Source organism: Ranitomeya imitator, chromosome 2 (assembly GCF_032444005.1).
Source record: "Ranitomeya imitator isolate aRanImi1 chromosome 2, aRanImi1.pri, whole genome shotgun sequence".
NCBI lineage: Eukaryota > Metazoa > Chordata > Amphibia > Anura > Dendrobatidae > Ranitomeya > Ranitomeya imitator.
In genome coordinates, this window is record NC_091283.1 from 743364776 (window position 1) to 743508954 (window position 144179).

Sequence of the window (144179 nt, forward strand, 5' to 3'; positions counted from 1 at the left end):
TTGCCTCCAGCACTATCATCATCATCATTGCCTCCAGCACTATCATCATTGCCTCCAGCACCATCATCATCATCATCATCATTGCCTCCAGCACCATCATCATCATCATCATCATTGCCTCCAGCACCATCATCATCATCATTGCCTCCAGCACCATCATCATTGCCCCACCACCATCATCATTGCCCCCACCACCATCATCATTGCCCCCAGCACCATCATCATCATTGCCCCAGCACCATCATCATCATTGCCTCCAGCACCATCATCATCATTGCCTCCAGCACCATCATCATCATTGCCTCCAGCACCATCATCATCATTGCCTCCAGCACATCATCATAATTGCCTCCAGCACCATCATCATCTTCATTGCCTCCAGCACCATCATCATCATCTTCATTGCCTCCAGCACCATCATCATCATCATTTCTTCCAGCACCATCATCATTGCCCCCATCACCATCATCATTGCCCCCACCACCATCATCATTGCCTCCAGCACCATCATCATCATCATTGCCTCCAGCACCATCATCATCATCATTGCCTCCAGCACCATCATCATTGCCCCCACCACCATCATCATCGCCCCACCACCATCATCATTGCCTCCAACACCATCATCATTGCCTCCAGCACCATCATCATTGCCTCCAGCACCATCATCATCATCATTGCCTCCAGCACCATCATCATCATCATTTCTTCCAGCACCATCATCATTGCCCCCACCACCATCATCATCATTGCCCCACCACCATCATCATCATTGCCCCCACCACCGTCATCATCATTGCCCCCACCACCATCATTGCCTCCAGCACCATCATCATTGCCTCCCCCCTGGGGTCCAGTGAGGAGAGGGGCCCTGACTGGTGAGGAGAAGGGCCCTGACTAGTGAGGGGAAGGGCCCAGACCAGGGACGCACATTCAGTTACTGAGCGAATGGCTGAATCCTGACCCTGGGGTCCAGTGAGGAGAGGGGCCCTGACTGGTGAGGAGAAGGGCCATGACTAGTGAGGGGAAGGGCCCAGACCAAGGACGTACATTCCGTTACTGAGCGAAGGGCTGAATCCTGACCCTAGGGTCCAATGAGGAGAGGGGCCCTGACTGGTGAGGAGAGGGGCCCTGACTGGTGTGGGGAAGGGCCCAGACTGAGGATGCACATTCAGTTCAAATAGGCGGCACACAGAACCAGATCGGGGCACCGGCTGCAATTTGAACAATTGGTCCCCCCCAAACCGGACAAATCCCACCCCTGGATTTGTCCTTTTCTGACAGCTTATAAAATCATAGGCTGCAGCCAATAGAAAAGGGACACAAAATAATACATTGAATTTATCATGAATCACAAGCAGCACTGGCATGTGATGCCAATATACTGCAACCAGACAAGAGGGAGGACAGTGCAGGAAAAAAGGGGTAGTCAGAGAGGAGACAGCCAGTGTCTTATATTCAGCCCCCTCACCTGTCTCTCTTGTGTCCCATTCCTCTCTGTCTTCTGCCTTCATCTTTGCTGTCTCCTGCCTCTCTCTCTTTCTTGCCACATCGTCCATCTTTTCTAATATCCCCCGCTCTTTTCTTTCTTTCCTGCTGCCTTGTCTCCTTGGTTGTCTGTGGCTCCACCCCCTTTGTTTAGTCTCACCCCTCCATGTTATTCCACAGCCTGATAGCTGTGACGCTGCTGGAGGGGTGGGATTGGTCGCCCGGCTCCTGACTCTGCTGCTGACTGCAGGCTGGGGTGAGTGATTATCCCCTGTGTCAGGACTGCTCCTGCCCAGCCTGCACTGCAGTGCTGAGTGCTATATATCAGGGGGCGGCATAGTGCTGCTACTGTAGGAGGATTGTGCCACGCCCTGAGAGCGCAGATGCCGACATTAGGCACTTTTTCTTGTCAGCATGTCTCACCCAGTCCGGGCCCCCCTTCTTTTTCCTTCTGCTCCCGGGCCCCTTACACCAGTAAGGGCTGTAATGCCCAGATGGCAGCCATGTGTATAGAGGTAAAATTATGTTCTCCTCATGAGCATCTATGCCTCTTTTAATGCATCCCATTATTTTATTTGCCTTTGTAGCAGCTGCCTGACTCTGGCCACTGGCCACTAAATGTGAATTTGTCATCCACCCATACACCCAGGTCTTTTTCATTGACGGTTTTGCCCAGAGTTTTAGAATTAAGCACATAGTTATACATCTTATTACTTCTACCCAAGTGCATGACCTTACATTTATCCCCATTAAAGCTCATTTGCCATTTATCAGCCCAAGTTTCTAGTTTACATAAATCATCCTGAAATATAAAATTGTCCTCCTCTGTATTGATTACTCTGCAGAGTTTAGTGTCATCTGCAAATATTGAAATTCTGCTCTGTATGCCCTCTACAAGGTCATTAATAAATATGTTAAAAAGAAGAGGGCCCAATACTGACACCTGTGGTACCCCACTGCTAACCGCGACCCAGTCTGAGTGTGCTCCATTAATAACCACCTAATATGTCATGAGAAAACAATGTCAGAATTACTGGGATCGGTTGAAGCGTTCCAGAGTTATATAACCTCATAAAGGGACAGTGGTCAGAATTGTAAAAATTGGCCCGGTCATTAACGTGCAAACCACCCTTGGGGGTAAAAAGGTTAATACAATTCTTCAATACAAAAAGTGGAACTCATATATTGTATAGAGTCATTACAAACAGAGTGATCTATTTCAAGTATTTATTTCTGTTAATGTTCATGATTATGGCTGACAGAGAATGAAAACCCAAAAGTCATTATCTCAATAAATTAGAACAATTAGCAAAAAACATCTGCAAAGGCTTCCTAAGCATTTAAAAAGGTCCCTTATTCTGTTTCAGGAAGCTCCAAAGTAATGCAAAGACTGCTGACTTGACAGATATCCAGAAGGCAGTCATTGACACACTCCACAAGGAGGGTAAGCCACAAAAGGTCATTGTTAAAGAAGCTGGCTGTTCACATAGTGCTGTATCCAAGCATATTAATGGAAAGTTGAGTGGAACGAAAATGTATGGTAGAAAAAGGTGCAAAACACACAAGCAACTGGGATAACTGCAACCTTGAAAGGATTGTTAAGAAAATGCCATTCAAAAATTTGATAGAGATTCACAAGGAGTGGACTGCTGCTGGAGTCATTGCTCCAAGAGCCACCACACACAGACGTATCCAGGACATGGGCTACAAGTGTTGCATTCCTTATGCCAAGCCACTCATGACCAATAGACAACGCCAGAAGCGTCTTACCTGGGCCAAGGAGAAAAAGAACTGGACTGTTGCTCAGTGGTCCAAGGTGTTGTTTTCAGATGAATGTAAATTTTGCATTTCATTTGGAAATCAGGGTTCAGAGTGGAGGAAGAGTGGAGATGCACACAGACCAAGCTGCTTGAGGTCTAGTGTGAAGTTTCCATAATCCGTGATGGTTTAGGAAGCCATGTCATGTGCTGGTGTAGGTCCACTGTGTTTTATCAAGACCAAAGTCAGCGCAGCCGTCTACCAGGAAATTTTAGAGCACTTCATGCTTCCCTCTGCTGACAAGCTTTTGGAGATGGAAAATTAATTCTCTAGCAGGACTTGGCACATGTCTACTCTGCCAAAAGTACCAATACCTTGTTTAAAAACAACAGTATCAATGTGCTTGATTGGCCAGCAAACTCGCCTGACTTTAAACCCATAGAGAATCTATGGGGTATTGTCAAGAGGAAGATGAGAGACACCAAATCAATAAACAGTTTTTCCTGAACGTGAAAGCTTTAGCCTCTGGGGCAAGAGCAGCCCTTGCAAAGAAGTCTTCCACTGGGTGAAGGATCACCAGTGGTTTCTTCTCCAAGGCCTCCTCTGCTCCTGAATGCAGCTACTCAATTGGTGACTGATATTTACTAGTGATTACGAATGCTCTAGGAGAGTGGTGTTACCTTCTCGAAGGGGCAGTTCATTCAGTCGTCATATACACGGACAATAAGAACTTGGCTGACCAGCAGTCCGCACAAAGGCTAGGTGGTTGCTGTTCTTTGCCCACTTTGACTTCGTCTTGCATTTCTGGCCAGCTGACAAAAACATCAAGGTGTTACGGAACTGCAACACAGAACTAGGATAGAAGGGGGGAACTGACCCTGCACTGAGGCTAGGCTAATACCCTACGATGGAGTGGGCGACCCATTCCTTGCGAATAGACCCATCGATGATCCTAGGATAATCTCAGCAAAGACCTATAGATAGGGGGAAGGAGGTCCCTGAAAGATCTAAGGACTGGGTATAAAAACAGGTCACCTCCTAATAGGAAATACAGAGATGGCTGCAGAAACCAACTGAAAACAGAAACTAAAGATAGCAGAAACAGAGATCCCAGGACTGCACAATAACAAACACAGAAAGCTATTGTCACGCTCATGCCCTGACTGGTGGGCGTGAGCTCGGGGGGTTTGTGGCCCCACTGTGCCACAAACCAGACTACCCTGGAAGGGGTGTGACTATGACAGCTGCCTTGGCCTTCACTGGAGCCTCTGATGGTGAGGTCAGGGTTGTGCGGCAGGCAGCTGCCAGGTGCTACACTAGGGTGGCGTCTGGCTGTGGCTGCTGATCCCACTTGGAGAACAGGAACACTAGGACAGGTGTGGGCATCAGGCAGGACTGGCAGAAGAGCACGGCTGAAACTCAGATGAGTAGGCTGGCACAGCTGGGACATAGGGCTGGCAGAGACACAGGGCTGGCAGGTACAGCAGAGACAGGGATGGGAGTGGCTTTGGAGGGATACCAAAGCCACTTTGGAGCGGTCTTCCGAATACATGAAAAAGCATACCGACAAGAGATGTCTGGATCCACCGACCTTCCAGCATGGAGGTAAGGTGTGGCTATCGTCAAAATATATCCACCTGAAGATGCAGTTTTACAAGCTGGGTCACCACTCATAGGTCCATTTGACGTTTTAAAACACATCAACCCAGTATCTTACAAATTGAAGCTCCCAGCTTCATTACGCGTTCTCAACTCCTTCCATGTATCTCTCCGTAAGCCTGCCATTTTAAGATGCTACTTTGAGGATCTGGGTACAATTCATGCCCCAGTTAGTGATGAAGATTAGTCAGTCTGCAATGGTAGTTAGCTAGTGATCAGGTCCCTGTGCCAGTCTAGTTTAATCTGTACCAGTACCAGTTCTGTTTTTCCTGTTCCAGTCCTATCTGTGAGGTACCTGAACCTGATGCTTCTGCAGAGGTACATGAATCCAAAACTGCTCTTGCAGTATCTAGCCCTGAAACTGCTCCAGCGGTACCAGATCCTGAATTTCATGCTGTCAATACCAGTACCAGTATTCGTCCCATCTGAACGAGCAGATACATCTATATCCTCTGTATCTGGTCCTGCATTGGACTCCCAGTTCGTTATACTGTCTGTGTGGTCAGCCCAGGATCTGTCCTGGAGTATCACCTGGCATCCACATGTGCCCAAGTCTAACCCCACCATCACAGCCTCTAGTGAAAACTCCTTTGGGTGCTTAGTTTTGCCTCACCAGGCTCTGCCTGGTCCATGGTGCAGTGGATCCATAATCCACAAGTGTGAGACGTTGTTCTTGAGTAAGTATCGCAGGAAAGCGGGATGCAATGACGGACAGGAAGCAGAGCAAGGGTTAACAAGTTTATTAACAGGGGAATACTCCACGCAGGGAGATAAAGGGTTAAACAGTATAAAGGGAAAAGAATGTTGGGAGCTAAAGGGTTAAACAGGGGATTCAATTGTTTAGATGGCAAAGGATATTGTAAGTAGAAGAATGACGGTTCAGATAACGGCAGTTCTTGTGAAGCACTTGTGTCAGGAGTTCAGCCAACTGTAAGTCCTGAAGAGAACTCAATGGCGACGGCAATTGCTGGCGCAGTGTTTATTCCAGAAAAGTCCTGTGGGCATCACTGCCCTGTCTACTGGCGGCAGTGGTAGGTCTCCGGTACCTTCCACTGGGCCTAGTCCATATGCTGCAGTGGCTAACAAGAGTAGAAGCCACAATACTCTAGTAGAAGCCACAAGCCCAATGTGGCTCTGCAACTATATTCCGGGTGAAGTCAGGTCACAAGTGTCTGGGCAAATATTCGCTATCAAAGTCAGGGCACAAGTGGCAGTCTTGTATGCGGTTCCTCTTATGTGGCGTTTGAGCAGTACTCACGGACACTTAGCGTGCGGCGCCTTTCTCCTGATTAGCCACCAGGCACACACTACACGTCCCTCTCGCTCTCTGGTGCCCACTGCTGGTGGCAGGGCTACTGTATGGACCCAGGCCTGTGTAATGCTGATGCTCCCGGGACGGAGCACTTCTCTTCCTGGCTGCTGCTGCACACACCTGGCTCTGCACACTCTGCAGCATTCCCTATCTCTTGATTGCTGCTGGGCACACTGCTTTCCTCCACGCAGCAGTCCCTGTCCTTCTGGTCTGCTGCAGCACGGCCTGTCGCAGCGCCGGTACTCTGTGTTGGGACGGGGAGCTGAGTGCATCGCTCACCTGACTGCCCTCAGTTCGCACCAAATTGCTCTGTTGCTCTTGCTTCTTTTTCCTCTTTCTCTCTTTCTCCGCCCCCTCGGTCATCAGGAAGGTACCCCTCACTAGCGTTTCCCTCAGGCAGCAGGGGAAGGTCTGCCTTACTAATGCTTCCCCCCGAGAACAATGGATGCAGCCTCTCTAGTTCAGGACCCCGCACGTAGGTACTTGCTGTCTCGTCGTCCCCCTTTGGCCGGTTTCACATTAGCGTTGTGGACGGCTGCGGACTTCCTCTGTGAAGCCCCGCCCTCGGCCGCACCTCCGCCGCTAGCTCTGCCTACTTTTGCATGCGGCGTGCATGCGGCCTGCGTACCTGTCTTTAACATTAGGTACGCAGGTCGTGCGGCTGTATGCGGATGCTTTCGCATGCGTTGTTTTGACGATGCGGTGATGAGCGTAGAACGCAGCTTGTAGCAATTTTTTTTCTCCGCATCGTCAAAACGACGCATGCAGAAGCATCCGCATACAGCGGCATGACAGACGTACCTAATGTTAAAGATAGGTACGCAGGCCGCATGCACGCCACATGCAGAAGTAGGTGGAGCTAGCGGTGGAGGTGCGACTGAGGGCAGGGCTTCATGGAGGAAGTCCGCAGCTCCTCAAAACGCTAGTGTGAAACTAGCCTTACACTTGCCATCAGGAAAATGACTGCTGAAGGAGAGAGATGGGAGAGCAGCAAAGGCCAGACAAATGATGGTGGTAGAGGACTGTATAAATACGGAGAAAAACAGGGTCAACTGCCAGAAAAGCCATGAATGCCAAGCAGTGTGTTGCCTGCAGGTGCTTGGGTTTGGCATATTGTGGATCAGATAGACAGATTGCCGGGTGGTGTGGGGGAAAACCCAGCGGTCATGGTACACATTGGTACCAATGACAAATTTAGAGGGAGGTGGAAGGTCCTTAAAAATTATTACAAGGAACTAGGAGAGGCACTGAAGTCTAGAACATCCAATGTGGGGTTTTCAAATACTGCCTGAGCCATTAGCATCATTAGAAGGACAGCGGGAGCCTAGGAAGATAAATAAGTGGCTTAAAAATTGGTGCAGGAAGGAGGGGTTTAGGTTCATGGTGAACAGTGCCTACGTCTCTGTTGGCTACAGGCTCTACGGTAGGACCAGGCTGCACCTCAATGGGGAGAGTACAGCTGTGCTAGGGGAAAAAGGGTCAGACGGATGGAGGAGCCTTTAAACTAGGATCTGGAAAGAGAGATGGCAGTTGTGCAAATAAGGGGATAGAGTAGACAGAGAGAATGAGACTGTAGGGGTCAATGAGGATTTATGGGGTTCTGGGATTTGCATGGAAAGTAGGGAGGTGAGTTGTAGCAATACAGTGATGAGCAAATGGGTAATAATGTTTTGATGTTTGGCTTTCAGGTTCCATATCTCACCATCCAAATCTTTTTCTTCCTTGTGAGGCAGTGACCGGGATCATGTGGGAGGGTCGCTATGTGTCCTCCAGAATGTGCAAACAATCATATTGAGGCCATGGGAGTGCATTGCAGTAACAGGCATAGCTGTGACTGCAATGCAGAATTAAAGAGAGTGTTGGTTTTGAGCAAGCTTTGTCCAAGGAAGATTTAGAATAACATGCTGGGCTCTTATTTTTGAAACGGACTACAGGATGGTAGGGGGGCAGTCCATTTTTTACATGTGGCCTACGGCTACAGGTTATTGGAGCTGCCTTGCAGCAGAGAATTGGGTGTGTCAGTGTAGAGTTTGCAAGTTGCAAAAGCTCAGTCTGTGTGAGGGAACACAGAACCAAGCAGAGTGAGCTCCTGACACCCTGCAGCATAATCCGCTGGTGCAGTCACCCTCGGCAACCTGACGCCATTATGGGCGGTCTTGTTTCCCAGCTGAGATCCGGAGGATACCGTTTCTTTTGTTTGTAAGTTTTCGACATTAAACCTATGTTTGCTTTGAACTTTCCTGGGTCACTACCTCATCACTGCACAGTGTGGACACCGCTGCACTACATCCTGTATACAACAAAATACAACCTGTTCTCAGACTCCCTAATATCTCAATGTGTTATTAGGTTGATTTATTAGGTAGTGATTTCCTAAGAAAAGAGAAACGGCATCACGAAGCTCATCGATAGCTGTCTCTATGCCTAGAAAATTGAAAATTGCAACATATGAGTGCCATGACACTTGGAAGAACATGAAATGAAGTCCATCCATCCATTCAAAAGCCAAGAGGTGGATATGCAGTCAAAATATCTGAGTCAACAAGGCGGCCCGTCATAAGATCTATGAGTTCTGGCTCGACAAACACGGCAGTGGAGGTGATTCGTATGTTTCATAATAGTGAGATCACAGATGTCCATTCAAGCACTGTTTGACGTACATTACACAAGTATGGTATGGTGGCCCCAAAAAAAGGTAAGGAAACCTCGACTTTTATATTGTCATAAAAAGCTTTGTCTTGAGTTTGCAAAAGAGCATGAAAAGTGGACAGTAGAATATTGGAAACAGGTGATTTGTAGCAATGAGACAAAGTCAATAAACTAGACTCTGATGGGTGCAAATGGGTCTAGAAGAAATAAGGAAAAAAGGGACTAACAGATCGTGAAATTGAAGGATTGTCAAGTTTGGTTTAGGAAGCCTGATGATATGAGCTTGTTTCACAGCCAAAGGTGTTGGATACTTGACCAGGATCAATGGTGGTTTCAATGCTGAGGTATATGTGATATCCTGCAAGACGAGTTACTTCGTACCCTTGAATACTATGGGTATGAAAAGGAAGATATAGTGTTCCAACAGGACAATGATCCCCCAGCACATGTCAAGATTGACAAAGAAATGGTTCAATAACAATAAAGTAGAAGTGCTGGATTGGCCCCCACAGTCCCCAAACGAGTTGACCAGTATGCTCCAACTTTGGGAAGAGACCTGGGATCAGATTTCAGTCAAGACATGCTTGAATCTGATCAAGAGTATGCCTAGAAGGATTCAAGCAGCATTGAAAGCCAAAGGGGATATGCAAAATAATTACAAAATTATAAAAAAAAAAAATTTTTTAGGAACAAAACAGTAACAATACAGTGACATGACAAGAATATCCACCAATAATATGTTAAATTGTTGCAAGTCAAATTTATGTATGAGATAGCCTAGATAATTGTCTATAAAATGATGGTAGTCTCACATTAGAGGCAACAATGGATGATGAGACATGGAGCATGAAATACAAAAGTTCAAAACATTATTACCATTTTTCTCATCACTGTAAATGTGCTAATAATAGTATTAAATGTCTGCTGAAAAAAGAAGTCTTGCAAATAAAATGATTGAATTGGAGACTCATGTCAGCCCCAGATTACGATGTGGTGGGCATTACGGAAACCTGGCTGGACGAAAGCAATGACTGGATGACAAACGTAGAGGGTTACACTACACTCATAAAGGACAGTAAAAACAAAAAAGGATGAGGCATAAAAAAGATGAGTCTGCATGGGTAAGTGTACATGGGGATGGCAATAATGTAAAGCTGGTAATTGGAGTTTGCTATAAGCCTCCTAATATATCTTAACAGGTAAAGGATGAAATACTGGGAAAAATTAAAAAGGGAAGCAAATAATAATGGGGTTCTTATTATAGGGGATTTTACCCATTCAGACATTCACTGGGACATAGAATCTTCTGGTTGTGATAAAAGCTGCCAGTTCTTATCCACAGTTCAAGACAATTACCTCTATCAGTTAGTAGATGAACTGACCACGGGAGATAATCTGCTGGATCTGGTCCGTCCTGTCAAATAGACCAGATACAATTTGAGATCTATAGGTTCGGGAGCATTTGGGGTTCAGTGACCATAATATGTTAAGCTTCAATGTAATATTTAATATAACATTTCAATGAAATGAAATGCTACATTATATTAAAAGAAGAAGTAAGGGTACCGCAGGGATCTGTGCTAGGACCAAATCTTTTTAATCTCTTTATTAGTGACCTTTTGGATGTCAGTAAAATGTCAGTCTTTGCCCATGACACCAAACGATGAAGGATTTTAAAAACTGACCTTGACAGAACAATATTATAAAACAATCTGTATAAGATGTCTGAATGGGCAGACACTTGGCAAATGAGGTTTAATATTGATAAATGTAGAGTAATTCACATGCAGTAGGACAAAGTAATCCTATTGCTGCATATACATTAAATGGGAGTGTACTCAGGACTACAGAACAGGAGAAGGACTTGGGTATTCTGGTTACAAGCAAGCTGAGCAGCAGTACTCAATGTCAGGCAGCAGCAGGAAAAGCAAACAACATTTTAGGATGTATAAAAAGAGATATAAAATCCTGTGATCGCAATGTATTGTTACCCCTCTATAAATCGCTTGTAAGGGCACATCTAGAATATGGGATCCAGTTTTGGCTCTGCAGGATATCCAGAAGTTAGAATCAGTACAAAGGCAGGCAACTAGATTTTTACAATGGATGGAAGGCCTCTCATATGATAAGAACTTGGAAAAGTTGTGTTGTCAGTACAAAGGACTGGCACATGACTTATTCCTTCCAAAGACCATACTAAGGACCATGGGGCAGTCATTACGGGTGGCAGAAAGGCTATTCCAGCAGGTAAATAGGAAAGGATTCTTTAAAGTTAGAGCAGTCAGACTATGGAATGCCCGACCACAAGAGGTAGTAATGGCAGATGCTATGACAGCTTTTAAAAATGATTTCTGGATGATTTCTTTGATGCACATAACATTGTGGGTTATAGTTATTTTAGTGACAAAATATACAATTGGTGGAGAAAGGTTGAACTTGATGGACCTAGGGCTTTTTTCAACCTATGTAACTGTAAAACTCTAATGATTTTCTTTGACTTTTCTAAATTTTGTATTGTAAGTGTAAAACATTTATTACGGCAATTACAATAAGTAACTAGGGGACTGTAAGTAATGACGTTATCGTTTAACAATGTACGATAATAAAACTGCTTGAGAAACCCTATAATCATTTGTGTGTAGTGAACCTAATGTCACTGTGCTATACTTGTGACTGTCTAACTGCGGTTAACCCCTTCCCAACATCATATTCTGCTCTGTGGGAGCTGCGTTCCCAAAAACAGTAGTATATCTACGGCTGCATGATCGCGCGGCCTCACACTGAGCGCCGCGGCGATCGGGTGCCAGTTCTAGATGAGAGCTGACAACCTGCAGCAACACCCACGATCGGTGCTAAGCAATGATTGCTGGCATTTGCACCCAAACAGTTGTTTTCCTCCACATATTGGGTATCTGCACACTCAGGAGAAATTGCACAACAAATTGTATGGAGCAATTTCTCCTGTTACCCTTATGAAAATGCAGGGAGTTTCCACTGTTTAGGCACATCAGGGGCTCTCCAAACATGACATGGTGTCTGCTAATTATGCTAGCAAATTTTACAGTCAAAAAGTGAAATGGAGCTCCTTCCGAGCCCTGCCGTGTGCCCAAACAGTAGATTTCCCCCACATATGGGGTATCAGCATGCTCAGGAGAAAATGCACAACAAATTGTACAGTCCACCTTCTCCTGTTACCCCTGCAAAAGTAAAAAAACATAGGTCTAAATGAAAATTTTTGTGAAAGATGGGTTAATAAACTTGAATATTTTTTTGTGCACCTTGAGTGGTGCAGTTTTTAGAATGATGTCACTTCTGGGTATTGTGGAGACCAGACTCTCCAGACTGAACCAAAGGATCCATTTTGTCTCCCAGATGAAATCTGCTTCTGCACAGCAAACTTGACATTTCCTTTTATAGAAGTAATCACGCGCGCATTTCTCCTTGATATTGTAGCCTTTCACCCACATACCAGATATTGTAACTTTTCACTAGTATAGATTTGCTTTGTAAGTGATTATGAAATATGAGCGCTTGTGCGCATGTCTGTAAATGCCTAACTTCTTACTATATAAAGAAGGGGCAGCGCCCAGTGAGGCAGGCGTGCTCCGGGGCTACCCCTGTTTATGAACACACAACCTTTGTGCTGCGTGTCATTTACTTGGATTCCTCAATCCAGGAAGCCAGGGACGGAAGAGGACTCAACATTTCTTGGCGCCCGAAACAGGGACCCGAGGCGAGAGTATCTGCTCGAGATTCACCTGCGGATACGGACAACGGAGATCTGGGATAATGGACGGCAAATGAACTGAAAAACCTGGCCAGGTAAGAGACATTATTAGTTCTCTTTTATCTGCCCTGTATTATCCGAAAGATCTCTACGAGCCGTGTCACGCTGGGTTAGTCTAGTAGTGAGTAGATACCTATAAAACTCGGGTTACCATATTGTATAGATTTATGAGTCCTGTCCCTGGCAGTGTGTGAACAAGTGTGAAGGTTGTGGCATGTTATGAAAGAAGGATAAAAGTACGTAGAACAATAAGCCGAAATTGTTAGGACAAGTCTTATTAGTGAAGTCAGCCTAACTGGGTCATGTGGTTGCGTCCTTTCGGGGAGACCTCCGCCCATGCTTGACTCTCTTTGAGAAACTTGTTCCTTCATTTTTGGATAAGAGTTTGATAGAATGAGCCCAGGACACGAGTCCATGAGCCTGGGACAAGTATGATAACAGAGACGGAGAGTTTGGTGATCTGTTTGGTGTTGCTGATCCTGTTTGCGTGCATTGTAGGAATCAAGTTTATTCTGCACATTAGAAAGAACGGAGCAGATCAGCCCTTCAATATCTTAGCTCCCTAGGAGAGAAGGCAACGAGACATCACTCCAGAGAGGTGGTTGTCCAAACGTCACCTAGGGTAGATACAGCTATTATTGAAAAGAAAAATGGGAAATAAACAGACAAAATCCGTCTTAGGACAAGTAGAAGCAAAAGATATCATACAGGAAAGATGTGGAAAGACAGTCAGAAGGCAGATCAGAAGGGTAAGAGAAAAATTGGGAATTTCAGAAGCACTTATGTTTAGCACTGAATGGGAAAGACTGAGTAAAGAACGAGGTGGAATTATCAAAGACAATGGGTGGGAAGAAATCATACACTGTATGATAAAGGTCTCAAAAACAGCTAAAGAGGAGAATTGGAAGTATGATCCAGACACTTCCAAATGGAGTATGGGTACGGGAAAATGTTGTGCCACGACTCATTCAGTTCCTCCTCCTTACCTAGATCCGAATGTTCAACCATTTGTACCTTCTGAAGGAGGACAAACCAAACCAAATTTATATCCTGGGTTAAATGGGGTGGAAGGATGGGTGTGCAAAAATTGTGGCCAGCAGAATCCAGACTGGAGAACTGAATGTTCTGCCTGTGGGGCCCCCAGATGTCATCAATTGTTAGCTCCTGTTAGGATAGTACCGAAACCCTTCAGAGAAACTGGTGTAGATGGAGCAATGGCAACTAGATATCACCAAACCCGACAATACTTCCCTTGGTCCCCCGCTGAAGGAATGTCTCTTCTACATAATGCACCAGATCCTACCCAGTACCCAGTTAGATTCGCACAGTATATACAGCAAATTATGCAGACTCATGCAGGAGTCTGGGCAGATGGAGAGGAATTATGTAGAATGAAAATGACTCCTGGTCTCTTCCAGGAACTGCTAACACATCTACAGGGACACAGGCCACAGGTGGGACAGGAGCTACAAGAGGGACAAGCGGAACAAGGTGCCTTACAAATGATAGAATCAGGAACACAATTTGTAGACCATTTAATAGTTTTCATGAGGCAGAAACAGAGGCAGAGAGGAACAACGGGAGTGGTGGCTCAGAGACCTGGACAATCGGTAGATGAATATTATCTAGGGGTAGAGAATAATTTTAGAGATGAAGGAATAGATCTAACCGCTCCAGGAATGATGAGGTTAATTACAAAAACCTTTATAGATGGATTGTCTCCAAAAGTAAAGGAAAAACTTAAGGCTGCAACTCCTGATTGGAGAACCTTAAATTTAAGAGGGGACTGGATACCTTTCTGGAAAAGTATAATGTTACAGGGTATATATACTAGATTCCTTGATAGGGCATTGATCCAGGGAACTAGTCTGATTGCCGTATGTGGAGTCGGGAAGGAATTTTTTTCCCCAATGTGGAGCTTACTCTTTGCACATGGGGTTTTTTTGCCTTCCTCTGGATCAACATGTTAGGGCATGTTAGGTTAGGCTATGGGTTGAACTAGATGGACATATAGTCTTCCTTCAACCTTAATAACTATGTAACTATGTAACCTTGGAAGACCCACACTTGGCCAGGCAAAAAGCCGTAGGGATAGAGTTGGATTTAAGAGAAAATCATAAGCCTGTCAGAATAGCGCAAGCAAACACAACAGGTGGAAGGGCAAGACATAATTTTCCCTGTCATTACTGCAAGAAACCAGGACATTTCCAGAGAGAATGTAGAAAGAAGCAGGCAGACATAAAATCAGGAAAATTTGTACCAAAGAATAAGCCCTCAGACATCCAACAGACATCCATAGTGGATGGTCCCATACCAGACTCAGATTGACTCAATGTGTTACAAACTTCCCTACCAGCTAGAAGACCTATAATACAGGTGAATGTGGGGGGAAGAGAGATTCCATTTTTAATAGATACAGGTGCAACTTCCTCAATTTTGAATCAAGATTTTCTTCCAAACCCGGAAGATATTTCACAACAAACAACTTTTGCTGAGGGTTATGATGGGGTAATTCAAACACTACCATACACTGTGCCCCTAGAGGTCTCCTTAGGACCTAAATGTTTTGCATCCAGATTTTTGTATGCCAGAGGTGCCCCAACATGTTTGTTGGGAACTGATGTCTTGAAGAAATTAGAAGCTAACATCAATTTTAGGGAAGATGGCACAGTCATGCTGACTATCCCTGATGATGCAGAAACATTAGAACAATATGTCAGAATTCAGGCTTTTGAGGATTATACTGAAGAAAAAGAGTACACCACAGATCTAGACCTCTCAACGGTCCCAGAAACACTGTGGGCACAGGGTGACACTGATGTGGGATTATTGCATATCTCTCCTGTAAAACTATCTGTGCAACCAGGAACTGTTCTCCCACAGCTCAGACAATACCCTGTGAGTGCCCAGCAGGAACTAGCGATTACGAAACAGATAGAGGGATATAGAGAGAAAGGGGTTTTGGTAGAGATACAATCACCTGCTAACACTCCTCTGTATCCAGTCAAGAAGAGAACTCTTGATAAGGGTTCTATGCCCAAATATCGTATGGTACATGATCTAAGAGAAATAAACAAAGTTCTAGATCCAATCACCCCAGTTGTACCCAATCCTCATACGTTACTATCACAGATACCAGCCAGTTCTCAAGTGTTTACTGTAATAGATATTTCAAATGCATTTTTCTCGGTTCCTTTACACCAAGACAGTTGGCATTTGTTTGCATTTACATTTAAGGGCAAACAGTTGGCGTGGACACGCCTTCCACAGGGAATGATACACTCCCCTACTCTTTATTCAAATGCCCTACAAACAGTCCTTCAGAGGTTTGAACCCGAACCACAGGTAGTAATTTTGCAGTATGTGGATGACCTACTACTTTGCTGCCCAGATCTAGAAACTGCAGAAAGGTCCACTGTGAGTTTACTATGTTTTCTAGAAAAAGAAGGGTGTAAAGTGAATAGACAAAAGCTACAAGTTTGTCAGACCAAAGTGGTCTTTCTAGGTCATTGCATTTCTCAAGGTAAAAAGCATCTTACACCACAAAGAACTGAAGCAATAAGACAGATGAATGAGCCTAGAAATCATAAACAGCTACGAGCATTTTTAGGAATAGTGTCTCATTGTAGACAATGGATTATACATGCCAGTCAACTAATGCAACCACTGTATGACTGTGTAAAAAGTGAACCTTATTTGTTGACAAAAGAAGGTCAGATTTCGTTCCAACAATTAAAAGATGCCCTTGTTTCAGCTCCAGCGTTAGGGCTACCAGACTACACCAAACCATTTCAGCTTATGGCTGCAGAAGTTGATTCCCATGCTACAGGAGTTCTTACCCAGAAGCATGCAGGGAAACAAAGACCAATTGCATATCTTTCAGCAAGGTTAGATCCCGTAGCTAGAGCAGCGCCAACCTGTGTACGTGTAGTTGTTGCTGTCTCACTATTGTTGGACAAAGCATCAGAAATTGTCCTAGAGCATCCACTCACAGTTCAAACTACACATGATGTTTATGGGATATTAAACCAGGTCCAACCAAAACACATCTCCATGGCCAGACATTTGCGGCTTCAGTGTTCTTTGCTGCTACCCTCCACTATCACATTTGCAAGGCTTCAGACTCTCAATTTAGCTACACTGCTACCTCTCGAGTCTGAAGGGGGGAATAAGGACACTGATCCACACGCAAATTTTTTCCCTACAGATACACATGATTGTACAGAGCTCATTTTACAAGAAACGGTAGGCTTACCCAATGTATCCGAAACACCACTTCAAAATCCAGATTTAGAGCTGTTTATAGATGGTAGTAGGTTTGCAGATGACACAGGTAACTTCCATACAGGGTATGCAGTTGTGTCAGAATCTGAAACTCTCAAAGCAGAACCGCTTCCACCGAAACAATCTGCACAAGAAGCAGAACTAACAGCATTGATTGAAGCTCTAAAAATAGCTGAGAATCAGACAGCTAATATATACACTGATTCTAGGTATGCACATGGTATTGTGTTTGATTTTGGAGTAATCTGGAGAGCTAGAGGTTACATGACAGCGTCAGGACAACCTGTAAAACATGCTTCTCTGATCAAACAGATCTTAGAGGCTGCACAAGAAACAAAAGAAGTAGCAGTAATCAAGGTAGCTGCACATGTGAGACTCGACACTAGGGAATCTAGGGGAAATGATAGGGCTGATAAAGCAGCCAAAGCAGCAGCAGTCAAACCCTTACAACAGGTCCATACTGTAAACCTCACAGAAAATACTGAAGATAGACTGAGACAAGCACAGGAAGATGCAGGAGAAGAGGAGAGGGACAGGTGGAAAAAGGAAGGGGCAGAAGAACAAGAGGGAATTTGGAAGAAAAATGGACTAATATGTCTACCTAGAGCCTGGTACCCGATAGTAGTTGGTGGATTACATCACCCTACGCATGTGTCTGCAAATGCAATGACACTACTGGCAAAGCAAGTCTGGTTGGCTCCAGGTTTTGGCAACTACGCAAGAGACTATTGTGCTGCATGCGCTATATGCCTGACACATAATCCCGGACAGACAGCAAAGACCCCTATGAAGCACCACGTCCGACCTCTCTACCTGTTTCAACGGTTGCAGATAGACTTTATCCAGCTGCCAAAGAGTAATGGGTATGAGTATGTGTTGGTGTGTGTGGACATGTTCTCGGGGTGGCCAGAGGCCTATCCAGTTCGGAAGGCTTCAGCTAAAAACACTGCTGTAAAGCTAGTTACCGAACTGATACCCCGTTACGGTCTCCCTGAAGTGATTGAGTCAGATAGGGGTACTCATTTCACTGGAGAAATATTTCAAAATGTACTAAAAATGTTGGGTGTTGAAAGTCAGTTACACACTCCGTATCATCCTCAAAGTTCTGGTAAGGTAGAACGCATGAATGGAACTTTAAAATTAAAAATACAGAAAGCCATGGCTGAAACAGGAAAGCCTTGGACAGAATGCCTTTCACTGGCCCTTTACTCAATACGCAATACCCCAAGGGGTAAGACTAAACTGTCTCCATATGAAATTTTGTTTGGCAGGACTGCCAATTTAGGATGTTACTTTCCACAGCAACTTGTGTTAAATATTGAATCACTGACTTCCTATGTGCAAAATCTTCAGAAACAATTAACTAAGGTGCATGCACAAGTTTTTGCTTCCCTTCCAGATCCTGATAACACTGAAGGAAGTCACAAGTTGGAACCAGGTGATCAAGTCTATATAAAAAGACACACCAGAAAGGCTCTTGAACCAAGATTTGACGGACCCTTCCAAGTCCTGTTGACAACACCTACATCAGTCAAGCTTGAAGGAAAGGCATCATGGATACATGCAAGCCGTACCCAAGCACACACTATATAAAAGAGCTGCAGATAACTCACCACGTCCCTCAGGGAGGCCACATATAGTACAAATGGGAATTCCCAACAAAATTGCTAGTACCATTTTTATTTATCCTATGTTAACACAAATGTGGGATAAATTAGTTAGAGCCACGGATTATCTAGATGATCAGATCTGGGATATATTAGATATACTAAATACCAGTATAGCTGTACAGAATCAGCTTATAATAGTCGTCAACCAACATACCCTGGTATTGGATTACCTAACTGCCTCACAAGGGGGTATGTGTCAAATCATTGGACCCACCTGCTGTCATTATATAGACCCGAATAGTACTATGAGTATGACATTTAAATTAAAGGACGTACAACGACTCAGAGATCAGTATGACAAAGACAATGACCAGAATAAGGATAGCTGGTGGTCAGATACCTTTTCTTTTCTTAACCCAGCCAACTGGTTCAGAGGGATCGGTGGGTGGGTTGCCGGGATTATGCAGAGCATAATACATATAGTTATGATTATTGTAATCATATATGTGTTATTCAAGATTGTACTCAAGGGTATCTCAGTATGCACAAATAAATTTTGTGCAAGAATATAAAGTTTATTATTGCCGTACTAATTTTCTTTTATATTTTAGTATACTGCCGCATAAAGAAAAAAATGCACAAGCTTCATGCAAAAATTTATGACAAATTATAAAAGAATATGTCAAAGGGGGGAATTGTGGAGACCAGACTGAACCAAAGGATCCATTTTGTCTCCCAGATGAAATCTGCTTCTGCACAGCAAACTTGACATTTCCTTTTATAGAAGTAATCACGCGCGCATTTCTCCTTGATATTGTAGCCTTTCACCCACATACCAGATATTGTAACTTTTCACTAGTATAGATTTGCTTTGTAAGTGATTATGAAATATGAGCGCTTGTGCGCATGTCTGTAAATGCCTAACTTCTTACTATATAAAGAAGGGGCAGCGCCCAGTGAGGCAGGCGTGCTCCGGGGCTACCCCTGTTTATGAACACACAACCTTTGTGCTGCGTGTCATTTACTTGGATTCCTCAATCCAGGAAGCCAGGGACGGAAGAGGACTCAACAGTATTTTCTGTCATATAGACACCTCAAAGTCACTTCATATGTGAGGTGGTCATTACTAAATAATGGCTTTGCAAATTTTGTTGTAAAAATGAGAAATCGCTGGTCAATTTTTAACCCTTACAACTTGCTAACAAAAAAATTTTGTTGCAAACATTGTGCTGATGTAAAATAGACATGTGGGAAATGTTATTTATTAACTATTTTGTGCTATGTGACTCTCTGAATTAAGGGCATAAAAATTAAAAGTTTGAAAAAAATCTAAATTTTCAAAATTCTCCCCAAATTTCATTTTTTTCACAAATTAACGCAAGTCATTTCAATGAAATTTTACCACTAACATGAAGTACAAAATGTAATGAGAAAACAGTCTTATAATCAGTGGGATCCATTGAAGAGTTTTAGAGTTATTACCTCATAAAGTGATAGTGGTTAGAATTGTAAAAATTGGCCTGGTCAATAAGGTGAACACAGGCTTCAGGGTGAAGGGGTTAAAATACATATGTGCAGGGCTATGGGAGTGATTGATCTCAGGGTCCAGGCTTATCTGTGAATATGCTCTCTGTGTATAGCAACCATAGTAAGAAAGACATCACTGGTCTAAAGGTACTGTCACACTAGACAATATCGCTAGCGATCCGTGACGTTGCAGCGTCCTCGCTAGCGATATCGTCCAGTGTGACAGGCAGCAGCGATCAGGCCCCTGCTGGGAGATCGCTGGTCGGGGAAGAAAGTCCAGAACTTTATTTCGTCGCTGGACTCCCCGTAGACATCGCTGAATCGGCGTGTGTGACACCGATTCAGCGATGTCTTTGCTGGTAACCAGGGTAAACATCGGGTAACTAAGCGCAGGGCCGCGCTTAGTAACCCGATGTTTACCCTGGTTACCATCCTAAAAGTAAAAAAACAAACAGTACATACTTACCTACAGCCGTCTGTCCTCCAGCGCTGTGCTCTGCACTCCTCCTGCTCTGGCTGTGAGCGTCGGTCAGCTGGAAAGCAGAGCGGTGACGTCACCGCTCTGCTTTCTGGCTGCCCGGAGCTCACAGCCAGACCAGAGAAGCAGAGCGCCGAGGACAGACAGCGGTAGGTAAGTATGTAGCGTTTGTTTTTTTACTTTTTAGGATGGTAACCAGGGTAAACATCGGATTACTAAGCGCGGCCCTGCGCTTAGTTACCCGATGTTTACCCTGGTTACCGGGGACCTCGGGATCGTTGGTCGCTGGAGAGCTGTCTGTGTGACAGCTCTCCAGCGACCAAACAGCGACGCTGCAGCGATCCGGATCGTTGTCGGTATCGCTGCAGCGTCGCTATGTGTGACGGTACCTTAACAAATGTTGTAACTGGTTTCTGGTCACTATAGAGACATCATTGTAGTGATAGAAGCCTGTAGAGATAACAATCTTTGCACACTCTTTTGTTGGAATTAAAACTATTAGCATTTTGTGTCTAAAGCTCCAGAAAAACCTGTGTCTCTATAGTTACAGACTACAAAGTCTGGGAAGCCAGGTCCTACAGACAAACTCCTGTCCCCTTACTTCCATTGTAAGGCTAGGGTCACATTGCGTTAGGGCAGTCCGTTTAGCGCATAGCGCTACGGACTGCGCTAACGCAATGTCCCAAAAGGGATCGCGTTAGCCGATCCCGCTAGCACAGATCCCTGATCTGCGCTAGCGAGGAACGGACCGCGGACGCTGCAAGCAGCATTCGCGGTCCGTCACTCAAATGACGGCACATCGCTAGCACACGCCCAATGTGGGCGTGCGCTAGCAATGCGTTCGCCATTACAGGCTATGGCGGCGTTAACGGACTACGTTACACCGCGTTATGCCACGGTGTAACGTAGTCCGTTAAACGCGGTCACATAACGCAATGTGACCCTAGCCTAAGTGAAGGCCACATTGTAGATGTTAAAAGAGCATTAAGCCTCTAAAACCCCCATACACATTAGACTAACGTTGGCCGAACCTGCCAACATCAAAAGGTTCAGCCATCAGTCAATTGTTTATGGACTATGGATAATTTTTTTCTCCTTAAGAAAAGCCGCTGCCAGAGATGTCCGGCAGAGGCTCTCTCAAAGAAAACATGGAAGCTCTCAATTGAGCAAGGATTCCTGTATATGAAGCAGTTGGACAAAATAGCTGCCAGATGAATGATGGCTGGGCCAACATCTATCTAAAGAGTGTTTAGCTTTTTTCTCAATTTATTGCATATTTTCTCGGTTTGCTGTGCAGAGACAGACAAGTAACTACTAAATGTACCATACATGCTAGCCACCTTAGGGAGAGACCCAAGTTGGGCTAAATGTAGCGGGACGAAAGAGACCGAAAAGCCCTCTACTTAAAGGAAATACATAGTGGATGCTTTCCTGAAACGGAAAGTACTATATTAAAGTATTATGCTGCTTGCAAGTACTTTCCGTTTCAGGAAAGCATCCACTATGTATTACTAAATGTACCCACATTCTAAAGACTCAATATATTGACATATTTCTTATGATCATGGTTTTTGACAAGTGGAAGGGTTAAGATTAATAATTGAATGAGTAGAATGGTCAAGTGAGCCCTTGGCGTCTCTATGTCCAAGTTCACATGTCATAAATCACTGGCCATAAATCTGCAGACAGAAACCTCATGTGATATTTGTGGGTTTTGTTGCAGATTTGGCTGAAAACGTCACCCTACTCCATTACTAAGCATTAGGCCACGGTCACACTTGTGAGTGCAGCGCGAGTCTCTTGCATCAATACCCGACACTGCTGCCGGCACTCAGGATCGGCGCGTTCAGATACATAGAAATACATGCAGCTGCACACTCCTGTCCCGAGTGCCGGCGGCAGAGCCGGATATTGATGCTAGTTTCTCGCACTGCACTCGCAAGTGTGACCCCGGCCTTAGGATGAAATCGGCAATGAAAATCTGCACAAAAATGAGCGTACTGCAGATTTCAAATATATACCCATAGCTTTCATTTTCATGTGTATTTTTTCTACAAGGAGTACATAGGAGTTTCTTTTATTGTACTTTAAATTGATGCAGATTTGCAATGTGGAATCCGGATGGCAAATCAGGGACAAATCCTCCACATGTAAACTTGATCTCAGGGTGCACAAAGGATCCCTGATTAGCATATGTAATTAAATGAGGATTTCTAATATAAATTTATCCATCATTAGCATATGTAATTACTGTAAATGACGATTTTTAATATAAAATTAAAGAAGTGAAATCTATACTACAAGTATAACAAATATTGAGAGCGAGGCAGCACAGCCGGTGAAATAATATTTTAATAACCCTTGCGACGTTTCAGCCCCAGTGAGAACAGTTCACTAGAGTTGAAACGCTGCATGGGTTAATAAAATATTGACTTTTGCAGCTATATTGCATTGTAATAAAACATTGCTAGTCTGTATAGCAATGCTCAGGAGTCTGCAGGTTCCAAAACGGCATCTGGGCCCTTGGGGTCTAAAAGACATGTATGGCTACTTCGCTAAGAGCATTTTCTGGTGCATAATCTGTCATATTTTTTTCACATTATTCAATCATGTGTCATCAGTCTACTAACCAAGTGGGAGAAGAAAAAATGTACCATTCTAATATAGAAAAACGTATCTTTATGTTAGCTGCAGACTTTAGCAGATAGTGATATATCTAATCTTTCGACAGGAAGTTTTTACTTGAAGTCATCAGCTGTAAAGAAAAGATATAATTACTGGTCAATCGTAAAATATAAAGAATCATCTGTCCACGCTTTCATCTGTCTTTTATCCATTCAATAATTAGCTTTTGAAATATTCCAACAAATACAGGTGGATTTTGTTGAATGGAATATGGTTCATATGACATATTTGCCTCCTTTGGATGACTGTATTTTTCATTGTTAAGGCTATATTTCCACGGGGCGTAATCTCTGTGCTTTGGATGCAGTGGATACCCCACTCCACCCCCTGTTGTACACGTGTTGATTCCGGATGTGTTCATTGAAACATCATTGTAAAGCTACATGCTGGCTACCTGGACAGTTCAAATTCTTGAGTGGTCTGTAATCAATTAAAGAAACCCCCCCATCAAAATGTTTAGCCTTTTAATATATTGCAATCCTCATTATATAACACTGTGTACTTACAATTGCTCTTTTGCCTTTCTACCCAGCTAATCCTTCTCTTTTCCATTATGTCTATGACATCCATTATTAAAAACTGACTAGCTGAATCCTTCTGAGCTATATGTAGAAAAAGGAGGTCAATTTTCCCTGTATGAGTCATAAGTCACTGCAAAAGTTCCTGGCAGGGTGAGTAGGGAGAAGCTGGGTCAGGTGTTGAAGAGGGGGATGACAAATGCAAGGACAAGAGACTTACTGTTTCTACATAGCGCAGGGAAAACAAAAGAATTTACTTGGTAAAAAGGAAAAATGAGCAATTGTAAGTACACAGTGCTTTATAATATGATGTGTGCGATATATGATATAAACTTTGAGTGCTTCTTTAAAAGGATTTGATATTTTTATTTATTATTATTATAGCACCATTTATTTCATGGCGCTTTACATGGGAAAAGGGGTATACATAATAAAAATGACTACAGTAATCTTAAACAATAGAAGTCACCGACTGGTACAGGAGTAGATAGGCCCCTGCCAGCGAGGCTTCACAATCTACAAGGGATGGGTGAGGATACAATAGGTGAGGATAGAGTTGGTCGTGCAGCGGTTTGGTGGAATTAGGGTTATTGCAAGTTGTAGGCTTGTCGGAAGAGGTGGGTCTTCAGGTTCCTTTTGAAGGTTTCCAAAGTAGGCGAGTGTCTGATATATTGGGATAGACAGTTCCAGAGTAAGGGAGATGCACGGGAGAAATCTTGAATGTGGTTGTGGGAAGATAAGGAGATAAGATGGGAGTAGAGAAGGAGATCTTGTGAGGATCAGAGGTTGCATGGAAGTAAGTACTGGGAGACTTGGTCACAGATGTATGGAAGATAGAGGTTGTGGATGGCTTTGTATGCCATGGTTAGGGTTTTGAACTGGATAATGGGGAGCCAGTGAAGGGATTGACAGAGTGGAGATGCGAGGTAATAGCGGGGGGTCAGGTGGATTAGTCAGGCAACAGAGTTTAGGATGGATTGGAAGGGTGCGAGAGTGTTAGAAGGGAGGCCACAAACAGGAGGTTGCAGTAGTTGAGGTAGGAGATGATGTCTGCATGGACTAGGGTTTTTGCAGATTCTTGATTAAGCAATGTACAGATCCAGGAAATATTTTTGAGTTGGAGTCAGCAGGAAGTGGAAAGGGCTTGGACATTTGGTTTGAAAGACAGATCAGTGTCCAGAGTTATCCCAAGGCAGCAAGTTTGTGGGACTGGAGAAAGTGAGCAGCCATTTACTTTAATGTTTAAGGTCCGTTTGGGGAGCTGAGTGGGGGAAAGATGATGAATTCTGCTTTGTCCATCTCTAATGAAGAAATTCTTTTCTTCAATTGTAAAATGGATAAATGCTCTGCAGAATGGAAAGCCCAAATTAAAGACACACAGGCAAAAAAACTGACACGTGACTCAACTGATTTTCAACAAAATTGAGTATACAAATGGAGATCCTTGCCCAATACCATTCGGACTGAAAGGTTACCATCAATATCATTGGCTTCCTCATTGGGCAAACAGTCAGATTCCTCCAACTATTCTATAACCACAAGGTTCAGGAATTACCTGCGGAGAAGGTAGGAGCATAAGACCTCCAGTAACAACTAAAAGTGTAAACTCCATTTTGGAGCAAATCTGAATCCAACACTCAAGGTAATTAACCTTTCCTTCTCAGATTCAGAAGTAACACTTCTCTCTAAGGGCTTGTTTCCACTTGCGAGATATACGTCTGTGTCTCGCATGTGGAAACGAAGCTCTGGTGCCAGCACTCCGGAGCGGAGCGTGCGGCTGCATGTGTTTTATGCAGCCGCATGCTCCGCTCCGGAGTGCCGGCACCAGAGCTTCGTTTCCACATGCGAGACACGGACGTGTTTCTCGCAAATGGAAACAAGCCCTAAAGGTGTGGCATTTTCACCCATCCATGCCCTTTGATCCATTTTCATCCGTAAAAAGACTTGAATATCTTTGCAAGAACTTTAATTTTCAAAAGTGGTTCCATATTGATGAATTACATAGAATGATGATGAAGAACAAGCCGCATTACAAATATTGAAAGAATTGAATGCTTAGAATGACTTCTCTCCCTTGGGACCGAACTGACGAAACATTTGCAAACAGCTAGAACTAATAATTTAATCAACAAGGAAATTTTTGACATTTTAACCATCAAGGAACCATCTATACCGACACTGTACCTACTACTAAAGATCCATAAGAATGCCGTCACATCAACAGGGTCAACTTCCTTGATATTACAATTCAACGAGATACCCAGAGTATGTTGCAATCGGATATATACAGAAAAGACAGAGCAGTCAATGCCCTTCTCCACGCCTCCTCATCCCATTCACATCACGTAATCAAATCTGTTCCCATTGGCCAGTTTTTGCGACCACGCAGATTACGCTCTTCAGAAAATGAATTTGAAACTCGTGCTAATTAAATGCATGAAAGATCTTTGGACCGTAGTTATAGCTATCACAGCATCAAGAGAGCTTATGATCGAGCCAGAAATTATAAATGACATGATCTCATCTATTCCACAAAGACCAGAAAACCTAGCAACCAGGTGAGAATGACTACACAGTTTCATGAGCAGTGGCAATGCAAGCAGGCATCATGTCACAACATTGGCCTATTCTCATGACTGACTTCACATTGAGACAATATCTATCTGATCGAACATTCATTACAGCTCAACATTCTCGTAATCTAAGAGACCATTTGGTGTGATCTTACTATGTAACAGTCAACCAACTATATTCTCTACCATCTAACCTCATCAGAAATGGGGATATTCTCCCTGTGGAAAATGTGTGGCCTGCACCAACATTGATCATGCCACCCAATTTAAATCATCAGACAACAAACTATATACAATAACTTAGACCATCATATGTTCGGCCAAAGCTGTCATCTACCATGCCACTTGCCTGTGCTCAAAAATTTACTTAGCCCTTACCACTCGCCACTTTAAATTCGAGTATGGAAACATGTTCGAGATATCCTGGCTGCAGCCAATATTGATGGCATAGAATACCTAAAACCAATTCCCAAAAACCTCAAAATCCTTCACCTTTGTGATCCTTCTGTGTTACGAGTTATTGGCATTGATCGTGTCTACTCCGATCTTAGCGGTAGCAACATTAGTAGTAGACTTTTGGCTCCAAAGGAATCTACAGTAAATGGATCTGGACACTTGTATAATACAAACATTAGGCCTAAATGAAACCCTTAACTATGCTCCTTTTCTATGATCCCCGGATCCCTTATGCATGTCTTTTTGTCTTGTTTTTCTCCATATCTGTTCTACGTTTTTACTAATTTTATGTTCTTTTGTTACTTTCAAGATCTACTTCACCTTGATGTGCATTTTCACCCTAAGGGACTTGTGCTTTCTATAAGACTCTCCTCATGGCCTCTTTCCATATATTGGACTCTTTGTTAACTATGCATTAATCCATGTTTGTTTTTTCTATTTTGTACCAGGTCCCCCCTTTTTCTCCAATTTTTTATAGTTTTTCCTTTTTTTTGTCTCCACAATGTTTCATCATTAACAGCTGCACATTTTTAATTTTATGGATACATGCTTTACAGCACATTATTATTTCTTTACATTTACTCTCTTTTTTCTGCCATATATCATATTCCACATGCATTCACATATTTAACATCCACATTAATGTAGTCACCTTAATTATGCTTTTTATTACTTTCGTGTATTCATTATTATATGTGCTATATTTTTTTTTAATTATGCTCATAGCATGCTTCATGGTTGGATATTTGCACCATTTTTTATTATTCTATAATTAAAAATGGACATCTTCATTCATGTATTGTCACTTTAAGACATGTTTCCTTGCCCAACCATGCACTTTTAGCATATTTCTGTTTTTGGTTCATGATTACCACTTTTTCACTAACTATTGTGGTCTCCAAATGTTTTACCATATGAATGTACATGCAATTTCATATTCATGTTACCATGTATTCAATATTTGTACCATGCACTGTCACTTTAATTATGACAAACCATTGAGCTGCCATGTTTTCTTATTTCATTATTTTGTTTATGCCATGATCTGTTATTCCATAAATATTCCATGAATATGCAACTCGTATTGTTTTATAATATATGGATATTGGTTTTCATGCACAGCCACTTTATCATGTTTTGCACCTCATTGTCTTTATTGGGTGTAAGCCATAACCATCAACATTAACGGGAATAAACACCTGAAATAGATCACGCTATTTGTAATGAGGAGGTTCACTTTTAGTATTGAAGAACCGAAATAAATTAACTTTTTGATGATATTCTAATTTTGTAAAAGGAGCACCTGTATGTCCAAACAATGCACTTTTTGCACATGTATAAAATGTCACTTTTATATATTATGTTCATATCATTCCTGGTTCAACAGATTACCACTTTTCCACACCAACAATCATGGTTTCCATGCATCCCTTAAACCATTTCCGATGTAAACTGCTAGTTACTATGGTTACCTTCTCTCCTTTTTGGCTTTTCTAACCTGTTACAAACCAGTGGTGCGCATGAAGCACGGCTGTGTCATTGTCTCTTGGTCCAGTGTCCGCTCACAATGACTCAAGTTGGCAGGGCTCCTCTTCACATGATCGGAATGCCTCCGTGATGCGCTGTTGGATGGGAGCAACGGGCGGGCAGTGGGCATCCCCATGCGCCAATCCACACTGGCAGCATATATCCCTTTCATGAACCCTCCTGGTTCTTGGACTCTCATTCGCCACAGGCAAATATATAATGATGCTAGTCGCACATGTTAGACACTCCCCTGGATGAAGGCTTGTACGCCGAAATGTACATAGGGACTTCAAGCGCCACATTGTTTTTCTGGTAAATACTACAATCTACCTTTTTACTATGTCCACTTCTGTTCTGTGGCACTCTATATGGCTTATAATTAATGTTTACCTTACAATCATTATTTGTCACCTTACACTTTTTCCTGTCACATTTCATCAGTGGTCATCAGTTATGACCTATTTGCTGTGTGTGATTTTCTACTTTGCATGTAAATCACTGGTGGCACCATCTTATGGCTGATAATTTCACTGTTTTTAACTTATTATAAATAAAAGTTTGCCTTTTAACGCATCTTTTTGTGTATTTTAGTCATTCACACCTTTCCTCTATATGATCTTTGTTTAAGAAATCTAGCAGAGAAGAAGGAAGAAATACTGGGCAGACATTGTGGGATTCTGTTTAGTAGGGAGTTGATATTGTACCCAGAAAGATCTGTGTCATCAGCATAGAGATGATACCGAAAGCCGTGAGACTCTATGAGCTGACCCAGGCTGAAGGTGTAAATGAAGAGCAGGGGCCCTAGGATTGAACTTTGCGAGACACCGACAGATAGGGGGCAAGGTGAGGAGGTGGTGTGTGAGTGGGAGACACTGTATGTCCAGTCTGTTAGGTGTGACAAGATCCAAGATAGGGCCAAGTCTGTGAGGTCAAGTGATGAAAGAATGGTCCACTGTTTAGGGATGTGAGACAGGGAGGAAATGAGAGATAAGTAGGTTTGTTTAGCTGCAGTGAGTGTAGACTTGACAGTAGCAAGCGACTGTTTGAATGCCATGAAGTGCTCATTGGAGTGAGATCTTTTCAATCTCCTCTCAGCAACCCTGGAAGTCCACCTCAGTTCTTTGGTCAGGCTGGCATGCCGAGGTTGCCTGTGAATCTTGCAAGCTTTGGTATGTGTGAGAGGGGCGACAGATTTCAGAGCTGCAGCTATTGTGGTATTTTATACAGTGGACATTGTGTAAGGAACTTAGGTCTGTAAGAGGAAGAGATTCAGATAGTGTGTGGATCGAGGTGTTTAAGATTTCTGCGAGGGTGTACAATCTTGTGGAGTGGTGATTGTGCACCTAGAGAGGAAAGGGAAGAGAATGTAAGTAGGTTGTGGTCACAAAGAGGTAGAGGTGAGTTATAGAGGTTAGATAGGGAGCAGAAGCAGGTGTAGATGAGGTCCAGTGGCTGCAGAAGACCACTGAGTGAGGTCAATAGGAACTAAGAGATAGAAGCTTAGAGACAACTGAGAGGGAAGTGTCAATGGGGATGTTGAAGTCACTGATTATGATAATGGGGATGTCGGCGGAGAGGAAATGAAGTAGCCAGGTGGTGAAATGGTTGAAGAAGGTGGCAGATGGCCCTGAGGGGCGGTAAATGACAGCCAGTTGGAGGTTAGAGTGGGAGTAGATGCACACAGAGTGCACCTCAAAAGGGGGGAGGGCAACGGAGTGCTGCAGTAGAATTGGGGTAAAGGAGCAGTTGTCTGATAGGAGATAAACAACTCCTCTGCCATGCTTGCTGCTGGTGCGGGGTGTGTAAGAAAGATGGAATCTGCAATACAAAAATGTAGCCAGGAGAGGCTGTGCCAGAGGAGGTGAGTCAGGTTTCAGTGATGCCAAGGAACGTATTGATACTTTCATATTGAGGATAGGTCATCAATATCTAAATAGTGGTAACTACTTTAATTATAATTGTCATGTATATACAAAAAAGCTGTAAAATAGTTGTAATGTTGAACGTTCTGAACATACTTCCTCAATTTTTATGTGATGCAGTTTGTATGTGGCAATGTGGCTGTACAGTGTGGCCTGATAGTCACCTATCAGTAGTGACTGATAAGGATTAGTGCCATGGTTCAACCATAAAATTTGTAAACTGATTTTTTATTTAACCCAATGTTATTCTTTCAATTCATACTGTAATTGGATTTTTCCTGTTTATTACTGGGCTATTAGAAGAAAGAGTAGGATTATTACAGAACAAATTTCGTAAGCACTATGTTTTAGCTGGCATGTTACATTTTTTATATTGCCCATTACTAGATGTTAATGTTGGGCTATGTTCACATATGTGCTTCGGGGCTGCTATCAAGATTTCTAGTGTATGTAAAGGCTCATTCAGGTATTCGTTTTTCTCAAACGAGTTCTATCCATGTTTTTCACAGATATACCTTGTGCATTATAATTCAAAAGTCCATAATATTTTTGTGGACTAACTGGTCTGCACAAAACGATGGAGACATGTCTGTTTTTGATCGGAATCTCGAACAGAACTTGTCAATGCAAATCTAAGTGTCCATGAAAAAAAACGTACAGCGCTTGGATGCAATCTGTATGCTGTCCAATTTTCGCATGCTGTTGGATATAAAAAATTTGAGGAACTTCCTTATGTGGTTTTTTTTATCCAAGAAAAATTGATGAAACTCTGAACAAGCTCGGATTGTAAAAACCGACACTAACCTAAGATTAAAAAAAAACATTGATGAAACTTGGGCCAATTTTTGTGTATGAGAAAAATCACTAATATCTGCATGAGATTTAACTGCAAGACATAACCAGTCAACAAGGCTTATGTTTGGAAAATGTATCAGTGTAAACAGGTTTACTGGGTACATTATAGAAAAGTAACAGTCATACTAAATAGTTTAGTTCACATAGAAAAATTTGCACACAAAGGTCATAATGTAATCGAACCGTTTAGGCATAGAGCATGCTAGAACTACACAGAATATATTGTTACTTTTCTGTAGGTTTTGAGTTGAGATCATTTCTTCCCTTGATATCAGGGCCGGACTGGGACAAAAAGCAGCCCTGCCACACAAATCCCACCAGCCCACATCATGGGCGGACATACCACCGGTTCAACTGATGCGGCTGCATCGGGGCCGGGGGGCCCTGCAGGGCACGTAAAAATGAGGGCAATCTAGCCAGCTTATCTGGCCCCGGGGGGCTCTGGCCAGATTGCCCTCATGTGCGTCGGACAAGGAGCAATCCCTGCAGCTCCGCTGCCTGCAACAGAAAATGGCAGCGGAGCAGAGCTGCAGGGAATGGATCCTGCTTCCTGCCCGCATTTCCTGTCTCAAACCACGGTGGCTGAATGACATCATACGTGCCTGTATGATCTCCCTACAATGCTTGGGCAATGGGCATGCTCCTGATGAGGCGTCGAATGGTCTCCTGAGGGATCTCCTCCCAGACCTGGACTAAAGCATCCGCCAACTCCTGGAAAGTATGTGGTGCAATGTAGTTGGCGGATGGTGCAAAACATGATGTCCCTGATGTGTTCAAATCGGATTCAGGTCTGGGGGACGGGACGGCCAGTCCATAGCTTCAATGCCTTCATCTTGCAGGAACTGCTGACACACCAGCCACATGAGGTCTGGCATTGTCCTGCATTAGGAGGAACCCAGGGCCAAAAGCACCAGCATTTGGTCTCACAAGGGGTCTTTTGGAAAGTAGACCCCCTAAGGAACTTATCTAGATGTGTGGTGAGCACTGTGAACCCCCAAGTGCTTCACAGAAGTTTATAATGTAGAGCCGTGAAAATAATTTTTTCTTTCCACGGAAACGATTTTTTTAGCCCCCAGTTGTATTTTACCAAGGCTAAAAGGAGAAATTGGACCCCAAAAGTTGTTGTCCAATTTGTCCTGAGTACGCAGATACCCCATATGTGGGAGGAAACTACTGTTTGGGAGCATGCCAGAGCTCGGAAGGGAAGAAGTGGCGTTTTGGAATGCAGACTTTGATGGAATGGTCTCCGGGCGTCACATTGCGTTTGCAGAGCCCTTGATGTACCTAAACAGTGGAAATCCCCCACAAGTGACCCCATATTGGAAACTAGACCCCCCAAGGATCTTATCTAGATGTGTTTAAGAACTTTGAACCCCCAAGTGATCATCAGCAGCCACCCGGCCACGATCGTCCGCACTCCCCCAACGAGCATGGCTGATCGGTGATGACATACTATTGCGTCGGTGGTCAGAGGTACCCAGACCACCTCGACGGGATAGTACGTCTAATGTCAGAAAGGGGTTAAGGTAATGAATATGCACCCCATGCCTATGGGAGTGGGAGACATGCATATGCATCACCTTAAAAAGCGAGGCCAAGTGATCGCTCGGCACAGGAAGAGCTGCTTGTGCTAGAACAAAGGAGATGCAGTGCCAGCGAGGGCGTGTCGGTAGGCGAGTAGGATGTGTGCTGGAAGCCACCGGCTGGCACTGTGCGCTATTACAGCAGCGGCACGGCTTTAGCCACAGCCACCGGCTGCTGCCTCTGTGACCTGCTGCTCCGCCTCCCCTGACGACTCTCTGGGACAATTGCCTCGTGTATAAGGAGAGGGGGGCATTTTCAGCACAAAAACATGTGCTGAAAAACTTAGCTTATACACGAGTATATACGGTATTATGAAATATTTTTTTCCTGCTTTCTTTTAACTAAACCTGTGTGCGTCTTATCTGAAAAGTATGTTATGTTTTTCTCTGAGACATTGCAGCATTTTTGGGTCAAACACAGACACATGGAAGAAATAGTGCCTGGTGTCAGGTTCACTTTAAAAACCTTCGAGTAGATTCCCGACAAAGTACACATATGACAATCTTGCTCTTTGGTATTTTAAAGACATTCCATTCCATGCATTTATTTTTCCTTTTGAATCCAGCACAATTAAACTCATACCCATAGGTTTGAAACATAAGACAAGGCTTTATTCATTTTCCAATTCTACAAAATCAGAATACACTAAACAAATTAAATTATGACTGGGTAATCAGCTGTAATGACGAATTTAAAAAAAGCCTAATAATTGCAAATATATAAATATAGTAAGTATTCCCACGAATATCACCCTTATCGAGACCAGATTTTCTGCAATACATTTTACATTCCAAATTAAATTCCGCATTCTGGTAATCATCTTTGAGAAGACTACTTCCCTAAAAGTCCACTCTGAATGCAAATCTGGGTGGTTGCCTGAAAGACTTTTCACTGTATACAGAAAAATGTTTTAAACAAAGTCATATTCCCTGTCCCATAAAAAAATAAAATGTTGAACGGACGGAACACGAGTCCAGAAAGGGATTAAAGTATAATTTAATTTATGTCCATTGGAAATTAACTGAGTTTAGTTCATTCACTATCAAACTTAATAGAATTTACAGATGTGGAAATCGCGCCTCCACAGTAGCTGCCTCGCTTTTTCTTCGTCTTTTCATGTCGGAAAGATTTTCCCTTTGTGTATTTTAAAACATTATTGGCTTTCTGCCCCCAGTCGCCATCTGCTCCTCTCTATAAAAAAGGGGAAAAAATAAAATAAAAACAGTGTAAACGTAACAGATGATAAGAAAATGGTTTATATAAAGGTCTATTAACATATCACAGAAAGCTACAACTTCACAGAAAAAGTGACGAAACACTGGTCACCGAACCTTATTTTAGGCACTATTTCCTTGCGTATTTATAAAGCAAAACCACTAGCAGGACCACGAAAAACATTTGCAAATTTATGTAATTGTAGTTTCTCTATCGCTTCACTGGGGTACTCAGCAAATCATGAGTGTATGCTCCTGACACTAGGCAAGAGGGGGGGGGGGCCGGGAAAGAGGTTAACTCCTACCTAGCAGTGTACACCCACCAACAGGCAAAGAGCCAATCAGTTTTAGTATAGTGTCAATAGGAGGCAGAAGTTGGTCGACCAAGTCCCGTTTCTACCTTTGGTTTTGTTTATTAATAATGATTTCTTGTTTTTCCTTTCAGCTACGGCTTGTGAGGGCAATAGAGTAGAGCTGTGTCACCGATATCCCACTAAGAGACCGAGAGCAGTGTGGAGTTGTGTCACTACTGTATCCTTTCTGGTTGAGGAGGCAGGGACCACCGCTTTCAGCACCCGTCTACCAAAGGTTAGGTTAGCAGAGGAGGGCACAACTAGTCTGTAATGTTTAAAGAATGTAGAAGGTGAGAACCATGTTGCCACCTTACAAATCTGGTCAATGGATACCTCTGCCTTCCCTGCCGAGGAGGCCGCAAAGGCTCTGGTGGAATGAACTTTGATTCCCTCTAGAACCGCCACCTCACAAGCGGAGTAAGCCTCCCTGATCCATCTTGCTATGGTATTTTTTGATACCTTACACACCTGCTACCCTGAAAAGCTACAAATAAGGATAGGCTCTTTCTCCACTGACTGGTTAAGCATGTATTTCATTAAAGCTCTTCCGATATCAAGACTATGAAATTTTTCCTCTTCAGGGTTCCTAGGGTTATTACAAAAGGAAGGTAGGATGATTTCCTGACTTCGTTGGAACCTCATTCCTACATCGGTGAGATAGCCCGGATCAGGTCTTCCTCGTACATCCATGTATAATGAGGGTTTACTGATATGGCTTGAATAAATCACTAACCCTACGTTCCGTGGTCAATGCTATCAATATTATGGTCTTCAGAGTAAGGTATTTTACTGATGATTCTTGTAATGGTTCAAACAGATTTTTGGGTAACGCCTTCAGCACTAAGTTTAGGTCCCACGGGGACACATGATCACATGATTTTTATAAACCTCGATATCCACCTGTTACCTGCCAGATTGTAATCAATCGTATAGTACTGCCAGGGCTGAAATGTAAACCTTAAGGGTATAAGTAGCTAACCCAAGCTCTAAACTCCTTTGGAGAAATTCTAGAATGGCCTTAATTGGAACCTTCCCTCCTATTTTTTTGCCTGAAAATTCCAAAAACATTTTCCAAATTCTGCCATAAATTTTTGTTATCAGTTTCCTACTCTTCAATAAGGTGAAGGCGAGCAGAGAACCCGTTTTGACTCAATAGTGCCCTCTCAAGATCCATAATGTTAGATGTAAGCCTTAACCTGCAGATTACCGCACATCTGCAGGTTCACAGCGTTATTCTTGGTGACAGGTTCCATTTAATTAAAAATCCAGTGAAAGATCTCTTTAATTCTGGCAGGGAAGCCCACAATATTCCGCAGTACTTGGGCAGAGACTATTGTAGTGAGCCTCCGTCAGGACCTTACCACTTGCACAATTTGAATAGACAACAGATGCCATAAAAAGAAGAGCTGGAATTCTTGCAAACAGGAAAAATATTTGTATCATACCTTTGCTTCAAATGAATTGTTAGCAACACGAGGATCAATTTCCACTTCCTCTTCAACTACTCTTCGGAACGGGATGTTTTTGGCACCTTCCTGCATCACACCCAAAAAGCACAAGTTTTATTACAAATGACAAAGATGGTGGTATGTTGCTTTTCATTGAAACTGTGGTATTTGGATAAACAGGTCACCTTTCAAGTCCTGTATTTATTGGTACAAGGCTAAAGCGAAAGAGTAAAACCACACCAGTGTCATTTATGGAAACTTATCTTGCATTCTATACACGCAACATTGATTGAAGTTGCAGATGACCCATCTTTTCTCCTGTGCCCATGGAAATGCTTGTGACACGGTGTTGAGCTGAGACCTCCAAACTTCCTCTACAATAGCCATATGCTCTGAGATGTGTGCGCAAGTCTTGTGTTCTTGTCCAGTCCTATTAAGTCTGGCAATCTCTTAAGGATCGTACACAAAGAATTTTGAGGGTTCATAAGGTTTTTTTCCATTTCTCATAGATTCCATAGGTACTATGAGTAGCCATGAGCTCTTTGTCATGTGATTTGCAGGTAATCAAAAAGCCATTACTACTTATTTTTGGTCTTTTTTGTCTGTGAAGGTAAATATTATGTTCACTTGATAAATGTATATGTTGTGCAGCTGTAATGCAGGATTTCAAGGTGTTAAAGTAATAACCTTTCACCAATATTTAGTTCCAGTTCTATAACAATAGGTTTTCAATTCAATATCTCAATTTGTCCTAAATCTTAAAACCTATAATTACAATAAATTGTACGGCATAAATACAATAAGTATCTCACATTTACAGATCTTTAAGTGACTACAAAGGTAATGGCTGTAAATCGATGCGGTATTAATCCCTTCCCATATCAGGACAAGTATTAATATCCTGGAAAGAGGTCCTATGGGTGGAGAGGTGAATGTTACATAGCCGGCATCTGTCTAACATCAGTGGCAGGAGCCGAGCTCCAATCGCTGCTGTTAACTGCTTAGAGGGGTATTCCCATCTATAGGAGTCTATCCTAATATGTGGTAGATGTAATAATATTAGCAAATACCTCCAATTAGAAATGTAGAATAGTTCTTCTGATTTGCTACGTTGCTTACTCCATATAGGGCATTGCTGTAGCTTAGGTATCTATGGTTACGTCGACTCCGTGACAGTGCCCTATAAAAGGGTAAGCGACAGAGCAAATCGAAAGAACTATACTACATTTCTAATTGGAGATATTTGCGAATATTACACCTACTAAATATTCGGATAGGATCTTGGCGATGGGAATACCCCTTTAACCCCTTCATGACAGGAGCTTTATTCAGCTTTGCGCTTTCGTTTTTCGCTCCCCTCTTTCCCGGAGCCATAACATCAATATGGCCATGTGACGGCTAAGTTTTTGCGGGACAAGTTGTACTTTTGAACGACACCCATTAGTTTTACCGTGTCATGCACTATAAAACAGGAAAAAAAATTGCAAGTGCGGTGAAATTGCACAAACTTTTCACTAAATGCTAAAACTGACCTGCCGTTATGATTCTCCAGGTCATTACAAGTTCATAGACACCAAACATGTCTAGGTTCTTTGTTTATCTAAGTGGTGAAAAAAAATTCCAAACATTGCTGAAAAATAGAAAAAAAAATTGTGCCATATTCCTATACCCGCAGCGTGATCTTGGGTTGGGTTAAAGCTTTTTTTTTTTTTTTTGTGGGCCGAGCTGACGTTTTTAGTGATACCATTTTGGTGTAGATAGGATCTTTTAATCGCCCATTATTGCATTTTAATGCAATGTCGCGGCGACCAAAAAAAAAAACGTAATTCTGGAATTTTTAATTTTTCTCGCCACGCCGTTTAGCGATCAGTTTAATCTTTTTTTTTTCTTAAATTGATAAATCAGGTGATTCTGAATGCGGTGATACCGAGTATGTATATGTTTGATTTTATTTTTATTGTTTTATTTTGAACAAGGCGAAAGGGGAGTGATTTGAACTTTTATACATTTACATTTTTTTTTTTTTTTTAAACTTTTGCCATGCTTCAATAGTCTCCATAGGAGACTAGATGCTGGCACAACTTGACCGGCACTGCTACATAGAGGCGATGGTCAGATCGCCTCTATGTAGTAGAATTGCTGACTTGCTATGAGCGCCGACCACTGGGTGGCGCTCACAGCAATCCAGCAGTGACAAACATGTAGGTCTCCAGGAGACCTCGGGTTGTCATGCCGACACGATTGCCAGAAGCACTATTTAAATGCCGCTGTCAGCGTTTGAGAGGCATTTAACTAGTTAATAGCCGTGGGTGGATCGCGATTCCACCAGCGGCTATTGCGGGCACGTCAGCTGTTCAAGACAGCTGACATTTCCTGGGAAAGATGTGGGTTCACCCCCGGAGCCCACATTAAAGGGAGGTTATCCAACATCGGCGTACTATTACGCTTGATGTCGTAAAGGGGTTAAATGGCTCCAGCTGCGGCTGTTAATCACTGAAGGAATCATTTAAACCAAGCACAAGCAGATGCACAATGGCCCTCAATAGCCACCAACGATTCAATTGCTGGGGATTGAGGAGTTACAATGGCAGTGGAGGGCCTGCGGAGGAACCATTGCTGTAATCTCGGTCCTCTCATGAAGCTCAGTCACAAGTTAAGCTAATCGGGAGACAGATTTTCTCTATATACAGAAGTACTGCAGTATATAAAGTACAAGAATTCAAAAGATCAGCAGTTCGAGTTCTGTTACAAATGGTATGCCCATAAAAAGTTCAAACTATCAAAATATGGAATTAAATTACTCCCACCAGAAAACAAAGGAAAGTTTGGCATGGCCATCATCACAATTATCTGGAGAATCACATTTCCAGGTAATTTTTACCGTACAATAAATGGCATAAAAACAAAATCCAAAACACAATGTTAGAATTGCATTTGTTCACAATTTCATCCCACTTGGAATTCTGTTCCCATTTTCAGCACATTGTATGGAAAAATCTATGGTATTTAAAACAACATCTTGTTCCACAAAAAGCCCTCAAACGTAAGGGTTAATTACATATAATAAATCAAGACCAGTTCTATTCAGATCCTCGTACCTGCAATGTTGGCTCAATAAACACAACACAGACATCTTTGTAAAGGATCAGGATTTTATTCAGGATTTCTAAATACATGGTAAAATTAAACCTTTAATATAAAGGCATACAATTGGTTTCCCAGCCAGCAGATACTCTTCTTTGCAACTGTACTTATTTTCTCACCTTCTTGTTCGCCTTGGGGAATGTGTTTGGAGTTGAAACTTTAATTTTCTTATTCTCGGGTGTTTTTCCTAAAAAAGAAAATCAAACTTAAAATCAGACACAAAAATTATAACCGAAAAATTGAATCTATCAGATGGCGTAAAATGTTACAAGCTTGGAACCGAATTGTCCCCATACCTTTACAGCAAGTTACTCCTCCAATTACCCAAGTTAAGAAGAGCTGAAAGGGCTTTTTCTTCAGCACAGACATTGATAAGTGGGAGTTTAATGGTGTTGTCCAGAGACATCAAGTTATCACTTATCTGCAGAATATGTGATAAGTTGCTGATCAGTGAACGTCTGACTGCTCGGACCCCACCGAATGTCAGAATAGGGAACTTTTATCCCTCTTATAATGAGTGGCAGTGAGCATGTCTAACCGATGCTTCATTCATTTTCTATGGGATTGCTGGAAATAGTGAAGCATAGTGCTCAGCGGCCCCATAGGGAATGAACAGAGCACAGGTCAAGCATTCGCACGGTCGTACATTATAAAGGGGATAATAGTTCCCCAATCTCTTTGGTGGGGATCCCGATGGTCAGTCCCCAATGGTTAACAAGGTTTATTTAAACAGAGTAGGCAAAGTCCAAAACTAACAGGGATAGGCAATAACTGGTTGATGGGATGGGTGACCTGCACCAAATCAGCAGAACAGGGAACTTTTATACCAGTTCTAATGAGTGCCAGTGTTCCCTATGGGGCTGCAGAGCGTTGTGCTTGGCTTTTTGCGGCCATCCCACAGAGAATTAATGGAGTGGCAGTCGGGCATACACAATGCCACTCATATAGGCTACACGATCCACATTTTGCAGCTTTTTATGGTCGGACCCCAACAAAATATATATTTTAGGGATAAGTGATATCTTGTTTTCATCGAACAACTATTTAAGAGTGTTACATAGCTATTTTATCTCCACCTAATTTTTCTCCTGGAAGGCTGCATAAATGGCCACTGACTAATGGGGGCCTCCCAAAAAGTGACTGGACCTGTAAAGTTAAGTACCATGGCATATTCCTTGCCCCTCTTTGTTCAAGTCATCAGCAATGTCAGAAGCCAAGATGTAAAGGTTCTAAAGAAACGTACCACTTTCTTCATCTTCGCTGGAGGAATCGTCTTCTGATTTCTCTGCAGGTTTTTTGGCTGCTGCTTTTGGGGTGGCGTTTGCAGTCTTTGGAGGAGCCGTTTTAGCCTTTTTTGTGGATGCCAGCGGCTTTGCTTCATCCTCTTCTGAGCTACTTTCCTCAGAACTGCTACTTGCTTTTTTTACTGGGACAGACTTTTCTTTCTTTTTCACGGCAGGTTTTTTAGGTTTCTCCTCTTCATCACTGGAAGTATCTGATGAGGAGCTACTACTTGCCTTTGATTTATTTACAGCAATGGGTTTTTTTGCCAAAACAGGCGCAGAAGCCGGGGATTTACCAGCTTTAACTACTTTTTTTTGTTCCTCTTCGCCACTTGAGCTGTCAGAGTCTGAACTGCTTTCTGCAGTCTTGCCTTTTGGAGCTGCCGGAGGTTTTGCTGTAGGAGTCTGTTTAGGTGCAGGTTTCTTGCTAGCTTCTTCCTCACTGTCAGATTCTACAAAATAAAGGTTTGGAATTCAAGTAAGACTTACACAATGCTTTACTTGCGGATATAATACCACTTTGAAAAGGATGAGGTGTAGCAATAAACGAAGCTTTGTATTACTAACCAACTATATACAATATAACCAACAACGGGGTTCGTAAGGATGGGGAGACGAGTATGCAAAATTTCCCGATTTTCATACATATTGCCATCCATGTGACCGCTTTTTACCTTGTGTGGCATCCAATTTTATACATCAACAGTTTAAAATGCACAAGATAAAATACAGTTTGTCAGGATACTGGCAATGTATATGGAGGACTATGGAGAGTGCCTTACACTATATGGAGGACTATGGAGAGTGCCTTACACTATATGGAGGACTATGGAGAGTGCCTTACACTATATGGAGGACTATGGAGAGTGCCTTATAGTATATGGAGGACTATGGAAAGTGCCTTACACTATATGGAGGGCTGTGGAGAGTGCCTTACACTATATGGAGGACTATGGAAAGTGCCTTACACTATATGGAGGGCTGTGGAGAGTGCCTTACACTATATGGAGGACTATGGAAAGTGCCTTATACTATATGGAGGACTATGGAGAGTGCCTTACACTATATGGAGGGCTATGGAGAGTGCCTTACACTATATAGAGGACTATGGAGAGTGCCTTATACTATATGGAGGACTATGGAGAGTGCTTTATACTATATGGAGGACTATGGAGAGTGCTTTATACTATATGGAGGACTATGGAGAGTGCCTTACACCAGGGGTGTCAAACTGCATTCCTCGAGGGCCTCAGACCATGCGTGTTTTCAAGTTTTCCTTTGCATTACACAAGGTGCTGGAATCATTCTGTGCAGGTGATTAAATTATCAACTGTGCAATACAAGGAAATCCTGAAAACATGACCTGTTTGCAGCCCTCGAGGAATGCAGTTTGACACCCCTGCCTTACACTATATGGAAGACTATGGAGAGTGCCTTATACTATATGGAGGACTATGGAGAGTGCCTTATACTATATGGAGGACTATGGAGAGTGCCTTATACTATATGGAGGACTAGGTGGAGTGCCTTACACTATATGTAGGACTATAGGGAATGCATTATACTATATGAAGAGCTATGGGGTGTGTATTATGCTATATTGAGGACTATAGGAGTGCATTATAGTATATGGAAGAAGATGGGGTGCATTGTACTATATGGAGGCCTATGAGGAACATTATACTACATGGAAGGTTATGCGGGGTCCATTATATTTAGAGTGCCATGTGGGAGCCTTGATAATGTATGCAAGCAATTATACAATACAAAGGTTTGCGTGGGGTCTATCACACTGTTGGGACATTATACTGTTTTGGGGTATCTATACTTTGCCTGGGGAGTTGAGGGGGGTACCGTAGGGTCAACACACTGCTTGGGGAGGGTACTGTGAAGAGATAATTTAGTGTTTGTGGGGCACTTTTGTTGGAATCATACTCTATGGGGTCCCTGAAAGGGGAATCTAGGGGCTTCAATAATAGGAAAATGAGTTTGTAAGGGCTGCAGAGTTGTGAGACATACTTTTCTGCGACCTCGCCAATTTTTTTTTTTTTTGAGCGATGGGGCTCCATGATTTCAATGTACACCCCTGCCCAAAATCTCATGAAACTATCCTGCCGCAAGCAATAAAATATGCATCACGAAGTAAACAGTGCAACATTTTTAATGAAAATGACTAAAATAAATTTGAGTACAAAATATGAAAATTTTACAAAAATATGCCTATACTGTCAATATCTTTTAAGATTGCAAGTTATTTTTCAAGGTAATATACAGAAGCGGTCATGTGCCTCAAGTCATCTATAGCATCTTAATATGTAGATCACACCCTTGTATCTAATCCCATCATGCGTGACATGCCCCAGACCAGTGTATCTAATCCTATCACGTGTGATGCAGCCAAACCTCGTGTATCTTAACCTATAATGCATGATACGCCCCTGAACTGTATATCTATAATCCCATCATGCATGATACATCTCAGAAATGTGTATCTAACTCCATCATTTGATACACTACACTGAGCCCTGTATCTAGCTATGTGGCGTGTAACACACGCTGGTATTAATCACAGCACATGATACACTCCTTGGATCTAATCCCAGTATATGATATAGCACGCAGCACCAACTTACAGAATCAGCACTGCCAGCCGTCCTTGGTTACACTGTCCACATCTCAGTATTGTTTTGCATTCATCAACAAAATCATCCTTCCTTATCCTTTTGCAGACACACAGAAGGGGAAGGAGGGGTGACATGAGCCATGTGAGCAGATTCAGCCCACGTTTACTGCAGTGGTATCCCGAGTGGCGGTGAGAAAGCACATGGACAACATTTGCACCACTCAATTGCAACGTCAGAAAGCCAGTAACTCACAGCGGCTCCGGAGTATGTGCACGCAGTAAATGAGTGCGCATGCCTGAGAGCCGCTTGTCACTGCGCAAGTGCGTGGTACAGAGACGATTCCTGTGATGTTGGGCCAGTACTTGTAGAACAACCAAAGTGTGTAGGTGTGGATAAGATGACGAAACCATGACTGTAACCCACCCCCTATGACTGGAAAACAAGGTAGAATAGAACCATAGAAAATGTTGTCTTGGAGATGATTACAGCCCTTTTTGCTTGAAAAACAGGATTTTTGGTTGCTTACCGTAAAATCTGTTTCTTGAAGCCTCCATTGGGGGACACAGGAACCATGGGTGTATGCTGCTGCCACTAGGAGGCTGACACTATGCAAATAAAAAAGTTAGCTCCTCCTCTGCAGTGTACACCCCACCGACTGGCATTATACTCTTCAGTTAGTGAGAAAGCAGTAGGAGATAATGAAACAAGGTTGAAAAACCATAACCACAAACTTGAGAACTGTAACGTGAGAACAGTCATAGAACAGATAACAGAAAACATTGGGAGGGAGCTGTGTCCCCCAATGGAGGCTTCAAGAAACAGATTTTACGGTAAGCAACCAAAAAATCCTGTTTTCTTTATCGCCTCTCATTGGGGGACACAGGAACCATGGGACGTCCCAAAGCAGTCCCAAGGGCGGGAAAAACAGACTTCCATCAGGTCAGAGGACTCACCACTGCCGCCTGCAGGATCCTTCTGCCTAGGCTGGCGTCCGCCGATGCGTAGGTATGGACCTTGTAAAATTTGGCGAACGTGTGGATGGAAGACCAAGTTGCCGCTTTGCAAAGCTGTAGGGCGGAAGCCCTGTGGTGCATCGCCCAGGAGGCGCCGACTGCCCGGATAGAGTGAGCCTTAATCCCAGGAAGGGCACTCTGTTCTTGACCCGGTAAGCCTCCAAAATTGCCATTCTGATCCATCGAGCAATAGTCGCTTTAGAAGCCGGCTGGCCTCTGTGCGTGCCATCAGGAATGACGAAAAAAGAATCCGTCTTCCGGAAAGAGGATGTTCTATCCAGATAAATCCTCACTGCCCTGACGAGGTCTAGCTTGTTCAACGATCGCTCCAGAGGATGAGTCGGAGCTGGACAAAAGGAAGGTAGAACGATGTCCTCGTTGAGGTGGAAGGTGGAAACCACCTTAGGAAGAAAAGAAGGTGGGGGTCGGAAGACCACCTTGTCCTGGTGAATGACCAAAAACGGAGGGCGGCAAGACAGTGCCGCCAGCTCGGAAACGCGGCGAATGGACGTGATGGCCACAAGAAAGGCCACCTTCCAAGATAATACTGATAGAGGAATCTCCCTAAGAGGTTCAAAGGGAGAAACCTTCAAAACGTCCAGTACCAGGTTTAGGTCCCATGCCTCCACAGGGGCCCTGTACGGCGGGATGGCGTGGGCTACCCCCTGAAAGAAGGTCTTAACCTGTAGCCGAGAGGCCAAGGTCTTCTGAAAGAGGATGGAAAGCGCAGAGACCTGACCCTTCAGGGAGCTAAGAGCCAGGCCCGAATCCAGTCCTGCTTGAAGGAAGGCCAAAAGAGAAGGCAGGGAAAAAACCATAGGCGGAACGCGGTTGGACTCGCACCAACGGAAGTAAGCCTTCCAGGTGCGGTAGTAGATCCTGGAAGACGAAGGCTTCCGAGCCTGAATCATGCTGTGAATCACCCGGTCCGAAAGGCCGGACGCTCTTAGAACCGCGGTCTCAACAGCCACACCGTTAAACTGAGCGACCGAGAATTCGGGTGGCAGATCGGACCCTGGGACAGCAGATCGGGCCTGTCTGGAAGGCGCCAGGGAGCGTCCGCGAGAAGGTTGACGAGCTCCGCGAACCAAGCTCTCCTGGGTCAATCCGGGGCGATCAGGATGACCGGCACCCCTTCCGCTTTGATCTTCTTCAAAAGCTTGGGAAGTAATGGAAGGGGTGGGAACAGGTAGGGCAGCTGGAACTGTGACCAAGGAATGGCCAGAGCATCGACGCCCACTGCGAGAGGATCGCGGGACCTGGAGACAAACTGCGGAACCTTCCTGTTGATTCGAGACGCCGTGAGATCCACATCCGGAGTCCCCCATCGAAGACAAATCTGATGGAAGACCTCCGGATGCAAGGACCATTCCCCTGCCGCGAGGCCCTCGCGGCTGAGGAAGTCGGCGGCCCAGTTGTCCACGCCGGGAATATGCACCGCGGATATCACCGGAACCATTGCCTCTGCCCAAAGGAGGATCTTGGATACCTCGGCAAGGGCCAAGGAGCTCCGGGTCCCCCCCTGATGGTTGACATATGCCACAGCCGTGGCGTTGTCCGTCTGGATCCGGACTGGAAGGCCCCTGAGGATCCTTTCCCAGTGGCGGAGGGACAGAAAGATGGCCCGAATCTCGAGGACATTGATTGGCAGAGTTGATTCCTGCGACGACCAACGGCCATGAACCGTCAGGTGGCGAAAAACCGCACCCCAGCCGATCAGGCTGGCGTCCGTTGTCACCACCTGCCAGTGAACTGGAAGGAAGGACCTGCCCTGGGAGATGAGAGATGACGTCAGCCACCAGTTGAGGGACCGCTTGACCCGAGAAGAGAGTCTGATCGGCCGATCCAGGGAGAAGACAGACCTGTCCCACTGAGACAGAATGGCTTGCTGAAGGGGTCGCGAATGAAATTGGGCGAAGGGAATCGCTTCCAATGTAGCTACCATCCTCCCCAGAACCTTCATGGCCGAACGGAGGGAGGAAGGCCGAGGACTCTGGAGCAAGCGTATTTCCCGACAAAGAGTGGATCTCTTGTCTTTGGGAAGGAAGACTCTGGTCTGACGAGTGTCGAAAAGCATGCCCAGAAAGATGATGCGCTGAGAAGGAATAAGGCAGGACTTCTTCCGGTTGACCAGCCACCCGAAACGGGCTAAGGTGTCGAGAACAATGGACAGGCTTTCGTGGGCCTGAGCAAAGGACGGAGCCTTGATGAGGATGTCGTCGAGGTATGGAAAAAGGACCAAGCCTCTGACTCTCAAGATGGCCATCAGCGCCGCCATGATCTTCGTGAACACCCTTGGCGCGGTTGCGAGACCGAACGGCAGGGCGACAAACTGAAAATGATCTCGTTGCACTGCGAAGCGCAGGAAACGGTGATGTCCGGGAAATATCGGGACATGGAGGTAGGCGTCCTGGATATCTATAGAGCATAGAAATTCCTGAGCCTCCATGGAAGCAATTACTGAACGAAGGGATTCCATCCTGAAGTGTCTCAGGCGAACTCTCCTGTTCAGCAATTTGAGGTCCAGAATGGGACGAACCTTGCCGTCTTTTTTCGGTACCACAAAGAGGTTAGAGTAGAAACCCGTGTACCGTTCCTTTTCTGGGACGGGAACGATTACCCCGGATCTGAGCAGAGAAGCGATGGCTGCGAAGAAGCCCGGAACAAGAGCGGGATCTCTTGGAGGACGGGATTGGAAGAAACGATCCCGGGGTCTGGAAGCGAACTCTATCTTGTATCCCGAGGATACAACTTCCCTGACCCAAGCATCCTCTACTGCGGAAACCCAGACGTCCCTGAAAAGGAGAAGACGGCCGCCCAATCTGGGAGTTGGGCTGGAGTCTTGCCAAGAGTCATGCGGAGGTGGATCTTCCAGTCCTGGGCCTGGAGGCTCTACCCTGGGAATAGTGAGGACGCCAGGACGGAGTGGGCCTAAAGGACACCGCCTTCTTCTCTTGACGTGCCTGTGGCCTCTGTTGCTGCTGGGAAAAGGAGTTCGACGCAGCGAAGCGACGAAAAGGCCGAAAAGGGCGAAACTGCCGTCTAGGAGGAGGACGACGGGGCTTAGCCTGGGGGAGAAAAGAGAACTTGTATCCCCGGTGGCGTCCTTAATAATTTGATCCAGCTGGGAACCAAAGAGACGAGAGCCCTGGAAGGGCAGACCGGTGAGGGACTTTTTAGAAGATAAGTCCGCCTGCCAGGCCTTGAGCCAAACAGTGCGGCGGATGGCAACAGCATTGCTGGAGGCCTGAGCCGCACAAGACGCGACATCCAGGGAGACAGAGACCATGTATTCACCGACGTGGGAAATCTGGTTGGCAAGCTCCGCTAGTTGCGCGGGAGGCGCCCCGTCCAGGATACCTCGACGGAGCTCTCTGGCCCATTTGGAGATGGATTTAAAAACCCAAGTGGAAGCAAAGGCTGGGCAAATAGCCGCTGCAGCCGCTTCAAAAGCTGACTTCGCAAAGGATTCTATAGTCCTATCGTTAGAGTCCTTCAGAGATGCTCCGCCGGACAGAGGAAGCACCGTGTTGGTGGACAGCCTGGACACAGGTGGATCCACCGAGGGAGAGACCGTCCAATTGGCGGTAAGTTCTGGAGAAAAGGGATATAACACACCCAGGCGTTTTCCCCTCTGAAAACGCCTAGTGGGGTTCTCTCTCTCTCTGGACATGATTTCCTCGAATTCAGGATGAGGAGCAAAAAACTTGGAAGGTGGTTTGGCCCGTCTAAACGAAACCGCCTGATCTGCGGGTTCCGTAGAGGGATCCTTGATGCCACAAGATTGGTTTACTGCCACAATGAGATTCTGGACCATCTCCCTCATGGTGGCGATTTGGTTAGAATCCAGCTCCGAAATATCCTCCGAGGGCGCATCAGAAAGTGCCTCGCCTGACTCAGGGGAGGAGGGTCGAGGGGACGCCGACCGCAGGGGAGGGCCGAGTGGCGAGATGGAGCGCGAAGAGGACTCAGACCGACGTTCCTGTCTGGACCTTTTGTGGCTTATCAAGGAGGGCTCGGGCGGCGGTTCCTGCGACCCGCTGGCCACGGCAGGGGTCTGCAGGGGTAACCGATCCAGCGCGGACACCAGGGTTTGAGATACCCGTGTTAAATCGGCCACCGATTGTGACAGAAAGGCGGCCCAGCCTGGGATGGGGGGGATCACTCTCGGGCGGAACAGCCGGGGGATCCTGGGCGGTGGGAACAATCGGGTTGCTGCAAGACTGACACAGCGGGGAGGACTGACCTGAGGGAAGTTTGCTGTTACAGGACGAACATGCAAAGTACGTGACTAAGGCAGAAGATGAAGAGGTCGGAGGACGAGAGCGGCCCCCTTTAGAGTTAGACATTTTGAAGAGGTCCGTGAAGAAAATGCCAGCAGGTTAGGGGACAGTGGGGCAGAGGAGGGTGTCAGTCTGCAGTGCAGAGCTACTCACGGCAGACGAAAAAACCCCGGATTGATACCGGAAGTGGGCGGAGCGCGTCACCGGAAGTAGGCCCCGGGGAAAGCCGGGGCCTAAATTAGAAGCCGGTGACCGCAGAAAAGGTGGTAATCGGCGGTGCGGCGCGAAAAACAGTGCGGGCGCCGCCCGGCTGATAGGCGCGGCAGCCGCCGCAGGAAAGGCCATGGGAGCGCCGATGCATCGGCGCCGGAAGTAGGCCCCGGGAAGAGCCGGGGCCTGTATTAGAAGCCGGCGGCCGCTGGAGAGGACCGCGGCCGCGCGTCACCTCCCAAGGTACGGCCGCCGGGGAAAAAGGTGCGGCTGCCTGAAGGTGGCCCCGCCGCCAAGATTAAAAAAGATGCGGCCGCAGGTAAGGCAGTGCGACTGCCTGTAAAAACGCAGCCGCAGTGGGGGGAAGGAATGGGGCCTAAGTGTCGCCCAGTGCTGCTGGAGGGTCTGCAGAAAAGGGTACGGCCGCAGGAAGAGAAGTGCGGCCGCAGAAATAGCAGTGCGGCTGCCAGTAAGGCGCCGCGCTGCTCAGAAGGAAAGCTGCGCAGGAAACGTAGGGAATCCAGAGCCCCCTAGGAGGAGTAGCGACTGATAGGGAGAACAAATACTCACCTAACTTCCCACGCCGTCGGTACGAACCTTAAAAAAAGTGGAAGGTATTAGACGTCCGTGTAGTGGTGACGGACGTCCTCGTCTCCTCCGACCGACAGGCTCTGGTGGGCGAGTGGGTGGGGGACGGAGCCAGGACCGGACTTCTAAGCACGCTGGTGTGCTAGGATCTTGGTCCTGGAGAAGGATCTATGAGGATACGGGGTGGCAGTACACGCCGTACTCATAGTCCACAATGTGGGACTACAGGTGTGACTGCTCACCCTGTATCCCATCCGGAAACCTGAAAGAAAAAACGACGCACATTGAGGTAGATAAGGGTCTAATGAAAGACCCGTGTCCACCTCCTACTGACACTAAGCTAAACTGAAGAGTATAATGCCAGTCGGTGGGGTGTACACTGCAGAGGAGGAGCTAACTTTTTTATTTGCATAGTGTCAGCCTCCTAGTGGCAGCAGCATACACCCATGGTTCCTGTGTCCCCCAATGAGAGGCGATAAAGAAACAATGTGTGAGTGATGCATACTGCATCACTAACACCACGCTGGGGCCAATGTAATAGTGAAAAATTAAGTGTCAGGTTCCCTTTAAAAAGAATTACAATTCTATAATCTGCTGAAGGGATATTACAGTAATCTCACCTGAGCTGTCGGAAGAGCTTGAATCCTTCTTGGCTGCTGCAGCTTTGGCAGCTGGAGTTTTTGCAGCGGGCTTTGCAGGGGTTACCTTCCCAGCAGCCTTTGCAGTTGGAGTTTTGGCAGCGGCCTTCACTGGCGCTTTCTGATCTTCTTCATCACTTGAATCTGTATATACATTAACACACAGCCAATCAGGAGTCTGTAACCTCCATTTTGTTATTCCAACCTTATAGGCTTAACTATGGATGTTTATGACATAGCAGCAAACCAAATTGCATTACGGGGAGCCTCCTGCTTCTGCAAAAAAAGTAGGCGCCGTAGTCGAGACTGCCAGCAGCATCTAAGGCGTTAAATAGCCGTAAGAGAACACATCACCATTCTGGGCCAATAAAATAAATTGTTGGCTGTATAATATATCTTCTATGCCCGCACTGAGTAATCGGTAATAGTACAACGGTTTTCAGAAATAACTGCTTATTATTAGGGCAAATGAAAGTTTGACATGCAGAAACATCCTCTTTAAGACTGGCAACAAACAAATACAACCACCCACCTGAGCTGTCAGAGCTGGAGGCCTTTTTGGCTGCTGCAGCTTTTGCTGGAGTCAATTTTGCAGCAGCTTTTCCAGGGATCACTTTTGCAGCAGCTTTTGCAGGTGGAGTTTTTGCAGCAGGCTTTGCAGCAGACTTCACTGGTGCCTTTTCTTCTTCTTCATCACTTGAGTCTGTTTATAAAGGATGATCAATGTAATATACAACCTATACTGGTATATAATCTCCATTTTGATGTTTCTACCTTATAAGCGTAGCGATCAATACAAGTGCTACTGCAATACACAGAGTAGCAATAGAATAGCTCCTTTGTACGACAAGTTCACAACACAACATGGCCATGACAGCACATCAGACTTGACAGGTGAAAGATGAGCATTACTATTAAATCTATGTTACATGATAGAAGTTGCAGTGCCTATTCCCATCACATACAAGGCAAACCTGTATGTATCTGGTTGGCATCCTACAATTGCAATACAAGGAGTCCATTGTAACAACGCTTAAATGCCATAATCATCATTTAGAATGGAATATCAGGTGTTAAACTGCAGCCAGCAGACATCTTTTCACTACAGCCAACTGTAGTCTGCATAGTACAAATGGCGCCCACAAGTGATTATGTAGGCAGAACTCCTAAACTTGCACCATCTCTGCTCTAAATTACATGGCAGTACAGAGTAGCCCGAGAAAAGTGGAAAAAACATTCTATAAACCATACCCATATTTTAAACCCTTCCCTATGTGTGACACTATGCATACATCACATGTTTGGGTGACAGTGTTTGGAGCCCACACATGCCGATACTGGAGCGGGCTTTATTGCGGATTTTTACCCATTGAAAGTTTGTCTTCTTATTCAAAACTTGACAAGGTCCAAGGGCTTCTGTAGTTATGTGCTCAGTGGCCGTCGGACATGTTATCACTCTGACAGGTTCTTTTTAGCACTCCGTTCCCAATTGCCTCTGCTCACTAACTTGCTGATCTCTCATTGAGGGGCAGTATACACTTAGCAGTCGGCCAGTACTGCACTATTCGGAATGCCTTTCCAGTCCTTTAAAGGGACACTGTCACCTGGATTTGGAGGGAACAATCTTCAGCCGTGGAGGCGGGGTTTTTGATTCACCCTTTCCTTACCCGCTGGCTGCAATATTGGATTGAAGTTCATTCTCTGTCCTCCATAGTACACGCCTGCACAAGGCAAGATTGCTTTGTGCAGGCATGTACTATGGAGGACAGAGAATGAACTTCAATCCAATATTGCAGCCAGCATGCAGCCAGCGGGTAAGGAAAGGGTGAATCAAAAACCCAAAAACCCCGCCTCCATGGCTGAAGATTGTTCCCTCCAAATTCAGGCGACAGTGTCTCTTTAACAGGGCACTTTATTTCCCTAAGGTCGGGGCATGCCGTAAACCAGCACAGGCAACCAGGGCCCTATCTTCAACAGTCCCAGTAAGAATAAATGGAGTGAATGGACCACCGCTCTGTTCACAAGGGACTCTTCAGAGCACTGGCTCTCAAGATGGGTGGGGGCCTCAGTGGTCAAACCCCTAGTAATCTGGAAGTTATCCCCTATTCTGTGGCTAGAGGTGACTTCCAAACTTGAGAATACCCCTACACACAAAAAAAAAAAAACTGCATGCCATTATTGTGCTGACCTGGAAAATGATGTTGTCAGGTCACTTTTAAGTGGCAATGAGTACCGTATAAACAATCATCTCTTGTTCACCATACTTATGTTAATGTGGACAATGTTCCAAAACAAATACAGTAGAATGTCAGTGGAGGGGAAAAAATTGCCTAGATTTTATTGCAGGAGGCATAAAAATGTCAATCCACAGTGCACGTAACCTTACAGATTTGTGGATAATATTACCCACTACAGCAAAAGCAAAATCAGTGGTGGGAAAACCCAGAGTCACGTCTGCATTATGGCTCCATTTTATACTTGCTGTAACTCCATATGCCTCGGACTTCATGAAAACATTTTAGTTTTTTTCAATGGTCTGGTACAAATCTGACAAAAACCCTGGTGTCACGTATGAAGATATTATTTATTATTATTTATATAGCACATTGATTCCATGGTGCTGTACAGCTATGTACATCTCCGTCTGCTCAGCACTACAGCAGTGCATTGCCATGTGTGTTAGACATGCCCAAAACAGGCTACTCACCTGAGCTGTCAGAACTGGACTCCTTTTTGGCTGCAGTTGGCTTTGCAGGGGTCACTTTTGCAGCTGGCTTTGCAGGGGTCACTTTTGCAGCTGGCTTTGCAGGGGTCACTTTTGCAGCTGGCTTTGCAGGTGGAGTTTTTGTAGCTGGCTTTGCAGGTGCCTTCTTGTCTTCATCGCTTGAGTCTGTTAATAAGAGTCATTTTACTGACTATATAGCCACATCTACAGATGTTCTAGGATATTATTAAAGGGAACCTATCAGCTGATATATGCTGCTCAAACTGTGGGCAGCATGACTCAGCCTCTGACTGCGACCACAGCCATGTATGTTTTATTGTATGTATGAAAAACACACTTTTAATCACTGCTGCGCTAATGTTAATCTATGGGGCAAAAACGCATCCTGCAAACAACTTTGCAGAATGCGTTTTTTTCCCATAAACGACGCATTGCGATGTATTGCAAAAAACGCTAGTGTGAAAGTAGCCTTAGTCACCGTCAGCTGGCGGGAAAAAGCCGCCGGGAACCAGCCTGTACGACTAGACACCCGCGTGGATCGGTCCCTGGCGATAATTAAAATGTAGGTTTTTCTTTGGAATGCCGCAGTGTCTCAGACTAAACCAGACATGGCTGTGATAGCAAAGCCAGGAGCGGATACACGATGCCCACAGTTTGGGCAGCATGTATATCAGCTGACAGATTCCCTGGATTTTTCTCTTTATATAATTAAGTTTTTTTTTTAACTGTTTTATTTTGAATGGGGTGAATGGGGGGGGGGGAGGGAAATTTGAAGTTCTATTTTTTTATATTTTTAAAAACTTTATTTTGTATTTTTCACTTGCTTAAATATTCTCCATGGGAGACTAGAAGCTGCGATAATCCGATGGCCTCTGCTGCATACAGGCAATGATCAGATTGACTGTGTAGCAGAAATGCTTACTTGCTATGAGGGCCGACAGCTGGGCGGCGCTCATAACAGTCCGGCAATGACAATCACAGGGGTCTCTTGTAGGCTCTGGGTTGTCATGCCAACCCATAGGTGATCCGCAGTCATGTGATATGGGCGGCGATGGGCAGGATTAGTGGTGCGCTGCCAGCGCCATCACATTAAATGCCGCTGTCAGAGATGGACAGTGTCATTTAACGGGTGAACAGCAGTGGGCGAATTGTGATTCCACCCGAAGCTGTTAAGGGCACATGTCAGCTATTCAAAACAGCTGACCTATGCTGGGAAAGATGCGGGCTTAGCACCGGAACCCACATCAAAGGGAGGGATATGACATGCGCCATACATGTAGCATGTCGCGAAGAAGTTAAATCTGTGCTGGATAATAGAAGTTAAAGGAATTCTGCAAGAATAAAAGCATATGGCTCATACAACATAAATGACATTTAGTGTAACATTTACATAAAATGCTAAACATCCCTACCATTGAAATGATGTTACAATAAAAAAAAACACTCACCAGAACTGTCAGAGGAGCTGGAGTCTTTTTTGTTCTGAGGGGGCTTTGCAGCACTCTTTACAGGTCTACTTTTCTGTGCTGAGGGGGTGGAAACCTTGCCAGCAATATTTTTTGGTGCTGGTTTGGACACATTTTTTTCATCTTCATCACTTGAATCTAATGGAAATTAATCAATTTTTATTAGATATAAGATGACATCAAGTCCTCCAAGTGGTGTGATTAACAACCTGCAACTAAATTAAATGACAGAATTTTTAACCAAAAATACCGTATGTCATTCCCGACATGGCAATTCATTTTTTTAGCTTTTTTCCTCCCCTTCTTCCAAGAGCCGTAACTTTTTTTAATATTTCTGTCGATATAGCCATATGAGAGATTGTTTTTCAAGCGGGACGAGTTGTACTTTTGAATACATAGTAACATAGTTATTAAGGTTGAAGGAAAACTAAGACCATGTTCACACAATGCGTTTTTTTCTGCGGAACCGCAGCGTTTTTGCCGCTGCGGTTCCGCAGCTGTTTTCCATGCAGGGTACATTACATTGTACCCTATGGAAAACAGGAACTGCTGTGCCCACAATGCGGAAAATAAAAAAAAAAAGCCGCGCTGAATAGCTGCGGGAAAAAAGAAGTACCATGTCACTTCTTTTTTCGGAGCCGCAGCGGTTCTGCACCCATAGACCTCCATTGTGAGGTCAAACCCGCAGTAAAACCCGCAGATCAAAAATATATCTGCGGGTTTTATTGCGGTTTGTGGTGCCGAACCGCTGCAGCAGGAAGTGCGGGGAAGCGGGCGAAAGTGCGTGGGCGGAGTGTGGCTGCCCCGATCCCACCCCCCCATGCTCCGATGCCCACCCCCGTACTCCGATGCCCCCCCCCGTGCTCCGATGCCCCCCCCCTTATACTTACCCGGCCGTCTTCTCCCTGGGCGCCGCCATCTTGCAAAATGGCGGGCGCATGCGCAGTGCGCCCGCCGAATCTGCTGGCCGGCAGATTCGTTCCAAAGTGCATTTTGATCACTGAGATATAACCTATCTCAGTGATCAAAATAAAAAAAATAGTAAATGACACCCCCCCTTTGTCACCCCCATAGGTAGGGACAATAAAAAAATTAAGATTTTTTTTTTTTTCCCCACTAAGGTTAGAATAGGGTTAGGGGTAGGGTTAGGGGTAGGGTTAGGGTATTTTCAGCCATTTTAACCCTAAAAAAACTTCCTAGAAAACACACAGACTCTGCATAGAAAACTGCATAAAAAAAAGGATCAAAAAACGCACCAAAAAAGCACAAAAAAGGACCAAAAAAAGAACCTGCGTTTTCTGCCAAGAGCTGCGGTTTCAGTCCTGAAAAAAAAAGGATGGAAATCAGGAACGTGTGAACATACCCTTAGTCCATCTAGTTCAACCCATAGCCTAACCTAACATGCCCTAACATGTTGATCCAGAGGAAGGCAAAAAACCCCAATGTGGCAAATAGTAAACTCCACGTTGGTGAAAAAAATTCCTTCCCGACTCCACATACGGCAATCAGACTAGTTCCCTGGATCAACGCCCTATCAATGAATCTAGTATATATACCCTGTAACATAATACTTTTCAAGAAAGGTATCCAATCCCCTCTTAAATTTAAGTAATGAATCACTCATTACAACATCATACGGCAGAGAGTTCCATAGTCTCACTGATCTTACAGTAAAGATTCCGCATTGGATATTATGCTTAAACCTTCTTTCCTCCAGACGTATAGGATGCCCCCTTGTCCCTGTCTCAGGTCTATGATTAAAAAGATCATCAGAAAGGTCTTTGTACTGTCCCCTCATATATTTATACATTAAATCTTCACCCTTAGTCTTCATTTTTCCAAACTAAATAGCCCCAAGTGTAATAACCTATCTTGGTATTGCAGACCCCCCAGTCCTCTAATAACCTTGATCGCTCTTCTCTGCACCAGCTCCAGTTCAGCTATGTCTTTCTTATACAGAACTGTGCACAGTATTCTAAGTGTGGTCGAACTAGTGACTTGTATAGAGGTAAAATTATGTTCTCTTCATGAGCATCTATGCCTCTTTTAATGCATCCCATTATTTTATTTTTTTGCCTTTGTACCAGCTGCCTGACACTGGCCACTGAACATGAGTTTGTCATCCACCCATGCTCCCAGGTCTTTTTCATTGACGGTTTTGCCCAGAGTTTTGGAATTAAGTGCATAGTTATATATCGTATTACTTCTACCCAAGTGCATGACCTTACATTTATCCCCATTAAAGCTCATTTGCCATTTATCAGCCCAAGCTTCTAGTTTACATAAATCATCCTGTAACATAAAATTGTCCTCCTCTGTATTGATTATCCTGCAGAGTTTAGTATCATCTGCAACTATTGAAATTCTGCTCTGAATGCCCCCTACAAGGTCATTAATAAATGTTAAAAAGAAGAGGGCCCAATACTGACCCCTGTGGTACCCCACTGCTAACCGCGACCCAGTCCGAGTGTGCTCCATTAATAACCACCCTTTGTTTCCTATCCCTGAGCCAGCTCTTAACCCACTTACACATATTTTCCCCCATCCCCATTACTCTCATTTTATGTATCAACCTTTTGTGTGGCACCGTATCAAAAGCTTTTGAAAAGTCCATATACACTACATCTACTGGGTTCCCTTGGTCCAGTCCGGAACTTACCTCTTCATAGAAGCTGATCAGATTAGTCTGACATGAACGGTCCCTAGTAAACCCGTGCTGATACTGGGTCATGAGGTTATTCCTCTTCAGATACTCCAGCATAGCATCCCTTAGAATGCCCTCCAGGATTTTACCCACAGTAGAGGTTAAGCTTACTGGCCTATAATTACAGAGTTCAGTTTTTGTCCCCTTTTTGAATACTGGCACCACATTTGCTATACGCCAGTCCTGTGGTACAGACCCTGTTATTATGGAGTATTTAAAGATTAAAAATAATGGTCCATCAATGACTGTACTTAATTTCTGGGGTGTATCCCATCCGGGCCCGAAGATTTGTCAATTTTAGTTTTTTTAGACGCCGATGTACTTCCTGCTGGGTTAAGCAGGTGACATTTAATGGGGAATTTTTATCACTAGTCATTTTGTCTGCCATGGGATTTTCTTGTGTAAATACTGATGAAAAAAAGTCATTTAGCATATTGGCTTTTTCCTCATCCACCATTTCACCCAGACTATTTTTAAGGGGGCCAACACTATCATTTTTTAGTTCCTTACTATTTATGTAGTTAAAGAATATTTTGGGATTATTTTTACTCTCTCTGGCAATGAGTCTCTCTGTCTCAATCTTAGCTACCTTGATTTGCTTTTTACAGAATTTATTTTTTTTGTATTTATTTATTGCCTCATCACTACCTACTTCCTTTAATTCTTTAAATGCTTTCTTTTTGTCACTTTTTGCGCCCCTTACTGCTCTAGTTAGCCATATTGGTTTCCTCCTATGTCTAGTATGTTTATTCCCATATGGTATATACTGTGCACAGGTCCTATCCAGGATGCTAATAAACGTCTCCCATTTTCTTTGTGTATTTTTATGTCTCAGGATATCGTCCCAGTTAATTGCACCAAGATCCTCTCTCATTTGCCCTCCTGAAGTTTAGTGTCCTTGTAACCCCTCTACTACACATCTTATTAAAGGATACATGAAAACTTATTATTTTGTGATCACTATTCCCCAAGTGACCCCCAACCCTTATATTTGATATGCGGTCTGGCCTGTTGGTTAATATTAGGTCTAGCAGTGCCCCCCTTCTTGTTGGGTCCTGAACCAGTTGTGAAAGGTAATTGTCTCTCATAGTTGTCAAAAACTGATTACCTTTGCTGGAACTGCAGGTTTCTGTTCCCCAATCTATTTCAGGGTAGTTGAAGTCCCCCATAATAATGACTTCTCCTTGAGTCGCAGCTTCATCTATTTGCTTTACGATGATATTCTCCATTGCTTCCATTATTTTTGGATATTTATAACAAACCCCTATCAGTAATTTATTACTTTTTCCCCCTCCCCTTATCTCCACCCACAGGGACTCTACATTTTCATTAGATTCACCTATATTATCACGCTGAATGGGTTTTAAGGATGATTTTACATATAGACACACTCCTCCCCCTCGCCTATCCATTCGGTCATTTCTGAACAGACTATAGCCCTGCAAGTTAACAGCCCAGTCATGGCTCTCATCCAGCCACGTTTCAGATATCCCCACCATGTCATAATTATGATTCAACAACATTAATTCTAATTCGTCCATTTTGTTGGCAAGGTTTCTGGCATTAGTATACATGCACTTGATGTTCTTCTCTGTACCTCTATTCTTTCTTAAATTATTAACTGTTCTAACCCCACCCCCCATGCCACCGCCACCCCCATCTTCCTTATTTGTGCCCAGGTCTCTATCTGCACTATCTTCCCCTCCTATAAAATGAATACCCTCCCCCCAAATCCCTAGTTTAAACACTCCTCCAATCTTCTAGCCATTTTCTTCCCCAACACAGCTGCACCCTCCCCATTGAGGTGCAGCCCGTCTCTAGCGTAGAGCCTGTAGCCAACTGAGAAGTCGGCCCAGTTCTGCAGGTACCCAAACCCCTCCTTCCTACACCAATTCTTGAGCCACTTATTAACCTCCCTACTCTCCCGTTGCCTCTCTGGCGTGGCACGTGGTACAGGCAGTATTTTGGAAAATACTACGTTGGAGGTTCTTGCTTTCAGCTTGCAGCCTAATTCCCTGAAATCATCTTTAAGGACCTTCCACCTACCTCTAACTTTGTCATTTGTGCCAATGTGCACCATGACCGCTGGGTCCTCACCAGCCCCTCCCAGTAGTCCGTCCACCCGATCAGGGATGTGTCGGACTTGAGCGCCAGGTAGGCAGCACACCGACGATCCCTGTCTTTGTGACAGATTGCCCTATCTGTTCCCCTAATAATTGAGTCCCCCACTACCAGCACCTGTCTGGCCTGCCCTGCTCTCCTATTTCCCTCCTTACTGGAGCAGTCACTCCTCCGGCTTTCAGAGGACATGCCTTGCTGCAGCAGTGCTACCCCTGTACTGGCACCAGGGTAATAACACCATCCATTTTATCAAGTGATATACAGAGAAATTGTTTTCTAGGTGCAGCAAAATTGAAAATAAAAATAAAAACGCAATTCAACAATAGTTTTTTGTTTTTACAGTGATCTTTATATTGTAAAAACGACCTTGCAATAAGATTACAAAGGTCAGTATGATTAGAGATACCAAGCATGGACACTAAATATTGACTTTATTTTTCCAGATACATGTTTGAATTTTTGGAGGTGGGTTTGTTTTTTGCACCCTGACATGACATTTTTATTGATGCCATTTGGGTTAAAAAGAGGGATTTTTGGTTCTTACTGTAAAATCTCTCTTTCTTGGAGCCTTCATTGGGGGACATAGGTAACCATGGGTGTATGCTGCTGTCGCTAGGAGGCTGACACTATGCAAATAAAGAAAAGTAACTCCTCCCCGGCAGTATACACCCTCCGACAGGCACCAGGCAACTCAGTTGGTGCATAAGCAGTAGTAGGAACAAGTATAAAACAACTCAACCTATGTACCAACCCCAACAATGGCACGTTGGCCAATACGGTACAACATAAAGGGAGGGTGCTGTGTCCCCCAATGAAGGCTCCAAGAAAGATTTTACGCTAAGAACCAAAAATCCCTCTTTCTTTCTCACTTCATTGGGGGACACGGGTAACCATGGGATGTCCAAAAGCAGCCCCCAGGGCAGGATAATAAGAATAGAGAACTAGGTCGGCCGGTGCGAAACCGCTGCCTGCAGTATCTTCCTACCCAGGCCTGCATCCGCAGAAGACTGAGTGTGCACATTGTAGAATTTCACAAAGTTGTGGATGGACAACCAAGTTGCGGCTTTGAAAACCTGCGAGGCCATAGCTTGGTGACGAACTGCCCAAGAAGCTCCCACAGCTCGGGTAGAGTGAGCCCTCACCCCCGGGGGAGGCGGTTTGTCTTGAACACAGTATGCTTCCAGGACCGCCGAATGGATCCACCGAGCAATTGTGGACTTAGAGGCGGGGAGCCCCTTCTGACGACCTTCCGAGACGACAAACACAGGACTGACGAAAAGGAGCAGTTCTGGCAAGGTAGACTCGGATAGCCCTGACCACATCCAAATTGTGGAGAGATTTCTCCAAAGGATGAACTGGGGAAGGGCACAAAAAAGGAAGGATGTCTTCATTGATGTGAAAAGCCGAAACCACCTTTGGCAGAAAAGAAGGGACAGACTGAAGGACAACTTTGTCCTGATGAAAGACCAGAAAGGGAGAACGACAGGACAATGCCGCCAACTCGGAAACTCTCCAGATCGAGGGGATGGTGACCAAAAAAGCTACTTTCCAGGAAAGAAGCGAAAAAGAGAGGTCCCGAATTGGTTCAAAAGGCGTACACTGGAGGGCGCCGAGCACAAGGTTGAGGTCCCAAGGAGCGACCGGAGGATGATAAGGAGGTGCAACATGAGCAACCCCATGAAGGAAGGTTCTTACCTGGGGGAGAGAAGCAAGGTCTCTTTGAAAGAGAATTGACAAGGCAGAAACCTGACCCTTTAACGTGCTCAGGGAGAGGTTCGAATCTAGACCCGACTGAAGAGAACCAAGAAGGAAAAGAAGGGAAAAAAGCATAGCGATAGACCGTTGACGTCACACCATCGGAAAAAGGCCTTCCAACATCTATGGTAGATACGGAAAGATGCCGGTTTCCTAGCTCTTCTCATGGTTTGTATGGCACGTTGAGAAAAACCTGCGTCCTTCAGGATCGCGGCCTCAACGGCCATACCATTACATTCAGAGACCGAGAACTCGGGTGGAAGAGGGGACCCTGTGATAGAAGATCCGGACGGTCTGGGAGCCTCCAAGGCACATCCGATTACATTTTCACTAGCTCCGCATACCAGGCCCTGCGGGGCCAATCTGGAGTTACTAAGAGAATGGGAACCCCCTCTGACTATCTTCTTTACGACCAAGGAAGCAAGGGAAGAGGCGGGAACAGGTAAGGCATCAGAAACTGGGCGCACGAGATCACGAGAGCGTCGCAGCCGATGGCCCTCTGATCCCGGGATCTGGATACGTACTGGGGAACCTTGTGGTTTGCTCGGGAGGCCATTAGGCCGACGTCCGGCACGCCCCACCTTTGGCAAATCTGGTAGAAGACAGCGGGGAGAGGAGCCCACTCGCCTGACATGAGCCCGACGGCTGAGAAAGACGGCTTCCCAATCGTCCACCCCTGGAATGTGGACAGCTGATATGGAGGGAACATGGTTCTCCGCCCACCGCAGAATCTTTGCCACCTCCGTCATGACTTGCTTGCTGCGAGTCCCTCCCTGATGATTTATGTAAGCTACAGCTGTGGCGTTGTCCGACTGAATGTGGACTGGTTTTCCGGAGAGGAGGGGCTGCCAGCGGAGGAGTGCTAGAAAATTAGCCCTGATTTCCAAGAGATTGATCAGGAGGGCGTGCCTCCTGAGCGGTCCAGCGCCCGTGGGCTGTGAGGTGGAGAAAGACCGCACCCCACCCCTGGAGACTGGCATCGGTGGTGATGACCTGCCAGCGGAGGGGGAGAAACAATCTCCTGCGCAGAATGGAAGTGGATAGCGTCCACCAAGTGAGAAACTGTCTCACATTGAGAGGGAGGAGAACTGGGCAGTTTAAGGAGAGTGGATTCCTGTCCCAAACTGACAGAAGGGCCAGCTGGAGAGGGCGAGAGTGGAACCGAGCATAAGAGACTGCTTCCATGGAAGCGACCATCTTGCCCAGAACCCTCATGCCGAGCCGTAGAGGTAGAGGGGTAGGACGCTTTAGGACTTTGATGCCCCTCCGAAGAGAGAGGAATTTATCCTTTGGGAGGAAGACCTGAGCCTGAATGGGGTCGAATTCCATGCCCAGGAATTCTAGACGCTGGGTCGGAATCAAGGTGGACTTTTGTTCGTTGATTATCCAACCGAGGCGGGTTAACGTGTCCAGAGTGATCTGGAGACTGTGAAAGCAGTCGTGGCGAGACAGACCCTTTACGAGATCGGCGAGATAGGGGATTACGAGAATCCCCTTCTACCGAAGGATGGCCATGACCGCCGCCATTACCTTTGTAAAGACACTGGGGGCGGACGCCAAGTCGAAAGGAAGAGCCATGAATTGGAAATGTTGGTCCTGGATTGCGAAATGAAGGAACCTCTGATGAACACAAATCAGAATGTGCAGATACACATCTCGAATGTACACAGAGCACAGAAATTCTCCCGGTTCCATGGAGGTGATCACCGAGCGCAAGGACTCCATCTTGAAGTGCCAAATCCGGAGGTGGCGGTTCACCCGTTTGAGGTCCAAAATCGGGCGAAGAGAGACGTTATTTTTTTCAGAACTACAAATAGATTTGAGTAAAAACTGGAAAACCGCTGGTTGGAAGGTACTGGGACGATTACCCCTGAGGCGAGAAGGGAATCAACCACCTGAAAAAGCCCTGGGACATGGGAGGGCTGTTTGGGTGGGCGGGAGAGGGGTGGGGGGATGGAGGGTCGACGAAAAGTCTATTTTGTAACATGATGTGACAATCTCCCTGACCCAGGCATCCTCGACCACCGATATCCAAGGCTCTGAACAGGAGAAGCCTGCCTCACACCCTGGAAAGATTTCAAGGTGGGAGTGACCAGTCATTTGGAAGAAAATCTGTGGTCGCGAGAACTGGAAGATTTGGAGGAGTGGCCTTTAGCTCTCCAGTGAGGGGTAGGCCTGAAAAAAGGCTTCCTTTGGTCCCTTTGAGTGGAAGACCAGTCATGCTGAGAGGCACCACTTGAGGAGGCGAAGGAGCGAAAGGAATGGGGTCCCTTTCTATTGAAGGGACACCTAGGCTTAGATTGCGAAAGAGAAGTGCTCTTACCGCCCGTGGCGACCGAGATCATTTGGTCTAGCTGCGCTCCAAAGAGCCTGGATCCCTGTAAAGGCAGACCTGTGAGGGATTTTTTGGAAGCGGGATCTGCGTTCCACGCCTTCAGCCAGAGGACACGGCGAATGGCGACAATATTGCTGTTTGCCCTTGCAGAGCAAGCAGCCGCAGCCAGAGAGGCATTCAGAAGGTACTTTCCAGCCAATGAAATCTGATCAGCTAAATCCGCTAGCTCCTGTGCGGGAGCCGAAGCTACAATGCCTCTGCGTAGGGTTCTGCCCAGGCCGACACCGCTTTCGCCACCCAGGTAGAGACGAAATTGGGGCAGAGAGGTACCAGAAGCTTCAAAAGCTGGTTTGGTTAGAGCCTCAATTCCGCGTCAGGAATGAACAGCACTGTCTGGGAGGATAATTTAGACACAGGTGGATCTACCTTAGGAGATTCGGACCATTTTCTAACAAGGTCTGCGGCAAACAGGTATAAAATGTCTAAAGGTTTCCTCCCTGGAAAACTTTTACCAGGGTGTTCCCAGTGTCTAGACATAGTGTTATCAAATAACTTATGAATGGGTAAGGGTACCGTCACACAGTGCAATTTTGATCGCTACGACGGCACAATTTGTGACGTTCGAGCGATATAGTTACGATATCGCAGTGTCTGACACGCTCCTGCGATCAGGGACCCCGCTGAGAATCGTACGTCGTAGCAGATCGTTTGAAACTTTCTTTCGTCGTCTAGTGTCCCGCTGTGGCGGCATGATCGCATGGTGTAACATATATCGTATACGATGTGCGCATAGTAACCAACGGCTTCTACATCGCACATACGTCATGAAATTATCGCTCCAGCGTCGTAGATTGCAAAGTGTGACAGCAGTCTACGACGCTGGAGCGATATTGTTACGACGCTGGAGCGTCACGGATCGTACCGTCGTAGCGATGAAAATTGCACTGTGTGACGGTACCTTAAAACTCTAGAAGGACGCTTCATCCTTTTGAAAGAAACGGAGATGTCCTGAGAAGCTGCCTCTTTCTCCTTAAGCTCAAGCGTTTGAATAATGGCTGAGATAAGGCTGTCAACCATATCCTGCGTTGCGGAAGTCTGATCTGCATCTGAGTCAGAATCCGACAGAGGATATATCTGACCCGACGTCCACCTGCGAAGAGGGGGAACGGGTAGAGAGCGGTATTCCGGCCGACGCAGTTGGATCCGGAGAAGTGGATGAAGAACTAGACAGAAAATGCTTTCTGGTTCTTTTCTCAAGTCTACCCCTGTGAAAATCTTGGACAGGTGCGAGCGAATAGCTGTGAGAAGCGTTCGTGGCACTGGTGGCAGTAGTCAGCAGTGGAATACGTTCTAGTACCTGAACCAGGGACAGACACTTTAGGGTATGTGCACACGTAGAAGTGGTCCACTGCGGATTTTTCCGCAGCGGATTTCATAAATCCGCAGTGCAAAAACACTGTTTTTACTGCAGATTTATCGCAGATTTTGTGGGGTTTCCACTGCGGTTTTACGCCTGCGGTTTTCTATTATGGAGCTGGTGTAAAACCGCTGCGGATTCTGCACAAAGCATTGACATGCTGCGTAATATAAAGCGCTGCGTTTCTGCGCATTTTTTTCCGCAGCATGTGCACTGCGGATTGCGTTTCCCATAGGTTTACATTGTACTGAAAATGCATGGGAAACCAATGTGGACCTGCAGCTGCAGAAACGCTGCGGAGCCGCAGCGCGTGCACATACCCTTAGGCTACTTTCACACTTGCGTCGGTACGGGGCCGTCGCTATGTGTCGGGCCGACGTACCGACACACGTTGTGAAATTTGTGCACGACGTGGGCAGCGGATGCAGTTTTTCAACTCATCCGCTGCCCATTCTGAAATCCGGGGAGGAGGGGGTGGAGTTTCGGCCACGCATGCGCGGTAGTGAATGGCGGACCAGACGGTCAAAAAAAGAGGGATTTTTGGTACTTACCGTAAAATCTCTTTCTTGGAGCCTTCATTGGGGGACACAGAACAAGCGAGAGTGTATGCTGCTGCTAGGAGGCTGCCACTATGCAAAAAAGAAAAAAAAACACGTGGCTCCTCCCTGGCAGTACACACCCACCGACAGGCACCAAGCACCTCAGTTGGTGTAAAAAGCAGTAGGAGAAGTAACAGAACAAAGTATAAGTACCAACTCAACTAGGCCACCTAGACCCCAATACGGTACCAGAATAAACATTAGGGAGGGTGCTGTGTCCCCCAATAAAGGCTCCAAGAAAGAGATTTTACGGTAAGTACCAAAAATCCCTCTTTCTTTATCGCTTCATTGGGGGACACAGAACAACCGTGGGACGGCCAAAAGCAGTCCCAGAAAAGGGTGGGTAGAAAAAAAATATAAATAATGGTTCAGGTCGGCCGGTGCGCAACCGCCGCCTGCAGTACCTTCCTACCAAGACCTGCAGCGGACGAGGCTTGGGTATGAACCCTATAGAACCTCGTAAAAGTGTGCAAAGACGACCAGGTTGCGGCCTTGCAAACTTGCAGAGCGGAAGCCTGGTGGCGAACAGCCAAAGAAGCTCCGACAGCTCTGGTGGAGTGGGCTCGCACCCCCGGAGGAGGACATGCCTCATGAACAGGGTACGATTCTGATATTGCAGAACGAATTCAACGCGAGAGTGGATTTAGACGCTTGAAGGCCCTTCCGACGACCCTCAGAAACAACAAGGAGAGAATCGGATTGACGGAAGGGAGCGGTTCTAGAAAGATAGACCCGAAAGGCCCTAACCACGTCAAGCTTGTGAAGGGACTTTCTCCAAAGGATGAGCCGGAGAAGGGCAAAATGATGGAAGGACTATGTCCTCATTGATGCGGAAAGCCGAGACCACCTTGGGAAGGAATTTGGGAACCGCTCTAAGAACGACCTTATCCTGATGAAGAATAAGGAAGGGAGAATGGCAAGAAAGAGATGACAACTCAGAAACCCTCCTAAGAGATGTGATGGCGATGAAGAAGGCCACCTTCCAAGAGAGAAGGGAAAAAGGCACGTCTTGAAGAGGTTCAAAAGGAGCAGCCTGAAGAGCACCAAGGACCAGGTTAAGGTCCCAAGGTTCCAAAGGGGAACGGAAAGGAGGGGCGATATGCGCAACTCCCTGTAGAAATGTCCTAACCTGGTGAATGGAGGACAGGTCACTCTGGAAGAGAAATCGACAGAGCGGAAACTTGTCCCTTGAGGGTGCTGAGAGATAAGCCCGAATCGAGACCAGACTGGAGGAAACCAAGAAAATCCGGGAAAGAAAAAGACATCGAAAAATTTCATTTGTTTCACACCACCGGAAAAAAGCCTTCCAGTACCTATGGTAGATGCGAGAAGACGCCGGCTTTCTGGCTCTGATCATGGTCTGTATGACCTGGGGAGAGAGATCCGAGTCTCTCAAGACTGCGGCCTCAACGGCCATGCCATTAAACTCAGCGACTGAGAACTCTGGTGGTAGAGAGGTCCCTGCAAGCGGAGGTCTGGCCGATCCGGGAGTCTCCAAGGAGTATCCGCAAGCATGTTTACGAGCTCGGCGTACCACGGACGCCTTGGCCAGTCCGGCGCTATCAGTATGACCAGAAGCCCTTCTAACTTGATGATCTTTACCACCCCTGGAATCAAGGGGAGAGGAGGGAGCAGGTAGGGAAACAAACTGGGACCATGGAATTACCAGAGCGTCGTGGCCGATGGCAAGAGGGTCCCGGGATCTGGCGACAAACTGAGGGACCTTGTGGTTCATCCGGGAGCCATAAGGTCGACGTCCGGAGTTCCCCAGCGAAGGCAAATTTGGTCGAAGACTGCGGGGTGGAGAGACCACTCACCCACTGCCAGACCCTGGCGACTGAGGAAGTCGGCTGCTCAGTTTTCGACCCCCGGAATATGAACGGTTGATATGGCCGGAACGTGGCGTTCCGCTCACCGAAGGATCTTTGCCGCTTCTGCCATTACTTGGCCGCTGTGAGTCCCGCCCTGGTGGTTTAAGTACGCCACGGCAGTGGCATTGTCCGACTGGATGCGGACGGGGAAGAAGAGACTGCCAGTGGAGTAGCGCAAGGAAGATTGCCCTGATCTCCAGGAGGTTGATGGGAAGAAGAGCTTCCTGGGTGGTCCAACGTCCCTGAGCAGTGTGATGTCGGAAGACTGCTCCCCACCCGGGTAGGCCGGCATCGGTGGTGATGACCTGCCACTGAAGGGGAAGAAATGATCTTCCTCTCTGGAGAGAGGAGTACAGAGTCCACCAGGTTAGGGACTGACGAACCTGGAGGGGAAGGTGAACGGGACGGTCCAGGGAATCCAAAGACCTGTTCCAGGTGGATAGGAGGAATAGCTGGAGAAGGCGGGTGTGGAAGTAGGCGAAGGGTACAGCCTCCATGGAGGCCACCATCTTACCCAGGACTCCCATGCAGAACCGAAGCGAACGAGGAGCTGGGCGTTTGAGAAAACGGACCGCTTTGAGGAGAACTGAGAACTTGTCCTTTGGGAGAAAGACCCGAGCCAAGTTCGTGTTGAACACCATGCCCAGGAAGGACAGTCGTTGGGACAGAATCAGGGAGGACTTGGCCTGGTTGATAATCCAGCCGAGAGGGGTCAGTGTGTCCAGAGAGACCTGGAGTCTCTGAGCACAGTCTAGACGAGACGACCCCTTGATCAACAGATCATTCAGGTAGGGGATAACGAGAATACCCCTGGAACGAAGGAGGGCCATGACCGCCGCCATGATCTTGGTGAAAACCCTGGGGGCAGATGTGAATTGGTAGAGATTGTCTTCGATTGCAAACCAAAGGAATCTGTGATGCCGTACACAGATGGGGACATGAAGGTACGCATCTTGAATGTCGACCGAGCAGAGGAACTCCCCGGGTTCCATGGTGGCGATCACTGACCGCAGGGATTCCATCCTGAAGTGGCGAGGTCGGACGTGGCTGTTAAGAAATTTCAAATCCAGGATCGGGCGGAGAGACCCGTCCTTCTTTGGGACTACAAAAAGATTCGAGTAGAACCCGGAAAAATGCTCGTCGGAAGGAACGGGAACTACAACGCCGGCGGCAACCAGAGACGCCATGGCTTGAAGCAAACCGGGTAAATGGGATGGTTGCTTGGGCGGACGAGAGATGAAGAAGCAAATTTCCAGGAGGGTAGAAAATTCGATTTTGTACCCGGAGGTAATGATCTCTCTGACCCAGGCGTCGCTGATCACTGACAGCCAGGTGTCTGAAGAAAAGAAGCCTGCCTCCCACCCTGGAAAGACTCCCAGGTGGGGGCGACCCGTCACTTAGAACAGTATCTGTTGGAACGAGATCCAGAAGGCCTGGAAGGTTGAGCCCTGGACCTCCATATGGGAGCTGGCTTGTAAGAGGGTTTTCTGCGTTCACCGGTGGTAGCGGGGCACTCTTGTTGAGATGAGGAGTCTGAGGCTGCAAATGGACGAAAGGGACGAAATGTCCAAGGACCCTTTCTGTTAAAGAAACGTTTTGGCTTGGACTGGGGGAGAGACGTACTCTTGCCTCCAGTTGCGTATGAGATAATTTGATCCAGATGAGCACGAAAAAGCCTGGAACCTTGAAATGCTAAGTTGGTGAGACTTTTTGGAAGTAGCATCTGCATTCCATGCCTTCAGCCAAAGAATGCGGCGAATAGCGACAATGTTGCTGCTTGCCCTGGCCGAACAGGCTGCTGCAGTGAGGCAGTGAGAAAGTATTTCCCTGCGTGGTTAATCTGGTCTGCGAGGTCAGCCAGCTCGGTAGGGGAGGCTGAAGCCAAAATGCCCCAAGGAAGGATCTTGGCTCAGGCAAAGATGGCCTTAGCCACCCAGGTGGAAGCGAAGCTGGGACAGAGGGAAGCACCCGTTGCCTCAAATGCTGACTTGGCCAGAGCCTCAATCGGTCTGTCTGATGCGTCCTTAAGCGACGCACCATCCGGTAAGGAAAGAACCGTCTTAGAAGAAAGACGAGAGATCGGCAGATCCACCTTGGGAGACTCAGCCCACTTAGAAAGAAGATCGGCGCTAAAGGGATAGAGCACATCCAGATGTTTTCTACCCGAAAAATGCTTTTCAGGATGTTCCCAGTGTTAGACAGGGTAGACTGAAACTCATCATGGGTAGGAAAAGAGCGAGAGGTATGCTTCACCCGCTTAAAAGAGACAGAGGAATCCTGGGGGGGGGGGGGGAAACCTCGTCTTGTTTTAGTTTGAGGGTTTGCGAGATAGCCGAGATGAGACTTTCTACGATAGCCTGCATGCTAGAAACCTGGTCTGAATCCGAGTCAGAGACGGACTGAGAATCCACATCAGACCCAGTGTCCTCCTCAGAAGAGGGGAATGGGGAAGAGGAGAGTAGTTTGAGCGCTGTGGAGGGACCCGGAGGAACCAGACGAGGAGCCAGACAGAGCCCTCATTTTATAACGGCTGGCTGGTTTGTCTCCCTGTGGTTCAGGATCAGGTGCGGCCGACTCGCCATGGGAGACGGCCGGAGCACTGGTGGCTGTAGGTAGCTGTGGAAGACGTTTAAGCGCCTGGACCAGAGACTGAAACGCCTTAGTCAATTCAGAGACCGACTGCGAGATAGCAACGGCCCACTCAGGGAGAGGGGGAGCGCCCCCATCCCGAGAGTCAGAAGCTTCCTGCGGGGCAGACATGGCAGGAGGACTGCAGGACTGGCAGAGAGGCAACGATTGGCCTACTGACCACTTTCTCTTGCAACGAGCGCAGGCGTAATGAGTTATGGTAGGGAAGGCTCCAGAAGAGTTGGACATAAGGAGATTCTGCAGCGCTATCCTACAGAATAGACTTAGGTGAACCTACAGTGGTATGGATAATACCAAGAGAGGGGCCGATATAGCGTCGAAAGCCTACAGCACCGCAGAGCAGAGTTATCTGTGTCCCCCAACGCACGATGCCTCCTATGCACGGAGCTGCAAAGGCAGGAAGTCACAGCGGTGAAGAAGGGGCGGAGCTGTGCTGAAAGAATAAGCCAAGGCTCCCGATAGGGCCGCACAGAAGAAGAAGGGCGTGCCCGGTTGTAAGTGCGATCCTGAGTGGAGGAAAAAAAGGCGCCGGAAAAGCGCGCCTGAGAAGGGGGCGTGGCCTACCGGGAGGGAGCATGGCCTGCCGTAGCGGTAAAAATGAAAGTAAAAAGCCGGGACCGTAGGGCACAGGGTAAGAGCGCTGCCAGTCTTAGAAATACTGCTGCGGATAAAGTGGGGAGCGCAGTGACTGCTGGCATGCTAAAAAACGCTGCTGTGAGAAAGGGGTAAAGGATCTTTTACCTGCAATGTGCGGTTCCACAGGAAAAGACAGGATCTTCCAGGGGCCCGTTGAGGGAAGGGTCGCTGGATACGAAATCCTTCATCCAGAAGACGACCTCAACCCCTAAGACAAGGGGGAGGGTCACCGCTGGTGACAACAGTCTTCCTCTCAGCCCTCTCCGAGGAGAGGGGTGAGGGGGACTGTTTTGGCTAGGGCACCACCGTATAGAACCTGGAGCACCTGGGAGGGTGACAGGGGATAATGTCCTCCCGGCGGTCTGAGAGTTGCTATGTGGGCGACACCACACTGCTCGCTCAGCCGCCCTCCTGGGGAGGCAGGGTGGGAGATTACACCCCGATTTCCTGAACGCTGTATCTGAAAGAGAAATTTTTTTTTTTATATAAAAACAATAAAAGCCTGTAAAGGAAAGCAGGGTTAGCAGCGGATCTGAAGATCCAGGTCCGCCTCCTACAGACACTAAGCACAAACTGAGGTGCTTGGTGCCTGTCGGTGAGTGTATACTGCCAGGGAGGAGCCACGTGTTTTTATCTTTTTTTGCATAATGTCAGTCTCCTAGCAGCAGCAGCATACACACACGGTCGTTCTGTGTCCCCCAATGAAGCGATAAAGAAAACGTTACATTGAACGTTTTTTGTGACGACGGACCACGGATGACGGATGCGACGTGTGGCCATCTGTCGCTAATAAAAGTCTATGGGCAAAAAAACGGTTTTTACGTACCGGTAATAGGATTTTACAGAGTCCACGACTGCACCCATACGAGAGAGGGGATCCGCCCACCATCTGGACAGGAACCTACAGGATTTAAAGGGGCGGTCCCCCTCACCACTCCAGTTTGTGTTTCAGAGTATAAGGGACACCGCCATTGAGTTAGTACACAATCATAAATACTTAAACATTACTAAATACCATCACCTTCTAGAGAGTGACAATTAAAAGCACACCTTCCAATAGAGTGCAGGAAACCAGTGATTAACTACGGGGGGGAATGTGCGGGTGCTGTCGTGGACTCTGTAAAATCCTATTACCGGTACGTAAAAACCGGTTTTCCTATCGCCACGACAGCACCCATACGAGAGACTTTAAAAGACCAATCACCTGGGAGGGACTACAGCACTAAGTACTGAACGGCCAAAGTCTAAATTGGCCTTACATGATAGATCAAGACGGTAATGATTATAAAAGGTGGAAGGAGATGACCATGTTGCCGCCTTACATATCACGTCTATGGAGACGTCCGTTCTCTCCGCCCAGGATGAGGCCATGGCTCGGGTGGAGTGGGCCTTGATGCCTTCTGGTGGAATTTGACCTTTGGCAGTATAGGCAAGGCATATCGCATCTCTGATCCATCTGGCAATAGAGCCCTTTGTTACACTCGCCCCCTTCCTTGGATTCTGAAAGGAAACATACAGAGCCCTACTCTGCCTCCAAGGTTCTGTTTTGTGCAGGTATTGTAATACTGCTCTTCTAACGTCTAGCATATGACATTTCTGCTCCTCTGCTGAAAATGGATTATCACAAAATGATGGTAAATATATTTCTTGACTTCTATGGAATTTAGAAGCTACCTTTGGCAGATATGCTGGATCCGGTTTTAAAACTAACCTATCCTGAAAGACCATTAGATAAGGAGGGTCTACCGACAACGCTTGCATATCACTCACTCTTCTAGCAGAAGTCAAGGCCACTAGCAGAGCCGTCTTTAAAGTTAAATTTTTAATGGAGACAGAATCTAATGGCTCAAAGGGGGGTTCTGTTAAAGCATCCAAAACCAAATTTAGATCCCATGGCGGTAATCTAACAATATGTACAGGGTTACTACGTTCCATAGCTCTCATGAATCTAGATACCCATCTATTTCCTGCCACATTGCTATTATATAATGCCCCCAGGGCAGATACCTGAACTCTAAGGGTATTTACCGCCAAACCCAATTCTCGGCCTTTCTGCAAGAATTCCAGAATAGCCGGAATTGGAATTTTATCCGTAAAGGGCTGTTGATAAAAGGCAAGGAATTTTTTCCAGATTTTACAGTAAATTTTAGTAGTGACTTCTTTCCGGCTACTTAAAAGGGTAGATATTAAAGCGTCAGAAAAACCCCTCCTTTTTAATAATTCCCTCTCAAATTCCATGCCGTCAAATGCAGAGATTCCACATTCGGATAACGAAATGGACCCTGAGAAAGGAGTTCCGGACTCACCGGCAACACCCAGGGGTCGGTCACGGACATTGCCCTGAGTAAGGAGAACCATGCCCTTCTGGGCCAGAAGGGGGCAATTAGGATTACTCTCGCCCCCTCCTTCCTGATCTTCCTGAGAACTAGAGGGATCAGACATAGTGGGGGAAATGCGGAAACAGGAACACATGGGCTACTTGCACAGTGAACAAGTCTGTATGATCATGTTCACACACCACCAAGAAACCTGAAGAAACAAAAGAGAATAGTAAAACCAAAAACACTCAGTTTGAAAAAATGTTGCAGTAATCCGCAAGTGCTAGTAAAAGATGTAAAAAACAGGGTATTTGGTTGATACGTTTTTTGCAAAAAATGTATACTAAGCTGCTCTACCAATCTTCACGGTATACCCTTATCAGAGCAGTCCTAACTAATGTATGCAATCCCTATCTGATGTATTTAAAAACCTGATCATCTGTATATAACCTGTGTGAACAGGGTTCAGAGAGGAAAAATCCATGTGTGCATACAGGGTAGAACAGCTTTTGTGCAGATAGCCCAAGAGGAGTGGTGGAACTCCCCAGTCTTGTAGACACAAGAGAACAATTATTGAAACAGGAACACATGGGCTACTTGCACAGTGAACAAGATAGGGATTGCATACATTAGTTAGGACTGCTCTGATAAGGGTATACCGTGAAGATTGGTAGAGCAGCTTAGTATACATTTTTTGCAAAAAACGTATCAACCAAATACCCTGTTTTTTACATCTTTTACTAGCACTTGCGGATTACTGCAACATTTTTTTCAAACTGAGTGTTTTTGGTTTTACTATTCTCTTTTGTGTCTTCATAGTGGGGGAAATGCGTAGGCTAGAGGGAAATCCCAATGAATCTGAAGGGAGTCTACTACAGAAGGTTTGTCCGCTACCCGAAGGGATGCAAACTTCTTGGTTTGTCTGTTTTCCCTCGTAGCAAACAGATCTATAACAGGTAACCCCCAGAGACCCACTATCTGTTTGAAAACTAGCCGATTTAGGACCCACTCTCCCTGACGCAGAGAATGACGGCTGAGGTAATCTGCCTCTATGTTGTGTTCTCCTCGTATGTGAACCGCTGAAAGAGAATGAAAATGAGCTTCGGCTATGTTGAATATGTCTGCGGTGGTGATCATCAGAGACTTTGACCTCGTTCCTCCCTGATGGTTGAGATATGCGACCACTGTCGTGTTGTCCGACTGAACTCTTACATGCGAGCCCCGCAGGAACGGTAGCCATCTGAGCAGGGTATTTTTTACTGCCATAAGCTCCTTCCAATTTGAGGATCTTTGGGCCTCTAAGCGAGACCATTGTCCTTGAGCCCAAACATCTCCTATGTGAGCTCCCCATCCTATTGGACTGGCATCGGTTGTGACCGTGTTGTCTGGAACTATTTCCCAATGTACCCCTTTTGCCAGATGTTCCATATTTAGCCACCATTCTAGACTCTTTAGAGTGGTGGTAGATAGCTTGAGTCTTCCGCTTAAGTGACCTTGAAGACTCCTCTCTGTATCCAGGACCTGGGCTTGCAATATCCGAGTGTGGAATTGAGCCCACTGAACAGCCGGTATGCATGATGTTAACGATCCCAATAGGGACATTGCGTCTCTTAAGGTCAGATCCGGTTTCTTTATCACAGCCCTGACTTTGTGTATAATCTTCTGCTTCTTTTCCTCTGGAAGAAAACACAGCTGATGTTCTGAATTTAGCAAAATACCCAGGAAAATCTGATTTGTTGATGGGTTTAGTTTTGACTTCTCTAAGTTGACCAGCCAACCTAGGTCCTGTAGGGAAGATATTATACAGTTTAGGCGATCTTTACACTGAACAAACGAATTACCCACTACTAGGAAGTCATCCAAGTAGGGTATAACTAATGTATCCTGTTCTCTGATATGAGCCATTACTTCCGCAATGACTTTAGTAAACACTCTTGGCGCCATAGATAATCCAAATGGCATTGCCGTAAACTGAAAGTGCCTGACCTGATTGTTTAAGCACACCGCCATTCTGAGGAACCGTTGGTGATCTTCGTGAATGGGCAGATGGTAGTACGCATCTTTTAGATCCAGGACTGTCATATAACACCTGGGAAAAAGAAGTTTAGTCGCTGATTTAATTGATTCCATCTTAAAAGCATGGTATTGTAGGAATTTGTTCAGTTTCCGTAAATTTATGATGGTTCGAAAGGAACCATCAGGTTTGGAGATTAAAAATAAAGGGGAATAGAATCCTTCCCCCTCCTGCTCTTTTGGAACCTCTACAATAACTTCTTTCTGTCTCAGTGTCTGAATCTCTTTTTCCAGGGCCTTCTGTTGGTCTAAGGAACCAGGGGCAGTCAATATATAATAATTTGAAGGTTTTTCCCGGAACTCTAATCTCAATCCTGACCTAATTATACCCAGGATCCAATTACTGGAAGTTATCCTGGCCCACTGAGTATAGAAATGTTTTAGTCTGCCCCCTACAGGAAGATTTGAATTAACGATAGTTTCGCCTACGTCTTGAGGAAGATGATGTATTGAAGTCTGAACTTCTCTTCTTCGGCTCTGGTGCCTCCCAATTTCGGGCTGAGTAGGGGCTCCGGTACGGGAAGCGTCTCTTGAAGGTATTCCTAAAGGTGGGATTGAACACTTTAGGAAAACCTCTATTCCTATCCTCAGCCTTAGCTAGGATGTCATCTAGCACCGGGCCAAATAAGTACTCACCCCTGCATGGAATGGTACATAGTTTAGCTCTAGCCTGTGCATCTCCTTTCCAGGTTTTAAGCCATAAAGCCCGCCGGGCAGCATTTGACAGTCCTGCTGATCTGGCCGCCAGTTTCAAAGAATCCACCGAGGCATCCGCCAAATACGCCACACCATCCCGAATCTGGGACAGTGAATCCAGCAACTTATCACGAGGTATTTTAGTTTTAAGCTGCTCCTCCAGCTGGGCTACCCAGACCATAACTGATCTGGCTGTGCAGGTACCTGCGATTGCTGGTTTAAAAGCACCTGACGATGCTTCCCAAACTTTTTTAAGAAACATGTCTGCTTTCCTATCCGAAGGGTCTTTCAGAAGACCTACATCCTCCAGTGGTAAGGTGCCTGATTTAGATGTGGAGGCCACAGCCGCATCCACTTTAGGTATTTTCACCCACTCTGCTAGGACTTTATCATCAAAAGGGTACCTTCTCTTTGCTGATGATGGTAGGAAACCCTTATCCTGTTTGTCCCACTCACGCTTAATAAGGTCCTTCACAGTATCTACCACAGGAAACGATTTACGGCTTCTCTGGCACAACCCTGCAAACATTAAAGGCCCCTTCACATTAAGCGACGCTGCAGCGATACCGACAACGATTCGGATCGCTGCAGCGTCGCTGTTTGGTCGCTGGAGAGCTGTCACACAGACCGCTCTCCAGCGACCAACGATGCCGGTAACCAGGGTAAACATCGGGTAACTAAGCGCAGGGCCGCGCTTAGTAACCCGATGTTTACCCTGGTTACCATGCTAAAAGTAAAAAAAAACAAACACTAGATACTTACCTACAGCCGTCTGTCCTCCAGCGCTGCGCTCTGCTTCTCTGCTCTCCTCCTGCACTGACTGTGAGCCGGAAAGCAGAGCGGTGACGTCACCGCTCTGCTTTCCGGCTCACAGCCAGTACAGGAGGAGTGCAGAGCGCAGCGCTGGAGGACAGACGGCTGTAGGTAAGTATCTAGTGTTTGTTTTTTTTTTACTTTTAGGATGGTAACCAGGGTAAACATCGGGTTACTAAGCGCGGCCCTGCGCTTAGTTACCCGATGTTTACCCTGGTTACCAGTGAAGACATCGCTGGATCGGTGTCACACACGCCGATCCAGCGATGTCTCCAGGGAGTCCAGCGACGAAATAAAGTTCTGGACTTTGTTCAGCGACCAACGATCTCCCAGCAGGGGCCTGATCGTTGGTCGCTGTCACACAGAACGATTTCATTAACGATATCGTTGCTACGTCACAAATAGCAACGATATCGTTAACAATATCGTTATGTGTGAAGGTACCTTAAGTCCTGGGTTGACCTTGGCTCTTTGTTCTCTACAACCCCCATGGTTGTGCGAACTGCCTTAACCAGTACGTCCATTCCATCTACTGAAAAACAAGGTCTCCCTTCTTCGTCCGAAGAGGACGGTGATGATGAACGTGAGCATTCACCTTCCTGCAACAACGGACTGGATCCTGGTGATACTTCCCTGGATCTCTCATGCCGACTGCTTCTAAGGGAACAATCAATTTCCTCCCTTATAACTGCTCTGAGATCTGATGCACGAAGGGGAGCCTCTTCTTCTAAGGTCTGGCAAATACAAGTTTGGCAGAGCCTTTTCTGATAACTATCAGGTAAGGGAACTGTACATAGGGCACATTGCCTGTGCTTAGATTTGGCTGATTTCTTTGCCTAAAACAAAGCACAATGACAGACAGACTATATCAGCTACCAGGTGATTTTCGTCATGACACTCACCAAGGCTGAACTGAGCAGTACCGGTCTCTGAGGGGAATCCGTATGTGACGTTGAGGCACCCGCATGCTGCTGCCCCCGTACCACACTGCTGCTGCTTTTGGAGCGGCTGCTGTCGCTCTTCTTGCGCTGGTCAGGCACCTCCACCTGAAGGTGCTCTGTGTCCGCAACCGAGGACATTTCTTTGCCGCACGTTGCTCTGCAGCCTCTGCCGCTTAATACCAGCAGCCGCGCCTCCTCCCCCAGCCTCCCCCGGAAGTCCTACCTTCCACTTCCGGGTCATCGGTATGAAGGGACGCTGAGCCAGCCGCGCTCACGCGACCCAGGGCGGCACTGCCCGACCCCTGGGATCGCATCCGTACGGCCAGACGAGGAGGGGTCTGAAAAAGAACACCCCCGACGCTGCTTCCAGAGTCCCCGATTCTGCCGTTCTCAAGGATACCGTGCAGAGGCCTGGTGGACCTGGGTAAGAGACATCCTGCAGGGTCCTACCATCCGGACAGGAACCCAAACTGGAGTGGTGAGGGGGACCGCCCCTTTAAATCCTGTAGGTTCCTGTCCAGATGGTGGGCGGATCCCCTCTCTCGTATGGGTGCTGTCGTGGCGATAGGAAAAACGCATCCTGCAAGCACATTTGCTGGATCAGTTTTTTGCCCAAAATGACGGATTGCTACGGATTGCAAAAACCGTAAGTGTGAAAGTAGCCTTAGTCAGGCTGGAGACTGATTGAGACATTGCAACAGCCCACTCTGGGGGAGGGGGAGTGCACTCATCCAGAGCATTAGTGCACAGAAGGCAGCTGGCCGGGAAAGCGCGGGGCTATGTACTATTTTTTTCTGACTTGAATGCCCCTGCCCTTCACCATGCTGTGATTTTAATTGCATCCAAACACAGTTGGTTCCGACCTCCCTGTAAATGCAGGCTTTACCATGATATTAGCCAGAGGTAAGTGTTCACACTAGGCAGTCAGGTCAGGGACCCATCCGATTCATGAGATTACCTTGACGTCAGTGGATGGGCTCACATGTTTTGGCCAAATTGTGTGCTAAGCATCTCATGTGTTTTTCATAGATTTCACAAGCCATTATGCTATATACATTTCATGTATCGCACATTCTCTTGCTTTAGTACAATTGAGTGCAGCCATTCATCTATTTGCTATGTAAGAGATTTAACAGGAACAGGGTAGAAGTGTGTCACAAGACCCACCCATCAGCGCCTCTGTCACATGATCACAGGGTGCCGATGGACAGCATTCATAGGATATCACGATTTATGCTACACATAGCAGGGCTCAAGCCCTACTATGTGTAGCACAGGCGGTCGAATGATCACAGCTTTAAGTCTCATAAGGAGACTATTTAAATGAAAAAAAAAAAAATGTCTTTAATAAAAAAAATTAAAAATAACGGTCAAATCATCACCATTAGCCCCATATAAAAAATATAAAAAAAACAAAACCACACACTGAGCGAGCATCACTGAGTTCAGAATTGACAGATTTATTAAAATAGAAAGTAGATTAATCCAATATAGGCAAGCTGTGTATTGAGGGAAAAAAAAAAAAAAAATCAGCTCAGGGCACTAATAGGAAGCCTTCATCCAGCCCCAGAACCCGCAAAAAATATGTAGACTTTTTTTTCTTCTTAAAAAAAAAAAAAATAGTAAAAAAAAATCTATACATGTTTGGTATCTGCGTACTTGTACAGACCTGGAGAATCATAATGGCAGGTCAGTTTTAGTATTTTGTGAACATGGTAAATAAACAAATGAGGAATTGCACTTTTTTTTTTTTTTTGCAACTTCACTACACTTGGAATTTTTTACCCCCGTTTTCCAGTATACTATATGGTGAAAACAATGGAGTCAATCAAAAGTACAACTCGTCCCTCCAAAATAAAAAAAAAGCCCTCATATATTGACGGAAACATAAAAAAGGTTATGGCTCTGGAAGAAGAGGAGCAAAAAACAAAAGCCCAATAATGGAAAATCGCAAGCTGGTGAAAGGGTTAAAGAAAGAAAAAGCCCCACTTGTTTGTAAAACTAACCTGAATCTCTGGACGGTTCTTGTGCCTTTTTAGCGGCTGGTTTCACAGCTTGTGCAGGGGATTTTCCTGGAGTGGTCTTACCTACCCAAACACAAAAGCATCAACTTTACACCACTGAAACCTTCAGCTGTTAATTCAAGTGCAGGAGGGGTATTCGATCTCCCTATCGACATGTCTTAGGCTATGTGCACACGGTGCGTTTTAGCGGCATTTCTACTGCGTGGAAAGGGGCCAAAACCGCTAAGGAAACCTTATGCAAACTAATTCAATGAGAATCCTGAAGTGCTGTGCACATGATCAGTAAATTTCCTTGAGTATTTGCAGTGAGTTTTTTCTGCAGCATACCAATTCTCTGTACAGATTTGTAGCGTTTTCCACACATTGACTTCAATTGAGTCAGTCAAATCTGCAGCAAAAAAGTATAAAAATGTTTGCAGATTTGCAGAGTTTTTGTTTGCGTTTACCCTCTTCCTATGGTGTTTTCCCCACTGTCATCTGTGTGACAGCGTTGAAAACACTGGTGCGGTGGTTCTTATTGGATGTAACGCTACTGTCGGTAAAACAGTCGGTCAGATCGCTGCGGGGTCATATTGTCAGATGTTAACGTGATCCCACAAAACTCCTGTGAGCCGCAGCGGTGACCCGCGGTATAAGGCCTACCGAAGGTCAGCAGGCGTGGGCTGATGAGACTACTCTTTCCATCAGCCTACGTCTGCTGTCACTGAACAGTGATGGCAGGAGCAGCTGATGGGAGTAGTCTCTCGTAAAATGTAAAATAAATTACCTACATATTCAAATATAGTTTATTTTTTTGTGAGTTGTATAAAGTGCAGTTGATGAATACATGCCCCTTTGCAGCTACTATGGTTACACAGGCGAAAAGCATCCATATTGGCAGATCTTACATCTGCCTTAGGCTACGTTCACATGAGCGTTGTGCGGCGATGCGCACAACGCATGCAAAATGCATGCACAACGCAGGGTTTTGTGATGCATGCATTCATTTTTTGCATGATTTTTGGCACAGAAAAAACTGCATCATGTAGCGTCCTCTGCGCCCTGACAGTTGCGCCACAATGACGCATGCGTCACAAAACGTAAGACAACGCATGTCCATGCGCCCCCCATGTTAAATATAGGGGCGCATGACGCATGCGTCCCCGAGGCTGCGCCGCACAACGCTAATGTGAACGTAGCCTTAGGCTGGTACCAGCGCAGGCGCCTTTATCTTGATTCTCTTGTGGCTACATTACGCACGTGCGCGGGCACTGCTATGGCTGTAATTTTGAGGTTATGGAGATCGCGTTGCAATCAAACAACCTCAGAAGGTTGGTGCTCACGCTAATACAACCATAGTAACGGCGTTAACCTTCTATTGTTGAGACGGGGCAGTCATCAACACCAGGTGATTGATTTGTGTGTCCACCTATCCGGACTGTGTTTGCACACCTGCATGTGTTCCTGACATGTATATATGACCGGCTTAGTTACCCCTGCATTCACCTCTCCTGGCGAAGCTGCCTCTGTGAGCAGCGATACGCGTGGGGTTCTTACTTCACCCCCCCTTTCTTTCCATCTGGACTCTTTATGCTGTTCCATCCATGGCCCCCATTTCTGAACTGGGATTTGGTGACTATACCTTGCTATTTATAGCCACTTAAAGCTACCATGATGCTTTCCTCAGCAAAAACCTTATTATAGGTATTAGGCTGCATACTGGGAGGTTTCTCCATTCCTTTTCTCTGAAGGATTTGGAGATTAGGTAGGACTTCAGGCCTATCGTTACACACATATATACATTTAATATATATATATATATATATATATATATATATATATATATATATATATATATATATATATATTCTCTGTAGACCCCTTTTGGGACATGTATTGGCTATGATACAGTCTATATGTCTTTTCAATTTCAATTTGCTGATCACCTCCGGTGCGCTCACTTACAGCAGCACTGCTGAGTGGGAACTTTCTGATCAGCCGATGAACTCTGGTGAACTCTCACGGCAGCTCAATGATACACTGCGGGAGCGATTACCTACCATCAGTGTATCGCTGGCTGTCTTTGAGAGCAGTCACATGAGTGACTGCACTCAAAGTAATCAGGATCCTCGTGGGACATTATGGATTATCTTCTCTGCGGACAGGTGAGGAATATTGTAGTTTATTATTTCATTTTTGTTGTAGGATAAGCCAGCGTCAGTGGATTAAGCATTCAGTAAGTATGGTTTAATTTAGATTCATTAAAGGAATCTGTGTCAATATTTCAAATAAAGGACTTTTTACCGTACGCGTTTGTTTTTTTATAATTACTATGGGGTTAATAATGGGGGTGTCTTCTAGATGCCTCTCCATTACTAACCTGTGGGATTGATGTTAGCTGACAATGCAAAGGTGATATCAACCCCCCCTCAACCATCACTCCACTTGCCACTGCTACAGGGCAAGCAGTAAGGGTGAGTCTAAGTGCCAGCTTTGGCGCATCTAAGGCTACTTTCACATTAGCGTCGGTACGGGGCCGTCGCACTGCATCGTACCGACGCATACTATGCAAGCGCCGCACAACGGGGCAGCGGATGCATTTTTCCACCGCATCCGCTGCCCCATTGTGAGTTGTGGGGAGGTGGGGGTGGAGTTTCGGCCGCGCATGGGCGGTCGGAAATGGCGGACACAACGCAGCAAAAAACATGTAACGTTTTTTGCTGCCGACGGTCCGCCACAACACGGCGCAACCGTCGCACGACGGTTGCGACGTGTGGCAAAGCGTCGCAATGCGACGCTAATGTTAGTCAATGGAGAAAAAACGCATACTGCAAGCAATTTTGCAAGATGCGATTTTTCTCCTAAACAACGCATTGCGACGTGCAGTGCACGACGCAAGTGTGAAAGTAGCCTTATAGATGTGCCTTTTCTGGGGCCGCTGGGAGCTGATATTTTTAGCCCTTCCTAGGCTATTAATATCAGCATGCAGCTGTCTGCCTAGCCTTTGCTAGACCATGTCAATTTTTTTCTGGGGTCCCCCTGTAAACTAGCTAATAAAGGCTAAGCTGATATTAATAGCCTGGGAACCTTTATGGCTATTGGCTCCTTCCCAGAATATTAACATCAGCCCTCAGCTTTCCCTCTGCTGGTTCTGAAAATTACACGAGAGCCCACTAATTTTTCCTCTTTAAAATTAAGAGTTGCTGTTTGGTTACAGCCTAGGTAGGTTTATATAGTTAACGCTCCTACATAGGCTGGTGATGTTTTCAGATGTTTATTCCTGGTCATTTAATATATGATGTGGATACACCGACACCTGGTGGTGTAATCTTAGTATTAGCTCTCTTACTTTTGTGCCCAATGTATTGTGGTTGCTGTGGTACACTGTGACACAAGACTATGTATTGTTAAATTTTGTTTTTGCACTATTTGCACTTTACTCTGTTTATTGATGTTTGATATATGCACTATACATAACATTTTAGTTTTGGTAATGCACTATATATTTTTACACTTTGATATATTTTTCATTTTTTTAAATCTTTGGATATATATTTTGGATAATTGTACACTGTAATATTTCCACATCTATCGTATTTAACCTGGTTAGAATGCACCCCTTTTTGTAGCATACAAATATACTATGTTAATTTATTGGAGTATTACTTCATGTAGCTTTTGAACTTCAATCATTTTTAACCTGGCATATTAATAAAATAATTTATATTTGTCATACTGTGGACTTGTAGTCTGTTTTCTTTCTTGGTCTTTTTTTGATTGTTTTGTTTTTCTGATTGTCCATTTCTATTTCGGTCCATTTTCACAGTAGTGCTTACTTAAGGTGGTGGTTTAATATTTTACAATTTTCATTCATTCATCAGAATGAAAAAGGTGGTGTTGAATGAAGAAATTACATCACAACTTTTTTTTTTTTAATATATTTAGTTAAAAAAAAGCCTTCAGTGCTGAACAAAAACACTTGCAAAATACGCATAAAAAAACACAGCATTTTTGCTGCCAAGAGATGCAGAAATCTTGCAGAAATTTCTGCAAGCAATTACTCAACGTGCGCACATAGCCTTACATTAAAAAAAAAAAAACAGTTCAGATTATTAACCCCTTGTCTCTGCGGCTAATTTTACTGAGGAGAAAGCTTTTAAGCCCCTCCACACAGGATAACCCCACTGCTGACAAACATGTACATTATTTTATGGCAAAGAGTCAAATTTGATACTTAACCAGCAATTCCCAAAAATAAAATAAATACCTTTTTTCGTTGGTGGTTCTTCCTCCTCCTCCTCACTATCTGAAGAGTCACTGCTGCTTTCTGCTTTTTTAGCAATTGCCTTGGGAGTAGTTTTTGCACCCACTTTATTTACCATTGTTGGGGGAGGAACAGCACTGTATGCGCCTTAATAAAAAGCAAATAAAGAAATGGTCGGTTGTAAAACTTAAGCAGGAAATAATCTGAACAGATACAGGAAACCTAACAACACATTTCTATGCCTAGCATATGCAAAGTCAAGTAGTAAAATAAAAATATCTGATCATATTTATTGTTTTGGTTGTAAGATGGGAAGACTGCCCCCAAAAATACATGTTCAAAACGGTCACTCTCTGTAGCCAACTGTGTTCACCAGAAGCTACTGTGCTCTGCCATATACTGACGAAGGGCAGACGTCCATGGATCTGTCTGATCATGGACTGCAATGCACGGACTGTCCGCGGGTCTCACAACCAGAGAATGATACATTCCTATACTTCTAGGAGGCTGTCACACTCCGGTCAGGAGCCCCGCGACCAGTCTGTGCATCGACCGGACTGAGGGCTTCGCTTGGAATGGAAGAGTAATAAAGATAGAAAAAATGTGTATATTGTTTTATTTAATTAAAAGAGGGTTTTTTTTGGTTCTTACCGTAAAATCTCTTTCTTGGAGCCTTCATTGGGGGACGCAGGTAACCATGGGTGTATGCTGCTGTCGCTAGGAGGCTGACACTATGCAAATAAAGAAAAGTAACTCCTCCCCGGCAGTATTCAACCTCCGACAGGCACCAGGCAACTCAGTTGGTGCAAAAGCAGTAGTAGGAACAAGTATAAATAACTCAACCTATGTACCAACCCCAACAACGGCACGTTGGCTAATACGGTACAACATAAAGGGAGGGTGCTGTGTCCCCCAATGAAGGCTCCAAGAAAGATTTTACGGTAAGAACCAAAAATCCCTCTCTTTCTTTCTTGCTTCATTGGGGGACACAGGTAACCATGGGACGTCTATAAGAATAGAGAACTAGGTCGGCCGATGCGAAACCGCCGCCTGCAGTATCTTCCTACCCAGGCCTGCATCCGCAGAAGCCTGAGTGTGCACCTTGTAGAATTTCACAAAGGTGTGGATGGACGACCAAGTTGCAGCCTTGCAAACCTGCAAGGCCGTAGCTTGGTGACGAACTGCCCAAGAAGCTCTACCCGAGAGCCCTCACCCCCGGAGTAAGCTGTTTGTCTTGAACACAGTATGCCTCCAGGACCGCCGAACGGATCCACCGAGTAATTGTGGACTTAGAGGCGGGGAGCCCCTTCTGACGACCTTCCGACATGACAAACAGAGGACTGACGAAAAGGAGCAGTTCTGGCAAGGTAGACTCAGATGGCCCTGACCACATCCAAATTGTGGAGAGATTTCTCTAAAGGATGAACTGGGAAGGGCACAAAGAAGGAAGGACGATGTCTTCATTGATGTGAAAAGCCGAAACCACCTTTGGCAGAAAAGGGACAGGCTGAAGGACAACTTTGTCCTGATGAAGGACCAGAAAGGGAGAACGACAGGACAACGCCGCCAACTCAAACTCTCCTGATCGAGGTGATGGCGACCAAAAAAGCTACTTTCCAGGAAAGAAGCGAAAAAGAGATGTCCCGAATCGGTTCAAAAGGCGTACACTGGAGGGCGCCGAGCACAAGGTTGAGGTCCCCAGGAGCGACCGGAGGATGGTAAGGAGGTGCAACATGAGCAACCCCCTTAAGGAAGGTTCTCACCTGGGGGAGAGAAGCAAGGTCTCTTTGAAAGAGAATTGACAAGGCAGAAACCTGACCCTTTAACGTGCTCAGGGAGAGGTTCGAATCTAGACCCCGACTGAAGAAATCCGAGAAGCGAAGGAAGGGAAAAAACCATAGGGATAGACCGTTGACATCATACCATCGGAAAAAGGCCTTCCAACATCTATGGTAGATAAGGGAAGATGCCGGTTTCCTAGATCTTATGTTTAGTATGACACGTTGAGAAAAACCTGCGTCCTTCAGGATCGCGGCCTCAACGGCCATACCATTACATTCAGAGACCGAGAACTCGGGTGGAAGAGGGGAGCCTCCAAGGTACGTCCAATAACATGTTCACTAGCTCCGCATACCAGGCCCTGCGGGGCCAATCTGGAGCTACTAAGACAATGGGAACCCCCTCTGTCTTTATCTTCTTTACGACACTTGGAAGCAAGGGAAGAGGCAGGAGGCATCTGAAACTGGGCCCACGAGAACGTCGCAGCCGACGGCCCTCGGATCCCGGGATCTGGATACGTACTGGGGATCCTTGTGGTTTGCTCGGGAGGCCATTAGGTCGACGTTCGGCACGCCCCACCTTTGGCAAATCTGGTAGAAGACAGCGGGGAGAAGAGCCCACTCGCCTGACATGAGCCCCTGACGGCTGAGAAAGTCGGTTTCCTAATTTTCCACCCCTGGAATGTGGACAGCTGATATGGAGGGAACGTAGTTCTCCGCCTACCGAAGAATTTTTGCCACCTCCGTCATGACTTGTTTGCCACGAGTCCCTCCCCGATTTATGTAAGCCACAGCTATGGCGTTGTCCGACTGAATGCAGACTGGTTTTCCAGAGAGGAGGGGCTGCCAGCGGAGGAGGGCTAGAAAAATAGCCCTGATTTCCAAAAGATTGATCGGGAGGTGTGCCTCTTGAGCAGTCCAGCGCCCTTGGGCTGTGAGGTGGAGAAAGACCGCACCCCACCCCTGGAGACTGGCATCGGTGGTGATGACCTGCCAGCGGAGGGGGAGAATGGAAATGGATAGCGTCCACCAAATGAAAGAATGTCTCACATCGAGAGGAAGGCGAACTGGGCGGTCTAAGGAGAGTGGAATCCTGTCCCAAACTGACAGAAGGGCCAGCTGGAGAAGGTGAGAGTGGAACTGAGCATAAGGGAATGCTTCCATGGAAGCGACCATATTGCCCAGAACCCTCATGCCGAGCTGTAGAGGTAGAGGGGTAGGATGCTTTAGGACTTTGATGCCCCTCCGAAGAGAGAGGAAGACCTGAGCCTGAATGGTGTCGAATTCCATGCCCAGGAATTCTAGACGCTGGGTCGGAATCAAGGTGGACTTTTGTTCGTTGATTATCCAACCGAGGCGGGTTAACGTGTCCAGAGTGATCTGGAGACTGTGAAAGCAGTCGCGGCGAGACGGACCCTTTACAAGGAGATCGTCGAGATAGGGGATTACAAGAATCCCCTTCAACCGAAGGATGGCCATGATCGCCGCCATTACTTTCGTAAAGACTCTGGGGGCGGACGCCAAGCCGAAAGGAAGAGCCGTGAATTGGAAATGTTGGTCCTGGATCGCGAAACGAAGGAACCTCTGATGAACAGAAATCGGAATGTGCAGATACGCATACCGAATGTCCACAGAGCACAGAAATTCTCCCGGTTTCATGGAGGCGATCACTGAGTGCAAGGACTCCATCTTGAAGTGCCGAATCTGGAGGTGGCGGTTCAACCGTCTGAGGTCCAAAATTGGGCGGAGAGCTGTCTTTTTTCGGAACTACAAATAGTTTTGAGTAAAAAACGGAAAACCGCTGGTTGGAAGGTACTGGGACGATTACCCCTGAGGCTAGAAGGGAATCAACCGCCTGAAAAAGCCCTGGGACATGGGAGGGCTGTTTGGGTGGGCGGGAGAGGGGGGGGCGACGAAAAGTCTATTTTGTAACCTGATGTGACAATCTCCCTGACACAGGCGTCCTCGACCACCGATAACCAAGGCTCTGTGAACAGAAGAAGCCTGCCTCCCACCCTGGAAAGATTTCCAGGTGGTGGTGACCCGTCATTTGGAAGAAAATCTGCGGTCGCGAGAACTGGAAGATTTGGAGGAGCGGCCTTTAGCTCTCCAGTGAGGGGTAGGCCTGAAAAAAGGCTTCCTTTGGTCCCTTTGAGTGGAAGACCAGTCATGCTGAGAGGCACCACCTGAGGAGGCGAAGGAGCGAAAGGAATAGGGTCCCTTTCTATTTAAGGGACGCCTAGGCTTAGATTGCTGAAGAGAAGTGCTCCTACCGCCCGTGGCGTCCGCGATCATTTAGTCTAGCTGCGCTCCAAAGAGCCTGGGATCCCTGGAAGGGCAAACCTGTGAGGGATTTTTTGAAAGCGGGATCTGCGTTCCACGCCTTCAGCCAGAGGACACGGCGAATGACGACAATATTGTTGTTTGCCCTTGCAGAGCAAGCCGCCGCATCCAGAGAAGCATTCAGAAGGTACTTTCCAGCCAGTGAAATCTGATCAGCTAAATACGCTAGCTCCTGTGCGGGGGCCGAAGCTACAATGCCTCTGCGTAGGGTTTTGGCCCAGGCCGACACCGCTTTCGCCACCCAAGTAGAGGCGAAATTGGGGCAGAAAGGAGGTACCAGAAGCTTCAAAAGCCGATTTGGTTAGAGCCTCAATTTGTTTGTCCGTGGGGTCCTTTAGAAATGCCACGTCAGGAATGGACAGCACTGTCTGGGAGGACAATCTAGCCACAGGTGGATCTACCTTAGGAGATTCGGACCATTTGCTAACAAGGTCTGCAGCAAACGGGTATAAAATGTCTATGTTTTCTCCCTGGAAAACGTTTACCAGGGTGTTCCCAGAGTCTAGACATAGTGTTATCAAATAACTTATGGATGGGTAAAACTCTAGAAGGACGCTTCATCCTTTTGAAAGAAACGGAGATGTCCTGAGAAGCTGCCTCTTCCTCCTTAAGCTCAAGCGTTTGAATAATGGCTGAGATAAGGCTGTCAACCATATCCTGCGTTGCGGAAGTCTGATCTGCATCTGAGTCAGAATCCAACTGAGGATATATCTGACCCGACGTCCGCCTGCAAAGAGGGGGAATGGGTAGAGAGCAGTATTCTGGCTGACGCAGTTGGAGCTGGAGAAGTGGATGAAGAACTAGACAGAAAACGCTTTCTGGTTCTTTTCTCAAGTCTACCCCTGTGAAAATCTTGGACAGGTGCGAGCGAATAGCTGTGAGAAGCATTCGTGGCACTGGTGGCAGTAGAATACGTTCCAGTACCTGAACCAGGGACTGAGACACTTTAATCAGGTCGGAGACTGACTGAGACATTGCAACAGCCCACTCCGGCGGAGGAGGAGTGCAATCGTCCCGAGCATTAGGGGCCTCGGGTGAGACGGACATGATGGAAGGACTGCTGGAGAGGTATTCCAGAGTATGCTATGCACAGAAGGGAAAGCGCAGGATGCAAGCATCTGCTCGTGCAGAGAACGCGCCAAACTGTGGGGCGTGGCCGGCTGAAGAGAAACCAAGCGCCCGATAGGCCGGCAGAGAAAAGGGGGTGTGGCCTGCCGGAGCGCAGCCAATACCAGCGCTGGGCTGCAAGCGAGGTATGTCCAGCTCTGGGAACGAGGAAGAAGAAAGGGTGCGGCCTTCCAGGGTAGAGACTTGCCGAAATGGAATATGGTGGAAAAACGCGTGCTACGAGGAAAGAGGCGCGAGATTTAAATAAAAGAGAACCCGATGGCCCCCAAATCCCCTAGCCCAGTAACGGCGTCAACCTCTTAAAAGGGGGGAGGTCACCGCAGGTGACCATAGTCTTCCTCTCAGCCCACTCCGAGGAGAGGAAGGGAAAAAAGGCAAGGACTGGCCACCGAAAGTAAACATTAACACCCCAGGGTGACCCAAAAAAGTCCTGCCCAGCGGATCCGATGTAGGCGATACCACACTGCTCTCTCGGTTGCTTAATGCGGGGAATCAGGGTGAGAAGAACTGCACCCTGTAACCCCCAGAAGTGTATCTGAAACAAAAGGGAAAAAGATTAATAAAGACACACAATCCCTGAAAGAAAAAGAAATGTGGATCTGGTGTTAGATCCAGGTCCGCCTCCTACAGATACTAAGCAAAAAACTGAGTTGCCTGGTGCCTGTCGGTGGGTGTATACTGCCTGGGAGAAGTTACTTTTCTTTATTTGCATAGTGTCAGCCTCCTAGCGACAGCAGCATACACCCATGGTTACCTGTGTCCCCCAATGAAGTGCGAAAGAAAGACTTTTTTCTTACTGCATGGTGTTCGATTAACCCTTTAACAACTATAGGTGTCACGGATCCCTACTCCGTGGTGTCACTAATTCGTCACGTGCCTGCTCTCACACTCACACGTGACTTGGGGCCACACACCCGCTCATACGCGCTGCCACCACTCACCGAATAGACGGGCGATGAGTCCCAGAAATAATAATACTAATAAATACTAATAAAAATATGTCTATCACTCATAAGGCTCACACACCTTAGGCTATGGATTCTTTTAGAACATTCAAGGTTCAACTTGTTAAAGTTTTATACTTTAATAACAAAAGGGTCAGTGCTTACAATAAGAAAAGGTATAAAAATATGATAATAAAAAGACATACAACTTGTGTAAAACAGTATCAAAAACAGGAGAACACTTACAGAAATTATTTAACTGGTAGTTGCTTTCTGCTCCCTGAGGGGGGGTGAATGGAGATGGTGGAACACATCAGCTTCTCAGGCTGCCCTCACATGTGAACACAATTCTCTGTCTGCTGTCTAAATTTATAACTTTGGTCTGAGGTCAGGTTTCTAGACCGGCCCCTCAGGTTAATATCATAATTGCTGGCTTGTTGATTGGCCACGGCCGCTGTACTAATGAATATATATTATTTTCCTCTTGTGACCAGGTTCCCAGGAATAGATCACCTTAGGCCGCAATTTAGCATCTCCCCTCCAAGACCTCAGAGGTGCCAAATGTTACCTTCTTCTTGGCTCCAGCTAGACCTCCTGGTGTGATATGGAGACAATTTCTACTAGTCCCAAGGAAGTACCTATTAACACCTAAGTGCGACTTGCCTTCAGGACAGGTGTTACATTATCACTAGTCACACATATAACCCTAGACATATGTCACTACACAGATAGAGATATATAGTGTGTGTGTGTATGTGTGTATATATATATAGATAGATAGATAGATAGATAGATAGATAGATAGATAGCCCCATCTTGGCGAGACAGGCCATCGGCATTGCCATGATCAACTCCCTTCTTGTGCTGAATTGTGAAATCATATTGCTGAAGTATCAAACTCCATCTAAGCAATTTCCCATTGTCCCTAACTATTCTGTTGAGCCAACTCAATGGGTTATGATCTGTGATCACGGTGAAGCTGCGCCCATAGAGGTATGGTTGCAGCTTCTGCAGAGCCAACACGATTGCCAAACATTCTTTTTCAATGGTGACATAAGACACTTCTCTGGGTGTTCCTTTCCTTGTTGGTTCACCTGGCTGAGAACTGCACCTAGCCCATAGCTGCTGGCATCTGTCTGCACTACAAACCAGCGAGTGAAATCTGGGGCCTGCAGGACGGGTGAACACGGTCTGTCAAAACACACTGACATCTGCATAGACCCGTTCATTTGAATGGCTCTACGTGTGTCTGTGTTTCCGGTACATGAGAAAGCTGTCACTAGACATACCGGAGGCACTGACGTGTGAAACCGGCCTAATTGTAAGAGAAAATCTATTACCTGGCTTTGGCTTGGCCTTCGCAGCTGGGGCTTCATCCTCAGAGCTGTCAGAGTCATCACTGCTGGAGCTTTTCTTTCCCTTGGTTACCTTGTTAACCTGTGGTTTAGCAGCTGCAGGGGACTTGGTTGGTGGAGTCTTTGCAGGAGCGGTCTGTAGTATACATAACGAAAACCTCAATATAACCAGACTAGTCAAACGTCATGGCATTGTGCACTATGACTGTATAATTAATATTGCTTTACCTTGGCTGGCTCGCTGTCATCCGACTCTTCGCTGCTGCTAGTATCAGATTTTCTACCTTTCGCTGCTGCTATGTTCTTTGCCACTGGAGTCGCCTTCGCTGCTAATTTAAAGTAAAAATCATATTAACATCACTTACTAGGCACACTTCATAAAGCAACGTGAAGTCTTGTCTTTGTGGGTAAGCTGTAGATTTTTATTGGCACTACGTTGGGATACATACCACTTTTTGCTATCCTGCAGCAGAGGTTTTGTAGGAGCACAAGTTGGGAGACTTGAGTGCCTTCATTAGACAACCCAAACACCACCCCTCCTCTCTGCACACGTGACATTAACGTACATCACCAACAGATTAAAAACCTATGAAACTTTTCTGCTGCTTATCTATTGTTCTGTCCAGCTGTCACTGTATCCCTGAATTCCAAGCGGAGGAAGTTCACCAACCACCATATTGGGACACCCAAGAGATGGGTGTCTCAATATGGAAACTGCTACCAGCCTATTGAGCGGTACCACCAGTGGAACACCGTTCCACCACACACACTCTATACACAACACACACACACTCACACACATGCAGCCTCTTGCGTGGTACCACCAGCGGAACACTGTCGTGAACACGCCGCCGCAGAGATCAGCCGATTGATTCATCGGGCCTCCATCTAGTAGATTTATAAATGGAAAAGCAGAATCTAATCAGGTGAGCAGCTTGTACCTGGGGACTTGGCAGCAGGTGGCTGCTGCTTCTTTGGAGCTTCGTCTTCGGAACTCGAAACCTCAGCTTTTTTCTGACGTGCTGCTTTTACATTCGCAGCTTTCACCACAAGTGTGGCCTTTTTCTAAAGAGGAAAAGGAGATGAAAAATGAAGATCCAAGGTGAACTGCCTCATTTATGCCTGTGGGACAGGTTAGCTCAGGTCAGGAGAACAAGCGGTTGGCCAGGGTATTTCTCATCCTTCATAGACGTGTGAACCTGGCCCTTTTTTTTTTTTTATATAAGTGAGGAGTTGTAGTTTTAAATTACATTTCATTTAACCATACCAACATATTGGAAAAAAAAAAATCACATGTGCAGTATAATTGGAACTGGAGAGCACTACACAAATCCACCACTGTTGCTTTGCGTTTTGTTATGTTGTGTGATAAATATGATCTCGCGACAAGATTATACAGGTCAGCATGACTGTAGCAAAACCAAAGTTGTCAATTTTTCATCCTATTAGTTTTTTTTTTTTGTTACCAGTAAAATATGTTGTTTTCTGAGACCCGTAATACTCTCTATTTCCATGGAGCTTTAGGAGTTTGTTTTTTCGCGCCCTGAGCTGGTGTTTTGATTGATCTGATTGCCATAGTAATAGCCATAGTAACACAACATTTCCCTGCAATGGAGTCAATAAAATTCCACTACCAGACATTGGGAACAGCATTTAAGTGGTTTAACTGCAGAGATCGGAGCCAACTCCAGTTGCTGCAGGCACAGACAGATGCCGGCTAAGTAACACAACCGGGGTCTGCCTGGTATTAAGCTGGCTCAGCTGCTAAGCCAGCTTCATACTTACATTAGCGATCCATGACAAATGTACACTATGGGTGATTAAGGAGTTAATAGAATGTGTAACTTACCAGTGGAGCTTTCTTAGAGTCTTCCTCAGAATCACTGGAATCTTCGCTGCTGCTTTTGGCTTTCTTTGGTGGAGGAGTTTTGGATACGGGCTTTTTGCTTGCTGAAGTGGCTAAAATACACAAGAGAAAGATTAAATACTTACAATTCATTAACAAGTAAAAAATTAAAGGCTATGGATCCTTGACATTTTAAAAAAAACCTTTTTATCGTGCTATTGGTAGTCTATATTTAATACAACTGCACTAAGTTTGTCTGCAATCTTCATTCATTCATTTTTAGACCCATTGATACATAGTTTGCAGCCTGATACTAGTTTCAGATTTCTCTCTTGTGGGAGTGTCGCCCCCTCTAATGCGCTACTGTGAGCTGTGGGTACCAGAGTGCTGCAGTCTTCACTTACTTTCCAAATCAGTCAGGAAAATAAAACCAATGTGTCTGCAGGAGATTTCTGAAAACTCAGACTTTTGCTGGAACTGTATAATGTAGTTTAACATTTACAGAAAATAACTATTAAAAAATGCAATGTGTGAACATAGCCTTACAGTTTAGATACTTTTATCTCTACTGCAGATGTGTACAACCACTCGCTCTAGCTATCCAAGGCCTCATTCAGAAGTACGTGTTCTGTTCGGGTTTTACAAGGATACAACATGCACCCATTATAATCTATGCTGCCGTTTGTATGTCCTTGTTATTTTAACGGACCTTGTGAAGGTAAAAACTCTTGGAGACATGTCTGTTTATTTCTGGTAGAACGGAAGAAGAGCCAGTCATTGGACGCCTCCCCCTGTTTGGTGCGGGCTCCGGCGATGAGCCTCCACCTTTTCCGGCACATGACATGTGCCCCTAACAGCCACAGGTAGAATCGCGATCTACCCACGGCTGTTAACATGTTAAATGCCGCTGTCAAACTGACAGCGGCATTAAACATGCACCTGCAGGAAGCGTGTCATTACCTCCTCCCATCGGCGTCCGTGTCACATGACCACGGGTCGCCGATGAGTCGGCATGACAACCAGAGGTCTCCTGGAGACCTCTATGGTTGTCGCTGCCGGATTGCAATGAATGCCGCCTGGTGGTTGGCGCTCATAGCAAGTGAGTAATTCTGCTATACACAGGTGATCTAAGCATCACCCATATGTAGCAGAGGAGATCGAGTTATGGCGGCTTCTAGTCTCCCATGGAGACTATTGAAGCAATGCAAAAGTAAAAAAAAAGGTTTACAAAATATAAAATAAAAAAAATATAAGAAGTTCAAATCACCCCCCTTTCGCCCCATTCAAAATAAAACAATAATAAAAAAAAAATCATACACATTTGGTATCACCGAGTTCAGAATCACCAGATCCATCAATAAAAAAAAAAAAAATAAAAAAAAAAAGGATTAACCTGATCGCTAAGCGGCGTAGCGGAAAAAAAAAAAAAAGTAGTCAAAAAGCCAGAATTACATTTTTTTTGGTGACCATGACATTGAATTGAAATGCAATAACGGGCGATCAAAAGATCATATCTGCCCCAAAATGGTATCATTAAAGACGTCAGCTCGGCACGCAAAAAATAAACCTTCACTTAACCCCAGGTCACGAAAAATGGAGACACTATGGGTATCGGAAAATGGCGCAATTGTTTTTTTTTTCAAACTTAGATAATTAAGAAACATGTTTGGTGCCTTTGAACTCGTAATGACCTGGAGAATCATAATGGCAGGTCAGTTTTAGCATTTAGTGAACCTAGCAAAAAAGCCAAAGAAAAAACAACTGTGGGATTGCACTTTTTTGCAAATTTCATCGCACTCGGGAGTTTTTTTTCTTCCAGTTTTCTAGTACACGACATGGTAAAACCAACGGTGTCATTCAAAAAATAAAAAAAGTTATGGCCATGGGAAGCAAAAAATTTTAGGCAAAAATGGAAATACCCCCGGTCCTAAACGGGTTAAAGCATTTTAAGCTTGGAGAAAAGCAACACATCAGTCTGTTTTACCTTGTTTCTTTGCAGGTGGCTCATCATCTTCACTGGAACTCTCATCGCTGCTGGATTCCTTTCCAGATTTCTTAGCTGGTAAACCATTGACAGGATATTTCCTTTTCTTTGCATCTGGTGATCTGAAATTATATTACATGAAAAGATATGAAACACTTTACATAGAATGGGGAAAAGTGAGCCTGGATTTAAGACTAGTGCTCCTGAAACAATAAGTGCATAAACTTTGCAAGCAGAGGCGTAATAACTGCAGTCTCAGAAGATGTGACCGGGACAGGGCAGACACACATTCAGCTGAAAGTGTATTGTGGCACAGTGTATGGCAATGCAGAGGCCAGCAGCTGACGTTGGCGTGGTTGGCGTGCACGCGACAGGGGGCTTAAGCCAGCTGCCTGCTTCAGAAGGGGACGCTGAACGGCAGGGGAGCGGATGGGAAGCGAGAAGAATTGTTTCTTTTATTTTTATATATATGTATATATATATATATATGCGTTAAACAACAGCGGCAGAACATATATATATATCTCTATATCATGCATAAAGTATACACATACTTCGGTAACCTATATAGGAATGGAAAAAAATTCCAGTGGTAAGATGAGGAAAGATCATATAGACTTATCGAAAGCGACTTGCAGCTGTAATTGCTGCAAAAGGAGGCTCTACAAAGTACTGACTTTATGAGGATGGGGGGTGGGGGGAATAGTTGTGCACACTGAAGTTACAGTTATTTTGTTTTATCTGTTTGCTTCACAAATAAAAATAAAAGCAAATGTTCACAGTTGTGTAAAAAATAGTCCCGAAGACATATTACTTCAGTAATGTTACAATGCATATAGTACAGTAGCATATGTATGCTAAGGAGCATATTAACAAAAGGCAAAATGACTCAGAGCATATCTAGTATAACAGGAGAAAAATGAGACAAAGAACGTGCCAATATTATACAAATGTGAACAAACTTAATTAATATGAAAATAGATAAAAACAGAACTGTTATTGTGCATACATACAGTTCAGAGAGCAATCAATACATAATATAACGGCATGACAACAAGAGGTGTAGGACAAAACTCCAATTAAATAAGGACCGATACAATATGCCTGCACAGATGGGTTCTCATGGTATAATCTACTGAGCAGAATATCCTCAGTGACTGTGGTACGATATATGCAGCATAGGTATAGCCAAATAGGTTGGTAGAAGAGGCTAAAGGTACCGTCACACTCAGCAACTTTCCAACGATCACGACCAGCGATACGACCTGGCCGTTATCGTTGGAAAGTCCTTGTGTGGTCGCTGGAGAGCTGTCACACAGACAGCTCTCCAGCGACCAACGATGCTGAGGTCCCCGGGTAACCAGGGTAAACATCGGGTTACTAAGCGCAGGGCCGTGCTTGGTAACCCGATGTTTACCCTGGTTACCAGCGTAAAAGTAAAAAAACAAACACAACATACTTACATTCCTGTCGCGTCCCCGGCCTCAGCTTCCCTGCACTGTGTAAGCCCTGGCCGGAAAGCAGAGCGGTGACGTCACCGCTGTGCTCTGCTTTACGGCCGGCCGGCGCTGACACTGGGGGACGCAGGGAAGCTGACGCCAGGGAAACGTGACAGGAATGTAAGTATGTAGTGGTTTGTTTTTTTTTTACAATGGTAACCAGGGTAAACATTGGGTTACTAAGTGCGGCCCTGCGCATAGTAACCCGATGTTTACCCTGGTTACCAGTGAAGACATCGCTGAATCAGCGTCACACACGTTGATTCAGCGATGTCAGCGGGTGATCCAGCGACGAAATAAAGTCCTGATCATTCCCCAGCGACCAACGATCTCCCAGCAGGGGCCTGATCGTTGGTCGCTGTCACGCATAACGATTTCGTTAACGATATCGTTGCTACGTCACAAAAAGCAACGATATCGTTATGTGTGACGGTACGTTTAGTCATATATTGTATAAAGGGGAGGAGGGGTTTGAGAGCAAAGCAGATCTCAGTAACCTCTGTTGCTCTTAATCTTGCCCACTCCAAATAACCCAAACATAATACTAGCCATTCTGATAGGGACTACTAACATTCCCAGAGTGAGCCACAGTGACACGAAGGTGGTGTACCCGCACTGAAACGTGTGTTGGGGAGTTAGGTCCGGTCACGCCAGCCTGTCACAACATGGGTAATTATGGCTTATAACCTTCGTGTCACTGATATCCCGCCGTCCAAAACCAGTGAAAAACAGGATTTTTGGTTGCTTACCGTAAAATCTGTTTCTCGGAGCCTTCATTGGGGGACACAGGAACCATGGGTGTATGCTGCTGCCACTAGGAGGCTGACACTATGCAAATAAAAAAGTTAGCTCCTCCTCTGCAGTGTACACCCTACCGACAGGAAGTAGGATATTCAGTTAGTGAGAAAGCAGTAGGAGAAGCAACGTGTAAAAGAGAAAGAATAATAATATAATAATAATAATAAACTTTATATAGCGCCAACAAAATCCACGGCGCTTCACAGATTAACAGCTTCAAACACTCAGAGTGTTCAAAGAACTCAAACGTAGACAGTAAACAGAGCTGTTCAACTTGGGAGGGTGCTGTGTCCTCCAATGAAGGCTCCGAGAAACAGATTTTACGGTAAGCAACCAAAAATCCTGTTTTCTCTATCGCCTTTCATTGGGGGACACAGGAACCATGGGACGTCCCAAAGCAGTCCCTGGGGTGGGAAAAACAGACTTCCATCAGGTCCGAGGACTCACCACTGCCGCTTGCAGGATCCTTCTGCCCAGGCTGGAGTCCGCCGTAGTTCGTCGAAACGTGTGGATGGAAGACCAGGTTGCCGCTTTGCAAAGCCGTCGGCGAAAGCCCTGTGACGTACCGCACTGGAAGCGCCGACTGCCCGGGTAGAGTGAGACTTCATCTCAGGAGGGGGCCCTCTGTGCTTGACCCGGTAAGCTTCCAAAATTGCCGTTCTGATTGAGCGAGCAATCGTCGCCTTGGAAGCCGGCAGGCCTCTACGCACGCCATCAGGGATGGCGAAAAGAGAATCCATCTTTCGGAAAGCGGCCGTGCTAGCCAGGGAGATCCTCACTGCCCTGACGAGGTCCAGCCTGTTCAACGATCGCTCCAGAGGATGAGTCGGAGCTGGACAAAAGGAAGGTAGAACGAAGTCCTCGTTGAGGTGGAAAGATGAAAACCACCTCGAGAAAGGAAGGAAGGAAGGCGGAGGCCTGGGACCACCTTATCCTGGTGGAAAATCAAGAAAGGAGGTCGGCAGGAAATGGCCGTCAACTCAAAAACGCGGTGGATCGAAGAGATGGACCTGAGAAAAGCCACCTTCCGAGAGAACTGACAGGGAAAACTCCCTGAGAGGCTCAAAGGGGGGAACCCCTAAGAACAACCAACACAACCTTTAAATCCCATGAATCCACAGAGGCCCTGAACGGAGGGACAGCGTGGACTACTCCTTGAAGGAAGGTCTTAACCTGTGGCTGAGAAGATAAAGTCTTCTTAAAGGGAAGAAGAGCGCAGGAACCTGGCCCTTTTGGGAACTGAGAGCGAAGCCCGAATCCAGTCCTGCCTGAAGGAAAACCAAATGGAAGGCAGGGAAAAAGGACATAGGTGAAAAGCGGTTGGACTCGCATCAACGAAAGTAAGCCTTCCAGGTACAATAGTAGATCCTGGAAGAAGACGAAGGCTTCCTAGCCTGGATTATAGTGTGACTCATCCGGGCCGAAAGGCCGGACGCTCTTAAAACAGTGGAGTCCACAGCCACGCCGTTAAACTGAGCGACCGATAATTCGGGTGGCAGATCGGACCCCGAGACAGCAGATCGGGTCTGTTTGGAAGGCACCAGGGGTGTCCGCGAGAAGATTGACGATGTCTGCAAACCAAGACCTCCTGGGCCAATCCGGGACGATCAGAATGACCGGCACCCATCCCGCCTTGATCTTTTTCGACAGCTTGGAAAGCAAGGGAAGGGGTGGGAACCGATAGGGGAGCAGGAACTGCGACCAAGGAATGGCCAAAATGTCAACACCACTGTGAGAGGATCACGGGACCCTGGGCCGACCCGAGGGACCTCCTGTTCAATCGGGACGCCATGAGGTCCACCTCTGGAGTCCCCCATCGAAGAGCAATCCGACAGGAAACCTCCTGAAGTACCATTCCCCTGCCGCGAGGCCCTCGAAGCCGATGAAGTCGGCGGCCTAAATGTCCACGCCGGGGACATGCACTGCGGAGCTCACCAGGACCGTTGCCTCTGTCCAAAGGAGGATCCTGGAATCTCGGCCGAGGCCAGAGAACGCCGAGTCCACCCCTGGTGGTAGACGTATGCCACTGCTGTGTCATTGTCTGTCTGGGTTCGAATTGGCAGGCTGCTGAGAATCCTTACCCAGTGAAGGCAAGACAGAAAGATGATCCAGAACTCGAGAACATTGATCGGCAAAGAGGACTCCTGCGCCGACCAACAACCCTGAAAGAACAGGAGACAAAGCCCCGCGCCTCCGCCGAGCGGGCTGGCGTCCGTCGTCACCACCTGCCAGGGAACTGGAAGGAAGGATATGCTGAGAAGGATCTACTCTGGGATAAGAGAAGTGACCTCGGCCACCAGTCGAGGAACCATTTGACCCGGGAGAAAACCGGATCGGACGATGCAGGGAGAAGACAGACCTGTCCCCTGTGATAGAATAGCCTGCTGAAGAAGTCTTGAATGAAACGGGCGAAGGGAAAATTGCTTCCGATGTTGCAACCAACCTCCTTAGGGCCTTTAAGGCCCATCGGAAAGGAGGGGAGCCGAGAACCCTGGAGCAAGCGAACTTCCTGACAAAGGAGGGATATCTTGTTTTCGGGAAGGAAGACTCTGGTCCGACCAGTGTCGAAGAACATGCCCGGAGATACGAGGCGCTGAACAAGACGGAACTTCTTCCTGTTGACGAGCCACCCGCAACGGTTAGAATGTCGGGAAAGATGGATAGACTTTCGGGAGCCTGAAACCGAAATTCCTGAGCCTCCATGGAAGCGATTACTGAACGAGGGAATATCGTCCTGAAGGGTCTCCGACGAAACTTCTTGTTCAGCAAATTGAGATCCGGACTGGGACGAACCTTGTCGTTCTCTGTCAGTACAAAAAGATTCGAAGAGAAGCCTGTGAACCGTTCCTGTTCTGGGATGGGAACGATTACTCCGGATTTAAGGAGGGAAACAATGGCAGTAAAGAAAACCCGGGACTAGAGCGGGGTCTCTTGTAGGTTGGGATTTGAAGAAAACGATCCCAGGACCGTGAAATGAAGATTTTGTATCTAGAGGGAACAAGTGCCCTGGCCCATGCGACCTCTGCTGAGGAGACCCAGACGTCCCTGAGGAACAGGAGACTGTTGCCCAGTCTGAGAAACGGGCTGGGGTCTAGTCGTGGGTCATGCCTAGGTGGAACTTCCAGTCCTGGACCTGGAGAATCCACCTTAGGAGTAGCGGGCACGCCAGGAAAGAGTGAGCCGAAGAATACCTTCTTCTCTTAACGTGCCTGTGGCCTCTGCAGTTGCGAAGAAGAATCTGATGCCGCAAAACTACGAAAAAGGTCAAAAAGACCAAAGTAGCCGCCTAAAGGGAAGTAGGTGAGGTCTGGAGAAGGGGACTGGTGCCACCAGTGGCGTCCTTAATAATTTGGTCCAGCTTGGAACCGAAAGGACATGAACCTTGAAAAGGCAGGCTAGTGAGGGACTTCTTCGATGACTCTTGAGCCAAACAGTGCGACAGCTGGCAACAACATTACTGGGCGCCTGTGCGGCAGAAGACGCGACGTCTCGGGAACAAATTATTCCCCGGCATGAGTAATCTGGGTGGCAAGTTCCGCCAGCCGGCCTGACGGAGCTCCAGCTTGAAAGCCCCAACGGAGTTGTTTAGCCCCTCAGATACAGACTTCAAAACCCAAGTGGAAGCCAAAGCCGGGCATTGGGATGATGCGGCAGTTTCGAAAGCCGACTTCACGAAGGATTCCATGATCCTATCGATGGAATCTTTTAGAGCCGCCCACCGGACAGCGTAAGGACTGTGTTGGCGGCAAGTCTAGCAGCCGACGGATCCACAGGGGGAGAGGTCGTTCTCTAACGCCTCTCATTCCGGTTGGCAATGAGATCCGGAGGAAAGAGATACGAGACTCCAAGACGCTTGTCTCTTTGAGAACGTCTGGTCGAATTCGCTCTCTCTGGCCAGAAGCTCCTCGAATTCAGGATGAGGAGCAAATACCTTGGGAGGTAGTTTAGACCGTCTAAACGAAACCGCCTGATCTGCGGGTTTCGTAGAGGAATCTTCGATGCCACAGGTCTGATTGGTCACTCCAATGAGGCTTTGAACCAAATAGCGATTTGGTTCGAATCCGGCCCCAAATTATCCTCCGAAGGCGCATCAGAGAAAACCTCGCCTGACTCAGCGGAGGAGGATCGGGAGGACGCCGACCGCAGAGGAGGACCGAGTGGCGAGATGAAGCGAGAAGAGGACTCAGACCGGCGTTCCTGTCTGGACCTTTTGCAGCTAGCCTTGGAAGGCTTGGACGGAGCTTCCTGCGACCCGGTGCCTACTGCGGGGGTCTGCAGGGGTAACCGATCCAGCACGGAAACCAGGGTTTGAGACACCCATGTTAAATTGGCCACCGATTGAGACAGAGAGGAGGCCCAGCCTGGGATAGGTATCACTATGGGGCGGATCGGCTGGGGGATCCTGGGCGGTGGGAACAATCGGGTTGCTACAGGACAGACATAGCGGAGTGTCAGTCTGCGGTGCAGAGCTACTTACGGCAGACGAAATCCGGAGGAAGCTGTCCGGCTAGATGGTATGAACCTCCGGCGAGAAATAGACCCTTAGGCAGGAGGGTGGTAAGGCCTGCTGCCGTAATCTTGATCGATCTGCGTTGCTTAAAATTAACTTTCATTGCTGGGGTTCGAACTCACAGCTCTCTGTTTGCAAGCCTGCACACCTTACCACTGTACTATATCACTCTCTTGTTCCGGAGGAGGGGACTCGTGGTTCAGGAGTCCCAAGATGGCGCCGGTGGGAGGAGAAAAGGCGGTTCTCAGTGAAATTGTCGGGAGGGAGAAAAGCCTGCCCGACGAACAAGGAAAGGGGGCGGAGTCCGGCACTGACGTAGGCCCAGGCAGAAGCCGGGGCCTAAATTAGCGATCGGTGACCGGCATGGAAGGGCCGCAGCGGAGAACAGTGCGCCGCAGAAGGCGATGGGTGAGCGGCCGCCTACAGCGGCGGGAGTAGCGCAGCCGCAGGTCCAAAGCGGTGTGGCGGTCTGGCAAGCCGCCGCGCTGAGGGAGGATGAGCGGCACTGTAAGCGGCCAGAGGGACGCAGCTGCAGGGGGCCCGAAGCGATGCGGCGGCCGGCAAAGCCGCCGCGCTGAGAAGAAATGAACGGCCGATTACAGCGGCCGGAGCAGGGGAGCCAGAGAGGGCCGAAGCGATGTGGCGGCTGGGAAGCCGCCGCGCTGAAATGAACGGCCGCATAAAGCGGCCAGAGCGATGCGACGGCTGGCAAAGCCACCACGCAGAAAGGAAATGAACGGCCGCAAACAGCGGCCGGAGCAGGGGAGCCACTGAGGGCCGAAGCCGCCGCGCTGAAGCTGGGGCTGGGAAGCCTGCAGGACCTGAGGCGGAAAAACAGGATTTTTGGTTGCTTACCGTAAAATCTGTTTCTTGAAGCCTCCATTGGGGGACACAGGAACCATGGGTGTATGCTGCTGCCACTAGGAGGCTGACACTATGCAAATAAAAAAGTTAGCTCCTCCTCTGCAGTGTACACCCCACCGACTGGCATTAAACTCTTGAGTTAGTGAGAAAGCAGTAGGAGAAAGAACAAGGTTGAAAAACCATAACCACAAACTTGAGAACTGTAAACGTGAGAACAGTCAGAGAACATATAACAAAAACATTGGGAGGGAGCTGTGTCCCCCAATGGAGGCTTCAAGAAACAGATTTTACGGTAAGCAACCAAAAATCCTGTTTTCTTTATCGCCTCTCATTGGGGGACACAGGAACCATGGGACGTCCCAAAGCAGTCCCAAGGGCGGGAAAAACAGACTTCCATCAGGTCAGAGGACTCACCACTGCCGCCTGCAGGATCCTTCTGCCTAGGCTGGCGTCCGCCGATGCGTAGGTATGGACCTTGTAAAATTTGGCGAACGTGTGGATGGAAGACCAAGTTGCCGCTTTGCACAGCTGTAGGGCGGAAGCCCTGTGGTGCACCGCCCAGGAGGCGCCGACTGCCCGGGTAGAGTGAGCCTTAATCCCAGGAGGGGGCACTCTGTTCTTGACCCGGTAAGCCTCCAAGATTGCCATTCTGATCCATCGAGCAATAGTCGCTTTAGAAGCCGGCTGGCCTCTGCGCGTGCCATCAGGAATGACGAAAAAGGAATCCGTCTTCCGGAAAGTGGACGTTCTGTCCAGATAGATCCTCACAGCCCTGACAAGGTCCAGCTTGTTCAATGATCGCTCCAGAGGATGAGTCGGAGCTGGACAAAAGGAAGGTAGAACGATGTCCTCGTTGAGGTGGAAGGTGGAAACCACCTTAGGAAGAAAAGAAGGTGGGGGCCGGAAGACCACCTTGTCCTGGTGAATGACCAAAAACGGAGGACGGCAAGACAGGGCCGCCAGCTCGGAAACGCGGCGAATGGACGTGATGGCCACAAGAAAGGCTACCTTCCATGATAAAACTGATAGAGGAATCTCCCCAAGAGGTTCAAAGGGAGAAACCTTCAGAACGTCCAGTACCAGGTTTAGGTCCCATGCCTCCACAGGGGCCCTGTACGGCGGGACGGCGTGGGCTACCCCCTGAAAGAAGGTCTTAACCTGTGGCCGAGAGGCCAAGGTCTTCTGAAAGAGGATGGAAAGCGCAGAGACCTGACCCTTCAGGGAACTAAGAGCCAGGCCCGAATCCAGTCCTGCCTGAAGGAAGGCCAAAAGAGAAGGCAGGGAAAAAACCATAGGCGGAACGCGGTTGGACTCGCACCACCGGAAGTAGGCCTTCCAGGTGCGGTAGTAGATCCTGGAAGACGAAGGCTTCCGAGCCTGAATCATGGTGTGAATCACCCGGTCCGAAAGGCCGGACGCTCTCAGAACCGCGGTCTCAACAGCCACGCCGTTAAACTGAGCGACCGAGAATTCGGGTGGCAGATCGGACCCTGGGACAGCAGATCGGGCCTGTCTGGAAGGCGCCAGGGAGCGTCCGCGAGAAGGTTGACGAGCTCCGCGAACCAAGCTCTCCTGGGCCAATCCGGGGCGATCAGGATGACCGGCACCCCTTCCGCTTTGATCTTCTTCAACAGTTTGGGAAGTAATGGAAGGGGTGGGAACAGGTAGGGCAGCTCGAACTGTGACCAAGGAATGGCCAGAGCATCGACGCCCACTGCGAGAGGATCGCGGGACCTGGAGACGAACTGCGGAACCTTCCTGTTGACTCGGGACGCCGTGAGATCCACATCCGGAGTTCCCCATCGAAGACAAATCTGATGGAAGACCTCCGGATGCAAGGACCATTCCCCTGCCGCGAGGCCCTCGCGGCTGAGGAAGTCGGCGGCCCAGTTTTCCACGCCGGGGATATGCACCGCGGATATCACCGGAACCGTTGCCTCTGCCCAAAGGAGGATCTTGGATACCTCGGCAAGGGCCAAGGAGCTCCGAGTCCCCCCCTGATGGTTGACATATGCCACAGCCGTGGCGTTGTCCGTCTGGATCCGGACTGGAAGGCCCCTGAGGATCCTTTCCCAGTGGCGGAGGGACAGGAAGATGGCCCGAATTTCGAGGACGTTGATCGGCAGAGATGACTCCCGCAGCGACCAGCGGCCCTGGACCGTCAGGTGGCGAAAAACCGCACCCCAGCCGAGCAGGCTGGCGTCCGTTGTCACCACCTGCCAGTGAACCGGAAGGAAGGACCTGCCCTGGGAGATGAGAGGTGACGTCAGCCACCAGTTGAGAGACCGCCTGACCCGAAAGGAGAGTTTGATCGGTCGATCCAGGGAGAAGACCGACCTGTCCCACTGAGACAGAATGGCTTGCTGAAGGGGTCGCGAATGGAATTGGGCGAAGGGAATCGCTTCCAATGTAGCTACCATCCTCCCCAGAACCTTCATGGCCGAACGGAGGGAGAGAGGTCGAGGACCCTGGAGCAAGCGTATGTCCCGACAGAGAGTGGATCTCTTGTCTGTGGGAAGGAAGACTCTGCTCTGACGAGTATCGAAAAGCATGCCCAGAAAGATGATGCGCTGAGAAGGAATAAGGCAGGACTTCTTCCGGTTTACCAGCCACCCGAAACGGGCTAAGGTGTCGAGAACAATGGACAGGCTTTCGTGGGCCTGAGCGAAGGACGGAGCCTTGATGAGGAGGTCGTCGAGATATGGAAATAGGACCAAGCCTCTGACTCTCAAGATGGCCATCAGCGCCGCCATGATCTTTGTGAACACTCTTGGCGCGGTTGCAAGACCGAACGGCAGAGCGACGAACTGAAAATGATCTCGTTGCACTGCGAAGCACAGGAAACGGTGATGTCCGGGAAATATCGGGACATGGAGGTAGGCGTCCTGGATATCTATTGAGCATAGAAACTCCTGAGCCTCCATGGAAGCAATTACTGAACGAAGGGATTCCATCCTGAAGTGTCTCAGGCGAACTCTCCTGTTCAGCAATTTGAGGTCCAGAATGGGGCGAACTTTGCCGTCTTTTTTCGGTACCACAAAAAGATTCGAGTAGAAACCCGTGAAGCGTTCTTTTTCTGGGACGGGAACGATTACCCCGGATTTGAGCAGAGAAGCGATGGCTGAGAAGAAGCCCGGAACTAGAGCGGGGTCTCTTGGAGGACGGGATTGGAAGAAACGATCCCGAGGTTGGGAAGCGAATTCTATTTTGTATCCCGAGGATACAACTTCCCTGACCCATGCATCCTCTACTGCGGAAATCCAGACGTCCCTGAAAAGGAGAAGACGGCCACCCAATCTGGGAGTTGGGCTGGAGTCTTGCCGAGACTCATGCCGAGGTGGATCTTCCAGTCCTGGGCCTGGAGGATCTACCCTGGGAGAAACGAGGACGCCAGGACGGAGTGGGCCTGAAGGACACCGCCTTCTTCTCTTGACGTGCCTGTGGCCTCTGTTGCTGCTGGGAAAAGGAGTTTGACGCAGCGAAGCGAAGAAAAGGCCGAAAAGAACGAAACTGTCGTCTAGGAGGAGGGCGACGAGGCTTGGCCTGGGGGAGAAGAGAACTTGTACCCCCGGTGGCGTCCTTAATTATTTGGTCCAGCTGGGAACCAAAGAGGCGAGAGCCCTGGAAGGGCAGACTAGTGAGGGACTTTTTGGAGGACAAGTCCGCCTGCCAGGCCTTGAGCCAAACGGTCCGGCGGATGGCAACGGCATTGCTGGAAGCTTGAGCCGCACAAGACGCGACATCCAGGGAGGCGGAAACCAGGTATTCACCAGCGTGGGAAATCTGGTTGGCAAGTTCCGCTAATTGCGCGGGAGGCGCCCCATCCAGGATACCTTGCCGAAGATCCTTGGCCCATTTTGAGATGGATTTTGAAGCCCAAGTGGACGCAAAAGCTGGACATAGAGCCGCTGAAGCCTCTTCAAAAGCAGATTTCGCGAAGGATTCTATAACTCTATCGTTAGAATCCTTCAGAGATGCTCCGCCGGACAGAGGAAGCACCGTGTTGGTGGACAGCCTGGAAACAGGGGGGGTCCACCGAGGGAGAGGCCGTCCAATTGGCGGTAAGTTCTGGAGGAAAAGGATATAACACACCCAGGCGTTTTCCCCTCTGGGGTTCTCTCTCTCTCTGGACACGATTTCCTCGAATTCAGGATGAGGAGCGAAAAATTTTGAAGGTGGTTTGGCCCGTCTAAACGAAACCGCCTGATCTGCGGGTTCCGTAGAGGGATCCTTGATGCCACATGTTTGGTTTATTGCCCCAATGAGGTTCTGGACTGTCTCACTCATGGTGGCGATTTGGTTAGGATCCAGCTCCGAAGTATCCTCCGAAGGCGCATCAGATAATGCCTCGCCTGACTCAGGGGAGGAGGATCGGTGGGACACCAACCGCGGGGGAGGGCCGAGCGGCGAGATGGAGCGCGAAGAGGACTCAGACCGACGTTCCTGTCTGGACCTTTTGTGGCTTATCAAGGAGAGCTCTGGCGGCGGTTCCTGTGACCCGCTGGCTACGGCCGGGGTCTGCAGGGGTAACCGATCCAGCGCGGACACCAGGGTTTGAGATACCCGTGTTAAATCGGCCACCGATTGTGACAGAGAGGCGGCCCATCCTGGGATGGGGGGGATCACTCTCGGGCGGAACAGCCGGGGGATCCTGGGCGGTGGGAACAATCGGGTTGCTGCAGGACTGACACAGCGGGGAGGACTGACCTGAGGGAAGTTTGCTGTTACAGGACGAACAAGCAAAGTACGTGACTAAGGCAGAAGAAGAAGTAGGGGGGCGAGAGCGGCCCCCTTTAGAGGTAGACATTTTGAGAGGTCCTCTGAAGATGCCAGTGGGTTAGGGGACAGTGGGGCAGAGGGAGGTGTCAGTCTGCAGTGCAGCTACTCACGGACCCGTCCTGGAAGATGTCCCACTTGCCAGAGAAGAACTCCTGCCCTGAGGTGCTGGATTCTGTGCAGATTTTGTGCCCACGGAGGATGCAGTGGCGAAGGTGTGGGGCGCGCTGCGTGAGCTCCTGCAGCTAAGAAGCGGTGAGCACACACAGACTCTGTCCCTGGAGGAAGGGGGCGGAGCCAGACAGGGGGGGCGCCGATGAGCAGGCACAGTATGTCGGGCGGGAAAAAAGCCTGCCCGATGAAGAAGGAAGTGGGCGGAGTGCGGCACCGGAAGTAGGCCCCGGAAAAGCCGGGGCCTAAATTAGAAGCCGGTGCCCGCTGAGAAGAACCCCCGCGGCGCAGACACTGCCCGGCAGAGCGGCGCTGAAGCCGCCGCATGAAAGAAAGAGAGCGCTGCCGCCGGAGAAGAGTCGCCGGAGTAGGCCCCGGAAAAGCCGGGGCCTAAATTTGGAGCCGGTGACCGGAGGGAAGATCCCCGCGGCGCAGACGCTGCCCGGCAGAGCGGCGCGGCAGCCGCCGCATATAAGGGAGGGAGCGCTGCCGCCGGTGAAGAATCGGCGGAGTAGGCCCCAGCTGGCTGTGGAGGTGAGCGCCGCCGGAGAGGCCGCCGCATAGAACGCTGAGGGGGGAACCTTGAGGGCAGCTGATACGCCGCAAGTAGGCCCCGGGAAAGGCCGGGGCCTAAATTAGGAGCCAGCGACCGCTGAAGGAAAAACTGCAGGCAGGAATGTGCCGCAAGCAGGCCCCGGGAGGCAGGAAGAACGGCGACCGCTGGAGGAACGCAGTGGGGCATGGAAAGGTAGCCACCGCGCAGGGAACGGGGAAAGTGCTGCAAATGCAGCGATGACCCGCGCTGAGTCCTGGGAACCCCTTTAGAAATACTCACCTAGTAAAATCCCCCGTCGTCTGCTACTAACCTTGAGAAGGTATCAGACGTCCATAGGAGCTGCTGATGGACGTCCTCGTCTCCTCCGACCGACAGGCTCTGGTGGGCGAGTGGGTGGGGGACGGGCCAGGACCGGACTTCTGAGCACGCTTGTGTGCCAGGCTCTTGGTCCTGCTGAGGGATCTATGAGGATACGGGGTGGCAGTACACGCCGTACTCATAGTCCGCTTGAGGGACTACAGGTGTGACTGTTCACCCTGTATCCCATCCGGAAAAAACCTGAAAAGAAACGACGCACATTGAGGTAGATAAGGGTCTAATGAAAGACCCGTGTCCACCTCCTACTGACACTAAGCTAAACTGAAGAGTTTAATGCCAGTCGGTGGGGTGTACACTGCAGAGGAGGAGCTAACTTTTTTATTTGCATAGTGTCAGCCTCCTAGTGGCAGCAGCATACACCCATGGTTCCTGTGTCCCCCAATGAGAGGCGATAAAGAAAGTCCCCCCCCCTGAGCAAGGCCACGCAGATAGCGTGCCTGGACAAGAAGCGGCGCGGTGGTCCGTAAAGGCAGCCGCGCCGGAACAGGGGACAGGGAGGCCGCATCCACGGAAGTGGCGCGGCTGAAAAGAGATGCGATTTGCATCAGAAAACCCCTTAAATAGGAACCCCCCCTTTTTTTTTTTTTTTTTTGGGGGGGGATCCAGGGAAGCCACAGGGTGGGGAGGGAAAATACTCACCTAAACATCCCCCGCCGGTACTAACCTGGAAGGAATGAGACGTCCACGGAGCTGATGGACGTCCTCGTCTCCTCCGACCGACAGGCTCTGGTGGGCGAGTGGGTGGGGGACGGAGCCAGGACCGGACTTCTGAGCACGCTTGTGTGCTAGGATCTTGGTCCTGGAGAGGGACCTATGAGGATACGGGGTGGCAGTACACGCCGTACTCATAGTCCGCATAGTGGGACTACAGGTGTGACTGTTCACCCTGTATCCCTCCGGAAAAACCTGAAAGGAAACGACGCACATTGAGGTAGATAAGGGTCTAATGAAAGACCCGTGTCCACCTCCTACTGACACTAAGCTAAACTGAATATCCTACTTCCTGTCGGTAGGGTGTACACTGCAGAGGAGGAGCTAACTTTTTTATTTGCATAGTGTCAGCCTCCTAGTGGCAGCAGCATACACCCATGGTTCCTGTGTCCCCCAATGAAAGGCGATAGAGAAACTTACCTATTCTAAGCGAAGGGGAAACTGATCATCTGTCCCACCCAAATCTGGGAACACCCTCACCAGGCTCCAAAACTTTAAGAATGGTCCAAAAAAAAAAAACACAACAAAAAAATAATAAGCTTTTTATACATTTCAAGTGCATGGAACGTTTATGGAAATAAGATTTTCTTCTGTAAGCTGTTCTTTGTGACCATTCTGGGAGTTTGGCAGCCTGGTGACAGAGGGCGATTCCAGATTTTAGGTGAGTGGGAAAGTGTACCGTTGTGGATGGAGCTGGTCGATATATGTCAGTAGGGATGTGGAGTCAGTAAGCCAAACCTCCAACTCAATGGCACTGCCTCACTACTGAGCATGTGCATAAAATGCAGCACAGATTCATCCCAACTAAAAGCAGAGATCCTTATATCAGGAACAGAACGGACATTTATAGGACATTTAGTAACTTTCCCAAATTATTATGAAAAAAATTTACATCACATCATGCATTGTGCTACTGAACCCAATTTATTATACATTTTAGCAGTCAGTGTTGGTACATTTTTCCCTGCCTACGACTCCACCAAAATGGACACCGTCTGCAACTCCAAAGCCCAAATACCACCACTCATAAAATATAAGCTCTCGTGTTGTTGTTTCAATAATTTATATTTTATTTGTGTTACCAGACGCATCACTATAGCCTGTTTATGTTTATAAATGATATTTATAATGTCCACAAGATTATTATGATGGATATAGATGTCATGTGTGGGAAGTAGCACTCGCGCACAGGGGCGGATTATAAATAGGGTCAATCTGGGCTGTAGCCCAGGGCCCAGTGGTGTGGGGGCCCTGGGCTACCGCCCAGATTGCCTGCCGCCATCAAGGCATTACTGCCCTGACTGGTGTATTGGCCCGATGGACAGAGGGGGCCCGCATCGGGCCCCGTCTCATCTGCTTACCGGGCCCGTACCGGCGCCTATTGACGAGCGTGCGCGCGCCCGCACGTCAATAGTTAACAACAGCCGCCAGCCAATTGGAGGCTGGCAGCTGAAGTCGGGCGCGGGCGCAGCGCACACGTCGCCGGCGTCTGACGTCATTGTCAGTCGCCGGCGAGTCTGCGCTGCTGGAGGGAGCTCGCCGCTGGAGCGCCGGTCAGGTGAGGAGAACTCGTTTTTTTTTGCGAATCCGGGGGGCCCGGGGCAGAGATGCCGGACACACTGGGGGGCAGAGATGCCGGACACACTGGGGGGCAGAGATGCCGGACACACTGGGGGGCAGAGATGCCGGACACACTGGGGGGCAGAGATGCCGGACACACTGGGGGGCAGAGATGCCGGACACACTGGGGGGCAGAGATGCCGGACACACTGGGGGGCAGAGATGCCGGACACACTGGGGGGCAGAGATGCCGGACACACTGGGGGGCAGAGATGCCGGACACACTGGGGGGCAGAGATGCCGGACACACTGGGGGGCAGAGATGCCGGACACACTGGGGGGCAGAGATGCCGGACACACTGGGGGGCAGAGATGCCGGACACACTGGGGGGCAGAGATGCCGGACACACTGGGGGGCAGAGATGCCGGACACACTGGGGGGCAGAGATGCCGGACACACTGGGGGGCAGAGATGCCGGACACACTGGGGGGCAGAGATGCCGGACACACTGGGGGGCAGAGATGCCGGACACACTGGGGGGCAGAGATGCCGGACACACTGGGGGGCAGAGATGCCGGACACACTGGGGGGCAGAGATGCCGGACACACTGGGGGGCAGAGATGCCGGACACACTGGGGGGCAGAGATGCCGGACACACTGGGGGCAGAGATGCCGGACACACTGGGGGGCAGAGATGCCGGACACACTGGGGGGCAGAGATGCCGGACACACTGGGGGGCAGAGATGCCGGACACACTGGGGGGCAGAGATGCCGGACACACTGGGGGGCAGAGATGCCGGACACACTGGGGGGCAGGACTGGAGACATGGGCAGAATGTAGATACGGGGCATGATTGGAGACATGGGGCAGAATGAAAGACATGGGGCAGGATTGGAGACAGATCGTGCAGGATGGATACGATGGAGACTGATGGGGAGATCATATGGGGCAGGATGGATACTCATGAGGGCAGGATGGGAGAACATACAGTTATATGAAAAAGTTTGGGCACCCCTATTAATCTTACGCCTAATGTTTTATAAATATTGTTTTTTTTGCAACGGCTATTTCATTTTCATATATCTAATAACTGTTGGACACAGTAATGTTTCTGCCTTGGAATGAGGTTTATTGTACTAACAGAAAATGTGCAATCTGCATTCAAACAAAATTTGACAGGTGCATAAGTATGGGCACCCCACCAGAAAAGTGACATTAATATTTAGTAGATCCTCCTTTTGCAAAAAATAACTTTTCTTATACTAACCTGTGGGGCAGTCCGGTCTGAGCGGTGTTGCTGGTCCTGGTGCAGCGCCTCCCATGATCTCACGATTGCCGTCCTCCTTCTTGCTTAGTGTGGATGGCGATTCCCTTCGTCATCCACACAGGCTCCTCGGCACGCGTAAGTCTCGTCCCTGTTCAGGGCAAAGTACTGCAGTGCGCATGCGCCAGGAAGGGTCAAAAAGAACTGGCGCCTGATGAAGGGACGCTCCATCCACAAGAAGCAAGGAGGGAGGCGATCGTAAGAAGATGGGAGGCGCCGGACCACAAACAGTGACAGTCCTTGGACCGGACCGCCCCGCAGGTGAGTATAATAAAAGTAACTTTTCTTCTCTTGCAGGTTGGGTTGTGGGCAGATATACAGCATTAAAGAATGCTGTATATTAGGCCTGAAAGGTAGTGGCGGGTTCCCTTTAAACATAAATTGTGTTGCTCTGTACAGACATTTACTAGTTAGGTGTACAAAATGTCACTTCTCAGGTTATCTTCTAGTTATCCATATAGAAGATTTTATTTCCTGGTGGCTGGAAAAGAAAAGCTAGCACATTCACAGTCATTTTCCTACTTTTACTTTAGTTTTTACATAAGCAAGTTGTGTAAAAGAGACTAAGTAACTTACTTAATCCAGTCACTGAAGATATCTAGAAGTGATTCCGGGCTAGCGTCCTGAGCCTTCTGTCATAGGGGGAAAAATAAAAGTGAAATCAGAGACATTGATATTTGTTACACACAGGACATTGCAGAGGTTTCTATGCAAACAGACAATTAAACATATAATTAAAGGTGTTATCTCATGCTATATGCACAGGAGCTCATGGCTTCTCTGCCTCCCGAATTCCTGGTTGCCGGGGGCAGTGTGCTCCTGAAGACTGGCACTACAGACCGGGAGTACGGCTGTGCTGCAGGTCCAAACTGAGCAGCCTTACAGGCTAACAGCAAAAGCAGCTTTATCTCTGTAGCATGGGAGAAGCAATGGGGAACTGAAGCTGGCTGAATCCAGCGATCTGGCCAGTAACAGAGAGGAGTGAGCAGGCTGTAAGGAACCAGTTCAATAGTGGCATGGCTCCTTACCTAAATAGCAGGACACTCAGACCGCAGGGTGGCGAGTAACCTGGGCAATGAGCTTTCCGTTATAAAAGTAAAAATCTCTCTGTTCTTGAGACTATTCCCCGGGCGCCTGCGCTGTAAGTTCCTTTTTCGGGCATGCGCAGTTTGCGCTGCCTTCGACTCCCATCACATGATGGGAACTTACAAGGCAGGCACCCGGGACGTTAATGAAGGCAGAGGAGACGGCGCCCGGAGGGGCTGAGGGATGGCTGGGAGGCATTTGTGTCCAGGAGGAAAAGACATGCACCCGGGACAGACTACAGGTATGGCAGGCTAATACAAAAAAAGGAAAATTGCAGCATTAGAAGGGACCCCAACTAAAAGAGCCACCTTGACAGAATGCAGCATCAGTGCTGCGCAAGGTGGCTCTTTTAGTTAAAAATGCCAGGGGGGATGTCAGGTTCCCTTTAACACTTTAAGAACGTGAAACAATCCCTTCAATTGGAATCTGTCACCAGGTATTTGCTACACCATCTGCAAGCAGCACGATGAAGGAGCAAAGACCCTGATTCCAGCTCTGTGTCACTTACTGGGATGCTCGTTGCAGTTTTGAAAAAAAAAAATCCTGTTTTCTCTGCTGTAGATCTACCAGTTATCAGAATACTGATTTCTATATAACCCTGCAGCACCACTAATTGACAGCTGTTTGCCTATGCAGTGTACACAAAAGGCTGCCAATCAGTGAAAGCAGGGTTATACAAAGCTCATGAATATGGAGTACTACCTGGCAGCAGGTTTACTAGTCCTCTAGAGATAATCTGCTGAAGAAAAATTATTTTAACAAAACTTCTGCAAGTAGCCCAGTAAGTGACATCGCTGGAATTGGGGTCCCTGCCACTACAATATGTGTCTCTCAGATTAGGTGGCAAAAACCTGCTGAGAGACTCCCTTTAAAAAGAACAATAAAAGAAGAAAAACACTTATCAAGACTTTCCCTTTATGGACCTTTTAATTGTAGTTTGACAAATCAGGTACCAAATACCGTACTTGTCTTAAATCTAGCAGTCAGTCAAGATGCAACAAGTGAGTTCATAATGGCCGAAAACTTAGCTATAACCTTCATTCTTTAATCGATATTGTACAAATTTGGAAAGTGACAAGTGTAGAGTTTCGTAACAAGATGCAGGTTACTCCACATTTATGAAACAAAATATTGGAATCAGCTTACATTTAATTTTCTCACTATCAAATAAAAATATGACAAATTTGGGTGTGTAAAAAAAAAAAAACATTCTTGTATATAGACGCATTGACTGCTGCATTTTCCTAGGGAAGAAAAAGCAACCAATGCAGTACATTTGTTACAATGTGTATCAATGGCCAACATATGCCTGCGATACCTCCAACTGAATACAGTGTGAACAAAGCCCCAAAAGCCTCCTGATATACGGACATTCCTTTGCTGACCGCAGGTTTACACCAGCATTTATTTTCATGTTAGCATGATGGCTGTCACCAGACTATAGCAGCCAATCAGTACCGCCAGCAGCAGACAGATTTCCCACCCTGTAGGGGGCATAACATATGTTAGGGGGCTCACTCGTGAACTTCCCAACAGACTACGATAGATACAAGTTCTATGCATGAACATAAATAGAACTCACAAGCCAAAATGTGCAGAAAGCTAGCCTGAAGTGCCCAGGGCTGTGTGGACAGGAAATATTGCTGGATTTATTGTACGAGGTAACGCCCACACCAGGTAAATATCAAAGCAGAGAAGTAATGGAGTCCAGTGATATCCGCCTCTCTGATGGGTAAATATTAATGTGTGCAGCACTGTGACTCCGGCCCATGCTGACCACAATCACACACACAGTAGTGCCCATCACTTACACTGTATAGACAGCTCTCATCCATGTTAGTTCACAGATAACAAGCACTGGCTAATATACAGTACAGCCAGAGAGAGCGCACCGCCGAGCCCCCCAGTTCAGCCAGAGAGCGCACTGCCGAGCCCCCAGTACAGCCAGAGAGGGGGCACCGCCGAGCCCCCCCCAGTACAGCCAGAGAGGGGTCACCGCCGAGCACCCCCAGTACAGCCAGAGAGAGAGAGCGCACCGCCGAGCCCCCCAGTACAGCCAGAGAGAGCACTGCCGAGCCCCCAGTACAGCCAGAGAGAGCGCACCGCCGAGCCCCCCAGTTCAGCCAGAGAGCGCACTGCCGAGCCCCCCCCAGTACAGCCAGAGAGGGGTCACCGCCGAGCCCCCCCAGTACAGCCAGAGAGAGAGCGCACCGCCGAGCCCCCCAGTACAGCCAGAGAGAGAGAGAGCGCACCGCCGAGCCCCCCAGTACAGCCAGAGAGAGAGCGCACCGCCGAGCCCCCCAGTACAGCCAGAGAGAGAGCGCACCGCCGAGCCCCCCAGTACAGCCGGAGAACGCACCGCCGAGCCCCCCAGTACAGCCAGAGAGAGAGAGCACCGCTGAGCCCCCCCCAGTACAGCCAGAGAGCACCACCGAGCCCCCCAGTACAGCCAGAGAGCACCACCGAGCCCCCCAGTACAGCCAGAGAGAGCGCACCGCCCCGCCCCCCAGTACAGCCAGAGAGCACCGCCGGGCCCCCAGTACAGACAGAGAACGCACCGCCGAGCCCCCCAGTACAGCCAGAGAGAGAGCACCGCCGAGCCCCCCAGTACAGCCAGAGAGAGAGCACCGCCGAGCCCCCCAGTACAGCCAGAGAGAGCACCGCCGAGCCCCCCAGTACAGCCAGAGAGAGAGCACCGCCGAGCCCCCCAGTACAGCCAGAGAGAGAGAGCACCGCCGAGCCCCCCAGTACAGCCAGAGAGAGAGCACCGCCGAGCCCCCCAGTACAGCCAGAGAGAGCACCGCCGAGCCCCCCAGTACAGCCAGAGAGAGAGCACCGCCGAGCCCCCCAGTACAGCCAGAGAGAGAGCACCGCCGAGCCCCCCAGTACAGCCAGAGAGAGAGCACCGCCGAGCCCCCCAGTACAGCCAGAGAGAGCACCGCCGAGCCCCCCAGTACAGCCAGAGAGAGCACCGCCGAGCCCCCCAGTACAGCCAGAGAACGCACCGCCGAGCCCCCCAGTACAGCCAGAGAGAGAGCACCGCCGAGCCCCCCAGTACAGCCAGAGAGCACCGCCGAGCCCCCCAGTACAGCCAGAGAGAGAGCACCGCCGAGCCCCCCAGTACAGCCAGAGAGCACCGCCGAGCCCCCCAGTACAGCCAGAGAGAGAGAGCACCGCCGAGCCCCCCCCAGTACAGCCAGAGAGAGAGCACCACCGAGCCCCCCAGTACAGCCAGAGAGCAATGCTGAACCCCCGAGTACCGGCTGCTCCGGTTCCCCAGGACTGCACACGACCCTGGTCCCCTATTACATGGCCGCCTCAGCACTCACCACTCCAGTCGCCTTCATGAATTCTTTCGCAGCATTAGTGAACTGGTTATCGTGCAAAAACCGCAGCACGTGGGGGAAAAGATCGCTGGGCACCACACGCTGTTCCGCCATGATTCTAGCTCCGACCTCGCACACGCTGCTCCTCGGCAATCACGTGGAGACAGAAAGGAGCGACTTGCTGCTTGTCGCAAAACATTGACGTCACCGGAAAGTGTGCAGGCCGCGCCGGCCGCCGGAGGACATAGAGGCACAGAGCTGGGTGTAGACGGGAGGCGTTCTCTGTACGGGTGCGGCTAGATTGGAGTTGATCCTGAATCTCCTTCCTGCAGCTCCATGATTCTAGGCGGCTCAGTGCTGAGGAGACTGGAATGGACAGGGCCAAAATGGAGGAGATTTTAGGAAACTAGATGGTGGCCCGATTCTAACGCATCGGGTATTCTAAACTATGCATGTCCGTAGTATATTGCACAGTCACGTAGTATACAGCACAGAGCCACATAGTATATTGCCCAGCCACGTAGTAAATTGCCCAGTCACATAGTATACAGCACAGAGCCACGTAGTATATTGCCCAGCCACGTAGTATATTGCCCAGCCACGTAGTATATTGCCAAGCCACGTAGTATACAGCACAGAGCCACGTAGTATATTGCCCAGCCACGTAGTATATTGCCCAGCCACGTAGTATATTGCCCAGCCACGTAGTATACAGCACAGAGCCACGTAGTATATTGCCCAGCCACGTAGTATATTGCCCAGCCACGTAGTATATTGCCCAGTCACATAGTATACAGCACAGAGCCACGTAGTATATTGCCCAGCCACGTAGTATATTGCCCAGCCACGTAGTATATTGCCAAGCCACGTAGTATACAGCACAGAGCCACGTAGTATATTGCCCAGCCACGTAGTATATTGCCCAGCCACGTAGTATACAGCACAGAGCCACGTAGTATATTGCCCAGTCACGTAGTATATTGCCCAGCCACGTAGTATACAGCACAGAGCCACGTAGTATACTGTCCAGTCATGTAGTATATAGCACAGCCCATGGAGTATATAACACTGCCTATGTAGTATACAGCACAGAGCCACGCAGTATTTAACAGCAGTGTGGGCACCATATCCCTGTTAAAAAAATAATTAAAATAAAAAATAGTTATATACTCACCTCCTGGGATCCAGCGGAGCTCCGGCGACATGCACGCGGCTGCCGCCATTTTCCGTTCCCAGGATGCATTGTGAAATTACCCAGATGACTTAGCGGTCTCTTCTGGGTAATTTCGCAATGCATCTCCGGGAACGGAAGATGGCGGCCGGCGCAGCAGACAACGGAAGGGTGAGTATAGCAGGTTTTTGTTTTTTTTTATTATTTTTAACATTACATTTTTTTTTACTATTGATGCCGCATAGGCTGCATCAATAGTAAAAGGTTGGGGACAGAGGGTTAATAGCGGCGTTAACGGAGTGCGTTACCCGTGGCATAACGCGGTCCGTTACCGCCGGCAACCCTGTGTGCGGTAAGAAAACACGGCACTCAGTAGATATGAGGGTTGGCGGTGCTCAAGTAGGGTGTCCACCAGGTATATTAAAGATGAATGAAACTTGGCACTCAATTTTTGAGAAAAAAGGCTTCTTAGTTTATTGATGCATCCAGACAAACAAAACCGCTAAACGTTTTCGGTCCACACCGGACCTTCGTCAGAGCGTTTCTTAGACATTGACTGGATGAGGAAGCTAATGAGCCTGAATGAGCGTCAGCCAGAGCACGGGATATAGGAGCTGCAGTCTGCTGCACTACTAGCACTCAGGATCCAGCGCCGTTACTCCCTCCAGGCTTTGTGCCTCTCCTCTGGCGCTTCACCTTCCACTGTGATCCTGCAGCAGACAGTTATTTACTTAACTATATACGAGTTGGCGACTCTGGGTTCAGCACCGGTTCACACTGAGTCTATGTTTGGATGTGCAGATCAGGTTTTTGAAATGTATTCTCTAGCCTTCTGATCGTGCACTCTGCCTCCTAGCTTCAGGTGTTTTAATTACAGCAGGTCCAATACCCCTCCACAGAGAGAGAATTTTAGTCTAGTAAGAGGTTTTCACATGTACCCATTCAGATGGAGACGTTTATTCTCAGCGAGGTAAGGCAAGTTTAGGACCTGGTATAAGAGAGATGCCGTAACGGGGCTACCAGGTACACATAAAATTGGCCATTTTTATGCGCTAAAAGCTCTCATTTTTCATATTTCTAGTGCAGTAATGCAGTTCAAATTTCGTTTTTCAAGTTTGTATGTTCTAGCGCTGCAGTGTGCTGCCTTATTTACTTAACTATATACGAGTTGGCGACTCTAGGTTCAGCACCTGTTCACACTGAGTCTATGTTTGGATGTGCCGGTCAGGTTTTTGAAATGTATTTTTGAAATGAGTTTTGGGTCAGTCTCCCCCCAAAAAAGGGAGATTCAAATTCTCAACAAGTTTATATACACCTTCAACCTTGTTTTACAGTACCATATAACGGTTGTTATTTTGGTTAGATTTTCCAAAAAATGAGGATGTCTCGTGGAAGAGGCCATGGGCGGTGGTTGCCAGCTGGTACTGATGGTGGTGGTGGTGGTGCATTTGGTGGTAGTGGCAAAAGCACAATAGCACCTAAGGCTGGAGGTGTTGAGCCAGCGTCATCGTCTGGCTACACAAGGCCTCGAAGGCTCCCTTTTCTGGGAGTAGGAAAACGGATTTTAAAGCCGGAGCAGCAGGAAAAAGTTGTCACGCCGTAAGCGGCGATAAAGGGGCAGGACGGCGTACTCGGACCCGCACCTGTCCCTGCCACTATAATGGGGCCCTGGCTTTCCCTTATCTCAGAGGTACCTATGATGGTTAGGAGGCCTGAGCCACCAGGGTATCCCTGTCTCCTGTGCAGGCCCTATCAGTGGCCCCCTCTCCCCCCAAAGGAGGTGGACTGCACCAGTGTAACAATACAACAAAAAACAGGGTATACAGACAAAGTAACTAAAAGTCTCAAACTCACCAAATGCTCACACAACCACAGAGGAAACACAGAGAAGGGAAGAGAAGGAATAAACTAGGAAGGAAAACAGGTATAACATGCAACCAAAACAGCAGACACCAATCTCTGTAAATAAACCTCCAATTCCAACACTACGCTCCTTCAACCTCCAAGCCAGGCAGTAGAACTGATCACTGACAATAGCTGAAGTCAGGACTGGGTCTATATAGAGGATCAGATTACAAAATCCACTTCAGCTGAGAGAGACCCAGCTCTCAGCAATAAGGTTAACTCCTGCACTGCTGGCACAAAGCAGCCAGCTCAGAATACAGGTGAAGAGCTTCTGTTCACTGTGTGTGAACGAGGCCCAGAGCGCTGCGCTTCTCTGGAACCTCTCACAGTAGCCCCATGACAGTACCCCCCCCTTCTACGAGGAACCTCAGGACCAGGTTTCTCAGGTTGAGCTGTATGAAATGCCCGAACCAACCTAACCGCATGGACATCGGCAGCAGGTACCCACGTCCTTTCCTCAGGACCGTACCCTCCCTCCAGTGTGGTTGGTGTCTCCTGTAGGGCGAAGGCAACTTTTATTTTATCAGATAGGCCCTGATAAAATTGACTACGGAGTGCAGGGTCATTCCACAATGTGTCAGTTGCCCATCTCCGAAACTCAGAACAGTACTCCTCTACTGGCCGGTCTCCCTGTGTAAGATGGCGTATTGTGGACTCAGCGAGGGAGACGCGGTCAGGATCATCATACACTTGACCTAAGGCTCGAAAAAACTCCACAGTCCGTAACGGCAAAGCGTCAGCGGGAAGTGAAAATGCCCAGGCCTGAGGGTCACCTTGTAGGAGCGATACTATAATTCCAACCCTCTGCTCCTCTGAACCTGAAGTGTGAGGACGCAACCTAAAATACAATTTACAGGCCTCCTTGAATGTAACAAATTCGTCACGCCCCCTCTGAGAACCTGTCAGGTAACGCAATTTTAGGTTCCAGCGAAGCTTGGGGAGGTGTAGCAACCCCTGCAGTGGCCACTGGAGTGCGCTGTACAACCACCGAGCGGAGGTCAGCCACCTCTAGACTGAGTTGCTGCATTTGTCCAGCTAAAGCAGCAATGGGGTCCATATTGCACCAAGAAAATTTTTTAAGGTCAGTGATACTGTCACGCCGTAAGCGGCAATAAAGGGGTAGGACGGCGTACTGGGACCCGCACCTGTCCCTACCACTATAATGGGGCCCTGGCTTTCCCTTGTCTCAGGGGTACCTATGATGGTTAGGAGACCTTAGCCGTCAGCGTATCCCTGTCTCCTGTGCAGGCCCTATTAGTGGCCCCCTCCCCCCCCAAAGGAGGTGGACTGCACCAGTGTAATAATACAATAAATAACGGTATACAGACAAGGTAACTAAAAGTCTCAAACTCACCAAATGCTCACACAACAACAGAGGGTACACATAGAAGGGAAGAGAAGGAGAAAACAGGTTTAACATGCAACCAAAACAGCAGACACCAATCTCTAAATAAACCTCCAACACCAACACTACGCTCCTTCAACCTCCAAGCCAGGCAGTAGAACTGATCACTGACAATAGCTGAAGTCAGGACTGGGTCTATATAGAGGATCAGATTACAAAATCCACTTCAGCTGAGAGAGACTCAGCAATAAGGTTAACTCCCGCACTGCTGGCATAAAGCAGCCAGGTCAGAATACAGGTGAAGAGCTTCTGTTCACTGTGTGTGAACGAGGCCCAGATTGCTGCGGTTCTCTGGAACCTCTCTGTCGCTGTAGCCCCGTAACAGTGGCTGGCTGATATACGGCAAACTAACAGGACAGAAGTATATCCACTTTTTGAGAATTTGAATCTCCCTCTTTTTTTTGGGGAGACTGAACCACAATTTAGGCCCAGTGTATATAACAACGCAATCTAAGTGGCAGAAAGTGGCTGGCTGACATACACCAAACTAACAGGGCTGCAGTAGATCCACTTTGTGAGAATTTGAAACTCCCTCTTTTTTTGGGAGACTGAACCACAGGCATCCTAATAAGCTACAGAGCTGATGCACAAAAATATAGCCTCAACTGTCCCTGCAAACAAATGGTGGAACAGTGGACAGCGGAAATCGCTACAGCACAAGCAGTTTCGGGGCTTAATCTTCCCTCCCTAACTACCGTATATACTCGAGTATAAGCTGACCCGAGTATAAGCCGACCCCCTAATTTTGCCACAAAAAACTGGGAAAACTTAATGACTCGATTATAAGCCTAGGGTGGAAAATGCAGCAGCTACCGGTTAATGTCAAAAATAAAAATAGATACCAATAAAAGTAAAATTAATTGAGACATCAGTAGGTTAAGTGTTTTTGACTATCCATATTGAATCAGGAGCCCCATATAATGCTCCATACAGTTCATGATGGGCCCCATAAGATGCTCCATATTAAAATACACCCCATATAATGCTGCACAAAGGTTAATAATGGCCCCATAAGATGCTCCATAGAAACATTTGCCCCATACAATGCTGCATAAAGGTTGATGGCCCCATAAGATGCTCCACACATTATGGCCCCATAAGATGCTCCACACATTAGGGGCCCCATGAGATGCTCCATACATTATGGCCCCATGAGATGCTCCACACATTATGGCCCCATAAGATGCTCCACACATTATGGCCCCATGAGATGTTCCACACATTATGGCCCCATAAGATGCTCCACACATTATGGCCCCATGAGATGCTCCATACATTGTGGCCCCATGAGATGCTCCACACATTATGGGCCCCATGAGATGCTCCACACATTATGCCTCATACATTGTGGCCCCATAAGATGCTCCACACATTTGGGGCCCCATGAGATGCTCCACACATTATGCTCCATACATTGTGGCCCCATGAGATGCTCCACACATTAGGGGCTCCATGAGATGCTCCACACATTAGGGGCCCCATGAGATGCTCCACACATTATGCCCCATAAGATGCTCCTCATATATGCCCCATAAGATGCTCCTCATATATGCCCCATTTGCTGTTGCTGCGATTAAAATTAAAAAAATCACATACTTACCTCTCTTCGCTCAGGCCCCCGGCACTTGCGATAGCCACCTTCCACGTTCCATCGCTGCGCGCTGCTCTGTCTTCCATCCTCGGCACTGACTGTTCAGGCAGAGAGTGGCGCGTACACTAATCGCGCCCTCTGACCTGAACAGTCAGTGCCGAGGATGGAAGACAGAGCAGCGCGCAGCGATGGAACGTGGAAGGTGACTATCGCGCAATGCTCCCCCTCCCCTGATATACTCACCTGCTCCCGGCGCGGTCCCTGGCAGCGTCTCACTGTCAGATGGTCTCCGGGAGCCGGCGGCATCTTCCTATGTTCAGTGGTCACAAACAGCTCATTAAAGTAATGAATATGCGTGCATATTCATTACTTTAATGAGCAGTACCAAGTGACCGCTGAACACAGGAAGAGTTGCCCGGAGACAATGGGACATGCAGGGACAGCGCCAGGAGCAGGTAAGTATATCACAGCCGCCGCTTCCCCTCACCCGCCGACCCCACACCAACACTGACTCGAGTAGAAGCCGAGAGGGTCACTTTCAGCCCAAAAAAGTGGGCTGAAAATCTCGGCTTATACTCGAGTATACACGGTATATCCCTTCTGATGAAGCTGTGGCAACCTCTCCCTATGCTACAATCGGCAGAAGTAAGATGGCGGTCGGCGTGCACGCCCTTTATAGCCCCTGTGACGCCGCAGAAAGCAAGCCAATCACTGTCATGCCCTTCTCTAAGATGGTGGGGACCGAGACCTATGTCATCATGCTGCCCACACTGTGCGTCCTCCTTCATTGGCTGAAAAATGGCGCTGAAAGCGTCATACGAAACGCAACTTTGGCGCGAAGATCGCCGACCTCATGGCCGATCCCACACTAGGATCGGAACGGGTTTCATGAAACCCGACTTTGCTGAAAGTCGGCGATTTATGAATTTGTCCGATCCGTTTCGCTCAACCCTGGTCCCGTATACTGTCCTGCACCCTCTGTTTATATCCAAAGAATATCATTTTTATTTCTGCTACAGTGCGAGTGTCAAAAGTGTCCTTAAGTTTGGCAAATATCAGCTCCACAGTCCCTTTTTCAATATCCATCCAGTATTTTACTTCTCTTTGGGCTGCGCCAATTAGTTGGCCAGTTAGGATGCTGACTTTTTGTTGTTCCAACTGGGCGTACACCTGAAATAAGCTGCAGAGTCTTTCTTTAACCCCTTCCCGACCTTTGACGCCACGTAGGCGTCATGAAAGTCGGTGCCAATCCGACCCATGACGCCTATGCGGCGTCATGGAAAGATCGCGTCCCTGCAGATCGGGTGAAAGGGTTAACTCCCATTTCACCCGATCTGCAGGGACAGGGGGAGTGGTAGTTTAGCCCAGGGGGGGTGGCTTCACCCCCTCGTGGCTACGATCGCTCTGATTGGCTGTTGAAAGTGAAACTGCCAATCAGAGCGATTTGTAATATTTCACCCATTATAACGGGTGAAATATTACAATCCAGCCATGGCCGATGCTGAAATATCATCGGCCATGGCTGGAAATACTAGTGTGCCCCCAGCCCACCCCTCCGATCGCCCCCCCACCCCCCCGATCTGGCCGGTACACTGCTCCGGCTCCCCTCCGCCCTGTGCTCCGCTCCCCCCCGTGCTCGTGTCCGCTCCCCCCGTGCTCCAATCACCCCCCCGTGCTCCAATCACCCCCCCTGCACTCCGATCCACCCCCCCCGTGCTCCGTTCCACCCCTCCGTGCTCCATTCCAGCCCCCCCGTGCTCCGTTCCACGCCCCCGCGCTCCGTTCCACCCCTCCCGCGCTCCGATTCCCCCCCCGTGCTCCGATCCCCCCCCCCCGTGGTCTCCCCCCACCCTATCATACTTACCGATCCAGCCGTGGTCCCGTCCGTCTTCTCCCGGGCGCCGCCATCTTCCAAAATGGCGGGCGCATGTGCAGTGCGCCCGCCGAATCTGCCGGCCGGCAGATTCGTTCCAAAGTGCATTTTGATCACTGAGATATAATCTATCTCAGTGATCAAAATAAAAAAAATAATAAATGACCCCCCCCCCTTTGTCACCCCCATAGGTAGGGACAATAAAAAAATAAAGAAATTTTTTTTTTTCCACTAATGTTAGAATAGGGTTAGGGTTAGGGGTAGGGTTAGGGTTAGGGGTAGGGTTAGGGGTAGGGTTAGGGTTAGGGGTAGGGGTAGGGTTAGGGTTAGGGCTAGGGTTAGGGCTAGGGTTAGGGTTAGGAATGTGCACACGTATTCTGGTCCTCTGCGGATTTTTCCGCTGCGGATTTGATAAATCCGCAGTGCTAAACCGCTGCGGATTTATGGCGGATTTACCGCGTTTTTTTCTGCGCATTTCACTGCGGTTTTACAATTGCGATTTTCTATTGGAGCAGTTGTAAAACCGCTGCGGAATCCGCACAAAGAAGTGACATGCTGCGGAATGTAAACCGCTGCGTTTCCGTGCAGTTTTTCCGCAGCATGTGTACAGCGATTTTTGTTTCCCATAGGTTTACATTGAACTGTACACTCATGGGAAACTGCTGCGGATCCGCAGCGTTTTCCGCAGCGTGTGCACATACCTTTAGAATTAGGCTATGTGCACACGGTGCGGATTTGGCTGCGGATTCGCAGCAGTGTTCCATCAGGTTTACAGTACCATGTAAACATATGAAAAACCAAATCCGCTGTGCCCGTGATGCGGAAAATACCGCGCGGGAACGCTGCGTTGTATTTTCCGCAGCATGTGAATTCTTTGTGCGGATTCCGCAGCGTTTTACACCTGTTCCTCAATAGGAATCCGCAGGTGAAATCCGCACAAAAAACACTGGAAATCCGCGGAAAATCCGCAGGTAAAACACAGTGCCTTTTACCCGCAGATTTTTCAAAAATGGTGCGGAAATATCTCACACGAATCCGCAACGTGGGCACATAGCCTTAGGGTTAGGGTTGGAATTAGTGTTGTGGTTAGGGGTGTGTTGGGGTTAGGGTTGTGATTAGGATTATGGCTACAGTTGGGATTAGGGTTAGGGGTGTGTTGGGGTTAGTGTTGGAGTTAGAATTGAGGGGTTACCACTGTTTAGGCACATCAGGGGTCTCCAAACGCAACATGGCGCCACCATTGATTCCAGCCAATCTCGTATTCAAAAAGTCAAATGGTGCTCCCTCACTTCCGAGCCCTGACGTGTGCCCAAACAGTGGTTTACCCCCACATATGGGGTACCAGCATACTCAGGACAAACTGCGCAACAATTACTGGGGTCCAATTTCTCCTGTTACCCTTGTGAATCTAAAAAAATGCTTGCTAAAACATAATTTTTGAGGAAAGAAAAATGATTTTTTATTTTCACGGCTCTGTGTTGTAAACGTCTGTGAAGCACTTGGGGGTTCAAAGTGCTCACCACATATCTAGATAAGTTCCTTGGGGGGTCTAGTTTCTAAAATGGGGTCACTTGTGGGGGGTTTCTACTGTTTAGGCACACCAGGGGCTCTGCAAACGCAACGTGACACCCGCAGACCATTCCATCAAAGTCTGCATTTCAAAAGTCACTACTTCCCTTCTGAGCCCCGACGTGTGCCCAAACAGTGGTTTACCCCCACATATGGGGTATCAGCGTACTCAGGAGAAACTGGACAACAACTTTTGGGGTCCAATTTCTCCTGTAACCCTTGGGAAAATAAAAAATTCTGGGCTAAATAATTATTTTTGAGGAAAGAAAACGTATTTATTATTTTCACGGCTCTGCATTATAAACTTCTATGAAGCACTTGGGGGTTCAAAGTGCTCACCACACATCTAGATAAGTTCCTTTCAGGGTCTAGTTTCCAAAATGGGGTCACTTGTGGGGGGTTTCTACTGTTTAGGCACATCAGGGGCTCTGCAAACGCAACGTGACGCCCGCAGAGCATTCCATCAAAGTCTGCATTTCAAAACGTCACTACTTCAATTCAAAGCCCCGGCATGTGCCCAAACAGTAGTTTACCCCCACATATGGGGTATCACCGTACTCAGGAGAAACTGGACAACAAATATTGGGGTCAAATTTCTCCTGTTACCCTTGGGAAAATTAAAAAACTCTGGGCTAAATAATTATTTTTGAGGAAAGAAAACGTATTTATTATTTTCACGGCTCTGCATTATAAACTTCTATGAAGCACTTGGGGGTTCAAAGTGCTCACCACACATCTAGATAAGTTCCTTTGGGGGTCTAGTTTCCAAAATGGGGTCACTTGTGGGGGGTTTCTACTGTTAAGCCACATCAGGGGCTCTGCAAACGCAACGTGACGCCCACAGAGCATTCCATCAAAGTCTGCATTTCAAAACGTCACTACTTCACTTCCGAGCCCCGGCATGTGCCCAAACAGTGATTTACCCCCACATATGGGGTATCAGCGTACTCAGGAGAAACTGGACAACAACTTTCGGGGTCAAATTTCTCCTGTTACCCTTGGGAAAATAAAAAATTGCAGGCTAAAAGATCATTTTTGAGAAAATAATTTTTTTTTTTATTTTCATGGCTCTGCGTTATAAACTTCTGTGAAGCACTTGGGGGTTCAAAGTCCTCACCACACATCTAGATTAGTTCCTTTGGGGGTCTAGTTTCTAAAATGGTGTCATTTCTGGGGGATCTCCAATGTTTAGGCACACAGGGGCTCTCCAAACGTGACATGGTGTCCGCTAATGATTGGAGCTAATTTTCCATTTAAAAAGCCAAATGGCGTGCCATCCCTTCCGAGCCCTGCCGTGCGCCCAAACAGTGGTTTACCCCCACATATGGGGTATCAGCGTACTCAGGACAAACTGGACAACAATATTTGGGGTCCAATTTCTCCTATTATCCTTGGCAAAATAGGAAATTCCAGGCTAAAAAATCATTTTTGAGGAAAGAAAAATTATTTTTTATTTTCATGGCTCTGCGTTATAAACTTCTGTGAAGTACCTGGGGGTTTAAAGTGCTCAATATGCATCTAGATAAGTTCCTTGGGGGGTCTAGTTTCCAAAATGGGGTCACTTGTGCGGGAGCTCCAATGTTTAGGCACACAGGGGCTCTCCAAACGCGACATGGTGTCCGCTAACAATTGGAGCTAATTTTCCATTCAAAAAAGTCAAATGGCGCGCCTTCTCTTCCGAGCCCTGCCGAGTGCCCAAACAGTGGTTTACCCCCACATATGAGGTATCGGCGTACTCGGGAGAAATTGCCCAACAAATTTTATGATCCATTTTATCCTACTGCCCATGTGAAAATGAAAAAATTGAGGCGAAAAGAATTTTTTTGTGAAAAAAAAGTACTTTTTCATTTTTACAGATCAATTTGTGAAGCACCTGAGGGTTTAAAGTGCTCACTAGGCATCTAAATTAGTTCCTTGGGGGGTCTAGTTTCCAAAATGGGGTCACTTGTGGGGGAGCGCCAATGTTTAGGCACACAGGAGCTATCCAAACGCGACATGGTGTCCGCTAACGATGGAAATAATTTTTCATTCAAAAAGTCAAATGGCGCTCCTTCCCTTCCGAGCCTTACCATGTGCCCAAACAGTGGTTTACCTCCACATGTGAGGTATTGGTGTACTCAGGAGAAATTGCCCAACACATTTTAGGATCCATTTTATCCTGTTGCCCATGTGAAAATGAAAAAATTGAGGCTAAAAGAATTTTTTTGTGAAAAAAAAGTACTTTTTCATTTTTACGGATCAATTTGTGAAGCACCTGGGGGTTCAAAGTGCTCACTATGCATCTAGATAAGTTCCTTGGGGCGTCTAGTTTCCAAAATGGGGTCACTTGTGGGGGAGCTCCAATTTTTAGGCACACGGGGGCTCTCCAAACGTGACATGGTGTCCGCTAAAGAGTGGAGCCAATTTTTGATTCAAAAAGTCAAATGGCGCTCCTTCCCTTCCAAGCCCTGCCGTGCGCCAAAACAGTGGTTTACCCCCACATATGAGGTATCAGCGTACTCAGGACAAATTGGACAACAACTTTCGTGGTTCAGTTTCTCCTTTTACCATTGGGAAAATAAAAAAATTGTTGCTAAAAGATAATTTTTGTGACTAAAAAGTTAAATGTTCATTTTTTCCTTCCATGTTGCTTCTGCTGCTGTGAAGCACCTGAAGGGTTAATAAACTTCTTGAATGTGGTTTTGAGTACCTTGAGGGGTGCAGTTTTTAGAATGGTGTCACTTTTGGGTATTTTCAGCCATATAGACCCCTCACACTGACTTCAAATGTGAGGTGGTCCCTAAAAAAAATGGTTTTGTAAATTTCGTTGTAAAAATGACAAATCGCTGGTCGAATTTTAACCCTTATAACTTCCTAACAAAAAAAAATTTTGTTTCCAAAATTGTGCTGATGTAAAGTAAACATGTGGGAAATGTTATTTATTAACTATTTTGTGTCACATATCTCTCTGGTTTAACAGAATAAAAATTCAAAATGTGAAAATTGCGAAATTTTCAAAATTTTCGCCAAATTTCCGTGTTTATCACAAATAAATGCAGAATTTATTGACCTAAATTTACCACTAACATGAAGCCCAATATGTCACGAAAAAACAATCTCAGAACCGCTAGGATCCGTTGAAGCGTTCCTGAGTTATTACCTCATAAAGGGACACTGGTCAGAATTGCAAAAAACGGCAAGGTCTTTAAGGTCAAAATAGGCTGGGTCATGAAGGGGTTAAAGTCACTGAGGGTGTGGGACTCCCCTGAATATTGTGGTAACCAGGCCGCTCCTGGTATATAGGAAATGAATAATGGCATTATGGGAGCTGTAGCTGAGGCTGGTTCTGGCTGGTTTATGGGCCCTGCGGCCACCGTGGGGTCTGGTGTCATCATGGGGGCTGCAGCTGCATCTCCACCCGAACTGGACATATCCCTTTCCCCATGCTAACCAAAGCCAGGCCTGTTGTCTGGTTACCGGCGTCTGCAGCTGTCTCGTCGGCGCTCTGTTCAGTGCTCCTTTCAGTTCTACTACTGGGGCTTTCGGCTTCTTTTCTTGCGTATGGCTGAGCACGGAGCGCAGCGTACTTTGCGCTCTTTCTTCAGGCTCTGCCCATGATGGCACGCCCCTCTTATTCTGCGCTCCCCGCGGCTTTCTTTATGACAGACATTTTTGGTGGCAAGTTTGAAAATTTAGCGCGCGCACCGTGTGACGCAGTTATAACGATGTTATGATGGTAATGTTTCAAAAGCTCATTAAAGTCTCTGGCACACAATTTAATAAAGTCTCTCTTTTAAGTACAGTCTCTTAGGTGCACAAGACCCTCTTCAGTGGGTCGGTCTATCCTGTTCGTGACGCCAAAATGGAATGCCCGCCAGGGCTGTGGGGTACTCAGTACCAGGTCCGGTACTTAAAGTGATGTGTCACGGTGGCGGTGCCCGGTACGTGGCCCTGGGCGCCCATGTTAACCCCTTCCCGACCCATGACGCCACGTAGGCATCACGAAAGTCGGTGCCAATCCGACCCATAACGCCTATGTGGCGTCATGGAAAGATCGCGTCCCTGCAGATCGGGTGAAAGGGTTAACTCCCATTTCACCCGATCTTCAGGGACAGCGGGAGTGGTAGTTTAGCCCAGGGGGGGGGGTGGCTTCACCCCCCCGTGGCTACGATCGCTCTGATTGGCTGTTGAAAGTGAAACTGCCAATCAGAGCGATTTGTAATATTTCACCTATTATAACTGGTGAAATATTACAATCCAGCCATGGCCGATGCTGCAATATCATCGGCCATGGCTGGAAACACCGATGTGCCCCCTGTTATGATCTGGTAATTCAGTACCACAATGGACATAGAAGTCAGAGCACATACAGTGACCTGACAATAACCCAAAAACATAGAACGAGCTCTGAGACGTGGGAACTCTGCTGACCGCAATCCCTAATCCTCTCCAACCACACTAGAGGCAGCCGTAGATTGCGCCTAACGCTCCCTATGCAACTTGGCACAGCCTGAGAAACTAGCTAGTCTGAAGATAGAAAATAAGCCTACCTTGCCTCAGAGAAATACCCCAAAGGAAAAGGCAGCCCCCACATATAATGACTGTGAGTTAAGATGAAAAGACAAACGTAGAGATGAAATAGATTTAGCAAAGTGAGGCCCGACTTTCTGAACAGAGCGAGGATAGGAAAGGTAACTTTGCGGTCAACACAAAACCCTACAACAACCACGCAAAGGGGGCAAAAAGACCCTCCGTACCGAACTAACGGCACGGAGGTACACCCTCTGCGTCCCAGGGCTTCCAGCAAGCAAGAAAAAAACAAATAAGCAAGCTGGACAGAAAAAAACAGCAAACAAAAAGCAAAAGCGGAACTTAGCTATGCAGAGCAGCAGGCCACAGGAACGATCCAGGAGGAAACAGGTCCAATACTAGAACATTGACTGGAGGCCAGGATCAAAGCACTAGGTGGAGTTAAATAGAGCAGCACCTAACGACTTCACCACATCACCTGAGGAAGGAAACTCAGAAGCCGCAGTACCACTCTCCTCCACCAACGGAAGCTCACAGAGAGAATCAGCCGAAGTACCACTTGTGACCACAGGAGGGAGCTCTGCCACAAAATTCACAACAGCCCCCACCCCACCGATCGCCCCACCAGCCCTCCGATCTGTCCGGTACACTGCTCCGGCTCCCCTCCGTCCTGTGCTCCGTTCCCCCCGTGCTCTTGTCCGCTGCCCCCGTGCTCCAATCACCCTCCCCGTGCTCCAATCACCCCCCTGCACTCCGATCCACCCCCCGTGCTCCGTTCCACCACCCCCCCCGTGCTCCGTTCCACCCCCCCGTGCTCCATTCCACCCCCCCGTGCTCCGCTCCACCCCTCCTGCGCTCCGATCCCGCCCCCATGCTCCGATCCCCCCCCGTGCTCCCCCCCACCCCATCATACTTACCGATCCTGCCGGGGTCCGTCCGTCTTCTCCCTGGGCGCCGCCATCTTCCAAAATGGCGGGCGCATGCGCAGTGCGCCCGCCGAATCTGCCAGCCGGCAGATTCGTTCCAAAGTGCATTTTGATCACTGAGATAGATTATATCTCAGTGATCAAAATAAAAAAATAATAAATGACCCCCCCCCTTTGTCACCCCCATAGGTAGGGACAATAAAAAAATGAAGAATTTTTTTTTTTCCACTAATGTTAGAATAGGGTTAGGGGTAGGGTTAGGGGTAGGGTTAGGGCTAGGGTTAGGGCTAGGGTTAGGGCTAGGGTTAGGGTTTCGGTATGTGCACACGTATTCTGGTCCTCTGCGGATTTTTCCGCTGCGGATTTGATAAATCCGCAGTGCTAAACCGCTGCGGATTTATAGCGGATTTACCGCGTTTTTTCTGCGCATTTCACTGCGGTTTTACAACTGCGATTTTCTATTTGAGCAGTTGTAAAACCGCTGCAGAATCCGCACAAAGAAATGACATGCTGCGCAATGTAAACCGCTGCGTTTCCGTGCAGTTTTTCCGCAGCATGTGTACAGCGATTTTTGTTTCCCATAGGTTTACATTGAACTGTAAACTCATGGGAAACTGCTGCGGATGCGCAGCGTTTTCCGCAGCGTGTGCACATACCTTTAGAATTGGGCTATGTGCACACGGTGCGGATTTGGCTGCGGATCCGCAGCGGATTGGCCACTGCGGATTCGCAGCAGTGTTCCATCAGGGTTACAGTACCATGTAAACCTATGGAAAACCAAATCCGCTGTGCCCATGGTGCGGAAAATACCGCGCGGAAACGCTGCGTTGTATTTTCCGCAGCATGTCAATCCTTTGTGCGGATTCCGCAGCGTTTTACACCTGCTCCTCAATAGGAATCTGCAGGTGAAATCCGCACAAAAAACACTGGAAATCCGCGGAAAATCCGCAGGTAAAACGCAGTGCCTTTTACCCGCGGATTTTTCAAAAATGATGCTGAAAAATCTCACACGAATCCGCAATGTGGGCACATAGCCTTAGGGTTAGGGTTGGAATTAGGGTTGTGGTTAGGGTTGTGATTAGGGTTATGGCTACAGTTGGGATTAGGGTTAGTGGTGTGTTGGGGTTAGTGTTGGAGGTAGAATTGAGGGGTTACCACTGTTTAGGCACATCAGGGGTCTCCAAACGCAACATGGCGCCACCATTGATTCCAGCCAATCTCGTATTCAAAAAGTCAAATGGTGCTCTCTCAATTCCGAGCCCCGACGTGCGCCCAAACAGTGGTTTACCCCCACATATGGGGTACCAGCATACTCAGGATAAACTGCGCAACAATTACTGCGGTCCAATTTCTCCTGTTACCCTTGTGAAAATAAAAAAATGCTTGCTAAAACATCATTTTTGAGGAAAGAAAAATGATTTTTTATTTTCACGGCTCTGCGTTGTAAACGTCTGTGAAGCACTTGGGGGTTCAAAGTGCTCACCACATATCTAGATAAGTTCCTTGGGGGGTCTAGTTTCTAAAATGGGGTCACTTGTGGGGGGTTTCTACTGTTTAGGCACACCAGGGGCTCTGCAAACGCAACGTGACGCCCGCAGACCATTCCATCAAAGTCTGCATTTCAAAAGTCACTACTTCCCTTCTGAGCCCCGACGTGTGCCCAAACAGTGGTTTACCTCCACACATGGGGTATCACCGTACTCAGGAGAAACTGGACAACAAATATTGGGGTCAAATTTCTCCGGTTACCCTTGGGAAAATTAAAAAATTCTGGGCTAAATAATTATTTTTGAGGAAAGAAAACGTATTTATTATTTTCACGGCTCTGCATTATAAACTTCTGTGAAGCACTTAGGGGTTCAAAGTGCTCACCACACATCTAGATAAGTTCCTTTCGGGGTCTAGTTTCCAAAATGGGGTCACGTGTGGGGGGTTTCTACTGTTAAGCCACATCAGGGGCTCTGCAAACGCAACGTGACGCCCACAGAGCATTCCATCAAAGTCTGCATTTCAAAACGTCACTACTTCACTTCCGAGCCCCGGCATGTGCCCAAACAGTGGTTTACCCCCACATATGGGGTATCAGCGTACTCAGGAGAAACTGGACAACAACTTTTGGGGTCAAATTTCTCCTGTTACCCTTGGGAAAATAAAAAATTGCAGGCTAAAAGATCATTTTTGATAAAATATTTTTTTTTTAAATTTTCATGGCTCTGCGTTATAAACTTCTGTGAAGCACTTGGGGATTCAAAGTCCTCACCACACATCTAGATTAGTTCCTTTTGGGGTCTAGTTTCCAAAATGGGGTCATTTCTGGGGGATCTCCAATGTTTAGGCACACAGGGGCTCTCCAAACGCGACATGGTGTCCGCTAACGATGAAGATAATTTTTCATTCAAAAAGTCAAATGGCGCTCCTTCCCTTCCGAGCCTTACCATGTGCCCAAACAGTGGTTTACCCCCACATGTGAGGTATTGGTGTACTTAGGAGAAATTGCCCAACAAATTTTATGATCCATTTTATCCTGTTGCCCATGTGAAAATGAAAAAATTGAGGCTAAAAGAATTTTTTTGTGAAAAAAAAGTACTTTTTCATTTTTACGGATCAATTTGTGAAGCACCTGGGGGTTCAAAGTGCTCACTATGCATCTAGATAAGTTCCTTGGGGCGTCTAGTTTCCAAAATGGGGTTACTTGTGGGGGAGCTCCAATTTTTAGGCACACGGGGGCTCTCCAAACGTGACATGGTGTCCGCTAAAGAGTGGAGCCAATTTTTCTTCAAAAAGTCAAATGGCGCTCCTTCCCTTTCAAGCCCTGCCGTGCGCCCAAACAGTGGTTTACCCCCACATATGAGGTATCTTCGTACTCAGGACAAATTGGACAACAACTTTCGTGGTTCAGTTTCTCCTTTTACCATTGGGAAAATAAAAAATTGTTGCTAAAAGATAATTTTTGTGACTAAAAAGTTAAATGTTCATTTTTTCCTTCCATGTTGCTTCTGCTGCTGTGAAGCACCTGAAGGGTTAATAAACTTCTTGAATGTGGTTTTGAGTACCTTGAGGGGTGCAGCTTTTAGAATGGTGTCTCTTTTGGGTATTTTCAGCCATATAGACCCCTCAAACTGACTTCAAATGTGAGGTGGTCCCTAAAAAAAATGGTTTTGTAAATTTCGTTGTAAAAATGAGAAATCGCTGGTCAAATTTTAACCCTTATAACTTCCTAGCAAAAAAAAATTTTGTTTCCAAAATTGTGCTGATGTAAAGTATACATGTGGGAAATGTTATTTATTAACTATTTTGTGTCACATAACTCTCTGGTTTAACGGAATAAAAATTCAAAATGTGAAATTTGAAATGTCATACAGGTTAGTGTCCCTCTTACACAAAAGGACAGAAACCTTGTGAAGACCTTGTGGGACAGCTATAGACAGCAAGGAAGTACACCACAGCGCTAGAGGGAAGGCTTCTAACCCCACCTGGTAAGGGGGAAATCCCAACTTGCTTCTAAGCCGGCCGGGCCACCACCAGCACCTGTGATCCGGTACCCTGGACTGTGGCTGCCTGAATTGCTGCAACCTTGTGTCCTCTGTTTCTTATTACACCATCTCCATCTACACACGGGAGCTCTGGGGACCTACTTCACCTGTGGGAATTTATACCATCCGACTGCAATAACATCATCCCAGAGGACCCCTTTAAGCAGCGTCGGTCACCCCTGACCGAATACCACAGGTGGCGTCATGAACATTCCTTTATTTTACAAATCCCTTTAAAGACTATCCCTTTAACATGGGCACCCAGGGCCACGGACCGGGTTGCCATTGCTGTGACACGTCCCTTAAAGTAACGGATCCGGTACCGAGTACCCCACGGCCTGAATCCGCTTCGGTGACCGAACCCGCTCCAGCGACAGCTACTGACCCCACTCCAGTGACTGATCTTACTGTAGCCACTGATAGTACCGCTATGCAGTCCAAAGCCCAGACCCCAGATACTGAACTAAAATCATTTGAGTCACCTGTTGTGACATTTGCACAAAGCTTCTCCCAATCAGGAAACAGTAGCCATCAGGAGCTACCCTGGCAAAGGAGATAAACAGTTGTTGATGGTGCATGCTTGAATATGATTGTAAATAGTTAAAAGTTTTGTTTAACCTGGCCAGGCTTCCGTTAAGAGTTCATTTAGTTGTTTAAAGAAACTGAGGCCATGGACTGTGAATGGTCCACAAACTCTACTGGTTTTACAAAGAACCTTTAAAGAAACAGTTGCTAAAGTTGCCTTAAAAGTTGATTTGTTTTGCAGAGACCTGAAGAAAAACCAGTTTGGCGTGGCAGAAGACAGGGTCTGGATGCCATGCCTTGAAGCCCGCCCCAATCCTACGTTGGGGGTTCACGAAACGGGTCCCTCGCATCGTTGCTGCTGTTAAAATGTTGATGAATGACTTGAATATCTGTTGCACCTTTAAATGAAAGCTGAATTTGTTGCACTTTATTAAAGTGATAGTGTTTAATGTAATTAGAGAGGTTACCCTATAAGGTAAATAGGTAGTGTTTTATGTAGATAGTGTTGAGAATTATACTGAGAATTGGTAAAATAAAAATAAAGCTAATGTTTTGCACTTTGATTGAAGAAAGTCCTAAAGATCGTATACCCGTAAAGGGTGGTTCCTGTTTATAGTCTATTTATGAAAAGTTAGTCATATATTTAAGTAAATATGTGTGCAATGTTTAAGAAAAGTACCTCCCATAAAGGGAAGCCATAGTTTAACTTGTTTATATGCATTTCAAAAATTTGTATATCTTTAACCATTTATTGTCTTTTTGTTTTCCCAGTCCGGGAGTACTGGATTTAACATGGGGGAGTGTAACACCCCAGGTAACCGGTTTTGTTACAGAGGCATTGCTTTCCTCACAGGGAGAGTGATGTCACACTTAGAAGCAGGGAAGGATCCATTTATCAGGTAATCAGCACATACAACACCATTCTGACTTCAGGCCAGGAGGAGGAGCTCTATACCGGACTTCAGGGGAGCTGCTCTCTCTGGTCAGGAGGAGTAGTCAGTTGCTAGGCCATTGCTAGACAGTTAGGAATAGTTAGTTAGTTAATAATAATAATCTTTATTTATATAGCGCCAACATATTCCGCAGCGCTTTACAGTTTAACAGTTTCAAACACAAAAGTCATAAGTAACAACGTTAACAATACAATAATTAAAGCAAAATAAGACGACCCTGCTCGTGAGAGCTTACAATCTACAATGAGGAGGGGGAGATGCAAAGTACAGGTGTGTATTTACAATGATGTATTTACAATCATGGTCCAGCCATCTTCAGGGGTTGGGGAATAGATGGGGATAGTGAATGGGCTACACACACACAAACATAACATAACTTTGATTAGTGAACGTGATAGGCCACTCTGAACAAATGTGTTTTGAGCGAGCGCCTAAAACTATGGTGAGAGGAGATCGACGTTTGAGGAAGGAGAGCTAGAGCCGGGCAGACGAGTGACTCTGCAGCTCCTGGGAAGGAAAGACAGAGCAGAGCAACTGACAAATAGACTGAAAAGGAAAAGAGGCAAAGGCGAAGTTAAGACCAGAGGAGAATAGCTGCAATTTAGCTTCCTCTTGACAGAGCGCAGATACCGGTGGCCGGGAAACTGAGGTTGTGAGGGGCTCTAAGACTCACAGCAGAAACCGGCAGGACAACTGAACTACAGGTCACTTGCCCGCCTTAACACCTGAAGACACAGTGGCGTATAGAGCCCGGGTCGTGATAGAGACCCTGTGAAAAGGCTCAAGCCACCTGTCATACAGGTTAGTGTCCCACTTACACAAAAGGACAGAAACCTCGTGAGGACCTTGTTGGACAGCTATAGGCAGCAAGGAACTACACCACAGCGCTAGAGGGAAGGCTTCTAACCCCACCTGGTAAGGGGGAAAACTCAACTTGCTTCCAAACTGGCCAGGCCACCACCAGCACCTGTGATCTGGTATCCCGGACTGTGGCTGCCTGAATTGCTCCAGTAAAGAGACTGCAACCTTGTGTCCTCTGCTTCTTATTACACCATCTCCATCTACACATGGGAGCCCTGGGTACCTACTTCACATGTGGGAAGTTATACCATTCGGCTGCCATAACATCACCCCAGAGGACCCCTTTAACCCCTTCCCGACCTTTGACGCCACGTAGGCGTCATGAAAGTCGGTGCCAATCCGACCCATGACGCCTATGCGGCGTCATGGAAAGATCGCGTCCCTGCAGATCGGGTGAAAGGGTTAACTCCCATTTCACCCGATCTGCAGGGACAGGGGGAGTGGTAGTTTAGCCCAGGGGGGGTGGCTTCACCCCCTCGTGGCTACGATCGCTCTGATTGGCTGTTGAAAGTGAAACTGCCAATCAGAGCGATTTGTAATATTTCACCCATTATAACGGGTGAAATATTACAATCCAGCCATGGCCGATGCTGAAATATCATCGGCCATGGCTGGAAATACTAGTGTGCCCCCACCCCACCCCTCCGATCGCCCCCCCACCCCCCCGATCTGGCCGGTACACTGCTCCGGCTCCCCTCCGCCCTGTGCTCCGCTCCCCCCCGTGCTCGTGTCCGCTCCCCCCGTGCTCCAATCACCCCCCCGTGCTCCAATCACCCCCCCTGCACTCCGATCCACCCCCCCGTGCTCCGTTCCACCCCCCCGTGCTCCGTTCCAGCCCCCCCGTGCTCCGTTCCACGCCCCCCGCGCTCCGTTCCACCCCTCCCGCGCTCCGATTCCCCCCCCCGTGCTCCGATTCCCCCCCCCCGTGGTCCCCCCCCACCCTATCATACTTACCGATCCAGCCGTGGTCCCGTCCGTCTTCTCCCGGGCGCCGCCATCTTCCAAAATGGCGGGCGCATGCGCAGTGCGCCCGCCGAATCTGCCGGCCGGCAGATTCGTTCCAAAGTGCATTTTGATCACTGAGATATAATCTATCTCAGTGATCAAAATAAAAAAAATAATAAATGACCCCCCCCCCCCCCCTTTGTCACCCCCATAGGTAGGGACAATAAAAAAATAAAGAAATTTTTTTTTTTCCACTAATGTTAGAATAGGGTTAGGGTTAGGGGTAGGGTTAGGGTTAGGGGTAGGGTTAGGGGTAGGGGTAGGGCTAGGGGTAGGGTTAGGGTTAGGGGTAGGGTTAGGGGTAGGGTTAGGGGTAGGGGTAGGGTTAGGGGTAGGGTTAGGGCTAGGGTTAGGGCTAGGGTTAGGGTTAGGAATGTGCACACGTATTCTGGTCCTCTGCGGATTTTTCCGCTGCGGATTTGATAAATCCGCAGTGCTAAACCGCTGCGGATTTATGGCGGATTTACCGCGTTTTTTTCTGCGCATTTCACTGCGGTTTTACAATTGCGATTTTCTATTGGAGCAGTTGTAAAACCGCTGCGGAATCCGCACAAAGAAGTGACATGCTGCGGAATGTAAACCGCTGCGTTTCCGTGCAGTTTTTCCGCAGCATGTGTATAGCGATTTTTGTTTCCCATAGGTTTACATTGAACTGTACACTCATGGGAAACTGCTGCGGATCCGCAGCGTTTTCCGCAGCGTGTGCACATACCTTTAGAATTAGGCTATGTGCACACGGTGCGGATTTGGCTGCGGATTCGCAGCAGTGTTCAATCAGGTTTACAGTACCATGTAAACATATGAAAAACCAAATCCGCTGTGCCCATGGTGCGGAAAATACCGCGCGGAAACGCTGCGTTGTATTTTCCGCAGCATGTCAATTCTTTGTGCGGATTCCGCAGCGTTTTACACCTGTTCCTCAATAGGAATCCGCAGGTGAAATCCGCACAAAAAACACTGGAAATCCGCGGAAAATCCGCAGGTAAAACACAGTGCCTTTTACCCGCAGATTTTTCAAAAATGGTGCGGAAATATCTCACACGAATCCGCAACGTGGGCACATAGCCTTAGGGTTAGGGTTGGAATTAGGGTTGTGGTTAGGGTTAGGGGTGTGTTGGGGTTAGTGTTGTGGTTAGGGGTGTGTTGGGGTTAGGGTTGTGATTAGGATTATGGCTACAGTTGGGATTAGGGTTAGGGGTGTGTTGGGGTTAGTGTTGGAGTTAGAATTGAGGGGTTACCACTGTTTAGGCACATCAGGGGTCTCCAAACGCAACATGGCGCCACCATTGATTCCAGCCAATCTCGTATTCAAAAAGTCAAATGGTGCTCCCTCACTTCCGAGCCCTGACGTGTGCCCAAACAGTGGTTTACCCCCACATATGGGGTACCAGCATACTCAGGACAAACTGCGCAACAATTACTGGGGTCCAATTTCTCCTGTTACCCTTGTGAATCTAAAAAAATGCTTGCTAAAACATAATTTTTGAGGAAAGAAAAATGATTTTTTATTTTCACGGCTCTGCGTTGTAAACGTCTGTGAAGCACTTGGGGGTTCAAAGTGCTCACCACATATCTAGATAAGTTCCTTGGGGGGTCTAGTTTCTAAAATGGGGTCACTTGTGGGGGGTTTCTACTGTTTAGGCACACCAGGGGCTCTGCAAACGCAACGTGACACCCGCAGACCATTCCATCAAAGTCTGCATTTCAAAAGTCACTACTTCCCTTCTGAGCCCCGACGTGTGCCCAAACAGTGGTTTACCCCCACATATGGGGTATCAGCGTACTCAGGAGAAACTGGACAACAACTTTTGGGGTCCAATTTCTCCTGTAACCCTTGGGAAAATAAAAAATTCTGGGCTAAATAATTATTTTTGAGGAAAGAAAACGTATTTATTATTTTCACGGCTCTGCATTATAAACTTCTATGAAGCACTTGGGGGTTCAAAGTGCTCACCACACATCTAGATAAGTTCCTTTCAGGGTCTAGTTTCCAAAATGGGGTCACTTGTGGGGGGTTTCTACTGTTTAGGCACATCAGGGGCTCTGCAAACGCAACGTGACGCCCGCAGAGCATTCCATCAAAGTCTGCATTTCAAAACGTCACTACTTCAATTCCAAGCCCCGGCATGTGCCCAAACAGTAGTTTACCCCCACATATGGGGTATCACCGTACTCAGGAGAAACTGGACAACAAATATTGGGGTCAAATTTCTCCTGTTACCCTTGGGAAAATTAAAAAATTCTGGGCTAAATAATTATTTTTGAGGAAAGAAAACGTATTTATTATTTTCACGGCTCTGCATTATAAACTTCTATGAAGCACTTGGGGGTTCAAAGTGCTCACCACACATCTAGATAAGTTCCTTTGGGGGTCTAGTTTCCAAAATGGGGTCACTTGTGGGGGGTTTCTACTGTTTAGGCACATCAGGGGCTCTGCAAACGCAACGTGACGCCCGCAGAGCATTCCATCAAAGTCTGCATTTCAAAACGTCACTACTTCAATTCCAAGCCCCGGCATGTGCCCAAACAGTAGTTTACCCCCACATATGGGGTATCACCGTACTCAGGAGAAACTGGACAACAAATATTGGGGTCAAATTTCTCCTGTTACCCTTGGGAAAATAAAAAATTGCAGGCTAAAAGATCATTTTTGAGAAAATAATTTTTTTTTTATTTTCATGGCTCTGCGTTATAAACTTCTGTGAAGCACTTGGGGGTTCAAAGTCCTCACCACACATCTAGATTAGTTCCTTTGGGGGTCTAGTTTCTAAAATGGTGTCATTTCTGGGGGATCTCCAATGTTTAGGCACACAGGGGCTCTCCAAACGTGACATGGTGTCCGCTAATGATTGGAGCTAATTTTCCATTTAAAAAGCCAAATGGCATGCCATCCCTTCCGAGCCCTGCCGTGCGCCCAAACAGTGGTTTACCCCCACATATGGGGTATCAGCGTACTCAGGACAAACTGGACAACAATATTTGGGGTCCAATTTCTCCTATTATCCTTGGCAAAATAGGAAATTCCAGGCTAAAAAATCATTTTTGAGGAAAGAAAAATTATTTTTTATTTTCATGGCTCTGCGTTATAAACTTCTGTGAAGCACCTGGGGGTTTAAAGTGCTCAATATGCATCTAGATAAGTTCCTTGGGGGGTCTAGTTTCCAAAATGGGGTCACTTGTGCGGGAGCTCCAATGTTTAGGCACACAGGGGCTCTCCAAACGCGACATGGTGTCCGCTAACAATTGGAGCTAATTTTCCATTCAAAAAGTCAAATGGCGCGCCTTCTCTTCCGAGCCCTGCCGAGTGCCCAAACAGTGGTTTACCCCCACATATGAGGTATCGGCGTACTCGGGAGAAATTGCCCAACAAATTTTATGATCCATTTTATCCTACTGCCCATGTGAAAATGAAAAAATTGAGGCGAAAAGAATTTTTTTGTGAAAAAAAATTACTTTTTCATTTTTACAGATCAATTTGTGAAGCACCTGAGGGTTTAAAGTGCTCACTAGGCATCTAAGTTAGTTCCTTGGGGGGTCTAGTTTCCAAAATGGGGTCACTTGTGGGGGAGCGCCAATGTTTAGGCACACAGGAGCTATCCAAACGCGACATGGTGTCCGCTAACGATGGAAATAATTTTTCATTCAAAAAGTCAAATGGCGCTCCTTCCCTTCCGAGCCTTACCATGTGCCCAAACAGTGGTTTACCTCCACATGTGAGGTATTGGTGTACTCAGGAGAAATTGCCCAACACATTTTAGGATCCATTTTATCCTGTTGCCCATGTGAAAATGAAAAAATTGAGGCTAAAAGAATTTTTTTGTGAAAAAAAAGTACTTTTTCATTTTTACGGATCAATTTGTGAAGCACCTGGGGGTTCAAAGTGCTCACTATGCATCTAGATAAGTTCCTTGGGGCGTTTAGTTTCCAAAATGGGGTCACTTGTGGGGGAGCTCCAATTTTTAGGCACACGGGGGCTCTCCAAACGTGACATGGTGTCCGCTAAAGAGTGGAGCCAATTTTTGATTCAAAAAGTCAAATGGCGCTCCTTCCCTTCCAAGCCCTGCCGTGCGCCAAAACAGTGGTTTACCCCCACATATGAGGTATCAGCGTACTCAGGACAAATTGGACAACAACTTTCGTGGTTCAGTTTCTCCTTTTACCATTGGGAAAATAAAAAAATTGTTGCTAAAAGATAATTTTTGTGACTAAAAAGTTAAATGTTCATTTTTTCCTTCCATGTTGCTTCTGCTGCTGTGAAGCACCTGAAGGGTTAATAAACTTCTTGAATGTGGTTTTGAGTACCTTGAGGGGTGCAGTTTTTAGAATGGTGTCACTTTTGGGTATTTTCAGCCATATAGACCCCTCAAACTGACTTCAAATGTGAGGTGGTCCCTAAAAAAAATGGTTTTGTAAATTTCGTTGTAAAAATGACAAATCGCTGGTCGAATTTTAACCCTTATAACTTCCTAACAAAAAAAAATTTTGTTTCCAAAATTGTGCTGATGTAAAGTAAACATGTGGGAAATGTTATTTATTAACTATTTTGTGTCACATATCTCTCTGGTTTAACAGAATAAAAATTCAAAATGTGAAAATATCGAAATTTTCAAAATTTTCGCTAAATTTCCGTGTTTATCACAAATAAATGCAGAATTTATTGACCTAAATTTACCACTAACATGAAGCCCAATATGTCACGAAAAAACAATCTCAGAACCGCTAGGATCCGTTGAAGCGTTCCTGAGTTATTACCTCATAAAGGGACACTGGTCAGAATTGCAAAAAACGGCAAGGTCTTTAAGGTCAAAATAGGCTGGGTCTTGAAGGGGTTAAGCAGTGCCGGTCACCCCTGACTGAATACCACAGGAGGCGTCACGAACATTCCTTTATTTTACAAATCCCTTTAAAGACTATCCCTTTAACATGGACTCTCAGGACCACGGACCAGGTCTCCGCCGCCGTGACACATCCCTTTAAGTAACGGATCCGGTGCCGAGTACCCCACGGCCCTGGCGGGCGACTCAGAAGGTCTTTAAAGGGGTGTGTGAAATAATAAAAGTTTGTGACGCCACCTGTGGTATTCGGTCAGGGGTGACCAACGCTGCTTAAAGGGGTCCACTGGGGTGATGTTGTGGCAGCAGGGATGGTATGGCTTCCCACAGGTGGAGCTGGGTCACCAGGGCTCCTGGTGTAGTAGGGACAGGTGGTGGGTGGTGTACAAAGAAACGGAGGACACAGGGTTGCAGTCTCTTTAACTCTTTACTGTATGATTCAGGCAGCCACAGTCCAGGGTACCAGATTACGGATGCTGGTGGTGGACCAGCTCGCTTGGAAGTGTCTCAGGAATCCCCCTATCCAGGTGGAGTTGGAAGCCTTCCTTCTAGTGCTTTGTTGTTGTAGTCCCTTGCTGCCTTAGGCCTCACACAAGGTCCTCACGTTCTCCCTCTGTCCCCGTTTAGGTAGGACACTAACCCGTACGACAGGTAACTCAAGCCTTTTTAGAGGATCTATATCATGACCCGGGCTCTATCTGCTACTGTGTCCTTGTCAGAGAGGGAGATATGAGCGACACTCACCGATGCTAATTGCTGGAAAGACAGGATCCGGAGAGAGCCGCAGACTCTCAGAAATGCAGAGCAAGCAAGACTGGCTTCAGGCCTGACAGGACCTGAATCGCCTGACTGCAGGTGGGCATGGCCTAAGCTCCAGGGAACTAGAAACTGAAGGAAAACTCCTAGAAAGGTAATTAAAGAACAAAGCTACCAAGGGGCACAGACAGAGACATAAACAGATCAGGCCGGGGTCAGAGCACAGGATAGCGTAACAGTACCAAGGGACTAGACAGAAAGGATAGTAGGGGCCAAGCAGAGGTCAATACCGAATGGACAGAGAAGGTACAAATAAGGAATCCAAGAAACAATATCCAGCAGACCGAGTCAAAAAGCCAAGAGATCAAGCAAACCAGCACACAGCACAAAACACACTCAGGGGTCAATACACTTTGCCAAGGATGGAAGTATCACTGACAAAGGAACCTCCCAGAAGGAGGCTATAAAAACTCCACCCAGGACCAGTGTGAGGCTACAGGAGTTAACCCTAAAAGAACCGAACCAGACAAACCATAAGGCTATGTTCACACGTTCCTGATTTCCCTGCTGTTTTTTCTGCACTAAAAACCGCAGCTCTTGGCAGAAAACGCAGGTGCGTTTTTGGTGCTTTTTTGGTGCGTTTTTTGATGCGGTTTTTAGTGCGGTTTTTTATGCAGTTTTCTCTGCAGATTGTCTGTGTGTTTGCTAGGAAGTTTTTTTGCTAGGAAGTAAGGGTTAAAATGGCTGAAAATACCCTAACCCTAACCCTACCCCTAGCCCTAGTTCTAACTGTAGTGGGGGAAAAAAAAAATAAATTCTTTATTTTATTATTGTTACTACCTATGGGGGTGATAAAGGGGGGGGAGGGTCATTTACTTTTTTTTTTATTTTGATCACTGTGAGGTTATCACAGTGATCAAAATATGCCTGGAACGAATCTGCCGGCCGGCAGATTCGGCGGGCGCACT

The 144179-nt window shown here is 47.2% G+C and overlaps 1 protein-coding gene across 2 annotated transcripts; it reads right to left on the bottom strand.

Annotated features, from left to right (window-relative positions):
- Positions 1–33261: 33261 nt before the first annotated feature.
- NOLC1 (nucleolar and coiled-body phosphoprotein 1) lies at positions 33262–115977 on the bottom strand. 2 transcript variants are annotated; one of them, XM_069753254.1, is made up of 17 exons: positions 115801–115977; positions 111962–112017; positions 94235–94356; positions 92254–92363; positions 91346–91469; positions 90633–90730; positions 90390–90540; positions 82860–83003; positions 78596–78676; positions 53644–53799; positions 52178–52360; positions 50003–50173; positions 49453–49614; positions 40075–40566; positions 38951–39018; positions 35685–35774; positions 33262–33863 (listed from the first exon to the last, which is right to left on the bottom strand). In XM_069753254.1, exons 1-17 carry the CDS (start codon positions 115909–115911, stop codon positions 33705–33707), a joined length of 2478 nt encoding a protein of 825 aa, XP_069609355.1. In that variant the 5' UTR covers positions 115912–115977; the 3' UTR covers positions 33262–33704. The 2 variants fall into 2 exon arrangements, with proteins under 2 accessions (XP_069609355.1, XP_069609354.1); XM_069753253.1 differs by having other exon boundaries at positions 90633–90733.
- Between the last annotated feature and the right edge of the window lie 28202 nt (positions 115978–144179).

Bases quoted from the DNA above. Each gene is read 5' to 3' on its own strand.
- NOLC1 (XM_069753253.1), bottom strand. From the start codon at position 115,911: ATGGCGGAACAGCGTGTGGTGCCCAGCGATCTTTTCCCCCACGTGCTG. The intron at 35,775-38,950 runs GTGAGAAAATAA...GGTGTGATGCAG, and splicing joins TCCCCAAGGCGAACAAGAAG to GAAGGTGCCAAAAACATCCC. The intron at 33,864-35,684 runs GTATGATACAAA...CCTTTTTTATAG, and splicing joins ACAATTCATTTGAAGCAAAG to AGAGGAGCAGATGGCGACTG.